The sequence below is a fragment of the Callithrix jacchus genome, chromosome 9 (assembly GCF_049354715.1).
Source record: "Callithrix jacchus isolate 240 chromosome 9, calJac240_pri, whole genome shotgun sequence".
Taxonomy (NCBI): Eukaryota; Metazoa; Chordata; class Mammalia; order Primates; family Cebidae; genus Callithrix; species Callithrix jacchus.
In genome coordinates this window covers 58,199,248-58,343,426 of record NC_133510.1, presented here as the reverse complement: position 1 = coordinate 58,343,426, position 144,179 = coordinate 58,199,248, and positions in this window count along the sequence as shown.

The following is a 144,179-nucleotide window of genomic DNA, read 5'->3' as shown; positions in this document are numbered from 1 at the left end:
ATATAATTTAAGTTTATTATCAATTTACTTCAGGTAAGGGAGACTAACATAAATACTATGGGGTGTGCTAGACTTAGGTAGAAGAATTTAAGAGCAGAATTGAACTTCCCTGAAGAGATCTCATCTGTGGATAACAGCTTTGGCTCATGCCTGGAGGTTTAGCTTACCCTTCAGGATAACTACTCTAAGGATTTAATACTGTTCTTGTCAGAATTCCTAATGGTGTAAGCCAATTCTTTGCAGTAGATCTATTATCAGTTTTTGTTTCCTGATTTGAACCCTGGTTAACACAAATTTGGTAATGATTACATGTCCTCAAGAAACGAAATCTTAAAGATTATTTTTCTGAATTGGTTCTGGGTCTTCTAGAGTTGGCTCTCTAGTAAGATTTTGATCTAAATGTATTAACGATTCTATTTCGGTGGCAACGAGGACATCGTAGTCCATGCCATAATGGGAAAATAGAAATAGGCAAACTATTGCCATTAAATACTCCAAACCAAATAGTTATAGGAAATAAGGTTTTGTGTATCATGTATGATACCTTACAACATTTTATTCAAAAGAAAAGAAAATAAGGTTTTGTGTATGATGTATTTGATATCTTACAACATTTTATTCAAGTTAAGAAATATAATGGATTCATGTTTTTCTATCATAATTGCACTGGTAAAAGTGAGGGGAAAAAGAAATAAGCTAGCATTTCAATGACATGAAAATTTCTGTGTCTGCCCGTATATAAAGATACCTTTATCTCTCCATAGTTAAACAACTGAGATTTCTGAAAATCAAACCCAGGTTCACATCCTGAAAATGGCTGATTTACAATGTAAATTGAATCCCCAACCATGCTGCAGAGTTTCTCTTGTAAAATGAGGACATCAATTGGGAAGTAATGGGTCCTGACAATGGCAGTGGGGCATTAGGGCATACCACAGTGAAGCTGAGGACATTAAATAATTAAATTCTGCCAACGTTTTATTGTCAGAATTTGCCCTTCTACACTAAATAAGTTGATTTGTCCTGCTTTGTCTAAAGAAACTGTAATGGTCTTCCTTGCAGTACTTTGCAAGGCTCTACCGATTCTCCTCAGGACTCGTATCTGCCACCTCTCTTGGCTTCTGACCTATAAGGAAAGTCAAGTTTTAGCAGCTCCCAAAGGTTGACGTAAGTGTGACCTTCATGGAGGCACATGCCAAAAGAACAGCATATTTTTCTATTTATATAAAAGTATAATAGGTGTAAGGATGGATATTAATGTGAAAAAGAAAGAAATTTGGGGACCCCCAAATTATTAAGCCAAAGAGAATAGTCAAGCTGGGAACTGCTTAAAGCAAACCTGCCTCTCATTCTCTTCCTGAATAGGGTAGCTAATAAGATAAAAAAACAAACAAACAAACTACATGTATTTCTTATAGGAATTTCCTCATGGACAAAGAACAGATAGAACACAAAGTCATCCCTCTCTTCACCAAGATTCATGCATATAAGACTGCCTCTGATGAATAGGCTAATCAGAAACTCATAAGAAAGAATGCAACTGTTTGTTCTTACATTCTTATGACCTGGAAGCCCCCTCCTGGCTTGAGTTGTTCTGTCTTTCCGAACAGAGCCAAGGTACATCTTACATATAATTATTAATATCTCATAGCTCTGTAAAACGTATAAAACCAAGCTGTGTCCTGACCACCTTGAGCACATGGCATCAAGACCTCCTGAAATTGTGTCATGGGTGTATGTCCTTAACTTTGGTAAAATAAACTTCCTAAATTGACTGAGACCTGTGTCAGATATTTGGGATTCACTTTAACATGGTAAAGAAACATAAATAAGTTGGATCAGGTTGAATTTACTGATAGGGGCCCACTAAGCAGAGAATAAATTTTATGTTTTAGCTTAAGAAGTTAGAAAGGGCTTAAATTGGTTGGTTGACTTAAAAATAGACCCAAAAGTGATCTAAAACAAAATGAAGTTAGGTGCTAGGGCCTGGTTGATATACTGTTGTCCTAAGGTGTCCTAAGGCTTAGAGAGACTGAAATGTTAGAGTGCATTTATCATGGAAGAACAACTTACCCACAACTGTGAGAAACAGTATTTTGAGGGAAATCCTTCAATATTTATTTATAGAGCTCTGTGGTCATTCTTTTTGTGAGTTGCTGAGATCTCTTACACTATTTTTTTTTATCATTTTGTGTGTTGATCTTCCTTCAAGTTACTGTCCTCTGGATGGAGTTTTTAAGTAGTCAGAAATTACATTGAAAACATCTACAATTGAACTATGATTCTTAAATGCAATGGCTTCCCATTCTGGATTCTGGAATAGCAGGGGCCAATTAGCACTTAATCATCAAAGGTAAGGAGTATGTGGTTACTCTAATGGAAAACCAGATCAAGCAATAATCAAATAGTCTGAGGGCTTCTAAGATGACTGACAGCAGCAGATGCAACAAGGAGCAACATCTGCCACAAGGGATTGGGACACTGGGAAGACTGGTGCACTTGAAGCAGATCTTCAGAGAAAAAGACATTGAGAGTGGATGGAGAGAGACATTGAGAGTGAATGGAAAGAGGTCAGAAATGTTGGACTCATGGGGGAAAATGCTAAAAACCATGTATCAGACTACGATATACTTGTTTCAGGACCCCAGTGACTCCCAGGAAGGGATATCAAAGCCAGCCAACTGAACCTGCCTTATCACACCATCGAACTTTCCAGGACATCAAAGAGAGTTTTTAAAAAGTCCTCTAGAATACAATAACTTCAAGGATCAATGAAACACTAACCCACACACTCACAAAAGCATCTCAAATTCTCTTATTTCTTATTAATGGGTATTTTATGGATATATTATGAACATGTGTTGAGTTTAGCAAATGCTTTTTCTGCATTTATTAAGATAATCATATGAATTGTTTCTTCTTTACTTTGGAAATGTAGTAAACACCGTTTTTAAAATGTTGCAACAATTTTTCATTTATGTTATAAATCCAACTGATATATCATTTTAGTGTTTTGTTGAATTCAATTAGGTAATATTTTGTTTAAGAATTTGTCTATGTTTAGGAGAGAGACTGGCCTATGCTTTTTTTGTGTGTGTAATGAACTTACCCTCTTTTGGTATTTAGTATATACTAGTGTTACAAAATTAGTTGGGTAGTGTTCCTTTTTGTTGTTCAATTCTCTGGAAGAATTTGGTTTTATTTCCTCCTTAAGCATTTGAAAGAGTTTATCATTGAAGCCATGTGAAACCAGAATTTCTTTTGTAGGAGAGTTCTAAATTATGGATACTAATAAACATAGATCTATACAGATTTTTTTTAAAGTTTTCTTAACTCTGTACCATTACTTCTGAAACTATTCCAAACAATACAAAAAGAGGGAATTATCCCTAGCTCATTTTATGAGACCAACATTATCCTGATACCAAAAACGTGTAGAAACACAGCTAAAAAAGAAAATTTTAGGGCAATATCCATAATGAACATTGATGAGAAAATCCTCAATATAATACTGAAAGACCAAATCCAACAGCACATCAAAAAGCTTATCCATCACAATCAGGTTGGCTTCATCCCTGTGATGCAAGGGTGGTTTGACATATGCAAATCAATAAACTTAACCCATCATATAAACAGAACCAAAGACAAAAACTTCATATATCTCAATAGATACAGAGAAGGCCTTCAACAAACTTCAACGGTGCTTTGTGTTAAACACTCTTAGTAAACTAGGTATGAATGGAATGTATCTCAAATTAGTAAGACCTATTTATAATAAACGCACAGCCAATATCATACTGAATGGTCAAAACTGAAAGCAAGAAAACAGGCATGAGACAAGGATGCCCTCTCTCACCACTCCCATTCAACAGATTGGAAGATCTGGACAGGGCAATTAGGCAAGAAAATAAAAGTATCCAGTTAGAAAAAGAGGAAGTAAAATTGTCTCTATTTGCAGATGACATAATTGTATATTTAGAAGACCCCATCATCTCAGCCCAAAATCTGCTTAAGCTGATAAACAACATTAGCAAAGTCTCAGGATACACAATCAATGTGCAAAAATCGCAAGCATTCCTATACATCAATAACAGAGAGTCAAATCATGACTGAAATCCCATGCAGAAGTGCTACAAAAAGATTTAAATACCTAGAAATACAACTAACAATGGAAGTGAAGGGCCTCTTCAAAAAGAACTACAAACCACTATTCAAGGAAATAAAAGAAATAACCAGATGGAAAAACATCCCATACTCATAGTTAAGAAGAATCAATGTCATAAACATGGCCATACTGCCCAAAGTAATTTATAGATTCAGTGCTATCCCCATCAAGCTATGATTGGCTTTCTTCACCTAATTGGAAAAAAACACCTTAAACTTAATATGGAACAAAAAAAATTCCACAGAGCCAAGACAATCCTAAGCAAAAAAAAAAAAAAAAGCTGGAGACATCACACTACCTGACTTCAAACTATACTACAAAACTACAATAATCAAAACAACATGGTACTAGTACCAAACAGATATATAGACCAATGGAACAGAACAGGGGCTTCAGAAATAAATGGTGTTGGGAAAACTAGCCAGATGCAGAAAGCTGAAACTCAATACCTTCCTTACACCTTATGCAAAAATTAACTTCAGATGAATTAAAGATTTAAACATAACGCCTAACACCATAAAAACACAAGAAGAAACCTAGGCAATATCATTCAGGATATAGGCATGGACAGGATATAGGCATGACTAAAACATCAATAGCAATGGCAACAAAAGCCAAAATAGGCAAATGGGATCTAATTAAACTTAAGAGCTTCTATACAGCAAAATGAAACTATCATTAGTGTGAACTGGCAACCAATAGAATGGGAAAAAATTTTTGCAGTCTATTCATCTGACAAAGACTAATATCTAAAAATCTACATAGAACTTAAACAAATTTACAAGAAAAAAAACCACACCATAAAAAAGTGAGCAAATGATAAGAACAGGTACTTCTCAAAAGAAGACATTTATGCAGCCAAAACACATGAAAAATAGCTCATCATCACTGGTCATTAGAGAAATGCAAATCAAAACCACATTGAGGTATCTCACACCAGTTAGAATGGCAATCATTAAAAAATCAGGAGACAACAGATGCTGGAGAGGATGTGGAGAAATAGGAACACTATTACACTGTTGGTGGGATTGTACATTAGTTCAACCATTGTGGAAGACAGTGTGGCAATTCCTCAAGGATCTAGAATTAGAAATACCATTTGACCCAGCAATCCCATTACTGGTTATATACCTAAAGAATTATAAATTGTTCTATTATAAAGACACATGTACATGTATGTTTATTGCAGCACTGTTCACAATAGCAAAGACTTGGATACAACCCAAATGCCCATCAAGGATAGACTGGATAAAGAAAATATGGCACATATACACCATGGCATACTATACAGCCATAAAAGCTATGAGTTCATGTCCTTTGCAAGGACATGGATGAAGCTGGAAACTGTCATTCTCAGCAAACTGACATAAGAACAGGAAACCAAACACGGCATGTTCTCACTTATAAGTGGATGTCGAGCAATGAGAACACATGGACACAGGAAGGGGAACATCACACACTGAGGCCTATCAGAGGCTGGGGAGCTAGGGGAGGGATAGCAGGGTATGGGGGCCTAGGGGAGGGATAGCATTAGGAGAAATACCTAATATAGATGACAGGGTGATGGATGCAGCAAACCACCATGGCACATGTATACCTATGTAACAAACCTGCACATTCTGCAGGTGTACCATATAACTTAGAGTATAATGAAACAATAACAGTTGTTTGGTTTCCAAAAAAAGTGGTAAATGCATATATTAGTTTTGGAAATTTAGTATGAGAATAAATCATTTTATGTATATAAATAGTATATAATAAAACAAGGCCAAAAAAAACATAGTTTTTTTCAGCTATGTTTTATCTTTAAAGTGTATCACACATTTCCAGAACTGCATTTTAGATGCAGTATTGACAACTAATTAGGTATCTTTCTCCATATGCATAATTAAGCCATTGCAACACTTGTACATATCTTGTTCTGAAGTACACACATGAAGGCCTAACCATAATAAAACACTTTGGATAAGTCGATTCTTTTATAATACTATTTGAGACTAGAGGTCTCAAATTACTATTACAATCTTTATTTTGTACTCATATTACAATTTTTTTATTATCTAAAGAAAAGTATTTGAAACGAACTCAAATTATTGAGTGAATTGATTTATCTTGAAAATAAGCACCATTTAAATATTTTTACTCTTACCTACTTTTGCAGATAAGATAAATCATGTACTCTTTCTGTTTATAACATATAAAACTATGATTTTTTTTTTTTGGCCAAGAACATTAAAGTTCTTCTAGCACTCCAGATCATCACAGGTAAGCAAAACCAAACCAGTCTTAAATGGCTGGTATGCTCTTTTGTATTTTAGATGCTTGACAAAGGTACCTTAGAAAATTCAAAAAAATTGAGCAAACAGTGAACTGCTAGATATGTATAGAAAACAAAATGACTGTTCATAGAACCAGATACAAGCTTTCCATTATGAACTATAAACATTAATGGTTTTCTATGCATCTATTTAAGTAAAACCCAAAGAAGAACAAGCAGCAAATAAATGAAAATTAAAAGCAAAAACAAACAGGAAGTCAACCCGCCATTTTTTTTACTCAATTTACCTTGGAGACTACAGTTTTGCCAAGAGCCTAAAACATACATAATGGCTATTTTTCTTCCTTGTATATAAATTAATGTCTTTAAGTCTACCAATACCACTATGCATTTTGTGAAATTAAGAGATTCACTCTATACACATGACCAGTAAATACTTTAGTGTTGGTACTATCTTTGCAGAATGGCAAATACAGTATGAAACAAAGCAATGCAAACATGTATATCAAATTTGGCTCCATGACAAATCTTTCATGCTTAAAGAATTGCCAAACTACTAATGTTTTTTATAATATTTTACATATTTAATTTATAAGTACTCTTTTATTTATAAGCCAATTTGGTAGACAACCTATAACATGATAAATGTACATACACATTAACACAACTTTGATCTGAAAGGTAATCCAATGAGGGCTATGAACCAAAATTTTACGTAAAGCAGCTTTCACGACTGTTTCACTTATAAAGGCCAAGCCTCCCCAGACTCCAAAGAACACTGGGCCAAACAGCACCACAGAAAAATATCACATAATAACAAGGCCTCATCTTGCATAGAACAGCAGCATACAAGCCTTGATACATGGCATTACCTCCTGATTTCTCATTCAACAGCAAATTGATACACATAGAGAGGCCAAACCTCCAGATTCCAGACATTTGAGGCCAAACAGTATTACAGAAGAATATCAGCTTATCAAATTCTGACTTCCCAGGACTATGTCAACACACATAAAGAAACAATCATCAAAACACAACCCAACTGCTGGAACAACCAACAAGCCCCAAGAATGTCTAGACTGAAACAGTTGGGATGCTCTCCTCTCTCAATAAGTTGGACTTGTTCAACATGCAAATGGAAATTCCTTCTGAATTTCCCAGATCAAGAGGAGCAGATCTCACTGTTTGGTGCCCACAAAAGACACTCACCTGTCTGGACACAGATGACAAATGTTAAAGGCTTCCTAGGTAATTGGGAACATGGATGGAATCTGAAAGAGCAGTGCCAGAGAGAGAGACCCAAATCCATTTCCAGGCAAAAAGGGTTAGGCAACTGCTTAGGAGGAAGCAGCAAAGGATAAAGCGATACTCTTCTGGCCCATTGCAGGTGAGGCAAGGAGCAAAATCTGTTGCCAAAATGCAGGAATTCTGTCTCAAGCCCATTGCTCACAGAACAGAGAGCCAATCACTGAGACAATGAGTATTGGCCGAAAAGAAAACTTTATTTAGGTGCTGCTGCTGAGGAAATGGGAGAGCAATCTCAAATCCCTCTCCTTGATCAACTAAAATTAGGGGTTTATATAGAAGGGAAAAAAACTATGTGTGGGAAAACAGAAATAGGGGAGAGGTAAGGAATAGGAATTGGTCAACAGAAAGCAGGTGGTCAGTTAGGCAATCATGATGGGTGAGGATTCTCATGTCTCATTGTCCAGATGTGGTCATCTGGTAAGTTTGAGTACTTTAATACTATCTGGGAGGGCTGATGGTTGATTTCATGAGAAAGACTTAGACAAGTTTTAAAACTTGAACATTTCTATGTTTATTTAAAAAATCATAAACATCAGTTTTATGGAACAATTGGGCTGATCTCATAACCATTACATTTAAACTGCTTGTACAAAGTCTACCTGTAAAAATCACAATGCCAGTGCAGCCATCAGTTGTAAGCCCTTATTTTATTTGAACTCTTGGCTCAAGTGAGCACGTCACCAGTTTATCCGTTGCTTCTTCTTAATCTCTTTTGATACTTCACCGTCTCTCTTTATCCTACTGTTTATCCTATCCTTTGGAGCATGTAGTATCCTGTTTCCTGTTTTATGTCATCTGTTTCTTATCTCATCTGGTCTCATGAATTTAACCACAGTGATAGATGGTATCATTGTTGATAATGTGAAAATAATGTTTACAGCTTAATCCTTGTCCCTAAATTTAAAACTTGCACATACAGTTGCCTACTGATGATCTCTCACTTAGACAGCTGATAAATACATCAAATATAAAATGTTCAGAACCCCTTTTGCCCCCATGCTTGCTGCATCACAGACTTCTAGCTGCCTTAGTTGATTACTGCTCTATACTTCTGCTTCCTCAGGCTTAATGTATGCAGTTATCTCTGCTTATCAGGAAATCTTGTCGTCTCTAAAACAGATCCAAAATCTGATGAATTTTTACCAATCTCAGTGTTGCAGTTCTGGCCCAAACCAACATCTTTTCTGTCTGTGATGGAGTTTTGCTCTTGTCACCCAGGCTGCAGTTCAATGTCATGATCTCGGCTTACTGTCAGCCCTGCCTCCCAGGTTCAAGCAATTCTCCTGCCTCAGCCTCCTGGTTAGGATTACTGCCATGCACCAGCTAATGTAGTATTTTTAGTAGAGATGGGGTTTCACCAGGTTGGCCAGGCTGTTCTGAAACCTTTGACCTCAGGTGATCTGCCCACCTTGGCCTTCCAAAGTGCTGGGATTCCAGATGTAAGCCTCCGCACCCTGCCCTTGAACCAGTATTCTAGCTTTTACCCTTGCTCCCTACAATCCCACCTCAATATTGCAGTAAGACACATCCTTTTAAAATAGAAATCAGATCACTTTTTCAACTGCTCAACTCTTTCACTGTTTCCCCCAAGTAACTCAGGGTAAAAGCTCAGTTCTTACAAAGTTCTACATAGTGTTACACGGTCTCCTGCAGACCCCAGGACCTCTTCTCATAATACTTTCCTCCTTGCTCATTTGGCTTCTTTTATGCTTACCTTTTGGATGATCCTTGAAGACATTTTTACATTGTTTCCTCTAACTGGAATACTTTTCCTCCAGATAGGCATATGGCTAATCTCAGAGCTTGAATTCCTTGGTTTCATGTCATCTTCTTAATAAGGCCTACCTTGACTGATTGATTAATTGATCGAGATGAAGTCTTATTCTATCACCAGGCTGGGATGCAGCAGCACAGTATCAGCGCACTGCAATATCCACCTCCTGGGTTCAAGCGATTCTCCTGCCTGAGCCTCCCAAGTAGCTAGGACTACAGGCATGCACACCCCCTGGCCCAGCTAATTTCTGTATTTTTTTAGTAGAGATGGGGTTTCACCATGTTGGCCAGGATTGTCTCTATTATTTTGACCCTGTGATCGGCCTGTCTCAATCTTCCAAAATGCTGGGCTTACAAGCTGAGCCACTGTGCCCAGCCACTTATTTAAATTTTTAAATCATTTCCCAATCAACTAGCATTTCAAATTCCTTATTTTCAAGCTTTAATCCTAGCTTATCACCCACCCATATATTCTATAATCTAATTATATATTATAATTACTATTTACTAGTTTCCTTCTGTAGAGTGTAAGCTGCAGAAGTGTAGAGATTTTGCTGTTTTACCTAATGATATGTTTTAAGAGTCTAGAACAGTGACTATTAATCACTCAAAAAATATTAGTAAGTGTTGAATGTATATATGAATGTTCTCAATAATGTCTTACCATAAGGCTTTTAAAGTTACCTTTTGTCTCTAGTACATACTTTCATATTTAGGTCTTTCTTTAATAAGAACTTAATAAATGTATGTTATAATTTCTTCTAGCATGATGTATTATGAAGCCAATAGCTTTAGATTTTTGACACTTCTAGAGCAAATGACAGACTATTCTGTATTTGTCTGCTGATATAGGGTTCTTCTTTTCCTTTACAAGAAGGCAGTTACTCCACCAGGGGTGCCTCCCATTACCACTTCACCGGAGAGTATATTAACCTGCACACTCTCTATTATCATCCCATGTGTTAAGTATTCCAAATAATCACAGCTGTCTTTTAAAAATCTAATGCAAATGGCTTTACAGGTATGTCAGAACCAAACAAATGTGTATTCAGGTAATTTTATCACTAATAATCCTAAAATCTATTAAGTATATATTTATGCACTCCTTTGTTTACATGCTAATGAATTTCAAGAAATGGCAAATAAGAGGATACAATTAGGTGGGCTTTCAAGCATTCTGAAATTTTGATGAATGCTGGTTAGACGATATCCATACCTGAGGAGATGTAGGTCGACTGTCTATGGGTGTAGTAGGAAAACATTAAGAGCCATTGTTACAGTCTAAACCTCAGTGCTTCCTTGTGATTTGGAAATGTTTCATGACTTGTTAAGCAGAGCACAGAACATTAAGAATACATTTCAAAATCACAAATCCCTGGTTGTTTGGGCTAATTCCTTCTAATTAAGATGCAGATGTCTCTGAGTATTATCCTTACCTTCTGTGATCAAGCCAGAAACTCCTAAGTTTATACTTAAATTTACATTTTGCAGTCACATGGAAAGTTTTGTTATCTGATCTTGTCACAAACGCATTTCTGAATTTCCATAGATTATTAATAATAGTACTGTTCTCATTCACTTGAGATACTATTAACTAATATTTTTGCATGTTTAAATTACTTCCATATTTTTGCTATTAAAATTATTCCTGCAAATATCTATATTATAGCTCTCATTTCCTGAATTCGCTTCTTGGTGTATTTTCCAAGAGTAAAATTGTCGGGTAAAATCAGATAGGTCTCTGCTTTATCTGTTTCTTATTCATTATTTCAATTTTTTGTTTTCAAAATTGTGTCATACTCCTTGAAAAATGTATATGTATTTTCCACTGCCTTAGCAATATATTTAAAAATATGAAATTATTAACTGTAGACTCAAAAACTGTGTAATCCTTTCATTCTTTCATTTATACTGCATGTTATCTCTGTTTTAGGTGTGTTATTCTTTAGAATGTCCACAAACATGTTCATGAAATACATCAATGTATCTATGTTGTCTCTAATATTTTAAGTTTCGTTAGTATAACTTCGTGTATATATGGGATAATAATTGAAATTAGTCAAATGAATAAAGGTTTATCGTACATGAGCTGTAAGTCCAAAACTATTCCAGCATAGCATACATTAAGCAGATAAAGAATATAACAACAAGTAGCAAAGGCTTAAGATTTCAAAATTTAGCATTTCCTTTCTGAATATTAATGGAAAATTAGATAAAAAGGTTTTCATTTTTTAAAATGATTTCAAGAATCAAAAAAAGTATAAACCTTGGAAAGATGATAAGCTCAAAATAAATCACAGGCATTATTTTTTCAGAAATTGACTTTTAATTTATAGCTTAAAATATATTATTAGGTGAAAATGACTTCTAATTTGGGAAATGTAAACTTTTGTTTTCCTACATTATAACATTGTGTTTAAATGTGTATAGGGAAACATACAAACTATATGTGTAGTCTTATACTTTGTGAAATCTTGTTAAGGCCTCAAGATACTTTATATAAATCAAAGTGGTTGATATATAAAGATTGGGGATTAGATGTCATTGATGCAACTATCCTGCATAGACCATCTCTAAAGCAGTCTGTCCAATAGAAACTTCAGTGAATATATACCCAGTAATGGGATTGCTGGGTCAAATGGAATTTCTATTTCTAAGGCCTTGAGGAAATCGTTCTACTATAAGGACACATGTACACGAATGTTCATTGCAGCACTGTTTACAATAGCAAAGACCTGGAATCAACCCAAATGCCCATTGATAATAGACTGGATTGCAAAAATGTGGCACATATACACCATGGAATATTATGCAGCAATCAGAAATGATGAGTTCGTGTCGTTTGTAGGGACATGGATGAATCTGGAAAACATCATCCTCAGCAAACTGACACAAGAACAGAAAATGAAACACCGCATATTCTCACTCATAGGTGGGTGATGAAAAATGAGAACACATAGACACAGAAAGGGGAGTACTAAACACCGGGGTCTATTGGGGGGAAAAGGGGAGGGCCAGTGGGAGGGGGAGGTGGGGAGGGATAGCCTGGGGAGAAATGCCAAATGTGGGTGAAGGGGAGAAGAAAAGCAAAGCACACTGCCATGTGTGTACCTACGCAACTGTCTTGCATGCTCTGCTCATGTACCCCAAAACCTATAATCCAATAAAAAATTAAAAAAAAAAAAAAAAAGAAACTTCAGTGAAAATGGAAACTGTCTGATACTATAGCTTCTAATCACATGTAGCTATTGGGTCCTTGAAATGTAGCTAGTGAGACTAAGGACTCATTTTAAATTTTATTTATTTTTCTTATTTGAATTGAATCCTAAACATCCACCTGTGGATTGTAGTTATTGATGTCCATACTGGATGGTGCCACTCTCTGTGAGGAACAAAATTGAAAGAATGTATAGTTGTGAGTACAGAAATGTTTCAAGGGTAATCTTTCATTGTGTATACTATATGGAATGATATCTAAACTGACTGAATCGTGTATACCACTTTTGAGCAGTGAATGGGACTTCTCGGCCACCATAATCATATGAGCTAATTCCTTCTAGTATATGCTGTTTTCAGAGCTGTATTTGAGTTAGTCAAGTAACCCTCCCATGCACACATACACACTGGCACACATCTTGCTTATTCACATAGTCAGTGATTTCAGCTATGAAGTAGAATTACTCACGGATTAAAAAAAATCTGTAAGTTAATTGAGTTGGGAATTACCGGGTCTCTAATTACTAGTAAACATATCTTTTTAATCATTGGTAAATTTGGTATGTTTCAAATCACATATACTTAAGAGCATTATTATATTCTTATAGCATTATTTTCTAAATAAAACTATCTGCTTAAAATAATTTTCATCTTGAGATATTACTCATACTTATAGTGGGTTTGCACTAATAATTTGTCTTTGCTCACTTCTGAAACCCTGTGTCGTATAATAATTGCATTAAAGAAAAATTATGTTGCTGGAGCCCCAAGTCTCTGAGTTACCTTTGGCATGAATTCTAAAATAAACTGACCCATTTTAGATATTCAGTTTGTGATGATGAATTAAAGTAGCTCCACCTAATCTGCTTAAGGGGTCAAATCTTTGCTTATAGATTTTTCAGTGTAATGTACTAACCAGTTGAGCCTACTGTTGTTGCTATAATATTGTGTGCCTAAGAGTAATAAATGTTCTCTGTATAAAAAGGTACAGAGAACCTTACATAAGCTGATGCAAAATTTAGCAATATTATCAAAATATAAAACTGGGCTACTGCGGACTTAAATCTGAAAAAAACACCATTATAAATTGTTCTCTTCTATAGGTTGTTTTATTTATTTGTGACATGTGGTAAGTTTGTTAGAGTGAGCTGGGTTGCAAGAAACGATTACTCTTTTCATTTCATCATGGGCATAAATGATGCTTAAGTTTATGTATCAACTTCATTGGGCCACTGGAAGTCTAGATAGCTGGTTAAATATTATTTCTAATTGTGCCTATAAAGCTGTTTTTAGAGGAGATTAACATATAATTGGTGGGCTAAGTAGATAGCCCTCCCTAATGTGGGTGGACTTCATCTAATCCCTGAGGGCCTGAATAAAACAAGCATGTAGAATAAGGTTGACTTTTATCCTATGTCTGACTGTTTGAGCTGGGATATTAACTTTCTTCTGATCAGGCAACCCTGGTTCTCAGGATGTCAGACTCACACTGGATAGAATCTACCATTGACTTTCCACTCGCAAGCCTTTGAATTACACCACAGACCTTGGTCCTTCAGCTTGCAGATGGCAGACTGTGGGACTTCTCAGCCTCCTTCATAATCATATGAGTCAGTATCTTAGAGTAAATCTTATTATACGTATCCTATTGGTTTGTTTTTTCTAAAAATAAAATGCTAACTAGTAAAGGAATTATTATTAGTTAGCATTTTATTTTTAGAAAAAACAAATGTTTGCACTGTGTATTTTACTTCTTGGTGTATTGTCGTGTAAATGATTCCCAAATAGATTTTGTGCATATTTACATTTCAATCAAAGTATAACTTCTAGAATGATAAAAACTGTATCTTAAATTTCTTAGGGGTTTCAATTATTCTTGGAATAGTAGTATTCAGATTTATGCATTCATGTAGATAAACATAATTTTATTAACATTTGTTGAGAAATTATTTGCTTCTGATAATTTTGAAAGAGAAGTTATAAATAAATATATGATGAATAAGGAACAAATGGTAAGCATTATTTAGGCACTGGGTACACAGGAGTGAACTACACAAGTGTAATCTCGATCTTTACTAAGTTATGATATAGTGGTATAGAATATAGCATTAAATAAATAATCACATAATAATTTTTATAAGAAATACTTTGTTCCTTTTCGTGTTGCTATAATGATACTCAAGGGTGCATAGTTTATAAAGAGGTTTATTTATTTAGGCTCATGGTTCTGTAAGTTGTACATGAAGCATGGTGCTGGCATCTGCTTCTGGTAAGAGCCTCTTGAAGTTTACAATCATGGCAGAAGGCAAAAGGGAATCCTGCTAGGAGGCAAGAGAGGAGGCAGGAAGTGCCAAAATATTTACAGATCTTGTGTGAACCAAGAGTGAGAACTCATCAGTGTTGTGAAGGCAGTACCAAGACATTTATAGTGTATTTGCCCCCATGACTCAGACACTTCAAACTAGGCCTACCTCCAACATTGGAGGGCATGTTTTTGGTAAGATTTGGAGGGGACAAAACATCCAAACAATATAAGCGCAAAATATAAAATGATCTACATTAAAACCCTTTGTTGGAATGCTTTACACTTTCCACAGAACAGAAACTAAAATAACCTGTTATACAACTACATATTCAGTCCTCAAGTGTTTTGCCCATACACTAGTATTTGGTTAAAACATGTCTTCTTTGTAGCAGCTAAGCTCTGCTACCGCAATGCTTGTCTGAATTCACAAATCTGTTGTAACCTGTAGCTTCCCTGTCACTTCTCTGGCTCTACTCTCCTGCTAAGCTTTGTTTCCTAATTAAGATTTTCTACCACTGTCATAGCTACTGATGCTACTGAAACAACTATAGCCACCTTGGTTTTGTGGTTTGGGAAAATACTGGCCTTGACCACCATACGGGCCAGAGCTTCTGCCTCCAAAGTTTCCTTCTTTCATGGATACAAAATTTTAATACTATTGTAATTGCTAAAATCATTGTAGCTTCCACCACCTCCAAAATTGCTTCTATTTTCCAAATCCATTAAAGCTATCCCCACTGCCACCATATCTACCACCACTAGAGCTGCCACGAAAGCCACCATAACCACCAAAGTTCCTCAATGAACAAAGTTGTTATTCCCACAGAGACCACCTGCATGACCACCGCCAAAGTTTCCAGAACCACCTGGACTTCTTTGACTGAATGAACCACTAGCAATCTTTAATGAATGGTGTTTTTCAACAAAAAGGAGAGAGAGATTTGACACAAAGGGACTTATGAAAGAAGGCTATGTGGAGACTAAGGCAAAGATTCAAGCTTCTATGAGTTATTGTTTCAGTGATAGTATATTATTTTTAACCACAAAATGCTGCTTGGAAAAGACATGTTGTCCTGAAAAACATTAGTGAAAAACATAGTAATATGAAAAAAATAGTAATATGCACTTATTGTTCCTAAGAGTATTACCCCCTAATTTTTATTAAATATTATTGTAAACAAGTTTTATAAACAATATTTATAGAAAAATATAGTAAGTGGCTATGAGGTGAAGAACATGAGAAAAAATTTTAAAACATTATACACATATACAACAAACAGCCCACACAATATGATCTGAGAAACAACATCAGTAGATGCCCCTATATCAACTAAAATAGATCAAAAGTTCAAAGAAACAAAAGGAACACTTTTACACTGTTGGTGGGAGTGTAAGTTAATTCAACCATTGTGGAACACAGTGAGGCAATTCCTCAAGGATCTGGAACTAGAAATGCCATTTGATCCAGCAATCCCATTACTGGGTATACACCCAAAGGATTATAAATTGTTCTGTTTTAAAGACACATGCACACATATGTTTATTGTGGCACTGTTCACAATAGCAGAGACTTGGAACCAACCCAAATGCCCATCAATGATAGACTGGATAAAGAAAATGTGGTACATATACACCATGGAATACTATGCAGCCATAAAAATGGATGAGTTCATGTCCTTTGCAGGGACTGAGAACACACGGACACAGGGAGGGGAATATCACACACCAGGGCCTGGGAGGTGGGGGACTAGGGGAGGAATAGCAGGGGGTGGGGAGATTGGGGAGGGATAGCATTAGGAGAAATACCTAATGGTCATGACGGGCAAGGGATGCAGCAAACCACCACCATGGCATTTGCATACCTATGTAACAAACCTGCACGATCTGCACATATACCCCAGAACATAAAGTATAATAATAAATAACATCAATTTAAAAAAAAACTTACTCATGGATGGAGGGTTCAGGGCCCTACTGGCATGACACACTTCTAAATTCCTACAGCTCCTATATATAAAAAAAGAAAAACAACATTTGCTAAACTCTAGCCAGAGAAGCTATTAAACACTTCCTAATCCTGATTTACAAGCCAGACCACTACAGCTCTGATTCGACAGATAACTGACCTTTCAAACATTCCTTTCTGACAAGTAACTGCAGAGCTTAAGCCAGTTTCACCCAGCTTATACAGGCTATACACAAAATGTCTTTGTGTTTTATAGTTCACCTTTTGAAGTAAGAGCCAAATTCCACCATGTTTTAATGGTAAAGCCCCACCCCAAAGTGAAAATGGGATGTACCTTACATATATGTTCATATATTGTACATTCTCTCAACTCCCCTCAAAAATATGTGTAACTTTTCTGCAGGCTGCTGAATATGTATGACTAGAGTGGGTAAATATAGACCTTCTAAGGCACAAAAACCAAACCTGCCCCTTCCCTTCTCAAAAACAGAGCATCATTGTCCCATTCCAAATACTTCTCTTTCTAGTTTGCAAACTGATATCACCAATAAAGTTCTCCTTTCTACTAATTAGCCATCCTGCTGTTCTTTTGGATGACAAGTATATAAAAGTACATAAACGGAATATCTATGCAGTTATTAGTCTCACAGATACTTTTATTAGAGAAGTTATTAAGAATTATTTTAGGCAGATAGAGAGGGTAAGGGGTCCTTAGTAACGTTTCTTTCTTTTACTAAAAGCAGCTCCAGAAGTATTTAATTATTAACAGAAAAGTGGCTTTAAACAGCAGGTTGACACTCACTGATATGCAAATGCTAGCACCTATTAACCCAGTTAATCCAGCGTAGTGGTTCCCACCCTCTTCTCCTTGTCACCATATGTGCCATGTGTCATAGCTTCCTCCAGATAACTGCATGTGTGCAGGACATCATGATGACCTGCATTTGCAAACTAAAAGGTTAGGATGGGAGGACCACATTTTTCATGGAGTACAAGAATGGCACACCTGGTCAAACCAGTTCCCTGGGCTCTATGCAAATCAGACGCTGCCTCCTCCAGTCTGCTAATACAACTGACCGCCTTGCACTGCACACAGGGTGTTTCTCTCTGCTCAGAGCACTCTCCCTCTGTTTTTGTAAGGCGAGTTTTTTTTTTTTCATCTTTATTGCTTATTGAACTCTCTGATCCTGAAAATCACTTTACGTATTCCTCGTCATTTATCTAATTACTGCAAGACAAGGGACCCTGGTGTTTCTCTAGTCATCAGAGCTGTATCATTTTTGGTGCATTGCCTGGGAATCCAAGGTGCAACATTTATTGGAGCAGTGAGTATAGGAGCATATTCTTTCACTTGTATTGCTGAGGCTTGTTTTTTTTAAAGACCCAGATATGAGGCTTGCTGTGGAGGACTTAGTCAATCCCTAAGTACTCACAGGGTGCTAGGAATGTTGACTCCATCCAAGCTAGTCTCCTTTCACAGGGAATCCTCAACATTTTGCAAGGATTAGAAAAGTTTTTAGGCAACTGAGAATTTCTGGCCAGGGCACACCCTGGTATCATTCAAAGGCTTCTGGGCTGGTCCCCACCCTCTGACAGCCTACTTTGGGTTTTGGCAGAGAATACCCGGCTATACTGTCAAAAAACTTTCCTTCTTTTTCTATCTGCATTCTCTCATTCGTGTGTGTGTGTGTGTGTGTGTGTGTGTGTGTGTGTGTGTGTTGAAGGTGCGGGGATTTAGTAATTGGGAGTATAGCTTATGAATTCCATTGTAATTTTCTAGAAGCAGCCTTCCCCCCAACACAGTGAGCATCTCTCCTCACCCCGCCGCCACCGTCTCTCTCTCCCTGCCCTAGGGCTAGAGAGCACATAGTATTTCTTAGCAAACAGAATTGCCTAGTGGAGATAGAAATCCTCTTTATGAGGCACTTTTTTTTTAATGACAACTCTGCAGTTTTCTTTTACATCACTAGCAATCAGGCCCTAAGCCCCTTCTGTGACTGGGAAAGTTTTGCTTTTGACAGTTAGGAGTTAAATGTCTGCCATAGCCAACTTTTAGTCTCAATACTGTCCCATCAGCAGGAAAATCACCACTAGGTCCCTGCATCCCTTTAATTAAGTACCTATTCTGTCTATGAAAACAGTACTTAATTAGTAATAGAAACAGGAGGCAATCTAGCGTATTCCCTCCATTAAAGACTTGCCTTTTATATAGTGTTTTCTAAATCCATTTTTTGCTGGGGGGGGTATACAGGTCATGCAAGTTTAGGAAGTCAAAGACAAACAGGCAGACGACTAGGGCCATTTGGGTAAGCATGACTAGGACCAGAAGTCTAGTTTTGCTGGTGCCATGTCTTAGAGAGTCATACCTGCAGCCATGGGTGGCACATTTAACAGGGTGCCAGGACTCAGGAACTAAGGAGAGAAAATGGTCAAGGGGACACCCCCACTGTTTTTTTTCTCCACCCTGGGTGTCACATACAGAAGAAAAGGAGACTAAAGAACTGCCTTCTCTCACTTCTCATTTTAGATGTGTAACAGACTGTCTTCAGCATGCACTCCTCTAGAGGGTATTTTAAAGCACTGGGACTCCTTCAACCATGAGACTTCAAAGAAAAAGTGTCTCATATTCGATTGCACAAGGGCATGGCCTTTCTACCATTTTCAGGACAGACAAACCTGGCCTGCTGGGGGAGCCCTGATTTTAATATTACCCAACAGTTAGATCTTTTATGCAGACAAAAAGGCAAATGGACTGAGGTCACCTATAGACAGACTTTCTTTGTCCTGTGAGACAATCCAGATCTTTACAAGTTCTGTAAAATAGACCCAGTTCTTTTAGCAGTTATGGCAGGTATGCCCACAGGGAATAGTTTCCCACAGCTAAAGCAGCTTCCAGAGGAACAATCTGAGAGAGCTACTGAATGTCCCAAACTTTTCAGTTTCCCTCCAATTGTAACATCAACTCCTCTACCTCAACTCTCTTCAGTAGTACCTACTCTCCCTGTTTCACTCTTATGTCTGCAAGGAATGCCAAATGGGAATACTGCCATGAAGGTTCAAATTCTCTTCTCATTACAGGACCTTAAGCAAATAAAGGCAGACTGAGGCCAATTTTCTAATGACCCCTATAAGAATATAGAAATTTCCCAAAATTTAAGTCAGGTGTTTGACCTCACATGGAAAAATGTTATGTTGCTCCTAAGTCAGTCCCTCACTCCAGCTGCAAAACAGGCAGTTCTCCAGGCAGCAAAAAAAATACAGAGATAAGCAACATGCCTCCTATAGCAGACCAAGGTGTAAAAAAAGGAAATAGGGAAGGTGAGGAGGAAGTTGAAACTCCATTCCCACTAGGAAAAGAAACAGTTCCAGGAGACAATCCTGATTGAAACCCGAATAACTCAGGAGATGAATAGAAAAGGAAGAACTTTTAAGTGCATATTAAAGAGCCTACAAATAAAACAGAGCCAAACCTCTTAATTACTCTAAACTTTCCACAATAGACCAAAACCAGATGAGAATCCCACAGCCTTTATGGAAAGCCTAAGAGGGGCACTAATAAAACACACCTCTTTATCCCCTGATTCAGTTGAGTGACAGCTTATTCTGAAGGACAAGTTTATCACACAGGCAGTATTCAACATCAGAAGACAACTACAGAAGCAAGCTATAGGACCAGATCGTACCCTAGAAAACCTCCTGAGAATAGCCACTTTTGTCTCTTACAATAAGGATCAGGAGGAGACCCAAGAAAAGGAGAGAAAATACGAGAGAAGAACAGAAGCTCTAGCAGCAGTGTTGTAAGCATGCAAAGTCCGGGATCCACGGGGTGCATCCACTAGTTGTTATCAATGTGGCATATCAGGTAATTTTAAGAAGGAATGCCCATGCAACAAGACAAAACCACCTTGACTCTGTTCAACATGTAGCAGAGATCACTGGAGATGGATGTGCCCCAGGAGGTGAAGGTCACTGGGTTCAGAACCAGTCTCATAGGTTGTCCAGCAGGACTGATGGTTCCTGGGGCTCAAACCCCCAGCTCCAATGACTCAGACTGCTATTACAGCACAGGATCCCTGGAGATTCTGGAAATTAAGAGAAGAAAGGTAGATCTCCTTCTGGATGGTGGAGCCAGTCTCTCTTTTCTCTCTAATCCAGGCCTCCCCTCTTCCCACAGCATGACCTTATAAGGTGTCTCAGAAAAAGAAACTCTAACCTGATATTTTTCTCAACCCCTTAGCTGGAAATGGTGGGGACTTTCTATTTACACCTGCCTTTCTAATTATGCCTGAAAGTCCCACTCCTTTATTAGAGATATTCTAGTTTACATGGGGGCCAGCATCCATGTAGCCCCATAACAAACTCTTTGCTTCCCCCTGATGGAAATTAACATTAATTCAGAAGTGTTGGCAACTGAAAGAAGAATAAACTATAACCACGAGGCCAGTTCAGATGTGTCTTAAATATTTCACTTCTTTTCTTAAGCAGAGACAATAGTCCCTAAGGCCAAAGGCTAGGAAAAGGCTAGAAGCCATTACTAATAACCTAAAGGTGCAGAACTTCCTTAAACCCTGTAATAGCCCCTGCAACACCCCACAATTAGGACTGCAAAAGCCCAGTAACGATGGAGGCTAGTTCAGAATCTTCACCTCATTATGGAACATTATGGATAGTTCCAATCCATCCAGTGGTACCTAATCCCCATACCCTGATAACTCCAATACCTGAGGCAACTAATGCCTTTTTCTGCATACCATTAAATCCTGACTTTGAATACCTGTTTGCCTTCAAAGATTCCTTTGGCCAAACTCCCCAGTTAACATAAATGGTGCTGCCTCAGGGATTTCAAGATAGTCCTCATCCATATGGACAGGCAGTGTCAACAGATCTCTCTGAATTCTCCCATCTTCAAATTAGGATGCTATACATTGATGACATTCTGCTACCTGTACAAACTGAGAAAGCTTCGCAGGAAGGCACTGAAGCTCTTCTTAACTTGTTATCTAGCAGAGAATATAAGGTTTCAAAACCCAAGGCCCAGCTTTGCAAAACCTCAGGGAAGTACCTAGGTTTAGTGCTGTCTGAGGAGACCAGAGCATTAGAATAAAGGATTAAGCTCATTTCCTCCTTCTCCCTCCCCAAAATCCTCAATCAACTAAGAGAATTTGTGGGGCATTAAAGAATTTTGTAGACAATGGAAACCTGGGTATGGTGAAATAGCCCATCTGTTACATAACATCATAAAAGAAACTCAGAGAACTAAAACGCATCTTTTAACCTAAGAACCTTAAGCCCAAAAGGCCTTTTCCCAGCTAAGACAAATAGCTCTCAGTCTTCCTGTAGAGATGGCCGTCCAGTTGTATGTATCAGAAAGGAAGAAAATGGCCCTGGAATTTTAACACAGGCATAAGGACCAGCTCAACAGCCAGTGGGTTACCTAAGTAAAGAATTTGATTTGGTGGCTAAAGGATTACCAGCATGCCACCAAGATATTGCCTCCATGGCTTTACTATTCCCAGAAGTCTCCAAGTTAACCCTAGGAAATAATTGAACTGTTTACACCCAACATAATATGACAGAACTACTGTACTCTAGGGGGAGAGTTTGGCTAACAGATTGCCAACTCCTTAAATTTCATTCCCTGCTGAGTTAGAGGATATCAACATCCAATTTAAGACTTTTTTCTTGCCTAAATCAAGCCACCTTCCCTCCCAAGGAAACTGGAGAACCTAAGAATGACTGTGAACAAGTCATAATATAGACCTATGTAGCCAGGGAAGATCTCAGGGAAACTCCCCTAGAGAACCCAGAATGGATCCTCTTCACAGATGGAAACTCTTTTGTAAAATAAGGAATCCATAAGACAGAATATGCAGTAGTCACTCTAAATGACGTCAATGAAAGTGAGTCTCTCATTCCAGGCACAAGTGCTCAATGAGCTGAGCTAATAGCTCTAACAAGATTAACTGAATTAAGCAAAGGAAAGGTAGCTAATATTTACACAGATTCCAAGTATGCTTTCCTGGGTCTCTATGCTCATGCTGCCATTTGAAAGGACAAGCATTTTTTTTAATGGATTCCTAGAAAATATCACTGGGAGATTTAGAGGTTAATTCAGTTTTCCTTCCACAAGAAATAGTAGTGATGCATTATAAGGAACATCAAAAGGGAACCAAGATGAGGTAGCCAAAGGAAATAGATTAGCTTATCAGGCAGCTAAGTCAGTGGAAAGGAAGTGTCAAGACATCAACATACTTCAAATCCCTCTAATCTGGGAAGGCTCCATAAGAGAAATAAAACCTCAGCACTCCCCTACAGAAATAGAATGGGCTACCTCTCAAGGGTATACATTTCAGCACTCAGGTTGGGTACAGTTAGAGGATGGCAAACTCCACTTGCTAGCATCTAGCCAGTGGAAAGTCCTTAAAATCCTTCATCAGGCTTTTCACTTAGGAAAGGATAAAACTGATCAATGTGCCCAGAGATTGTTTGCAAGACAGAACTGACTAAAAACAGTCAAGCAAGTTGTTAATGCTTGTGAAGTATATCTTTAAAACAATCTCCTGAACAGGCAACTCCTTCTTTTCCAAACCCAAGGAATAGGAAGTTATCCAGGGGAAGACTGGCGGCTGGACTTCACACACATGCCAAAGGCAAAGGGCATTCAAAACCTGCTGGTATGAGTAGATACTTTCACTAACTAAGTAGAGGCATTTCTATGCCATACAGGAAAAGTATCTGAGATAATAAAAGTGTTAGTTAATGAAATAATTCCCCACTTTGGTCTACCTAAGTACCTTCAAAGTGATAATGGACCCTCATTTAAGGCACCTGTCACACAAGGGGTCTCAAAATCACTAGCCATAAAATATCATCTCCATTGTGCTTGAAGACCCCTATCATCAGGAAAGGTAGAGAAAATTAATAGTATTATCAAGAGACACCTCAGAAAATTATTCCAAGAAAGTCACCTTCCTTGGGTCACTATTCTTCCTATGGCCTTACTACAAATAAAAAATACTCCTTTCAAAATTAGGTCTTAGTCCTTTGAGATGCTATACCAACAACCTTTTCTTACCAATGATCTTCTATTAGATCAGGAAACATCTGTGCTAGTTAAGCATATTATCTCTCTGGCCCAACCTCAGCAAATGGGACCACCTCTATGTAACCCAGGAGATTTAGTACTGGTAAAGGTTGTCTTTTCTCTCTCACTTCCTACGCCCAAGCTGAGAAGGGCCTTACACTATTCTTTTTTCAAGCCCCTCATCAATAAAAGTTATAGGAACTGACTCCTGGATACATCACACTTAAGTCAAAGCCTGGAGAGCTGAAGGAGCAATCCCTGCCATCCCAGAAGGATATCCTGAATATCAATGTGAAGAAATAGGAGATTTAAAGCTGAAAATCGCAAAAGATAAGTAACTGAGAACTCCTCATCTTACTCAGTCTCATCCCTACACACAAAAATGCTTTTTGTAGGAATGACAGAAAGTATTTGGTCATTCTCTTTTTGAGATTCATTGCCAAATAGAACTTCTTTTTTGTGGAAATTATTTACTACATCACCCTTGTGTGAATTGTTATACTTACTCTATTATTTCCAGTAGGACTATAGACAGTAGCATCTCAGGGTGGAATATCAGACAAAGAATCTCAATTACTGTAGCAATTTTCTTAATTATGCTTCTAGCAGGAATAACAGTTACTAACAGAAAGTAAACATAAGTGTTTTACTATCACTAAATCTGTTAGGACTTTTTTTATCAGACTTAGCAATACATCACACCCTACAGCTCCTACAATAACAGCCATGGCCCATTTGTACAACAAGAGTAATTGTTGGGTCTGTCCTAAGCTGTTTGCTCAGTTCAATGACACTAAGGAAACTTTCAATGACCCAGAACTCACCATCTTAGGATTCCCTTTGTTAGATTTACCTTTAACCCTTAAAGACTTATAAGGCATTAATGGGACATAGTATGGGAGCATTTTTTACTGGGCAACTAAGTCCTCTCAGGAGAACACTCTGCTCCTACTGCCAAAGAACACTCTCCCCAAAGATAAGCCTCACACCCGTAGGCTGGGAAAAGTTGACCAAGTAATAACAAGTGTCTCCCTCTGCTTTAAAAGCAGTGAGCAAGGACCAGCCTTGGGATACTGTAAAATCACACTTGTAACTGCTGATAGTTCAAAGATTAGGGGAGGAAAGCACTACTGGGGAGATCTAAAAACATCAAAAACCCTAACGGGGGGCTTTCAGAATCTAGCCTCTCCTTCTGGTTGAAAGTCCCAATGGGAGTGGCATGCTCCAAGTAACCATCTTAACTACAATGTAAAGAATAATACGTGGGCCTTTCCAAACATACCTCTTCATGGAATTCCAGATCCTTGTATGATGTTTGCTAACAGTAATGGCCTACAAATCTGTGGGATAACCAGAGACATCTGAATACCCCTTGCCACAAGGATCCTCTGAGATATTGTTCGAGGTATATATGTCTCTAATTTTTTGAAACTCCATTTGTCAGGTGGACCCTTCTCACTTGGCATGTCAAATCCAAATGGCATCATAAATGACTCTCCTAAATATGGATATCCTTATCCCAAGGATGCCCCTATTATATGTAAAGTGGGGAAACTTCTAAGATAGGACAAAATTCTGCCAGTGTGTCACAAGCCACCACTTATAACCATTCCTTCAAGAAACAGGGCTATATTTTCTTTGGGGCACCTGGATACATTGAATCCTTTCAAGGCATTGGAAGGGAATTTGTACTATACTAATTCAGCTACTATACTAGTAGTTCCTGATTTATTATTTTTAAATTCCTCCAAGATGGCAGCATCATCTAGGGACATTCCTAACTTAGCCTCTTTTCTAAAAACTGCACTATATCAAATACACTGGACAAAGAGATATATCATTTCTAATGCCCTCATATGGTGGTTTAACTGCAAGGGCAGACTGGGGAGGGCATGATAATCACATCTTAGAAAAAACATGAATGGAAAATTCTATAACCAGAGTTGTATTCTGTTTTTAGGGTATCCCTCTCCTTGAAAGATCAGTACATAATATTTCTATTATGATGCAATGAGGAAGGAAGGTACCTTAGAGTAGGTACCTTACAGGCACAGCAGCAATCTATAGACTCTAGTCTCAGTAGCAGCACAAAATAGATAGGGCTTAGATGTCCTTACAGCTGAATTAGGAGTTACCCGTTCACTTGTAAATGAAACATGTTGCTTCTGGATTAACACCACTAGTTAGGTAGAGGAAAACCTACAGTTACTTAAAGATCAAATCAAACTCATTGACAGGCTAAGAGAAAATGTGGGCTTCAGATTTGAGTGACTATAATCCCTCTGTAATGAATTCTAGTCTTTTTTATAAAATTGATTAATTCCTTTATTAAGCCCATTCTTTCTTATATGTCTTGTATTAATATTTGGACTATATATAACTCAGAACTAAAACTAGAATTGCTTCCTTTCACCTAGAAGCAATCAAACTAAAATTGGTAATGCAAATGAACCATGCATAGACATGCTGTTCTTCTGAGGATACTTAGATCAACCCCATGAGGAACGCTGACTGCTTTTCCTCACCCAATGTCCCTTTTTAGCAGGAAGTGGCCAGAAAGAGCCAAGACCCAAAAAGTCCTTAACAGCAGTTAGGGTGACATTTCCTAAGTGGGAATATTACAGAAGTTCTTAAGAAATTATTGGAGAGAGATCCAAGATGGCCGATCACTAGCAGCTCAGGCTTGTAGCTCCCAGTGAAAGCGCAGAGAACGAGAGGACGCCACACTTTCAGATGAATTTTTGTTGCTCAAGGACCAGGAGATTCCCAGCGGAGGAGCTCCACTGGTCTCCCGCAAGACTCTAGCAGCCAGCGTGGCAGTTTTGCCAGTGCCCTGGCATCGTGGTTGTTGGTGCAGAGTAAACGGGACTGGTTCCCCTTTTGGCTGGCGTTTGGAGTTGATTGAAGAAGGGATTCAGGAGGGAAGCCAGACCGGAGACTCCCAGACAGAAAAGGACCAAGAATCTTGACACTGCTGTTTTAGCTGGTGCGGTGGGTTGCTCAGATTTTGGTGCTGGGAATTAACAAGTTGGACGTTCACTCTGAGACCTAATTTGAAAGTTGGTAATTACAAAGACAACAGGTGGATAAATTTACAATGATGGGAAGAAACCAGCATAAAAAGGCTGAGAATACCCAAAATCAGAATGCCTCTCCCTCTACAGAGGATCACAGTTCCTCATCAACAAGGGAACAAGGCCTGATGGAGAACGAGTGCATTCCATTAACAGAATGGAATTCAGAAGGTAAATAATAAGAAATGTCTGTAAGTTAAAAAAACATGTTCTAGCCCAATGTAAAGAAACTAAGAACTTTGAAAAAAGGTTTGATGAAATCCTAATGAGAATAGACAATTTAGAGAGGAATATAAGTGAATTAATGGAACTGAAGAATACAATACAAGAACTCTGCGAAGTATGCACAGGTTTTAACAGTCGAATTGATCAAGCAGAAGAAAGGATATCAGAGGTCGAAGACCAACTTAATGAAATGAAACAAGAAGACAAGATTAGAGAAGAAAAAGTAAAAAGGAACAAACAAAGTCTCCAAGAAATATGGGACTATGTGAAAAGACCTAATTTACATTTGATAGGTGTACCTGAATGTCATGAAGAGAATGAATCCAAGCTGGAAAATATTCTTCAGGATATTATTCAGGAAAACTTTCCTAACCTAGTAAGGTGGGACAATACTCAACTCCAGGTAATACAGAGAACACCACAAAGATATTTCTCAAGTAGAGCAACCCCAAGACACATAATTGTTAGATTCACCAGGGTTGAAATAAAGGAAAAAATTCTAAGGGCAGCTAGAGAGAAAGGTCAGGTTACCCATAAAGGGAAGCCTATCAGACTTACAGCAGATCTCTCAGCAGAAACCCTTCAAATTAGAAGAGAGTGGGGGTCAATATTCAATATCCTCAAAGAAAAGAATTTTCAACCCAGAATCTCATATCCATCCAAACTAAGCTTCATCAATGAAGGAAAAATAATTTTTTTCAGGAACAAGCAAGAACTCAGAGATTTCATTACCACCAGGCCTGCTTTACAAGAGCTTCTGAAAGAAGCACTACACACAGAAAGGAACAACCAGTATCAGTCATCCCAAAAACTTACCAAAAGGTAAAGAGTATCTCCATAATGAAGAATCTATATCAACTAATGGGCAAAATAGCCAGCCAACATTAAATGACAATATTAAACTCACAAATATCAATATTAATCCTGAATTTAAATGGATTAAACTCCCCAATCAAAGACACAGACACGCAAACTGAATAAAAAGTCAAAACACATTGGCACTCTGTATCCAGATCCATCTCATAAGCAAGGACACACAAAGACTCAAAACAAGAGGTTGGAGGAAGACTCACTAATCAAATGGAGAGAAAAACAAAACAAAACAAACAAACAAACAAAACCAGAAGTTGTAACTTTCATCTCTGACAAAATAGACTACAATAGAAACAAAGACTAAAAGAAACAAAGAAGGACATTACATAATGATAAAAGGATCAATGCAGCAATAGGAGTCAATGATCATAAATATATATGCACCCAATATAGAGGCACCCAGATAGATACATAAGACAAGTTTTCAATGAGTTATAAAGAGACATGGACTCCCGCACAATAATAGCAGGAGACTTTGAAACCACATTGTTAATATTCGATGGATCAATGAGATAGAAAATTAACAGGGACATTTATGATTTGAACTCAGACCTGGAACAAGTAAACTCAGTGAATATTTATAGAATTCTTCACCTTAGGTCCACAGAACATACATTTTCTCAGTATCACATTACACCCATTTTGAAAGTAACCACATAAATGGAAGCAAATCACTCTTCAGCACTTGCACAGCATTTCACAGACTTAAATGAAATACTGGTTGGCTGTTTGTTTGTTATTTTCTTTCCTTATTCCTTCGTGTCTCCTCTGTTAAGCACAATTATCAGCATAAAAGAGGTTTTTAATACCTATTTTAGATTGCGTGTCAGCCCGGGCAATAGAGCAAGACTCCTGTTCTCTCTCCCCCGTTTTTCTTTCTCTTTCTTTCTAAAAAAAAAGAAAGAAAGAAATTATTGTTGGCACATAGGGTAAGGAGTGCCTGATAAGGCTTTTCTTTCTTTTGGTAAAAGCAGCTGCTAAAACATTTATTTTCTAACCGAAAAGTGGCTTGAAAAGTCAGAAGGGAAAGCATTGATATGTAAATGTAAGTGATTGTAGGAGATCAGTCAGGGTGATGGGAAAAATTATGGGAAAGATGCAAATCTTCTCGGAAGGATGAGAGTCTTTTCAAAACTTGGGGGAAGAATGAGCTGAAGGCAGCCATTCTGAGGCCTAGGGTGAGGAGTAGGTACAAGGGAATGTAGGGGAGTTTATCTAAATAGCTTGTTTACTTATGTTGTCCTAAAACTGAAACTTTGCTCATCTGTGCTCATGACTGCTCCATGAAAGGGGGACAACATTGTCAATTACCCACAGATTGTGTTGGCTCCAGGCTTTTGGGATTGTCTATACAAAGTACTGAATAAAAGTAAGCAGTTCCAGATTATCGAGACTGCTCCCTCTCCAGGCAGTCCCCTAGCGCTCTTTCACTTCATACCTGTGTCTAAATACTTCTCTCATCCATTGTTAGCCAGAGTTTGCAGAACAGACTCAGCAGCTGGGCCCCCACATGAGGAACACTGCAACAGATTGAGACAGGGCCCTTGAAACCCGAAGATTAAGAGACTGTGTAATCAGTAAGTCAGTAAGTCATAGGTGCCTGCTCAGGATTTCCAAGTTCAAGGGAATTTTTCAGGCTAGGGTTTCATCATGGGACAACATCAGCACAACAGAAATAGTACATAAAAGTATTGAAACAGTTGCTTAAAGCTAGCAGAGCCTCAGTTTTGCAGGCTCAATTAAGGAATAAAAGTACCTACAACTTTGACTTAAATTTTTGAGAGATGTTAATAACAAAGTTTTCATCGATCAGTTAAATATATTATATAATAAGTAAACTACTAAATATATAAACATTCCAGATGCCAATAAATCCTGCATGTATTATTATCCTATAACTCCTTGTTCCTTTTTTTTTTACCTTGAATTTGTGTTGTCAGATTTTTCTATTAGATCTACCGATTTTTTCCCTAAGGGCCCCATCTCATTGTTTGTTTGACCCAATCCAGTTTGAAACATAATATGTTTATTTTATTCGATTTGCTTTTGCTTCTCCACCTTTCAGTCTTACTACAATCTGCTAATCAGTACAGGTGATGCTGTAATTTGTCCTAATACTTCCAAGTATTATTCTCTGAGTTGCTTGCTGCTTACATTCAAAACCTCAGGGTGCTTACTCATCCTTGCCATCATTAGTCTTACCTTGTTGTTTCTGCATCCACACTGCTGAAGATCATCTTTCCCATTCACCTCCCATTTCATATCACACTGTCCATTCCCTGACTTGCTAGGCTTGAATCTCTGTCTCTAATTTTTACTCTATCAACAGAAGAAAGCAAAAACAGTTTTCTGTAATTTCAGAAATAAGATTGGGCTGCTACTCATGTGGTCTCGGATGCTTCTGGGTTGTTGATGCAAGCTGAAGCAGAATTTTTAAATTTAATTTTTTCCATTACAGTTGAGATCAGAATTTTTCCCCCACAATCTATATATTACTTGTACTGGAGGTAAATGTTCTACACTTTACTGCAGATTCAATGTCTTTATCCTCTGCTACTCTCTAAAAATTGCTCATTTTTTAAAAAAAACCATAACATATTTCTCCTATTCTTTAGATTATAAACAGTAACATATTTCTCTCTTCAACATAATTCTTAAAATTTTAATAGACACATTAAATATTTGTCCACTATTCTGACCTCTTAATTTATAAACTGTTCTCAAAACAGCTTTTTTTTCCTGCCAATGTCATGGACAAGAAAAATCTTTCCTTTTCTCTTCTCCAGGTTTACCAAAATTTACTAATATGAAGTAGATTAATACGTGAAAAGGCACAGAGATATATTTTATCATAGTTCTATGAGGCCAGATAGCCTTCAAAATGAAGACCCAAAGATACAGGAAAAACTGCCCATTTTTATGCTTAGGGTCAACAAAGAATAAATAGCTATGTAGGAATATGATTGGACAAAAAGTATATAATCTAATGCTAATAGATTGAGTGAGAAAACCCAGAAAGCCCTGTCTGCCTAGATTTTTCTTGGCCCGCACTGTGCATGCATTTTTTCTTTCTGAGTAAGGGGCAGAACCCTACCTTATGACCCACAGTCAAGCAAGGTAGGCCAGATAATTTATTTATAGCCCATTTTAGCAAAGAAAGTTATGGGAAAGTTAGAGTAATACTTTTTGGTTTTGTGACTGGTTTTAGGAAAAATGGGTTACAGTTTCTGTGACCTGCCTTGGAAGGAGGGATTCTAGTTTCCATGATTCTCTGTGGGAGAACGGGACTGAGAGAAAGGAGGGCAGGTAAAGGTCAGAGAAAAACATTGGCTTTTGAAGCTACTTCTGAGGCTTTGATTTTTGGATCTTGTTTTCTAAGTCCCAACTTTCCCCAGTCTGAAACTTTTCCAAGAAATTTTATAATCCAGAAATTGGATCAGTGGGTTTTCTTATAAGTCACTGAAACAGTGTATCAATCCCAAGTATAGGCCAGACCAGGTCAACAGTTATATATTAAGTTGCCATGATAATTTTTTTCCTAAGATTATACCAACTTATCAAGCTTTAACTTGTAGGAATACTGAAGAAAGCAGTTTTAATTTCAGTTATTCTAAGAAAGATTTTTTTTTAAAGGAAAGCATCAGTTTACAGACTTGTAGACAGGAAATGATTAAGAATTCCATCTAAATTGTAGTAAAGTAATAAAAAATCAAAAATAATGAACAAGGTGACATCTAATAACTGGTATACTATAGTTTTATTTTGAAACATATTTTTCCTCAATATCACATTTCCATCAAAAGCAAAGCACAGCTGAACACATTTATATATATAAAAGTTCTAGTTTCATTATACTTGGTCTGATTATTTGCATAAAGTACAAGACTAGTAACTTGCTATATAAGCTCTTTTTGTTTGCTTTTTAAGAATTTCTTTATAAGAAATCTCATATTAGACTTTTAAAAGCCTCAAGACTAGGAAGCCAAGCCAAGGATTTTAAATTAAACTATGCTTATAATAAGAATGGGATAAATTCCTCTCTTCTCAAGGTTGGAAATATGTTGAGGTTCCTATGTATGTCAGACAGTGACATTCTTCACTTTTATCAGGTCAAGAATCTTGTAGAGAAACCGTCAAAGGAAGGTATAAGGACAGTCTTTCTCAGGGGCTTTTTATTTGCTTTATAAAATTAACTTTAATTTTTCAAGGCAATCTGGTCATATCTGAAAATATCACCATTCCAGTCAAAGCCTTGGCAAAATAACCAGTATCTCCAATTTTATCCTGTTACAAATAAAAGCAGATACCAACTGAATTTATGCAAATAACAATATTGTCATAAATTAAGATGTATCTTGAATAGTTTCCAAATTATGGAGAAATCAGGTAGAGAAGAATATAAATGTTTCAATTTTACTCACAAAAGTATATTTTACCCCATTTTTGTAAGCTACAAATAGTCTAAAGGAAAAAATTTTTTTGACTCTGGAAAACAGGACATAAAAATAATCATCAATTTTTTAAACAAAAAGGTCATGATAAAAATCATTTTAATCTTATGGTAGTTCAGTCTTATATCATTAACTCCTGTTCTGTGTGATCTTGGATTGGCAATCTTCATGAACACATTCACTTTTTAATTAGAATACTTGAAGTTTCTAACCTATTCTAATCATACAATCTTCAAAGTTATCATTAACCTGTATTTCAAAGTATTTGTCAGAGTTCTTTTTACAAATTTCCTTATAGGAGCAAATTTGGACCATACCTCATTATAAACTATTTTGTGAGAAGTATCAACATAAAGCAATAATTGTCTGTGTAAGGTACATAGACCAATGGAACAGAATAGAGAGCCCAGAAATAAGGCTGCACATCTATGACCATCTGTTCATCAACAAAACTGACAAAAACAAGCAATGGGGAAAAGACTCCCTATTAATAAATGATGCTGGGATAACCAGCTAGCTATGCAAAAGATTGAAGCTGAGCCCCTTTTTTACACCATACACAAAAATCAACTAAAGACAAATTAATGACTTAGATGTAAAACTTAATACTAAAAAGATCCTGGAAGACAATGTAGGCAATACCATCCTAGACATATGCATGGCAAACATCTCATGACAAAGACATCAAAAGCAGTCACAACAAAAGCGAAAATTGACAAGTGGAATCTAATTAAACTTAAGAGCTTCTGCACAACAAAAGAAACTGTCAACAGTATAAACAGACAACCTACAGAATGGGAGAAAATATTTGCAAACTATGCATCTGAAAAAGGTCTAATATCCAGAACTTATAAGGAACTTAAACAAATTGACAAGAGAAAAACAATCTATTAAAAAGTGTGCAAAGTGCATGAACATACACTTCTCAAAAGAAGACATACATAAGGCTGAGACATATATTTTTAAAGCTCAATATCACCAATCATTAGAGAAATGCAAACCAAAACCACAGTGAGATACCATTTCATACAAGTCCAAATGAGTACAATGGAATAGTCAAAAAATTATAGATGCTGTCAAGGTTACGGAGAAAAGCAAACACTTATACACTGTTGAGGGGAGTGTATATTATTTCTACAATTGTTGGAAGCAGTATGGTGCTTCCTCAGAGAGCTGAAAGTAGAACTATCCTTCAACCCAACAATCCCATTACTGGGTATACACCCAGAAGAATATAAATTATTCTACCATAAAGATACACACACGGGAATGTTCATTGCAGCACTCTTTGCAACAGCAAAGATAGGGAATCAAGCTAAATTCCTATCAATGACAAACTGGATAAATAAAATATGATACATATACACCATGGAATACTATTCAGCCATAAAAAGAATGAGAGTATGTCTTTTGCAAGAACATAGATGGAGCTAGAGGCTATTATCCTTAGCAAACTAATGAAGGGACAGAAAACCAAAAACTGTATGTTCTCACTTATAAGTGAGATTTAGATGACAGGAACATATAAACACAAAGAAAGAAACAATAGACCCTAGGGTTTACTTGATAAGGGAGGGTGGGAGAAGGAAGAGGAGCAGAAAAGGTAACTAATGGGTACTCTGCTTAATACCTGTGTGATGAAATAATACGTACAAGGAACCCTCATTACACATGTTTATCTATGAAACTTTCACATGTACCTTAACACCTAAAAGTTAAAAAAAGAGCAATAAATTAGTACAAAAAGGAAACTAAAAAACCTTAAAAAAATTGTGTGTGTATAACAAAAGCTTTAGAAATGGTTAAAGGAAAAATTTGCAAGAAAATGTGATTATTTCTGTAGCACACAATTTAATATAATAATTATTACTGATAACGTACAAAGATAGAATTTTCAGACTCACATACAATTTTGAAACAAATATATGTTTGTTTCAAGTATATTTAGGAAGAAAAATGCAGTTGTGTTACATAAATATATTGCCTAGTGGTAAAGCCTGGCCTTTTAGAGTACCCATCACCCAAATAATATACATTATACCCTATAGGTAGTAATTCATCCTGGAACATATATTAATAAAACACTTTTATAAATATAATGCAAAAATATTAATCATCATTTATTATTTGACAATGCTTCTCATATTACTTGAACATATCAAGTGAGTTTAGTGTATCTTTCTTAGACTTCCAGGGGCTTTAATATCAAAAAGTTAGTTTGTGGTCAAATAGGCTGAATTTATAATTTCAAATTTTAATTTTGGAAAGTTCATCAAATATCAAAAGTTTAAAATACTTGCTCAAAATAGGAACACCAATCACTAAAATAATAGTCATTCATTGTCCAAAGTGATCTTACATATAATATCATTACATATAATAATTTACATCTTTCATGAAGCAAACCTTTTGTGCTTTGATAGAGAGGGGATTCAGTTTCCCAACCATAAGACCTAATAAAGACACCATAAGGCAAAATGAGTATGTCTCTCACTGACTCCCCTCTTTTTTTTTTTTTTTTGCCATTTCCTCAAAAGGTAAACAAAAATCTTTTGCTATCAGTTATTAGTTCTATATGAAAATTTTGTACAAAAGAAAAAACTAACTTTTACCTTGGTATCAGTGTATTATTTATATTAAGGCTAATTTTAATAAAAATTTATAAACAGGTCCATCCAATCTTCATCAGTTTTTACTACAAGATGAGATTTTCATATATCTTTTACAAACTCATACAATTTTTAAAAACTGTTTTTGACTTTTTACATCTAATTTTATCTATTTTTCATTGAATTTAAAACAACTTGTGTAAATATCTAAACTAGGCAAAATTACTTTCCTTCTAATAAAAACCATATTTTTGTGTTTTTCTAAGCTTTTTTAACAACAGCATATTTTAATTTTTTTATATACATTTTCAATATAGAATTGTTTGTACATATCTAGCAATTTTAATTAAACATAATATTTATAATCTTAACTCTTTGTAACATTTATTTTCAGTGAGAAACCTAGTGAGTGATCAATTTTAATTATGTACCAGATGCAGATGCCAGTACAAAGGACAATGTCTGCAGAAACTAATCCCTTCCAGCATGGCCAAAGGGCGCAGCTGGATGAGGGAAGATGGAGCCCAGCTGTTGTTCCCAAGCCTTACTATGACTGCTTGTCTGTATCTCAGAATGCAAAGGCTCAAATCCCAAAACATAAGTTCATAGACATATTAAGTATTACAAATATCACAGAATGTACAGTTCTATGGCCTTAAACATAGCTGTGACAGTATAAACCTATCTAACCAGTAGACACAGGCACATATTTCTAAACTTCTGAAGACATTTCTGTTTTATGTTTCCACCAAATTACAAACTCTCTAATTTACCAAAGATTACTACATGAACTTGCAAAGCATTTGGGCTTATTTACTTAATATATGAGTACTCATTTATTTTGAAGTCAAATTGATGTTATATAGACAATATATAAACATAGAAATGTACATCCAATACAGATAAACATAAAGAATTTATAGATTTGATTTTAAAATTTCAACCATGAGACCAACAAAACTTACTAATTAACAGAACAGCTAGATTTAAGCTGTGCCTTTGTAAATGGAAAAGATTAAAGTTTATCTGTCCCACACAGCCAAAGCCCTTACTGAGTTTTGGAGAAAATAAAGTAGCAAATTTACATCTTAAAGCACACATAGTAAATGTAAGCTTTTTTTAAAAGGGGTTTCTGCCACACATTGGCTTACACCTGCAATCCTGTACCTTTGGGAGGCCAAGGCAGGTAGAATGCTTGAGCTCAGGAGTTTGAGACCTGCCTGAACAACATGGTGAGATGCTGTCCCTACAAAAAAGTACAAAAATTAGCCAGGCATGGCAGCTGGTACCTGTAGTCCCAGTTTCTTGGGAGGCTGAGGTGGGAGGATCACTTGAGCCCAGGAAGCAGAAGTTGCAGTGAGCCAAATCACAACTACTTTACACCAGCCTGGGTGACAGAGGGAAACCATTTCTCAGGGGAAAAAAAAGAGTTTATGTGTGTTAGAGGAAGATTAACAATGGATTTGCAGGTAACAAAATCACAGAAAGTTACCAGAGGATTTTATAAGGAGAAAAATCTTATTTAGAAGGTAACTTTTAATATAGTCTTTTTTCAACTAAACCACCGAGCTCAGGTTGGAGCCCATAAGTGAACAAAGCTGAAAAAAACATTTGTAGATTTTAGAGATTAATAATATACACATGTGAATTGTAGGCACAGCTGGAAGGCAGAGTGGTTAGAGCTTGAAAAATCAAGGATTCCTCTTTTACGCTGAATCCCAGATCCTCAAAAAGAGAGAAACACCACGGGACAAGGCTGTTCAATGCTTTTACAGTGCACTTTGCTACAAAGGTATTTTTTTGAATGTTTAAACTGTGCCTTTCTTATGTTAATGTACAAAAAATGAGTAGCCCCTTATAGTAATAACTATTTATTACAGCTACTGTTAGCCACTTCCAAAAGCGTAGTCTTTGTCGGTGACTAGCAAGCCATTATACATGCAAACGGGGAGTTTTCTCTCACAGTAAAAGTAATTTGGGGCACCCCTAGAAGCCAAGGAAATCAGGGCATGCAAGAGAGCAGAATTTTAGATCTCAGAGGAACCTGCTCATGACTCTTGAAATTCCACAAGAACAAAAAGAGGACTCCGCAAAGGAGTTAAATGGTAAAAGTTCCTGAAAGGGTCTGAGTCTAGGAGACCTCTAGGTCCTTTCTTGTAGTAGTGAAGATGGAAAAGAGATGAAAATGTAGAGAGAAGTAAAAGTGAATGGGAGAACACTTTTTTTTTTTAAAGAAAGGAAGTGAAAACAGAACATAATTTAAAAAAATAAACACAAAGCAATTCAGCTGGGTGCAGTGGCTCACTCACACCTGTGATCTCACCACTTTGGGAGGCTGAGGAGTGTGGATCACCTGAGGTCAGGAGTTCGAGAGCAGCCTGACCAATATGGCGAAACCCTGTCTCTAATAAAAATAAAAAGTTACAGAAGGCTGAGGCAGGAGAATTGCCTGAACCCAGGAGGCGGAGGTTGCGGTGAGCCGAGATCGCACCATTGCACTCCAGCCTGGGTAACAAGAGTGAAACTCCGCCTCAAAAAAAAAAAAAAAATTAGCAGGGCATGGTGGTACAAGCCTGTAATCCTGGCTACTCAGGAGGCTGAGGCAGGAGACTCACTTGAATCTGGGAGGCAGAGTTTGCAGTGAGTGTAGATTGTACCACTGTCCTCCACCCTGAGCAACAGAGTGAGACTCTGTCTCAAAAGAGAATAAAAAGTGGTTCAGTTTACTGAAAAAAGCTTCCCAGAATAAGATCTAAAAAGAAAAAGACTTTAAATACAGACACACACACATAAACACACACACACAAACATATGCACATACATAGAGTATTTTTAATTGCACTGACTTTTAACCATGAAGCTGTTTTTAAGAAAATCCTTTAAAATCTCTTTTTATTAGATGTTAGGTAAGACAAGTAACTAATATTTCTGGCTTTTGAAGATTCATTGTGACTAAAGGTATCCTCCAAATTGAATAGGTAGCCTCAAAAGTCAAAAGTGACACAAATATCAAACCAAAAGGGAAAATATTTCTTGATAAGAAATCAAACCCAGAGTTATGGAGGTAAAATCATTTAATTTCAATTATATAATTACAACATGGAGCAGTCTTAGAATTTTTAGATCTAGCTATGACACTATTACGTGTGTTTTTCTAAAAGGCAATATTCCAATCAAATGTTTAGAATAAGAGCTCTCCAAAATAGATACATTTTTAAATGTAGAAGTCTTGGAATTTAAAGAATTCACCTTTTAGCCACTAATTAATTTCCAGTTGTGTACTTATTCCAATAGTGACTGAAGTCTATCTCCTCTTCATGAAAGAGGCAATCCCACAAAGATTACCCTCCTAAGGAATTTATTTCCAAGAATAGGCTAACACAGTAAAAGACTTGCCATTGCAGATGATCACCAATCAGTAAACAAGGGCTCAGACAACAAAAGTCCCATATGGATAGGACTTTTATTAAGACCAACTCTCCTAGAGCTTGACATATTAAGAACAAAAGTCTTGGGTTCCTGGACATTTTCAAACAAGCCCCAAAATCACACTCCCAGATGATGGAGACCACAAGAATGCTCCCACTTGATCACGAATCAAGCTCTCCAAGACATAAAATAAGATGAGAAGGAACTTTATCTGGTTTCTCTCTTTATGAGCAACACAGAAAGGCAACGACAAAAGAAAATAGCATTTTTGAGAGGAAAGGGATCAAACAATATGAATGTTTATACAACAAAGAACCTAAAAGTACAGCAGAGTTGCTACACCCAAGGCTAGTCACACGAATTCTTTTCTCCCATTAATCAAGATTTTGGAGAGCAAAACAATCTAATTTTATCATCCCAATGAGTTTCCACAGAGAGAAAGAGAGAACGAATCTAGGGCCTGGTTGGTAAAAAATTCTTGTCCTTGTGATGGTTGGTTGGGTCCCAGATTCTCTCCACTGCAGCTGTCAAGAGAACAGAGTAGATTTGGTGATATGACTCACAGTGACAAAACTGTCAGGGCCAAGGGAAAACTTCCCTTTCATTCTCTGAAAATTCCCTGAAAATCATGGACGAGAGTAGATTTATAGAAGGAAGACAAACAAATTTATTTGATCACAGTTTTACATGACATGAGAGTTTTGAGAATGAAGACCCAAAGATATAGAAAACATTGTCCATTTTTATGCTTAGGTTCAGCATTGTATAAGCAGCCATGAAGAAATATAATTTAAGAAAAAGGGTATAATCTCATGCTAATAGACTGGGTGGGGAAAGCCGGCAAGCCTGTTCTGCTTAGATTCTTCTTGGCCTCTCTGAGCATGCATTCCTTCCTTCTGGGTGGCGGGCAGGACCCTCTCTGGAACGGGGGTCTTGTGACCTAAGTCAAAGTAGGTCAGGTAATTTCTTTATGCCCAATTTTCACAAAGAAAGGTGGCAGAAAGTTATAGTCATGATTCTATGTTCTAAGGATGGCTTTGAGAAAAATGGTTTCTGGTTTCTATGACCTGCCTTGAGAAAGAGGGATTCTAGTTTCTCTAATTAACACTGGGGGAGAATAGCCTTGAAAGATGGGAGGGCAAAGATCAGAGAAAAGCTTTTGCTTCTGACACTATTTCTGAGGCCTTGATGTGGGGGTACTGTTTCTGAGTGCCAACACCATCCTACTTCTTCCATTCATCCAGTGAGCATGGCTAGACCATGTAATGACAAAATACACACACACACACACACACACACACACACACTCACCACACACACACAGAGTAAATAAAACCTCAAATTTAAATCCTTTCATACTCTCCTTTTGATTCAAATTCACTAATAATTTATTTCATAGCTTACTTCATAAGGTACCCTCTTTCCTATTCTTTCTTCAACCAAACTAACCATGTTAGGATATCTATAAACCTTACTAACTTTCAATGTTATGTCATCCTCTTGATATCCTTTCTTTTTACTCATCTTGAATTTCAAATCAATTATTGTTATTACTTTCTTGACTCTTTCATCTAAATTGCTTGTAAAATTCGGTAACCCAGTAAATCCAACTTTGCTTCTTCCATTTCTGAACCTGTGCAGCTAAAAGTAGCTGGAAAACATAACAATTACACTCACTTTAAATTTATGACAAATAATGCTTCCAGCAAGTGTATTTTATACCCCAAACCAGGGAGCCATGCTCTTTTTGAAAGCAAATCTTTTCACTTGTGCACTAAATCCATCTTCTTTTTTTAAGGCTTTGCTCCAGCAGTTCTCCCCTATCACTCATAAAGCATGACATTTTCATTCTCTGTATTTCCCATTAACTTCAATTATCATGTTATCATTACCATATTTTTAAAATTACCTATTGATTATTCTGTTTCTTTCCTTCCCTTTGCAACAAAATGTATTGAGAAAGTAATTTGTGTTTTCTGTTTCCTGCCAACCTATCCTCTCTATAAAACCCATTTCAGATATGCTTGCCCCCTCAACTGCAATGTGCAAGATATGTTTGTCTTTAGAGTTTTCCTAAAGTTGTGACATCTAATATGTTCTTCCATCTTTCTTACCTGTAGATATCTGCTCAATATGATTCTCATTTTCTTTTAGTTTGGACCAAATTTTGTTTTCTCAATGAGGTTTACTGTGACTCATTCCATTAAATATTGGCACTTCCTGTTCCCACCCATGCCTGCCTTGATTAACTTCACTTTTAGTATCACCATAGCACTTACTTTGCATTACAGAATGCTAAATTATTTTTCCTATGGTAATTGTTAATTTTCTGTATCTCCTGATAGAAAGCGCAATAGTATCAAGAGTCTTTGCCTGTTTTATTTAGTGTCTAATGGACTTAGAAGAGCCTGAGGCATGTAATTGGCACTCAGTAAATGTATGATGACCGAGTAAACCATTCTATCTTGCAGGTATGCATAGCAAAATAATACATCAATTAAAGCAAAAAGGCAAACAAAAAAATATTTGTTTTTCAAATAAAATATTGTTTTCTAGTCTAAACAGCTGGCATCAATAAGACAAATATGGTTACAAATATCTCTTGCCATAAACAAGAAGAAAATCAGTAAAATATAAGAATATATAAAAAGAAGACCAGGCCCTTTGGCTCATGCTTATAATATCAGCAATTTGGGAGGCCAAGGAAGGCAGATCACTTGAGCCCAGGAGTTTAAGCTCAGTTTGAGCAACATGGTGATACACTGTCTTTACCGATAATATAAAAAATTAGCTTGGCATGGTAACATATGCCAGAAGTTACTTGTGAGTCTGAAGTGGGAGGATCACCTGAGCCTGGGAGGTGAAGGACACTGCACTTCAGTGTAGGTGACAGAGTGAGACCCTTGTCTCAAAACAAAGCAAAACAAAACAAAAGTACACAAAAACAAGAATATACAAATAAAACTCAGTTAAGACACTGGATAAACAGGAGGTCAGGATTGTGGTTACTGAAAGAAGGGAAACAAACAAGGTGAACTCATGATTGGTCCCGCTCTTCTGTCTGAATGCAATTTATGAAATGTGGTGAGAGAGATGAAACCCACATAAATAACATGCTGAGTAGAAGAGATAAGGATCAAAGTTGAAAGGTGACATAGCTGTAATTTAAGAAGTAAAGAACCAGAGTCATGTAAGCTATGAAAAGAAAACATTTAGAAAAACTTCAGAGGAATTCTCTTGAGTTTTTTGCTAACTACTAAGTTTTGTGTACATAGGATAAATTTCAATAAAGCCACAAAATGTAAATATTAAAAATCCCAGAATCATTACAGATGTGAGAGATATTTATGTTCTGAGAAGCCAACAGGGATTGACGTATTTGAACACCTGTGAAATTTAGTAGAAACCCTAGAACCACCTCATTTTTTTTTAGAACTACCTCTTAATAGAAGAATTAAATTAACCCTAAAGAATAAAACTTTTAAAAACAGGTCTTAAAAAGAGCAGATGAATATATAGTTAATTAAGCTACATATTAAAGTCCAATATTCTAATATAAATACGAAGAAAATTAATATATGATTGTCACAATGCCTATCATTGAACAAAAGAACTAGATATGTGAATAAGAAAAAAAAGTCACAATTAATCAAAAAAATCAAAATTCAAAATAATTTAAACATATGTCAAACTAAAAAATAGAATGGCATTTATATAATTAATACAGTGTAAACTATTTGGGTGATGGTTACACAAGAAGCCTAGACTTTACCAGTATGCAGTATATCTATGCAACAAAATTGCCCTTATACCTCTTAAACTTATGAAATGATGGAATTCACAGATAAAATCTAAAAAGATATAAAATTGGTAAAAATTAAAGAACATATAACAATAGTGAAGAGAAATGGAAGATATAAAAAGGAATAAAATAGAGCTTGTACAAATAAATTATCTAAAACTTAAAAATAAATTACTGAATGGCCTTAACAACAGATTAGACCTTTCAAAAGACATATTAGGGAATTTAGAGATACAGCAATAGAAAATTTGAAAAACACAGCATGGAAAGAAGAAAGACTGAAACAATTAACAGAGTTTTGGTGTTGTATCCAATTGTATCCAATTTTTTTCCAAATGTCAAAATTTAATTAAATATAAATTTATGTATACAAAATGCTCAATATATGGCAAACAGGATACCTACAAAGAAACATGACAGTCAAATTACTGAAAAACAGTAATAAAGAAAAAAATGCTAAAAGCAGCAAAACATTTTAAAAGACTCCTGCAGGGGAGCAAGTGTAAGAATAACAGCTGACATTTTGTCATAAACAATGTAAGTAGGAAAACAATGGGAAAATATCATCAAAGTGCTTATAGAAAGTAATGTTAACTTGGATCTAGATCCTTCACGCCTCCCCACAAAAAAAATCAACACCGTGGGCCACAGAAAGAAATGCTTAGGAAACAAAAACACAGAATTTATAAACATATGTACTGCATTACCATAAATATTAAAATAAAATTATGACGTATGGAGGGTAATAATACCAGATGGAAACTCAGAATAAAGAACACTAAAATAATATATAATTGAGAAATAAAAACTTTTATACTCTTATTTAGAAATTGTTATTATAAATTAATGAAGTGTTCAGTCAATAATAACATGGGGTTATAAAATGTAAAATATATGATAACAATTGCACAGAAAACTCAAGGAGAAAATGAAGAATCCGGAATTTCATAAAGTGATACATTACTATTTGGAGACTGTGATAAAAGTACATATAATATACTAAGATTTAAACATTGGGAAAAAATGTACAGCTAACATAAAAGAAATAATAAAATGACTAAATTCATTCAGAAGAAGAGAGAAAAAAAGAAGCAGATGGGACACAGAGAAAGCACATATAAGATGGTAGGCCCAAATGAAATTTTGTTACATTTAGAAATAATATTAAATGTTAGCATATTTAGTGTTAAATTTAAATGTTCTAAACATTATCATTTAAAGAATATTCAAAATTAGATTTAAAAAGTAAAATTCAATTATATGCTGTGTAAAAATATGAAATGTGAAGGCACAGATTATCTTAAGGTTAAAAAAATATAGAATAATCTATAACATAAAAAGTCAACCCTAAAAGTGCCAGAGTGGCCACATCAATGTTACTCCAGGAGTACTTCAATGCCAAGGATAATGATGGTCATTACAAATAATAAACCTATCAACTCATTAAAAAAGCCTAATATTCATAAGAATACCCTTAAGTTTTCAAAATATGTAAAGTTTTACAATGCTATAAGAAATAACTTAAAATGTAATTTTAAAAAATGTCAGAGGCACATAAAAATAAAATACTTTAAAATAAACAAAATATGTATAAAACTTTAAACTAAATAATAAATCAATATTGGAATAAATTTTTAAAATTCTAACTACATAAAGACATATATCATGTGGATGCATTGGAAGACTTAATATTGTTAAGATGTCAATTATCCATAATTTATATAAATTCAATGAAATTCAAAATCAGTATCTAAGCAAGTAATATTTTTATGAAAATTGATAAAATTGTAAAATACATATGGAAATTTAAAGAACCAGAAATTGCTGAAACAATTTTTAAAATGGAATGCAAAGTTAGAGAAGTCAAGCTAATTTTAAGACAACATAAAGCTATGATAGTGAAAATAATGTGATGCTGTGTAAGGTTAATCCTATCAATAGAAAAATATTCCAGGATAGAGAATAGAGTCCCAAAATAGACCCATTGGTCAACTGAATTTTAACAAAGGTTCCAGGTCAATTGAATGCAAAGGAGACAGTCATTTCAATAAACAATACTAAGTGATAGCCTGATCATTTGGAAATACTATGTTCCACCTTAATATTATACCATGCACAGAAATTAACTCAAAATTTATTGCAGACATAAATTAAGGGCTTAAACCAAACTTATCTAAGAAAATACAAAGGTTTTCTTTCTTTTTCAACTTGAAATCTGCAAAGATATATTGTCATAAAAAACCAAGATACTTCAAAGATCAAATGCTATTAAATTGCAGTTCATCAAATTAAATAAAAATAAAATTATACTCTTCAGAAGTCACATATAAAAAATAAAAATGCAAGCCACAGACCAACAGAAAGTAAATACAACACATATATCTTATGTATCAGTCTGTTCTCACACTGCTGTAAGAACAAACTAAGGCTTAATAATTTATAAAGAAAAGAGGTTTAATTAACTCATACTGCAGCATGCCTGGGGAGGCCTCAGGAAATTTTCAATCATGGCAGAAGGAGAAACTAGCACCTTTTTTTACATGGAAGCAGGGAGAAGAAGAATGAGTGCCCAGCAAAGGGCGAAGACCCTTATAAACCATCAGATATTTTAGGAAATTATTCAATATCATGAAAATAGCATGGGAAAAGCTGCCTGCATGATTCGATTACCTCCCACTGGCTCCCTTCCATGACATGTGGTGATTACAGCAACTACAATTCAAGATGAGATTTGGGTGGGGACACAGATCCAAACCATATCATTCCACCCTTGGCCCCTCCCAATTCTCATGTCTTCACAATAAAAAACACAATCATGCCCTTCCAACAGTCCCCTAAAATCTATTATTCCAGCAAAAACTCAATATCCAGTTCCAAAATCTCATCTGAGACAGGGCAAATCCCTTCCACTATGAGCCTGTCAAATCAAAAGCAAGTTAGTTACTTCCTCAACAAAATGGGTGTACAGACATCAAGTCAATGCACTCATTCCAAATGAGAGAAATTGGCCAAAAAAAAAAAAAAAAAAAAGGGCTACAGGCCCCATACAAGTCTGAAATCCAATAGGACAGTCATTAAACCTTAAAGTTCCAAATTGCTCTCCTTTGATTCCATGTCTCACATCCAGGTCATGTTGATGCAGGAGGTAGGCTCCAACCATCTTGGGAAGCTCCACCTCGGTGTCTTTGCAGGGTAAAGTCTCCCTTCCAGCTGCTTTTATGAGTTGGTATTGAGTGTCTGTGGCTTTTCCAGGTGTACAGTGCAATCTGTCAGTGTAGCTAGCTATCATTCTGGGGTCTGGAGGAAAGTGACCCTTTTTTCACATCTCCATCAGGCCATGCCCCAGTGGGTACTCTGTGTGGGGACTCTGTCCCCACATTTCCCTCTGTACTGCCCTAGCAGAGGTTCTTTATGTGGGTTCTGCCCTTCCAGCAAACTTCTGGATATCCAAGCATTTCCGTACAGCCTCTGAAATCTACGCTGAGGTTCCCAAACCTCATATCTTGACTTCTGTGTACCCACAAAGGCCCAACATCACTAGGAAGTTGTCAAGGCTTGGGGCTTTCACCTCTGAAGCAATGGCCTCAGGGGTATGTTGGCCCCTTTTAGCCATGGCTGGAGCTGAAGCAGCAGGAATGTACCATGTCCTGAGGCTACATATAGCAGAGGGGCCTGGGCCTGACCCAAAAAACCATTTTCTCTGGTAGTCCTCAGGGCCTGTGATAAGAAGTTCTCCCAGGAAAGTCTCTGACGTGCCCTGGATACATTTTTCCATTGTCTTGGTGACTAACATTCAGTTCCTTGTTACTTATGCAAATTACTGCAGAAGGCTTGAACTTTTCCCCAACTCATTTTATTTTCTTATCTTATTGTCAGATGGCAAATTTTTCACACTTTTATATTCTGCTTCCTATTGAACACTTTGTCACTTAGAAATTTATTTCACCAGATACCCTACATCATCTCTCTCATGTTCAAAGTTCCACAGATCTCCATGGCAGGAGCACAATGCCACCAGTCTCTTTGTATAGCAACAGTGACCTTTACTGCAGTTTTTAACCAGTTCTTCATCTCCATCTGAGACCACCTCAGTCTGGACTTCATTGTCTACATACTATCAGCATTTTGGTCAAATTCATTCAACAAGTCTCTAGGAAGTTCCAAATATTCTCATATTTTCCTGTCTTCTTCTAAGTCCTCTGAACTGTTACACCCTCTGTGTGTTACCCAGTTCCAAAGTAGCTTTCACTTTTTGGGGTATCCTTATAGCAGCACACCACTTTTACCAATTTATTGTATTAGTCTGTTCTCACACTGGAGAACACACCAGAGGCTGGGTAATTTATAAAGAAAAGAGGTTTAATTGCTTCACAGGGCAGCATGGCTAGGGAGGCCTCAGGAAACTTACAATCATGATGGAGGGGAAGTCAACATACCCTTCTTCATATGGTGGTAGAGAGAAGAATGAGGACCCAGCAAAGAGGGAAGACCCTTATAAAACCTCAGATCTCTTGAGAACTTACTCATTATCACAAGAATAGCATGAAGGAAAATGCCCCTATGATTCAACTACCTCCCACTGGGTCCCTCCCATGACATACAGTTCAAGATGAGAATTTGGGTGGGGGGGACACAGCCAAATCATATAATCTGACAAGAGACTAGAATAAAATCTATACAAAAACCTTTACGAGATGAGAGTAAAACAATCCAGTAAAAAATGGGCAAAATATCTGAACAAAGAAATTTTCTTAATTATCCAATGAGGGATATAAAACATGAAAATATGATAAGCATCATTAGATATCAGGTAGATAAAAATTTGAATCCTCAGAATCCTCTATATGCCTATTAGAATAAAAAGACATAATACAAATATTGAAAATAATGTTCAACAACTGAGAAACACATCCATTGGTGGTAGAAATGTGAAATGATTTGGAAAGCAGGTTGGTTAAAACTGCATTTATCTACAATCCACCAATTCCATCCTCAAATATTTACTCAAGACAAATCAGGGCAAGGACATGTAAATTACTGTACATAGCAACTTTATTCATTAGTGTCCCAAAGTGAAAACAAAATGAGTCTATTAGCCAATGGCCATGTCTTTTAAATTATGTGAGACTTCATTTTCTCACACTTAAAAATATGTTATTGTACTACTCTAAAATCCGTTGTAGAGTTAAAGTGGGTTTAGGAACATCTGTATCACCAGATTGGACTTATATATTTGCCCCTTCACCTAATTTTAGGCTACTTAGTCTTTCTTTGCTTCAGTTTCCCACCTGTAAAATGAGTATCAAAATACATGTATTATGTCATAAGTTCTTGTAAGGACTGAATTACTATGTAAATAACAGAATGATACCTGACACAAAATATAAATAAATGAAAAATATAATTTACTTAATAAATTCAATTGTAGTCTTATAATTTAATTTGAATGATTAGAAAATGCTGATGTTTCTAAAAAACTAAAATTTTTAAGAGCTTCTTCATTATTTAATACACAGACCTAGAAAGAAATGCGGTGAAGCTAGATTTTACTGCCTTTCAAGAGGTGACTGGGCGCATCACTGTCCAATTCTGAATTCAGTGTTGTAACATTAGTAGCTTACAACTGTCTATCATGAGTATGTATAACGTGACAATTAGTAAATGTGACAAATAAGAATTGATATTAGTTTGTTTACTATCAGGAAATAGAGATTTATGAAACAGATTAATGTGAAAGCAAATGAGAGCTAGATCAGAGGCAACTAAAAAGTGTTAATAGATCAGTCTGCTCAAAAGAAAAACGATACTATTTAAGAAGCATAAGAATTTACCTAAAAACCCTTCACCGCTATTTTTAGTTACATGTATCATAAGGAAATAATTCTCTTTTTAAATAGAGATAGATTACTGAAGTGAATTCATGCCTATGTAAGGTTTCTTGTCTTTTACTTATTTATTCCAAGCACTTAAAAATACACAACCTTTCCAGAAAATAGAAAATTCATTTTATTTTAAATGTGTGTTCCTGTAGTATTTGTCCACTCTTCAGCAAATCACATTAGTCTGGGTTTCTAAGTGCCCAGAGAATGAGAAAATTGAATTCAAATCAAGGGTATTAAGGACAAGACACTAGTTAAATAGAATTTTTCTTAATGATTATCAACATTAAAAGTATCATCAGAAAATTTCCCACATGCTTTTTAAATAACATTCTAAAAAATTATTAATTACTCAAGATAAAATAATATATTCATGATTATTTGGATGGCTATCATTCAAATATTAGCATTGTTTTTCTAATTTTAATTAAATACTATGCCAATAAGAGTGTTATTATATTTGTCATCAAATGAGTGATATAATGCTTTTAAATAACAAAATATTAGCTACAATAAACAAATCCAGGCTGATCTCAAACCCCTGAACTCTAGTGATTTGCCTGCCTCAGCCTCTCAAAATGCTGGGATTACAGGAGTGAGCCACTGTGCCAGGCCAAAACTATACAATTTCTAAAAAATACATGTGAGTGGGCTGGGCGCGGTAGCTCATGCCTGTAATCCCAGCACTTTGGGAGGCCAAAGTGGATGAATCTCGAGGTCAGCAGCTTGAGACCATCCTGGCCAATGTGGTGTAACCCCATCTCTACAAAAATACAAAATAAATTAGCCAGGCATGGTGGTATGTGCCTGTAGTCCCAGCTACTCAGGAGGGTAAGGCAGGGGAATCGCCTTGTCTCCAGTCTGGAGTGCAGTGGTGTGAACTCGGCTCATTTCAACCTCTGTCTCTCAGGTTCAAGTGATTCTCCCACCTCAGCCTCCCCAGTAGCTGGGAATACAGGCATCCACCACTATGTGCAGCTAATTTTTGTATTTTTAGTAGAGACAGGGTTTCACCATATTGGTCAGGCTGGCCTGAAACTCCTGACCTTAAGCAATCCACATGCCTCTGCTTCCCAAAGTGAAGTAAGCATTACATTTCAATGAACTCAGGGTGCATGTTTATTGCCTATTATATCCTCATTTAACCACTATAGAATTCAAAGTAGAACAGGGAACGTTAAAGTATTCATTGAATTATAATCGTTATGGAAATTTAGAAATTTGAGAGGTTTGACATCGCAGATAGTAAAAACTGACTAAAACTCTAAAGTTGAGGTAATTTTAATGGTCTCTCATCCAAAACGAAGAGTTTATATTGCTATGTTCTGTCATATTACAAAATTGTATTTCTAGGCCAATAAAATGGTTTATAAAACATGATTTGAAATATATTAGCAGTAGTATATTAATATTAGAAAGACGCAATACATAAAACATAGCTGTAACAAATTTCTTTACAGAAAATTTAGCAGTTCTGATAGAAAACAGATTATTTAGTAAATTTCAGAAAGCACAAACTCTCACAGGGAGGAAAGTAAGATGAAATTGGAGAGTAGAGTTTTCTCTTCCATTACAATCTCATTTAGAGTGTTCTCAACTTGATTTGAAATACCAGAGTGGTCTTAAGAAATGTTCTGAAAACATGACAATGTGATACTTTCTTTTTATGTGGTGTTCCACGTAACTGTTTTTCAAATGGATTCTGAAAATCTTTTACCAGATTAACTAATTCAGGACAACGTGGCACTGTATAGTACTTAAAAAAATCACAGGCATGATCCCGGAACAACAGGTCTTATTAAATCTGGGTAGATTCATAGCCAAAACAAAGTCAGTAATGTAAAGAAAACTGTGGTAATGATCAGCTGGGAGGTCTTTGAGGAACTTAAGTGGTGACCTGGCAGCTAGCTTTTATCAGAGTGAAAAGCTAATTCCCTAGGGTTGAATAAGAGCTACTGGAAAGATCTGGAGCTACTTCAAAGTATTGTTCTATTTATAAGGCAATGATAAGGAGAGATGAAAATGGGCACATAAAGGTGATGCAGTTGCTAGGTAGACAGGCATAATGGCGACTTCCTTTATTCATGTTCCACCAGGCTGATTCTCAAAAGGGAATTGCTGACTTGCTGGCTGACTGCCAAATTTATTGGTCTTACTGCCAGATGTGTTTTGGCTCACAGTGAGGTAGAAAGCTTAAAATGCCTTACAAGTGCTGTGTGACACTTAGAAAAGGCAGGCAGTCATAAAGTGTCAGAAGCACAGGGCTGCACTCAGACTTCTAAAAGCCACCCAAACTTTAGTCATTTAACTGAGGGAAATAAGTCAGAAAACGCGTAAGAGCTCTTACTGCCGTGCTATCCAAGGATCTCTAGATTTTCCATTGCTCAAAGCAAAGCTAATTCAGTAACTTCAGCATTCCCATTTTCAATCTAAATGGCAAAAGTATAGTTTGAGTGGAGAAGAAAATGATGTTTTAAAAAAGAAGGTCTGTGTAAAATTGGTGCTGTGGCAAGACCACACACTTGGGAGTTTGTAAGCTATACTGACAGTAACAGGGGGTCACAATAGCAGGCAATCTAAATTTAAACATTTGCTCTTCTAGGTTCTGTATGACCTTGGGCAAATTAATTTCTCTGCTCTGAACCTTGACTTCCATATTCAACAATAATAATAGCCTGGCAATATCATTACATATTATAAAACAAAGAATATCCTTTACATTCCTGCTAAAATTATAAACCACCCAATGCTCAATATCACTCTTATTCATATTTGCTTTTCTCTATAGCTCTTATCATAATAACATACAATGGTTTGCATATGTATTTTGTTTATTTTTGGTTTTCTATCTCCAAAAATATGTAAACTCCATGTGGAAAGGTATTTTGGCTTGTTTTACTAACAACTTTTTCTCCAGGGCCTAAAATATTACTAAACATACATATTTATGTTTGTTAAACAAATAAGTTCCTCTTTCAAAGGTTATTGGAGGAATAAAATGAGTTATGTGTAGAATCGAGTCAATAGCACAATATTAATATTAGTCCCCTTTTTCATAGTATTAATAGGTCTTGTCTTTTTAAGATATATATGCAACTACCTTCTCGTCAGATTGTGAGTTCTGAGAATGTAGGTACTTACTTTATCTCTACATCCTCTTCACCTACTGACTTGTCACAGTAGTAATCAATATCTGAAATAGTTTCAATAGGAATGGTACCAGCTCTTCTTTGTACATCTGGTAGAATTTGGCTATGAATCCAATGGGTCCTGCACTTTTTCTGGTTGGTAGGCTTTTTATTTCTGATTCCATTTTGAAACTTATTTTTGGGTCTGTTTAGGGATTCAGTTTCTTCCTGGTTCAGTCTTGGGAGGTTGTATCTTTCTGGGAACTTTTTCATTTCTTTTAGATTTTCTAGCTTCTGTGCATAGATGTGTCTGTTGCAGTCTCTGAGGATTTTTTTGTTTTTGTATTTCTGTGGGGTCAGTGGTAATGTCCCTTTTGTCATTTCTAATTGTGTTAATTTGGATCTTCTCTCTTTTTTCTTTATTAGCCTAGCTGGTCACCTGTCTCTATATATTTGTTATTTCCAAGAACCAATTTCTGGATTTGTTGATCTTCTGTATGATTTTTCACATGCCAATTTACTTCAGTTAAGCCCTGATTTTGGTTATTTCTCGTCTTCTTCTAGCTTTGGAGTTGATTTTCTATGTTTTTCTTGTTCCTCTAGTTGTAATGTTAGGTTGTTAATTTGATATGGGCATAGTGCTGTAAATTACCCTCATAACACTGCTTTAGTTGTGTCCCAGAGATTCTGGTAATGTAGCTTTGTTTTCATTAGTTTCAAACAATTTTTTGATTTCTGCCTTAATTTGACTGTTTACTCAAAGATTACTTAGGAACACATTGTTTAATTTCCATGTAATTGTGTAGTTTTGAGCAATTTTATCAGTATTGAGTTCTACTTTTATTGTGCTGTGGTCCAAGAGTGTGGTGGCATTATTTCAGTCTATTTGAATTTGCTGAAGATTGTTTTATGTCCAATTGTGTGGTCAATTTTAGAGTATGTGTCATGTGCAGATGAGAAGAATGTATATTCCATTGTTTTTGAATGGAGAGTTCTGTAGTTGTCTGTTAAGTCAAATGTTGAGTTTAGATTCTAAATATGTTAGCTTCTGCCTTGAGGACTTGCCTAATACTGTGTAGAATACTGTTAAAGTCTCACCCTATTATCGTGTGGAAATCTAAGAAAAACCTAAAATCTAAAAATAAATAAGGAAAATCCATAGTGTTCAGTTTTTAGTCCAGGGCCAGGAAATTTAAAAATATTAATAAAATGGGACCAAAACTGATTAGTGCATCATATTCCATAAACTCATGATACTGTCTAGAGTTACTTTCATTTCAGAAGTAGTAAATCATCAAAAGATGCAGGGAATGAATGCTTACAAACTTTGAGATTTAATGCATACTCTTATTGGAACAAAATTTAGCATGATTGGAGAAAAATTCTGCTCTTCAATAACCATAGAGCCTAGAAAATAGATATAGAAAGCCAAGCAGGTCAAAAATGTCCATGGTATGGCATGCAAGGGTATAATAAAAACTTGAACAATGGAAAAGACAATCAGAAATCTAAAAAAAAAAAAAAAACTATAGGGACTTGGTTTAAGCTAGATTTATCTCTTTGTTTAAAATACACACTAGAGGACTTTCACATTATCAGCTATAGTTGCTGAAATTCAAAACAGAAAAAATTATGGACTCTGAGGACTATGGCAACATAGTTGGTATTCCAGATTGCCTTGCATATGGAAAATAGATACATTAATATAATGAGTCAAGCATTAAAATAAGTCAAGGCTAGTGTCTCTGAAAGTTTTTATGCTGTGGACAATTGGCATCAGTACAATCTAACAAGATCTGGAGAACTGGTTAACAGTGAAGTTTAATATCCATTAATTAGAGTGTCATCTGAGTGTAGAAATCTATTTTGGATGGAATATGGGGTTTAGAGGTTGTAGTATATTAGAGAAGTAAATTAGAAAGGTAATATTATCTCAATTGTAGAAGTACTGGAATTCTAGACAGTTCTCTAGAGAGGAAATGAGTATAAAAAACAAAGTAAAATTCAGTTGTATGGATAGAAATTTCAACTCAACAGGGGTGACTATACTGATTCCAAAGTGTTCTTCAGGTTTATGAATATTTCATACTGAATTTAGTACCAGGAAGAACTTGAAATGGGAATAAAATGGTCACAGCTTTAGAACAGACTTAATGTTAATCAAGACCCTGAAAACGTGAGGTCCAACAAATTTAAGAGCTATGTCTAGTCTTACATATATAATTAGTGATAAACAGAACTGGACCTGAATTCTCAATGAATCACTTCAAGAAAAAGTTTAATGCTATTAATTTAAATTAATGAGAACACAAAAATAAGAATTATATCCTTTTAATTCAAAAGATGATTTTACTTTGAAACAAAAATTATTTTACAAACTACAAACAAGTTGCAAAATTAATACCAGTATCTTTTTTCTTCTTGAGACATTTATAAGTAAGCTACTAACCCAATGTCCTACCATCACCTAATCTGTTAATGTGTAAATTCTACAAACAAGATTATTTTATGTGTACACAATAAACCATTGAAATCAGAAAATTACCTTTGACAAATTGTTACCATTTAATCCATAGACCTTTTTCAAATGTTGACAATAATTTCAGTAAGAATGTTTAAATAAAAGTAAGTTTATCTCAGATCATGTGTTGCTTTTGTCATGTCTAGAACATAATTTTGCTATCTTAATCTTGTTTACTCTAAACTAATTTTTAAACAATAAGAATTGAAATATATAGGTATAGCTTTTTTTTTTAAAACCAACAACTGTTCTTTACTTAGCCAAAATGTAGATTCTGAGAAACCTTAGCTGATCTTGTAAGAATTTCATTTTTTGACCTTACTTTCTTAAATGAGAAGAAATTGATTTTCCTCATAATCAATATGGAATCATTATTCTATATTAATTAAAATATTATATTTCCCTTGTACTACTACACGTGAAAACTCACAAGTCATGTCACACAAGATTCTAGTACTGGTCACATTTTCTGAAGACTGCTATTCCATCTGTATAAAAAAAATTCACTGTTCTGTACTACCTCTCTCCAATGTGTGATAGCTTTACTAGGTTGAACATCTTGGTTTTGCTCCTTTTCTCTTAGGATTTCTGATTAAGACCATGTTAAAAACTAGGATTGTCATTTTTCAATTGTCATGATGAATTTTCTCCAAAGAGGAGGTGACCACAAATTCTAGCTAATGCAACCATAGCAAACTCTTCCCTAAACCCTGAGGAAAAGTCCTATCTATCACACCAAAGAGTTTCTCTAAGAACCATTAAAGCTCTATACACAGAAATACATCCATAGGCACACATCCTTACATTCAAACACCTATATGACTACAGAGTGGCTCTTACTACTTTCTGTATTACTAATACACGAAGTCCTTACCTTATCCACTACAGTACAATTCTGTCAGTTACCTTCTATAACTTGCATTACATAAAAGTTTCAAATTAAATATGATGGTTTCGTCATTCTCAGGTTACTTGAAGTATTTTGACACTGCTAAAAGTGTCAAATATTGACTTATGCCATCCATCCTCAAGTAGGATAGCATTGCTCTAAAGAGGAAAAGAACGGCTCTTACAACGTAAATGAGTATATATACAGTGTATCTATTGTATTAGTTTCATGAGGAAAAGGTGATTAGAAAGAATGTATAATTACTTTTTAGAAGGACAATAATAAAACAAGTTTTGAGACACACTGCTAGACACCTATCATGTTGAGGAAAAGTCTGATATCATCAGTGAAATATCATACCATCTTGGTTGGAATTCACTGATGCTCTGTAGCCTCTTGGCTCTTCTCTCACATCACAGGTAATTCTTTGAAGTGTGTCTAAGGGTTACAGGTCATTTGATTATTTCATAGGTATAGGATTAAACTTTAGATATTTTAGCTATCAAAGTCATACTTAATCTGGGTAATCTGATAGCATTGTAACACTTCAAGAGGGGGTTCTGTGTTAAAAGCTTATGATACACTAAATAGGGAGATGAAAAGTTATCTTCTAGCTAATTATTTATCATTTAGTTTGTTTATTCATGAATTTATGTTTTTAATTGATAATGGCTTGATGGGAGAGCATGGCTAAAGATTATGTTCAAACTTGAAATCTCAAATTCTCCTAAAATCTATCTATGGTTTAATTAGTAAAAGTTAGTAGCATATCAGGTGATAATCTTACCAACATTCTAATAGTTTTTCCTTTATTATAGAAATTCTGCCAGGCACTAAGCCAGGCTATGTGATTACAGCTTTAAATAACACACACTTCCTGCTCTCAGGTCTCTACCATATAACAATAGGTACTACACAAAGGAAACAATTACTCATTACCTACATGAGCTGACCAATATATTCCTGCATGATATATAGAATAATAAAATGTAATTTCATTACTATCTGTCCGTATTGTAATTAGTTTACATTGTATTTTCCTCCAGCATTATATTTACTGTCTTTTAGGAAATGGAATGGAATTTATATTTTAATAATGTGGAATGGAAGAGTATACTATATTTTTGTTTACAAAAATCTGTGCTATAATACCTCTGGTCAGAGTATCATCAAATTTTGTAACTAAAAAGGACACTGCTTAGTCTTTTCACATTGTGAAATATTTTGTCTTTAAAAATGTTTCCTTATAACACTATAAGGAACATTTGCTTAAAAATCCATGAAACCAGTATCTGCACTATGGCAGAAATAAAAGAAAGGTTGGCAGGGACAGTTTTCTGGGCAAATTTTGGGAAAAAAATATAAAATTTTATACTGCACTAAAATTAAAGTAATATACAACAATATACAACAGTCGAATAATCTCTGGACCTAAAACAATGCTGGGCTAAGTAATATACATATTGTTGTCATTTTTCAGAATTTAAGAGATTATGATAAACATAGGACTCACAGATCAAAAACACATTGGTTGAACTTTTGGTGGCCGAAAGGCATTTCTCAAAACAGTGTGGAACTATGTGAGTCAAGAAAGGCTTGAGGCATATAGTTCCTCAAGACAATATGATTTATAAAATTGTTTCATTTCTGAACTTACTGTTTCAGGACACAATAGGAAAAAATGGAATATGAAGTATTCACAAAAATTATTTTCCCTCTATATTGTTTCCTTAGATCTGTGGCTATTAAAAATATGTATTTTCATTGATAATTGAAAATTGTATAGTATTATGCAGAAGAAAGAATGTTGATGTGTAAATCTACTAAATGGAGAATGGAGTGAAGTGGATGAGTGAACACTCTGACAATGCAAGGTGAATGGCATCTAAGAAAGCATCATTTTAAGCACTTTAAGAATATGTGATTGGAATCTGATTGTATCAAGGCTTTTCAGTCCCATGAAATTTCACTATGTTTTAGGTAAATAAATGGTGCTGTAGATATCAATAAATTTACATAAAGGCTTTTAATACTGCATAAAGTAATAGCATTGCAACTGCTCAGGAAGTGAGTCTGTGTTAAAAGCTTATGATTCAAAACATAGGGAGATCAAAAGTTAACTATTTAGCTAATTATTTCAGCATGTAGTTTGTTTATTCACATATTTATGTCTTTAATGGATAATGGCTTGATGGGAGAGCAGGGCTACTACTTTAAAACTTTTATTAAACAAGGTAGAACATAAATAAATGCATTATCAAAATAATTAGGTAATTAATTCACAAAAAGACAAGAGAGTTATAATCACTGTAAATTGGGGAATTCCTATATTATACATATATGTGTGTCTGTATATATGTATGTGTGTGTTTGTATCTCTCCCTATATATATAAAGAGATAAAGGAAAAAAAAAGAAAAGACCATTCTAATATTTATAGGAAAGGTACTGACACCTGAAATTGGTGATTACCAAAAGGATGAGATTCTGCAAACTTCCAAGGAGAAAGGGCATCCCTTTTCAAAAAGCTCTCCAATTGATATCAGCTTCATTTTTCTAAGTTCAAGGTCTTCTTGAACACTTAACATGTTAACTGAGTACTTAAATTATTACTATGAGTTTAATTCTGAAACTCTTAAATAAATTTAGCCTTATTATAAGTAATTTTGAAAACTGTTTCTATAGCTCCAGTCAATATGGTGAACTGAGCTAATGGAAATTAAGCTACCCACATGCTTTAAACACATAGAAATATTGTGTAAATAATATATTTTTTAAGTTGTAAATACATGACTGAGTTTGATACCAAATAGCCAAATATCTCTGCATTAGTAATGAAGAGGAAATTAACGATCAGTCCTTAATTATTTTTGACAAAACTTCAATAGAGAGAGCAAAATCGGGATGTTAAGTTAGATGTACCAAGGGAACCTAGAGGTTAACTATCTGCATAAAGACAAAAGTGAAAAATGAGGCCAAAACAATAACAAAAAAGGTCTTCCATCCACCACTGGAGAAGCAGAAATGTTTGCCATCTTTTATGACACAAGGTGAAAATCATTATCGTTGAAAAATTGGGACCTCCTGCTAGCTACCTCCTGTAGGGTCTAAATTCACACACTAAATTCACGCTACTGAAGCAGTGAGAGGACACCAGCTGAGAAGCAGTAGAAACACTCATATAGACCCATAGGGCTCTGGCAACAACAGTGAATGCTAAACTATCTTCTGGAGTTCAGCCCACATACCAGAACCCAGAGGGATTCCATGGAAGCAATGCTTTTTGAGGCTGCACTCAGACTCAAGACTTAAAAATATGACAGAGAAACTATCACAGAGAATGAAGGATGAAAGCAAATGGGTAACTTGAAGCTTAAACGCTAGACATTAGAAAACAATCTGAAAGGAACTTTAAAATAAGGTAGGCTATTATGTTTAAAGGAAGAAAAATGCAGGCAGCTGTGGTAACAGAACTAAATAGAAATTTTAGAAATTGTCAATATACAGTTTGAATTGTTGACTAGCCATATTTGTATGAATAATTAATGAAGTATAAACAATTTGAGCTCACATGGAAGAGGTAACTAACAATATAAAAAACTTAGACAAGAAAAAAAGGAAGAGAAAGTGCTAATAGACGAAGACAATAAAAAGATGGAGCAAAAACATATTCCCAGTGATCAGGGACCTCAATCTCAGGTATTCCTCTAAGATGACAGTAATGATTCATTGGGAAAAATAGATCAAAGTATTATTTTAAGATAATTCAAACTGAATTTGAGGCAAAGCAAAATGCCTTCCACATGCTCCTAATATTTTTAATTGACTTTGTCTTTCTATGTTATTAAAACAATCATATCTATCATCTCTAAAGCTTTTACCATATTTCAGGCACTTAACCAACAATTTCACTCTTTTATTTCCTCCAATCCTGGTAATACCCATGTGTGAGGTCCCATTTGTCCTCCTTTACTGTTATAGAAGCTACAGTTTAGAAGGGTTAAGCAAGTTACAAAAACTTAGATGATTTATGAGTGGAGTCTGGCCTGATCCCAGTCTCTGAACAATTATCCTATACCACACATTAAAAAAAATACACTGAAGATTTATATAGTCACAAGATATTTTGAAGTAAATAAAAATGAAACAAAATATCCTAGTCATATTTTATTTCTGACAAAATATTTTAAACCAATTCTCTTTAGAATACAGATATCCTCTTCAAAGCATTGTAGTTTTAATGTGTGTTTTTTACCAGACATCTGAACCACTTTGTGAAGCTCTCAATATGTAATCCTAAGTCACCACTTTAAAACTATCTGATAATCTTGCTAATTGGAAGAGACTAATGTTTTTATTGTAACATATCTAAAATCTTCCTATATTCTGTACTTGTTATCTCTTTTCTAAAACTGTTTTCCAACTGCTCTCAGCACCCAAAATGTATTTCAATTGAATACATAATTTAGAGTAACTTGAATTATTTCAGTTTCCAAGATTTATATTATCAATTTACTCTCAGGACAAAATAAATAATGAGAATAATGAATTTTAAACCATACAATAAAATAACTATGTGTCTAAACAATATAAAAATCATTGAATAAATGAACAAATTTGGGAGAAGGGATAGTTCTTCCTTGTAGTAGAATTCCTGAATGACCATTAGGCAGACAGCAAAGTACTAATTGTCACAGGCAAAAATCATCAATGGGTGCTAAATTAGTGGGTTGAAGAATATCCAACGGAATGTTTGCACAGTCTGAAAGTGTTTTATTACAGATATTTATATAAGAGGAAAATAGTAACTTTACAGTGGAAGATGCAAAAAAAAAAAAAAAAAATGACCTTAGCCATGTCATGATGTTAACATCACAAGTATTAAGACTGATGGACATTGTGTCCTTCCTGGTATAAAGCACTGAGAAGAGCATTAATCCCTTCTAGGGAATTCTTGCCTCCACAAAAATACTGAACTTTAATCTCATCATGAAACAGACAAAACTGACAGATATTTTACAAAATAATTGGCCAATACTCTCCAACAGTGTCAAGGCCATGAAAAACAAAGGCTGAGGAACCATAGGAAATTGAATAATAAGAAAAAATGCTAATCAAATAGTCTGGGACCTGGAATTAAATTCTGGGACCAAGAAAAGAGCATTAGTGAGTAACTCTGATACTGTCTGCAGATTAAAGTATTTAATTAATGTTAATTTTCTTATTTCAGTAGTTATACTATGGCCATACAATATATTTGCTGTAAATCTAAAATTATTTCATTATGAAATGTTAGTAAAGGATAATAATGTATGTCTTGGTTCATGTTTAGTTGGATAATATTTGATAGATGCTAGATAATTCTTTCTCCTACAAACTTGTAAACTTTCAATTCTTCACTAACTTTCTTTGTCATGAAACACACACACAAGTGCCTACATATAATTACAGTTACCCTGATCCTGACATATCTTTTCTAAAAGAAATTTCATTAAATAATGACCTATTCACGTTAAATTATGACTATATATGAGGATGCTTACATGAGAAGCTGATTGATTCAAATCTGTGTTTATAGATGCTCTGGCACAGTGGTTTTTCAACTGGGGTAAATTTTGTCTACAGAGGACATGTAGCAGGTTCTGGAGACATTTTATTACAACGAGGGAAAAGCATTACTGGTACCTAGCAATGCTGTTACAAACTTTACAGTTCTCATGGCAGTCTTTACAACAAAGATTTATCCAATCCAAAATGTCAAGAATTGACCATGGCCCAGAAATTCTGCCCTAGCCAGCAATTGCTTACCTCTTTGAGGTGTCCCATGGGGCTCCAAAATTGAATATAGCATAATAGGCATTCACTATTTTATGTCATGCTGGAACAGGAGGGAAGACACTGGGTCCCACCAGACAAGAGACATGGTAACCAAGATCCCAATGGGTTTCCCTTCCGTACAGTCTTGCCTCCCTTAACCAGCTGATGCAAGTCTGTAAGAGAAAGCTATTTCCTCCAAACTTGGCCTGCCAAATTCCTAACCATAAAAGAAGAACATAACTGTTTATCTAATTAAGTGATGTCTTCTATGGTTGCTAAAGAGGTCTCGGCCATTCCTGATAATGAACCCTCATGAGCCTAGGTGGCCGCAGCAAGATGGTCTCCAGCGTTGACTGGCTTTCACCCCAAGGTGCAGTTCATTCACTATTTTCTGCCTGTGGGACGCCTGCTAGGGCCTGAAGCCTTACTGTAAAGGCGCAGGAAAAGCCCCACCTAATCATTCATGCACCCCATTCCTTTTGCCATCCTAGCTTTCTTAACATGACAAGATCAGAGCTGTTTGGGGAACTAGTACCAGAGTCCCTCTCCTGTTCGCTGCTCCCTTGTGCTGCTAATTTCTACATCTGCAAGAGCCAAAGAATCCAGGTCCAGCGTACGGTGACAATGCCATCTCAAATATGTTTGGCAAACTTGATGAAAAACAATACAGCTCTTTTGTGTGGTTTGGAAACAGAAAACATGAATAAATTTATGTTAAAAAATGACAGTGTGTAACTTAGCAGGTAGAGATATTTCATTTTTATCTTTGTTCATTTCCTTTTCCTTTTTTTTTTATATACAATGTTATAAAACAACAGGATGAATGCTGCATTTAGCTAAGAGGACAAAACACTAGTCCCAACTTCTCTGTCTCCACGTCGGTAAGTATTGCAATTTTGCTCAGTAGCAACATTCCATCTCTTTTAGAGGTTTTTGATTCCTCTGTTTTTTGATAAACTCAGATGCCTGCTTTTCCAATACAAACCCAAGTCGTTCTTTAAAACTGGTCCTTTCAGAAGGCTGCAAAACATAGTCATTGTAATCATAGTTTGAGGAGTAAGAATTCCTGGGTTCATGTTCTGACTTTACTGTGCATCAGCTGTTTGCCTGTGGGAAAATAAGCTTTTGTGCTGTATTTTCCTCATATGCACTATTAAAAGTAAGCCTTCTCACCTCCTAAAGTTGTGCAGATTAGCTACAGAATGGTTAGAATACTGTCTGGCACATTAAAAATTCTGTCTAGGTTACTGCTGCTCTATCGTATTACTATTATTTAAAAGGAGGCTAATCCTTGCAGATTAGCCAGGATTGGACTCAATGCAAAAAGACAATTTTTTTTTTGAACTTGAGCAATGCAACATTTATTTATTTATTTATTTATTTATTTTTATTGCATTTTAGATTTTGGGGTACATGTGCAGAACATGCAAGACAGTTGCATAGGTACACACATGGCAGTGTGTTTTGCTTCCTTTCTCCCCTTCACCCACATTTGGCATTTCCCCCCAGGCTATCCCTCCCCAACTCCCCCCCCGGCTGGCCCTCCCCTTTTCCCCCCAATAGACCCCAGTGTTTAGTACTCCCCTCCCTGTGTCCATGTGTTCTCATTTTTCATCACCCACCTATGACTGAGAATATGCGGTATTTCATTTTCTGTTCTTGTGTCAGTTTGCTGAGAATGATGTTCTCCAGATTCATCCATGTCCCTAAAAATGACACGAACTCATCATTTCTGATTGCTGCATAATATTCCATGGTGTATACTTGCCACATTTTCCCAATCCAGTCTATCATCAATGGGCATTTGGGTTGATTCCAGGTCTTTGCTATTGTAAACAGTGCTGCAATGAACATTCGTGTGCATGTGTCCTTATAGTAGAACGATTTATAGTCCTTTGGATATATACCCAGTAATGGGATTGCTGGGTCAAATGGAATTTCTATTTCTAAGGCCTTGAGGAATCGCCACACTGTCTTCCACAATGGTTGAACTAATTTACACTCCCACCAACAGTGTAAAAGTGTCCCTTTTTCTCCACATCCTCTCCAGCATCTGTTGTCTCCAGATTTTTTAATGATCACCATTCTAACTGGCGTGAGACGGTATCTCAATGTGGTTTTGATTTGCATCTCTCTGATGACCAGTGACGATGAGCATTTTTTCATATGATCGTTGGCCTCATATATGTCTTCTTTTGTAAAGTGTCTGTTCATATCCTTTGCCCAATTTTGAATGGGCTTATTTGTTTTTTTCCTGTAAATCTGTTTGAGTTCTTTGTAATTTCTGGATATCAGCCCTTTGTCAGATGGGTAAACTGCAAAAATGTTTTCCCATTCCATTGGTTGCTGATTCACTCTAGTGACTGTTTCTTTTGCCGTGCAGTAGCTGTGGAGTTTTATTAGGTCCCATTTGTCTATTTTGGCTTTTGTTGCCAATGCTTTTGGTGTTTTGTTCATGAAGTCCTTGCCTACTCCTATGTCCTGGATAGTTTTGCCTAGATTTTCTTCTAGGGTTTTTATGGTGCCAGGTCTTATGTTTAAGTCTTTAATCCATCTGGAGTTAATTTTAGTGTAAGGTGTCAGGAAGGGGTCCAGTTTCTGCTTTCTGCACATGGCTAGACAGTTTTCCCAACACCATTTGTTAAACAGGGATTCCTTTCCCCATTGCTTATTTTTGTCAGGTTTATCAAAGATTGTATGGTTGTATATATGTTGTGTTGCCTTCGATTCCTCTGTTTTGTTGCATTGGTCTATATCTCTGTTTTGGTACCAGTACCATGCTGTTTTGATTACTATAGCCTTGTAGTATAGTTTGAAATCCGGTAGTGTGATGCCTCCTGCTGTGTTCTTTTTGCTTAGAATTGACTTGGCTATGTGGGCTCTTTTTTGGTTCCATATGAAGTTCATGGTGGTTTTTTCCAGTTCTGTGAAGAAAGTCAATGGTAGCTTGATGGGGATAGTGTTGATTCTGTAAATTACTTTGGGCAGTATAGCCATTTTCATGATATTAATTCTTCTTAACCATGAACATGGAATGTTTCTCCGTCTGTTTGTTTCCTCTCTTATTCCGTTGAGCAGTGGTTTGTAGTTTTCCTTGAAGAGGTCCCTTACGTTCCTTGTAAGTTGTATTCCTAGGTATTTTATTCTTTTTGTAGCAATTGTGAATGGAAGTTCGTTCTTGATTTGGCTCTCTTTCAGTCTGTTATTGGTGTATAGGAATGCTTGTGAGTTTTGCACATTGATTTTATATCCTGAGACTTTGCTGAAGTTGCTTATCAGTTTCAGGAGTTTTTGGGCTGAGGCAATGGGATCTTCTAGGTATACTATCATGTCGTCTGCAAATAGAGACAATTTGGCTTCCACCTTTCCTATTTGAATACCCTTTATTTCTTTTTCTTGCCTGATTGCTCTGGCTAGAACTTCCAGTACTATATTGAATAGGAGTGGTGAAAGAGAGCATCCTTGTCTAGTGCCGGATTTCAAAGGGAATGCTTCCAGTTTTTGCCCATTCAGTATGATATTGGCTGTTGGTTTGTCATAAATAGCTTTTATTACTTTGAGATACCTTCCATCGATACCTAGTTTATTGAGGGTTTTTAGCATAAAAGGCTGTCAGAATCTTCCTTTGCTGCCAGGCTGGAGTGCAATGGCTCAATCTTGGCTCACGGTGACCTCCGTCTCCAGGGTTCAAGTGATTCTCCTGCCTCATTTTCCCAAGTAGCTGGGACTACATGTGTGCACCACCATGCTCAGTTAATTTTTGCATTTATAGTAGAGACAGGGTTTCACCATGTTGGCCAAGATGCTCTCCATCTCCTGACCTCGTGATCTGCCCACCTTGGCCTCCCAAAACGCTGGGATTACAGGCATGAGTTGCCACGCCCAGCCAAATATTCTCTTGAGAGTCTTTTTCAACAATAATGTCCTTCTGTATGTAGGACATACCCAGCAAATATGTAAAGCTGGTATGTCTTTTATCAGGTTATTAGGGTCCATCCTTATCTTATCTTTGTTCCCATGAGAATTTTTAATCAGCTTTTCTTAGTCTCCACAGGCTCCTAAGGTTCCAATTCCCTAGAGACCTAGTCATGGACTTCCCTGGGCCTTTCCTACAGGTAGATTTCAAACACATAGTCACCAATGTTAGATAATACCATTATAATGGTTACAGCTAAAAAGCACCCTGACCATAAAGACAACTTTGGGTTGCATGCATAATTTCATGAATTTTTAAGTCTTGTTCTAAAATTTATAGCTGCATAAAATTTGAACCACAAATGATATTTAAAGTTTTATTCCCATATTATTGTATTTGTTTCAAAGCTGACCATCTGGGATTCTGCTCCTGCCTAGAAATAACCTCCATTTACCAAATGCCAAGATGAGACATTTGTTAAAACCTTTGCTTGCGCAACCTGGGTCTCAAAAATGTGATCTTGCTTTATATGCTATAATTAAAATGCAATTATTCTGTCTGAAATAGGATATATTAACTAAATGCATGCATTTTTGTTCTATACACTACATCCAGGATGAAATCAAAACCCACTATTTAAAGCCAAGCACCTTTTTATGTTTATAACTTAAAAAGCATTATTTTCTTTACATTTTGACTTGCTTATGATATATAAATTGATAGGCTGTAATGACTATCATTTTTGTTAGTAATTTGGCAAATTATGTAACTTAAAATATTTTGTTAAGTTAGACACAGGTTTTTAAAGTTTATTCCACGGAATTTTTTAAAATTTTCTTTCAGTTCATTCTTTGGTCTTGTGTACAAGGATTAAAGCAGAAGGAGAGTGTAGTAGACATGAAACAAATACCACATTATTACCTTTATAGGACACAAGTTAAGGGGATACTCTTCAGTGTGGGCTACCAAAAAAAGCCTTAAATATGCTACCTAAGATACATGTTATGCGAAAGAGTCTGATGAGACACAGTTTTCTTTGCTACAAACTTAAATAGTGGAGCTAGAAAAAGTCTAACTAGTTTTAATAAGCAAAAGCAGATTGGCATTTGGTAATTTTCTTATGTGCGCAGGTCAGGAACAAATGGGTCATGAATAAAAGTACAATTTTCTTGTAACAGATATAAGGTTTTTCAATATTTCATATTTGTTTTGAACCTCCTAGTTGGGCAGTTTGTGTACTGTATAGACTCCCTGAAACTATTTCTAAAAGTTATAAGTAACAAAGAAATAAAATGAAGCCAAGTGTCCATCTTTCTATTTAATTTGTCTGATTTAATTTTATAGAGGACTATTTGGAATATCTGTGTAGACACATGCTTTTTCTCTATGGATAACCTTCTTTCTGACAGTAGTAAGGAGCTTGTGCCACATGGGTAACATACATAATTGGCTTACTCATGTTATTTATTGGTGTAGGTGTATGTTCTAATTTGATGTGTTCAAATACAATGATTAAGTCACACACGTAAACATCAAGGTAAACTTTTTAAATAATCATAACATTTGTTTTTGAATGACTACTAAATGATGATAGATAGGTATTCCTTTCATTCTGGTTCATCACAAAGAGGCTAAGTCAGTTGCCAATAGCTAGAAACTGGCAGAACAAAGTACTAAACCCAGGAATACAGCCCCAGAATCTCTGCTTTTAACCACCACAAAATAGGTTTCTTCTCAGGAATTTGATAGTGCCGATATAAATAGTGCTTTTCTCCTCCTATGACTTGAAGTAAAAGCTACTTTGAGCTATTGGGATAGAGAAGACCCCAGCATTATTTTTCAACGCACTTTCCCTGATTAGTATGACAGAAAAAGGGAATTCATAGAAAAATCCTAATTATGCAACAATGCTGCCATATTTTATACAAAGCAGAGCCTTCTATTCATTTTACCATCTATTGAAATAAAATTGCAACTGAAGAGCTCAAACTCAGATTAGCTAATAAATAAATAAATCCATCGAAATTTTCCAGCTTGAATAAAGCCATCAATCTTTGAATGTAAGGATAAAATAATGGAGTCTTGTCCAACAACCCATTCTAAAGTGAAGGTCAGATAATAGATACTGACAATGCTCCCATGGGACAGGAGTTCGTACACTCACTGCTGCTGATAGAGGAAATTATTCCCATTGCAAGAAAGTCAATCAACTAAATATCAGTGAGATTTGTTGTTTTTTGTGTGCATAACATAGAGCCTGTGGACTGTTTTTCATTTTGACTAAAGTGTTATTGCTATGTAAAATAGTATTTGTAAAAAATTAAACCCTTAGAATTTTTTACTTGCACGTTTTTTTAATGGTCATGGATAGTTTAATACATAAAAATGATGTGACATGCTAAAATTTAAAGTTGGTTTTTGAGATGTAAAAGACTACTCCCATATCAATTGCATCAATTTTGACATTTAAAATAAAAACTATTAAGTAATGCAATCGACTATTCCTTTATTTAAAGGATATTTTTTTGCAGTCATCATTTAAAATATTTATTTATTTATTTATTTTGACATTTTTCTTTTTATTATTATTGTAATTCTACTTTAAGTTCTGGGGTACATGTGCAGAGTGTGCAGGTTTGTTACATAGGTATACATATGCTATGGTGGTTTGCTGTATCCATCACCTTGTCATCTATGTTAGGTATTTCTCCTAATGCTATTCCTCTTCTAGCCCTCCAATCTCTGCTATCTCTCCCTTGCACCCCACCCCCCAACAGGTCCCAGTATGTGATGTTACCCTCCCTGTGTCCATGTGTTTTCATTGCTCAACACCCACTAATGAGTGAGAACATGTGGTGCTTGGTTTTCTGTTCTTGTATCAGTTTGCTGAGAATGACAGTTTCCAGCTTCACCCATGTCCCTGCCAAGGACATGAACTCATTCTTTTTTATGGATTCATAGTATTCCATGGTGTTTACATGCCATATAATTTTCATCCAGTCTATCATTGAAGGGCATTTGGATTGCTTCCAAGTCTTTGCTATCAAAAAAGAGCCCATATGGCCAAGACAATACTAAGCAAAAACAAATAAATAAATAAATAAATAAATAAAGCTGGAGGCATCATGCTACCTGACTTCAAACTATACTACAAGGCTACAGTAATCACAACAGCATGGTACTGGTACCAAAACAGAGATACAGACCAATGAAACAACACAGTCTTCAAAAATAATGCCACACATCTACAACCATCTGATCTTTGACAAACCTGACAAAAACAAGCAGTGGGGAAAGGATTCCCTATTTAATAAATGGTGTTTGGAAAACTGGCTAGCCATATGCAGAAAGCTGAAACTGGACCCCTTCCTGACACCATATACAAAAATTAACTCCAGATGGATTAAAGATTTAAATATAAGACATAATACCATTAAAACCCTAGGAAAAATACTAGGCAATACCATTCAGGACATAGGCATGGGCAAAGACTTCATGACTAAAACACCAAAAGCAAGGGCAACAAAAACCAAAATAGACAAATGGGATCTAATTATCCTAAAGAGCTTCTGTAGAGCAAAAGAAATTATCATCATTAGAGTGAACTGGCAACCCACAGAAGGAAAAAAATATTGCAATCCACCCATCTGACAAAGGGCTAATATCCAGAATCTACAAATAACTTAAACAAATTTACAAGAGTAAAACTACTCCATCAAAAAGTGGGTGAAGGATATGAACAGACAGGTTTCAAAAGAAGACATTTATACAGCCAACAAACATATTAGAAAAAAGCTCATCATCACTGGCCATTAAAGAAATGCAAATCAAAACCACACTGAGATACCATCTCATGCCAGTTAGAATGGTGATCATTAAAAAATCAGGAGACAACAGATGCTGGAGAGAATGTGGAGAAACAGGAACACTTTTACACTGTTGGTAGAAGTGTAAATTAGTTCAACCATTGTGGAATTCAATGTGGTGATTCCTCAAGAATCTAGAACTTTATATACCACATGATTTAGTAATCCATTATTGAGTGTATACCCAAAGGATTATAAATTATTGTATTATAAAGGGACATGCACACATATGTTTACTTAGGCATTGTACATGCACTTTAATATTAACCTTTAATTAAAGCTTGTGTTCTGTATCATCCTATTCTCTATCAAGGCCAAATTATAAAAGAATAGAAGGCATTTAAAAATAATTTACATAATCTTCAAATTGAAAATATAGTATTTGAAATCTCCATAGAAATATTTTCAGAATTTTCAGCAATTTTATTATTCAATAATTAATATATCTAATTCAATTTTATAGAGCACTCTTTAGAATCTCTGTGCAACCATATGGTTTTTCTCTATAACTAATCCTCTCTCTGATAGTAGGAGCTTGTGTCACATTTATAGAGTACATAGCTACCCTATTCATGTCATTTATTGGACTAGGTTTTGTGGGAAAGACAGAGTTTACAGGAAGGACATGGTTCTATTATTAAGGCAAGCTCCATTAATTTTCAAATAACAGAAAAATTTTGTTGAAATATAAAATATATTCACATATATTTGATAACAGATTAAATAATTTTTAGTAAAAACAAAAAGATTTAAAAGAATAAATTGTACAGAAACAAGTCTATAAAATCAATAAAAACACATATCAGTAACACTTATGCAAGTTGTATGTATAGTCTGTCAAAAACGTTTCTCAGACAATAAGTATAAAACAATAGAAAATATTGTACTAATAGGAAAAATGTAGTCAAGTGTGAAATAAGAAATAGCATTCCCCATAAACACTTAAGGATAAACCGAAAATCTACAGGAACATTTTATGAATTAGAAATTATAAATCTACAGCAAAAAACTGCACTATGGGTGAAAATATTGTGCTACTTGGTTGAAATGACTAGTGGTCAATTTAACAAGAGTATGTTTGGGAGAAAGTTAATTTGAGCTCTCTGGGAAGTACATTATTCATTATTAATGAACATGCTTGATACAGAATCAAGGCATTATTGATATCTCAACAAGGAGGCAAATCAAAAGATACAAATTCAAAAGGTTTCTTTTCAAAGAGAAGGGAATAACAAATGAGTAAAATAATTAAAACATAACCAAAATATTAAATGAAGACATCCTTCATAAATGAACTCTAAAGAGCATATTCTTTGAAAGCATTTTATTTTTAAAAGTCAATGTTCAGCAATACAGGACATACACACACACAGAGTAATTGCTGCCCTTTGTTAGTTTACAATCAATTTCTATAATAATTCAGAACAATTTTACATTTAGAAAATAATTCACTTTTAAGTGACTATGAAAAACTGCCATATTCAAGTTTAGAGTTATTGTTGGTTTGAAGTGAAGAACTTGTCAAAGTAAAAAATTATATACACACATATGTATATACATATTATATGTATTATATGTAACACATATAATACATATATAATATGCATATTATGGATATGTAATGTATATGTATCATATATGTTTATATAATTGTATGTATGTATTATATTTATATACACACATAGATATTCACACATTCAAACACAAAATAATATATCTCCTATCTTTAAATTCATATCAGTATTCAAATGTTAATTTTTAAGGTAGTCTCATCAAGGTAAACAAAACAGTAGTAATTTCATTATTTTTATCCCACAAAAGTTCACACTTAGAAAATCCAGTTTGTACTCTTCTGTTTATTCTTTGACCTTAACAACCTTTGGTAACTTGATGATTTCGACCCACAAAGGCATATTCTTTCTGTCTAAAACTCAATCAACACTCATGCCTCAATATCAAATGTTCTCAAAATCAACACATCTAAAACTTATCTCATCCTTATCTCTATCTTTTTGGTTACTTTTCTAATTATCCTGTATCTGATAGCCCTCAAAACCAGAATTCTAATAAGCTTGCCTGAACCAAAATATGTGCCCTTTCTATTACAATATAAGACAAAGAGGTCCCTCTACCATTTCTGTTACTTGGAAAATATTCATTTTTGTTAATTTGCCAGCAGATGCCAGAGAATGAATGAATGTGTGTGTGTGTGTGTGTGTGTGTGTGTGTGTGTGTCTTGACAATGTCTAGAAAATATTTCACTATACTTTGGAAACAATGTAGAGAGTTAAGAGGAATTGTAACATCAATTGCTATGGTTTATGTGTGTATGAGTGTGTGAGAGAGTTAACCTTGACAAATATTACAACCACCTTATATTTTAACTTTCCAAGTTATGTCATGAAAAGGATAAATATAAGAATACTTAACGGTCCCTTAATCCAAATTAGAAGTTATAGCTGAAATATACTGTACAGCATTACTGGTATACAACTTTCAAAATTCAATTTTAAACATCCATTTTCTTCATTAAGTTATTCATCCTCTTGTCACATATTCTTCATTTTAAGAAAGTTATATCCTCCGTTGAAGTAAAATAAGGTTATTTTCATATACAAATGCTGCTTCCTTTTTGTAAACATTAAAATCAACACACTGAACAATTTCAATAGCTCTTTCCCATGACAGCTTTTCAAATACTTGAGATACCTGTCAAGTAATTGCTTAGTCATTCCTTTGTCAAACAATTTCCTCATGTTCAAACATTTCTTATATAACACAATTTTCAGACATATAAGACAGGAAAAATGTTATTATTAGCAAAACTGATGTTTAACTGTAACTTCAATAGAAATTTGTTTAAAGATGACCTTATATCAGACACACAATAAAATGATTATATTTAAAAGTTAGACATGTTTAACTATGCAATTCAATAAATATTGACTTCTGAAAAATACCAGGGAAGAGAAAATTGCTTAGGATAAAAAAATACACAGGTCTTACCACATAAATTCTTCTAATCTAATGCAGAAAGCAGTCTATAATGAATGCTAAAGACTATGATGAAGATAGGCGTTGCATGATTTAGAGACAAAATAAAAAACACCAATGAGTCTAGGGAGAATAATGGAAAGGGATATATCAACAGATGCTTGACTCATTAATACAGGCTTTCTAGGTTAGTAAAGAAGAAATGGGAATTAAGGGTTGCTTAAGGAAACATAATGCCACATTTAAAGATAAGGAAATAAATATGATAGAAAAATATGTTGCAAGAAACTACAAGTACTTTGTGTTGTAAAAGTAAGTAGTGTTTTTTTTTTATAAACAGTGAGAAGTGATGCCTAAACAGAAGTCAAATAATGAAATACAGGTGTGACAGAATAGAAATCATAGTAAACTCTGAATGGTTATAAAAAGGTGTATAACTGAAAAGAGAAACTGTCATATTTGTGTTTTCTAAAATTTACTCTGAGAATATCTCACAGGATAGGCAGATTAATTAGAAGAAACCCACCAGGAGTCATAGAACAAAAATCAAAGGCCTCTTGAGATAATTCAGGATAATAAGAATCATAACCAGGATAGAAGTAATGAAAATAGAGAGGAATAAATCTTCTCAAGAGATATCTATAAGTAAAATTGAAAAAATTTGATGAACAATTAGACTGGAAATGTGATGCAGAGGATAATTTCATATTTTCTCATTTGGATGGTTGCACTTTTCCTTGAAATGGGGTATATTATAGGATGACCAAGTTTACAGGAAAAATGATGAATTTCAGTTTAGGTATTTTCTTTATACTAAAAATAAAACCAAGTGTAATTAAAGTCTGGGTATGTGGAGCTGGATATTCAGAGACAGGTCTGGACTAAAAACAAATTTTCTGAATCAGTGCGCAGGCAGGACTTGAAGCCATGAGCGAGCATAAGCTTTTTTCCACCAATAGCTGATGGATGAAGAGAAGCTGAGACGGAAAACACTAGAAAACAGACATTTTAAAATCATCAGAGTAAAAAAACGTTCAGTGAAGTATCAGAGAGACAGAGAAACCAGAAAATAGTAGGTATCCTACAATTCAAAGGAGAAGTATGTTTCAAAAGAAGGATAGACACAGTAAATATTGAATCATCTGTACTGACTAGCATAAATATTGAAAGACTGGTAATGGTTGTAACAAAAAGAATTTCCATGAAAAAATATATATGATATTAAAAATTAAAGTAGTAAAATAAGTATATAATTTTCTTTCAATAAATGTTTTTAAAATTTAAAAAACACAAGTTGTAGGTTAGAGGTACCACCAGAAAAGGGTTCATTTTCTCCAAGGCTCCACAGGGTTGTATCCACTGGGTAAATCTGTCATGGTCAATGTGTTCGTTATCAGTCTCTTTTCCAATTAGAAAATAGATTTTTAGCTTTAGTAAGGCTAAATTATTCAACCTCCTAACAGGTTAGCATGTATATGAACACAGTGTATATATACACATACATACATACACATATATATAAAATATATTGGGGTTCTCTAGGGGAATAGAATTAATGGGATAAATTTATATAATAAATGAGTTTATTAACCATCATATACACATATCAACTAATAGATTAACAATTAACAGTGTCACAAATATGTCATATTTTTCCTGATTCTTCCCCAATTCTAATTTAAGTACCTTCTTCTTGCCCTATTTGTTCCCCCACAAAACCCTATGCTCTTATCATGTATATGCACTTAGCACAGCTATCATATTTTTTACATTTTTATTTCATTACAGAATAAATAGGCAAATAAAAGAATACAAAAAGTAATATAGCACACACTTAGTGTGTCACATAGTCACAAGGTCCCATAATAGGGTGTCTGCAAGCTGAGGAGTAAGGCAAGCCAGTTTGAGTACCAAAACTGAGGAACTTGTAGTCTGATGTTTTTTTGGTTTTTTTTTTTTTGAGACAGAGTTTCACTCTTGTTACCCAGGCTGGAGTGCAATGGCGCGATCTCGGCTCACTGCAACCTCCGCCTCCTGGATTCAGGCAATTCTCCTGCCTCAGCCTCCTAAGGAGCTAGGATTACAGGCATGCGCCATCATGCCCAGCTAATTTTTGTATTTTTAATAGAGACGGGGTTTCACCTTGTTGACCACGGTGGTCTCAATCTCCGTGTTAGATGAGGGAAAGCATCTAACACAGGAGAAAGATGTAGACTGGGAGCTAGGCCAGTCTCGTCTTTTCAGATTTTTCTGCCTACTTTTTATCTTCTGGCCACACAGGAAGCTAGATTACATTGTGTCCACCCAGATCAAAGATGGGTCTGCCTTTCCCAGCCCACTGGCTCAAAAGTTAATCTCCTTTGGCAACACTCTCACAGACACACCCAGGATCAACACGTGGTATTCTTCAGTCCAATCAAGTTGACACTCAGTATTAACCATCATACACATATCAACTAATAGATTAACAATTAACAGTGTCACAAATATGTCATATTTTTCCTGATTCTTCCCCAATTCAAGTACCTTCTTCTTGCCCTATTTGTTCCCCCATGAAACCCTATGCTCTTATCATGTATATGTACTAGCACAGCTATCATATTTTTTACATTTTTATTTCATTACAGAATAAATAGGCAAATAAAAGAATACAAAAAGTAATATAGCACACACTTGAGTACATGGCACTCAGGTTTATCAATTCTAATTTTTAAGCAATTTTGCCTAAGGAAATGAAACATCCATGACATTTGGACAGAATTTTCTAGTTTTAATGGAGAAATTTACATGGGGAAAATCATGCCTCTCTTACTTCTTTCTGTTTTCTACTTTTTATTGCTATCCAGCCCTCCTGTTTGATAAATCCACTCCAAAGATAGATGATAGGTAAGTATTACTTGGCTTTAAGAAACAATTATCAGTACAAGATGTCTTTGCATGTTTCTGCTATTACCCAGTGTTATTGGTTACATTGTTTCCCCTGCAAAAATATGTTGAAGTCCTAACCCCCAGTATGTAAGAATATAATTTTACTTGAAAGAGAATCATAGTTGATATAGTTAGTTGATTTAAAATGAGCTCATACTGGAATAAGGTGGTCTCTTAATCCCATATGACCACTACGCCAGCAAGAAATGATGCGAAGACACTGGGAAAGCAGCCATGTGAAAGAGAGGCAGAGACTGGAGTGATGCATCTATAAACCAAGAAATGCAAGGATTGCTCACGCACTAGAAGCCATTACGAGGCAAAGAAACACCATCTAATTTTGGTGCCTTTATTATGGCAGCCCTAAGAAAGGAATATATTCATTTATTAAAAATATTTGCTTAGTTCTATTTGATTTCCAGACATAAAGCTAAGAGCTAGAAATAGGAAAACTAGACATAATTTATATTATTCTGAGGCTTATAATAAGTAAGATGCAAATACCTGCTATTACAAATTTTGGTAAGTACTTTGAAGTGAAAACTCAGGTATAATAATAACAATGGGGGACCTTATTAAGATTGTGTGATCAAAAAACATCTTTGTCAAAAAATACAGTAAAGGTTGAGAATGATACCACCTTGAAAAGTGTGAGGTAGTTAATTTCTGGCTGAAGAATTAGCAATAGTCAGTTGAGCCAGCTGTAGCATACTAAGTAAATATTCGCTGTGATGGGATCATGGCTTTATGAAGCCTCTATTGGTCCCTGTATTAGTTTCTCATTTCTACTTAACAACTTATTGTAAGTTTAATAGCTTAAAAGAGCACAAAATTTATCACCTTACAGTTACAGAGGTCTTGAATTCTAAATTTAAGGTATCAGTGAAGACTGTGTTTCTTCTGGAAACTTGAGGGCAGAATCTATTTACTTGGCTTTTCCAGATTCTAGAAGTCATATGCATTCAGCCCATAAGCCTTTCCTCTATCTTCAAAGCTACCAACATAGTATCTCAAATCAATTTTTTCTTTCTCCTAATTCCCGCTCCCCCTTTTGTGTGTGTGTCTCTCTCTCATTCTTTCTCTTTCTTCCTTCTCCCTCTATCATTCTCACCTATGCTTCTCACCACATCTCCTTTTCTGACTTTGATACTCTGGCTTCCCTCTTGAAAGAACTCTTCTTACAGTGGGCCCATCCAGATAGTCTAGGATAATCTCCTCATTTCAAGACCCTTAACTAATCATACCTGCCACGTCTGTTTTGCCATTTAAAGTTACATATTCACAGATTCTTGGGATTATGTTGAGGTCGAAGCTGGGGTGGGAGGGTGAGAGAGAGCTCTAGTATGTCTACCACAGTATCTGACTGATTTTCAAATCTGCAGGATCGTGAAGATCTTCCTCCCAAAACCTTCCCTCCCATTTTCTAATACTTATATTGAGCATTGCATATTTCTCTTGTTTGAAACAAAGAACCTTGAATAGCAGAGAGTGGAAGCCAAGGAAAAGTTGAGTAATCAATACAGAAAGTAAAAGAACAAGCTTAATAAATAAATTGTAAAAGATTATCAGCTAATGTGCAGCACTTCATTGAAGATTTGAAGTTGAAGACACTGATTGTAGAGTGACACCAAACTGACTGGGTGGTTTCATTTTCTTGGAAATATTTTAATGCATTGGTATAGATGTGAAATAAGTGATAGCTATGCTTATTCGGGTTACAATTCTGATATCCCAGTGAATTGAATAGTTGAACTCTCAGAGGAAAACTGTTTCCAAATGTAACAGGTTGTCAAGTGCAATTTTTATGGATATTCCAGAATTTTCAACTAGTGTCCATAGCTAGGAACCAGGAGGTTCTTATTAACCCAGAGTTAAAAGAAAGTTACAGATAATGCACTTTCATTGGTTTGATAAAGTAGGTATTCTTAGGTGATCTGACCACCTCAAATGAATGGATACTGAATTGAACAATTATTTCAGTGCATAAATGGATATCTACTAATAATTATATATATAAATATGTGGAATAGTAGAAATCATTGGGATTTTCAAAACTAGAAAATTAAATTGAAAGATGTCATTGACCATACCATAAAAATAGGAGATATCTATCACAGGAAAGAAGAAAGGGAGTAAAAATGACATAAATTTATTTGGGTCTGACTGTAATTCTCATATTGCTTTCTGCCACTCTGGACTAGTGGGCTGTGCCCTTGAGTACATATTGGAAAGACGATCTACTTTATTCATGGAAAATTCAGGCTCTCTGGCTACACCAATTACTGTTTTGTGGCCCCTCATTCTTGTTGGTCTGCCATATATCTTGCAGTCTCATCTATAATTAGGTATTTAGCTAGATGATTGTAAAAAAACCCTCAAACACTGACCCTCTCCACAGGACATTAAAACTCATTTTTCTCACTCTCTCCAAAGGTTGATAATGTTTAGTGTGAAAGAAAAAATTGCAAATGTTGTGACAGCTATGTTTTTCTTATTTTAACATAATATTTGATAATATAAAAATATTTGGAATTCTTCTTCTTGGAATAATTCAGTAGTACATGGTAAATTAATTCCTTCACTGCATCAGCTAGAAAATAAATGAATAAATAGTAAATATCATATTTTGAAATCATATTAGTAACCTGTGGAATTAAAGTACTAAAGCAACTAAAAATCCAGAAATGTTAAAGCTTTTATTTTTCAGATATGAGTAGACAAATACAGAAGTATCTATTAAAAACCAGGCAAGGTCATACTTGAGTCCTGGGTCATATGTTTACAGTTTAGTTTACAGTTGAGAAACTAGGTATAACTTGGTGGGTAAAACATCGGGGAAATAGGATATTGGGATTAACAATAGGCAAGAGTTAGAGATGGTTCCTCAAGAGAATAAAGCCAGGTAAATATTATCTATCCAATTGAAATGGATGAAGAATTATAATAATAAACTGAAAATTAAGTCACGTTTAAAAATCAAATTCAAGTTAGACACAATCGTAAGACGTAGTCAGTGTGCATTTACAAAACAAAAATTTGTGTATCTCTTATTTGCTTTTTTATAAGAACTTGAGAAAGTCACTTAATTTTTACATGTTTCTTAACTCTAAACATAACTCTAATTCTGATTTGTTGGGATTATATTTTATTTATGAAAGAGATCTAACAATATCTGTCCTATGTTTTACAAGTGTTTCTGTAGACTAAAATAAGATTTTATTTGTAAAAGTGTTTGGTTGCTTATCTTGAAAAGCATAATTCATATGTATGACATGTATTCATATATGAGAAAAAATTATATAAAAGTATATGTAAAATATTAAAGAAAAATTTAACATTTGTAATTTTTACTTTTAGTAATAAATAATAAAACATCATTATGTATCCCTTATTAATGGCATTATTCTAAGTACTTTACATGCTTTATCTCACTTTATGCAGCAAATTCATGAGATATTTTTATTATAATTTTCATATTACATATAAGGTTTAAAGAGTAGCACAGGCTGGGCGCAGTGGCTCACGCCTGTAATCTCAGCACTTTGGGAGGCCAAGGCAGGCAGATCACAAGGTCAAGAGATTGAGACCATCCCGGCCAAAATAGTGAAACCCCGTCTCTACTAAAAGTACAAAAAAAGTAGCTGGGCATGGTGGTGTATTCCTGTAGTCCCAGCTACTCAGGAGGCTGAGGCAGAAGAATTACTTGAAACTGGAAAATGGAGTTGCAGTGAGCCGGGATCGTGCCACTGCACTCCAGCCTGTCTATAGAGGGAGACTCTGTCTTAAAAAAAAAAAAAAAAAAAAAAAAAAAAAGAGCAGTACAGAGAACTTAGTAAGATTAAATAATAAAACGTGACAGAGCTGAAATTGGAACTCAGGTATTCTAAAATCAGAACTCCACTGTTTCAGCTATAAAAATAGATATCAAATAGCTACAAATTTAGGAGGCATTTTTAAATTATATAAATATACTAGGTTTTATTCCAAAAAGGAAATAAACCTGTAACATATGTCTTAACATAGAATAAATTGTGTTTATGAAACAGCATATAAGTACTTTCAGATGAAACCATTATGCATAAAACTGATTCGTGAGAAAAATCAGATTAACATTTTATGAAGATTTGCTAATGTTTAATAAAGGCATGATGCATCTAACATATTAAAAGTACACAATAATACACTGAAAAATTTTCTGGATAACTCTGACAAAAAGTAAATAAATAAAATATTCCCACCATATGTTTCTGCTTTTGCTTCAGTGCTCTAGATAATTAACAAGACACATTTATATAACTTTGAAATTATTAATTTTTTGCAAATTTGCATGTATTTTAAATAGGCACGCAAATTTCTCATCAAAATTCTCTTAGACACACTATATATCAACATAAACGTCATAAGTGAACTATTCAAGGCAGTCGTTAGATGTTTTCTCTATGATGTGCCTAATAAATTAATGCTGCACTTTTCCAAGCATATAGCCATGACTTGTTATTCTATAAATGATCCAGTCTTGGGAGAATTTTCCTGTTTGCTATGTTGGAATTAGCTGAGGCTTAGCCTTCATGAAGCTGTATCTTGGCACTTAACTGACTGCATGCTTTTCCAGGTTGAGGGGTGACTGATCAGAATAGTAAATGTCTTTTCTGGGCAGATTTCCTAGGAGAACCAAAGCAATCATCTGGTCAGCAGCCAACTTAGCTAGATCAGAATGGCCACTCAGCAATTTGATCCATGGTTGTTTTGCAAACTTTTCAACTATGTTATAAAACTAAATTGCCTTTCATTGAGGTTGATTTGGTGCACATAATTTTTACAGCCAAGGTGAAATTTTTAAAAACAAAAATCAAATTAAGTGTAAAAAATAGCATTAAAAAAAAAACAGGTAATTGATTTTAAAGTGTTTTCCTGGGGGCTTGAATTATAATGAAATTATCTCTATCCCTTTGTAGAAAGAAACGTAAATTATATCATTAAGATATCAGAGGAATGGAAGCTGGAATATCCACAACAAAAGTCTTTTGTAACTGCTCTCATAGCAAATTTTTTTTCTCTCTGGATATAACTGCCAGTATGGTAATCACTCAGAAATCTGTGTTAGTAATTAGAACGGGTTACAGAGGCAGAGAACACTTTTCTATGCAGGAAGATGAGCCACAAGCTTTCTAAAATGGTTGTGCTGTTAAAAGAAGTTTATCAAATAAGTTTATTGTCAAATGTCATTCTTTTTATTTTCATGCAGTCACTGGCCCACTTACAATTTGCATTCATTATTCAAAGGCTAAATTGTGAAATATTACAAAAAATAAGTTACCAAGAAATCTATGTATTCTTATTTTTTATATACTCATAATCAAATTCAATAACATGGGGATGTATAACCTAATTAAATTTGACAGTACATACTAAAATTAATGTACCACTTTACTGGCTCTGAAATGTGTCAACCTTATGCACTGATGTTTGTTTTTAAATTTTCACTACAGAATCATAACAATATATTTTTAATCATAAAGTACTATTTGTCAAAATACTGTAATTTGAAAGCTGAACTAATGTATGTAAAGTCAAAGGGCAAGTCACATTTTTAGTTAGATATCACAAATAGTTAGTGTAACAGAAATGCACCCATCTTTGATTTTCTGCTTATTCTCAATAACTTGTGGAAATATTAAGCAGTACTGATTTGTAAGCAGAGAATGTAAGGAGATTGATTTTAGATTGGTTGATGTTTATAAGTAAGAAGTAAGAGGTTTAGATTTAAAGTTAATTTTAAAAGTAACTATTAAAATTATATATGCAGCCAAAATTTAACCCAAACTCAAAATCAGTTTTCGATCTTTGAATTTACTGTTAAATTTTATTCACGAATAGGCAAATGCAAATAACTGGATTTGAACTATACAAAAATTATATTACCAAATATAAAATTTATTTACATATGAAACTTTAAAAGTTAATGTATTTTTATAGATTAGGAGTAACAAAGCTTTGCACAATGGGTAAGTTATAGAGTTAAAGGCCCAACTGCCTTGTTTTGTTGTTTCAAGTAACGTAATATCCCGAACACCTGTATTACAGTAACTATATTGTCTTGTAAATGGAAAACATTTTCAGGGTAGGATCTGTATCAATTATTAAGCTATTGTCTGTCAACTTCAGATCTTGTTTTCCATGCCTTAGTGATGCTATGGCTGGTACCCTGCAAATTACACTTCTCCGGTCTCAGCAACCTTCTAGATAGATTCTGCCAGCAAGTAACACTACAGGAAAGTAGATGAAGGGAGAAGGAAATAGTTACCTCACGTTTTAGTGGCTAGCTGTCCTAGGAATGGCCCTTCACTCTTGGTCTACCCCCCAGCTTATTTTGGCACTATCAGAGCTAGCTTCATAGCACTTCGCAGAAATGTCAGCAGCTGCCAAGCAGCCTCCTCTTCTCAGAAGTGTGAGCTCTAGTTCTTTGGGGTCACTCCTTCATGGTACCAGCAGAAACTGGACTACATGCCCTCCTTAAAAGCCTGAGGTCCAGCTCCACAGAAGCATCATCTCCAAAGGGCCCATCTTTTCCTTCTGATTCTTCAGCTCTAGAATTTGTAGTTACTTCTCATGGTTATAATTTCTTTATTACTTCAGATTTCCATTTTGCCTTCTCAGTCTCCCAACGCCAATGCCCCAACTGCCTAAAGTAAATTCTCTCCATTGAAAAACATCATGGAGTTTCTATTTTGCTACTAGACTGATTGATACACAGCACATATTTATTCTTATTTATATTGCTTAGGCATCCTTTCTATCCACCTCAGAGATTGAGATAAGGCTTTATATAAAAACCTTTAGGTAGCTAGAAATGGTACCTAAGCAAAACTGAATTCTCATCAGGTTTGGTTTTTTTAAACAATTAAATGTCCAAAGAATCAGAACCTATTACTGAGAAGAAAATACCAAAGATTTTTTTTTACCCCCTCAATATAAAGTAGACTTCATTTAAGCAAGTATTCTTACAATAAGCTCTCTAGGATGCTGAAACTTCTCTGTCTAAATCTGCCTCTAACGCAACATATGAGTCCCAGAGTCCTGTTTCTTCCCCTTCTAACTGTGAATTCAACTAAAATGAACTTTCTGACATGATCTGTTTCTGGTTCTAACTACCATGCCACTTCACAAGCTGTCCAGTCTAAGTGAAAAAAACACTTCCACTATTCAGACTTGCCCATTAAAGCCCAGTGCCACAATTCCCAAAAGACAAGAGAAATATAACACAAAAATTAGAAGAGAATCGGAATGATTCCTGGAATGTATATCTTTAAACTGTAGCAGGATCTATTTCCAGTGTCTTTCATTTGTAGGGAAAATTTTTTATCTGTTTAACATGGTTTTAATTCAAAATTTATTTTTAGCCTAAGATTTCAAGTAGACTTTTCTTGAAGAACATTTTGAGTACTATATAGTCTGCATCAAGTATACCATTTTGTCACCTTCACATACAAATGACAAGTAGTATGAATATAGAATTCTATGTCAAAATTCTTTCCTTTGTTGCTCTACAAGCATAATTTAATTATATAATTCAGGAATATATGGGAGAAGTTGAAAAGTGATCTTTTCTTTTTTTGTATAACATCACTTTTATTTCCTTGAATTACTGTGGATTTCCTTTCTCTATATATGCAGAATTTGAAAACCTTGTTAAAATATTTATTGTACTATGGATTTCTTTAGTATAGGTTTTCAGAAACATGATTCAGGTTCTACATTTTCATATGGTTTTGTTTTTGTTGTTGTTGCTGTTTTATATCAGTAATGGTTTCTATTGTTATTTCTTAATTATCATTTCTTCTTCATTTATTCCTAATCTGTTATTTATGTCAGTCATCTTTTCTTCCACTATAAACATTACTTTATTCTTTTATTTAAATTCTTATACTATTTTTCCATATATCTCTTACTACTGCAAAATGATTTTCTATTCCATTTAAACTTCTACCTTATGCTAACATTATGGTTTTAATTCATACATTATTATTCTCTTTACGTGAAATTTTTTTCTGATTTCAAAATATTTTATATTTGGTAAAGCACATCCTTAGTTTTGTTCAGAACACAAATCACAAATCTAACACATTCTGGTTTTTCTTTTTTTTTTTTTTTTTGAAGGGGAAATGCCTTCTATTGAAACATGGGCAAAATGACCACTTCCATCAATGAGTACATACAAATAAAGAATCAAATATATAAAAATATGTATATTTAATAAATTAATAAAAACCCTAATACAGATTAATGCTGTTTGGGATAAAAAATATTAAGGCACAATTTTTGTTGTTATTTGGGGGAAATTTATTTATTTGTTTTATTTTTATTGCATTTTGGGCTCTGGGGTACATGTGCACATCCTGCATCCTGCAGGATTGTTGCATAGGTAATAAAGAGCATTCAATCCAGAAAAGAAGAAGTCAAATTGTTCCTATTTGCAGATGACATGATCATATATTTAGAAGACCCCATGGTCTCAGCCTAAAACCTCCTTAAGCTGATAAACAACTTCAGCAAAATCTCATAATACTTGTGATTTTCAGCAATATCACAAGCATTCTTATACACCAACAACAGACAAAGAGAGAGCCAAATCATGAGTGAATCCCATTTACAATTTCTACAAAGACAATAAAATACCTAGGAATACAACTAACAAAGGATGTAAAAGATCTCTTCAAGAAGAACTACAAACCACTGACCAAGGAAATAAGAGAGGATACAAACAGATGCAAAAACATTACATGCTCATGGTTAGGAAGAATCAATATTGTGAAAAGGGCCATACAGCCCAAAGTAATTTATAGATTCAGTGCTATCCCCATCAAGTTACCAATGACCTTCTTCACAGAACTGGAAAAAAAAACACTTTAAATTCCATATAGAACCAAAAGGGAGCCCACATAGCCAAGACAGTCCTAAGCAAAAAAAAAAAAAAAAAAAAATACAGAGCTATAGGCATCATGCTAGACCTGACTTCAAACTATATTACAAGTTTACAGTAATCAAAAGAGCATGGTCCTGGTACAAAAATAGAGATACAGACCAATGGAACAGCACAGAGTCCTTGGAAGCAACACCACACATCTACAACTATGTGATCTTTGACAAACCTGACAAAAACAAGCAATTGTGAAAGGATTCCCTGTTTAATAAACGGTGTTTGAAAAACTGGCTAGCCATATGCAGGAAGCTGAAACTGGACCCCTTCCTGAAACCTTACACTAAAATTAACCCCAGATGGATTACAGTTTTAAACATAAGAACTAACACCATAAAAACCCTAGAAGAAAACCTAGGCAACACCATTCAGGACATAAACACAGGCAAAGACTTCATGACTAAAACACAAAAAAACAATGGCAATAAAATTCAAAATAGACAAATGATATATAATTAAACTTAAGAGCTTCTGCACAGCAAAACTGACAATCATTAGAGTGAACTGGCAACCAACAGAATGGGAAGAAAATTTTTGTAATCTACCCATCTGACAAAGGGCTAATCTCCAGAATCTACAAAAAGCTAAAGCAGATTTACAAGGAAAAAATAAATGCATTCAAAAGTGAGTGAAGGATATAAACAGACATTTTTCAAAAGGAAACATTTATGCAGCCAACAAGCATATGAAAAAATGCTCATCATCACTCATCATTAGAGAAATGCAAATCAAAACCACATTGAGATACCCTCTCATACCAGTTAGAATGGCGATCATTAAAAAATCTAGGGACAACAGATGCTGAAGAGGATGTGGAGAAATAGGAATACTTTTACACTATTGGTGGGAGTGTAAATTAATTCAACATTTATGAAAGACTGTGTGGTGATTTCTCAAGGATCTAGAAACAGAAATTCCATTTGACCCAGCCATCCCATTACTGGTTATATACCCAAAGAATTATGAATGGTTCTATTATAAAGATATAGGCACATGTATGTTTTTTGTGGCACTGTTTATGATAGCAAACACTTGGAACCAACCCAAATGCCCATCAATGACATACTGGACAAAGAAAATGTCACACATTTACACCATGGAATACTATACAGCCATAAAAAATGACGAGTTCCTGTCCTTTGTAGAGACATGGATGAATCTAAAAACCATCATTCTCAGCAAACTGACACAAGAACAGAAAACTAAACACCGCATGTTTTCACTCATAGGCAAGTGTTGAACAATGAGAACACTTGGGCACAGGGAAGGGAATAACACTCACTGGGCTAGGTGGGGGCAGGGAGTGGAGGGCACAGGAGGGGCCTCCTCCCAAGCCTAAACCAGGAAGAAATCAAAACCCTGAACAAACCAATAACAAGATCTGAAGTTGAGGCAGCAATTAAGAGCCTACCACACAAAAAAAGCCCAGGTCCAGATGAGTTTACAGCCAAATTCCACCAGACACACAAAGAGGAGCTGATACCATTCCTTCTGAAACTATCCCAAATAATCCAAAAAGAGGGAATTCTTCCCAAATCATTATATGAGACCAACATCATCCTGATACCAAAACCCGGCAGAGACTCAACAAGAAAAGAAAACTTCAGTCCAATATCCATGATGAACATAGATGTAAAAATCTTCAATAAAATACTCGCAAGCCAATTGCAACAGCACATCAAAAAGCTTATCCACCATGATCAAGTAGGCTTCATCCTGGGGAAGCAAGACTGGTTCAACATACGCAAGTCTATAAACATAATTCACCACATAAATAGAACCAAAGACAAAAACCACATGATTATCTCAATTGATGCAGAGAAGGCCTTTGACAAAATTTAACAGCCCTTTATGCTAGAAGCCCTCAATAAACTCGGTGTTGATGGAACGTATCTCAAAATAATAAAAGCTATTTATGACAAACCAACAGCCAATATCATACTGAATGGGCAAAACCTGGAAGCATTCCCTTTGAAATCTGGCACTAGACAAGGATGCCCTCTCTCACCACTCCTATTCAATATAGTACTGGAAGTTCTAGCCAGAGAAATCAGGCAAGAAAAAGAAACAAAGGTATTCAAGCAGGAAAGGAGGAAGCCAAATTGTCTCTATTTTCAGATGGCATGATAGTATATCTAGAAGATCCCATTGTCTCAGCCCAAAATCTCCTGAAACTGATAAGCAATTTCAGCAAAGTCTCAGGATACAAAATCAATGTGCAAAAATCACAAGCATTCCTATACACCAATAACAGACTGAAAGAGAGCCAAATCAAGAACTAACTGCCATTCATAATTGCTACAAAGAAAATAAAATACCTAGGAAAGGTATTTTAACAAGGAACATAAAGGACCTCTTCAAGGAGAACTACAAACCACTGCTCAAAGAAATAAGAGAGGACACAAACAGATGGAAAAACACTTCATGTTCATGGTTAGGAAGAATCAATATCGTGAAAATGGCCATACTGCCCAAAGTAATTTACAGACTCAATGCTATCCCCATCAAGCTACCAATGACCTTCTTCACAGAACTGGAAAAAAAACACCTTAAACTTTATATGGAACCAAAAGAGAGCCCACATAGCCAAGTCAATTCTAAGCAAAAAGAATACAGCAGGAGGCATCACACTACCAGACTTCACACTATACTACAAGGCTACAGTAATCACAACAGCATGGTACTGGTACCAAACAGAGATATAGACCAATGGAACAGTACAGAGGCTTCAGAGGCAACACAGCATATCTACAACCATCTGATCTTTGACAAACTTGACAAAAACAGGCAATGGGGAAAGGACTTTCTGTTTAATAAATGGTGTTGGGAAAACTGGCTAGCTATGTGCAGAAAACAGAAACTGGACCCCTTCTGACACCTTACACTAAAATTAACTCCAGATGGATTAAAGACTTAAACATAAAACCTAACACCATAAAAACCCTAGAAGAAAATCTAGGCAAAACCATTCAGGACATAGGAGTAGGCAAGGACTTCATGACCAAAACACCAAAAGCATTGACCACAAAAGCCAAAATAGACAAATGGGACCTAATCAAACTCCACAGCTTCTGCACAGCAAAAGAAACAGTCATTAGAGTGAATCGGCAACCAACAGAATGGGAAAAATTTTTGCAGTTTACCCATCTGACAAAGGGCTGATATCCAGAATTTACAAAGAACTCAAACAGATGTACAGGAAAAAAACAAGCCCATTCAAAAGTGGGCAAAGGATATGAACAGACACTTTACAAAAGAAGACATACATGAGGCCAACAAACTTATGAAAAAATGCTCATTATCACTGGTCATCAGAGAAATGCAAATCAAAACTACATTTAGATACCACCTCACTCCAGTTAGAATGGCGATCATTAAAAAATCTGGAGACGACAGATGCTAGAGAGGATGTGGAGAAATAGCAACAATTTTACACTGTTGGTGGGGGTGCAAATTAGTTCAACCATTGTGGAAGACAGTGTGGCGATTCCTCAAGGCTTTAGATATAGAAATTCCATTTGACCCAGCAATCCCATTACTGAGTATATATCCAAAGGACTATAAATCGTTCTACTATAAGGACACATGCACACGAATGTTCATTGCAGCACTGTTTACAATAGCAAAGACCTGGAACCAACCCAAATGCCCACCGATGATAGACTAGACTGGGAAAATGTGGCACATATACACCATGGAATATTATGCAGCCATCGAAAACGATGAGTTTGTGTCCTTTGTAGGGACATGAACAAACCTGGAGACCATCATTCTCAGCAAACTGACACAAGAACAGAAAATGAAATACCACATGTTCTCACTCATAGGCAGGTGTTGAACAATGAGAACACATGGACACAGGGAGGGGAGCACTACACACTGGGGTCTGTTGGGGGGAATAGGGAAGGGACAGCGGGGGTGGGGAGATGGGGAGGGATAGCATGGGGAGAAATGCCAGATATAGGTGAAGGGGAGGAAGGCAGCAAATCACACTGCCACGTGTGTACCTATGCAACTATCTTGCATGTTCTTCACATGTAACCCAAAACCTAAAATGCAATAAAATATATATATAATGTCATACATATACACCATGGAATACTATACAGCCATAAAAATGATGAGTTCCTGTCCTTTGTAGAAACATGGATGAATCTAAAAACCATCATTCTCAGCAAACTGACACAAGAACAGAAAACTAAACACCACATGTTTTCACTCATAGGCAGGTGATGAACAATGAGAACACTTGGGCACAGGGAAGGGAACAACACTCACTGGGCTAGGTGGGGGCAGGGAGTGGAGCGCACAGGAGGGGAGTGACAGCAGGCGGCAGGGAGGATGGGGAGGGATAACACTGGGAGAAATGCCTGATGTAGGTGACGGAGTGGGGAGGGTAGGGAGATGGAGACAGCAAACATTCTGATTTTCTAAATAAAATTTAGTTCAAATGAATACTTTTTTCAATTCCCTAATGTTGTTCTCATGTTATGGATATTATGATCTTTTCTAAGACATTATCATTTTTCCCTCTCTTTGTACTTTTCTGAATGGAAATGTATTGACTCAACTAATATATCCTATATGTCTTTGATCTAAGTTGTTCTGTAACTGCATTCTGTAAGAGGTTTTTGTAGGTTCCTTCCCAATTTTTTGAAAGTAGTATCTTTGAGTTTTAATACCCAATAAGTAATAAGAATGCTTTACTTATTAATAGAGTTGTATTTATATATTTTAATGGAATAGTCTGGTAGGACAGGGATTGGAGATTAAGAAAGAAAGATGGGCCGGGCGCAGTGGCTCACACCTATATTCCCAGCACTTTGGGAGGCTGAGAGAGGTGGATCACAAGGTTAAGAGATCGAGACCATCCTGGTCAACATGGAGAAAGCCTGTCTCTAGTAAAAACACAAAAATTAGCCGGGCATGGTGGTGCACACCTGTAGTCCCAGCTACTCGGGAGGCTGAGGCAGGAGAATTGCTTGAACCCAGGAGGCGGAGGTTGCGGTGAGCCGAGTTTGCACCATTGCACTCCAGTCTGGGTAACAAGAGTGAAACTCCATCAAAAAAAAAGAAGGAAGGAAGGAAGGAAGGAAGGAAGGAAGGAAGGAAGGAAGGAAGGAAGGAAGGAAGGAAGGAAGGAAGGACAAATATTTTTTCAAGGTTAGAGATTTTTTCTTTGTGACATAAACATGGAACAAGCATCAGTGGGAAAATATCCACTTTCCATTCCTAGATTACAGCATTGGGGCATATCTGGCAGCTGGAAGAAATGGTACATTATTGGAAAATATTATTCCTCCTGAGTGATGACCTTATTGGATTATATATGACACTGCAAAAATAGGTTTTAGTTTGTGTACTTTTGCTTCAGACTTCAACCTGAAAGTGATGTTTTGCCAACAAGTACATCCTCCTCTCTCCATTGCTTTGTGGATGGGGTAGGGAGGAGGGAGCTAATGTCAGAAACAGAAAGTAGGAATGAGTATGACCAAAAATGAACTTGTAGGGAACCAAATTAAATGAATGATTGACACTTAAAACCAAAATAAGTAGCAAAGTCAAATTCATTTTAAGGCTGCCAATAACTACAAAATTAGGAGGTTGCCTGCAATAAAAGTGGTAAAAGTTTGAGAACAAGCAAGGAAGAAGTAGGTTTCTGAGACTATGTGTGGGGAAGCTGAATACAATTTGTCAAAAAAGGATGACAAAGACTGCAGTTACTTCAGAAAGGGTATTTCTTTGTTCCTTTATATAAACCAGACAGAAGGGGAGTCAGAGAAAGTTGGCCTGATTTCAACGGCAAGGAGAAGAATGGAGTAACAAACATGATACACCAGCATTTTAGCAGTTAGTTCTCCTTAAAAACACTCAATATTAGCACATCTACAGCATGAATCAGCTGGTGTCACAGTTTAAGTTCAAGTTTACAGATGGAGGCAAACGTTTACTTACACATTAGGTAAAGAATGGCTAGGTGACTTGACTCTTCAATAATAAAATACTATTAATAAAAATATTAATTAACTTTGCTATAAGTTAATGTTTCTCATTAGTTTTTATTATTTCCCTGATAAATCCAGTGTTAATTGTGATTACAGAGACCTATTTCTCACACAGAAAACCAAAATTTAAATTAATATTTATTTTTCCCTATCATGCTTATGTCTCTTTTCCTGAACAATAGGCTGAGCTTTTATAACACATGATAAAATTTTCTAAATAAAATATGTTTTTTCCAGAACTTAAGAAATCAGAAAGGCAAAATATAAATTTAGTTAAGTGTGGTATTATTACTATTTCCCCATTTGAGATGAAGTTCATTAATAATCCCCATCATTATTATTCACAGGACTTTATTCCAATTGAAGCCTCACTGTAAATTCCTATGGTAAGTAGATTAAAAGCACAGAATTAGTTCACTAAAGATCATTCTAAAGAGTTTACTTTTGCAACTACAGAGAGCAGAAATTAATGCTAGGGACAAAATTTCAGAAGACATTGGCCCAGAAGGAAGAAAACATTTAAAAACAGGAACACAGACAGTTGTTTGTTTAAGCAACAGGGTAACCCTCAAATGGTCAAGATTACTTTAGTCTACCAATACAATCTATCCATTTTGGAAAAATGGAGTGAAGCAAAGGTCAAATCTGTAAAAGGTGGGCTGAAGGGAGAGGAGTGATGAAGCTATAATAATCCTATTATCCTCCCTCAACTTTAATTTTATTTTATTGAGCTTAACAGTGTGAGGGTGAAAGGGTAACTGCATTCTTTTTGCAACACCCATGTAGCTGCAGTCCCCAGAGTATGGCTTTACATTTAAGAACTACAGTAATTGCATTAGTAAAGAAAGTGTATTGTCCAAGCTATCATTACCTTCTCATATATATTGCGGACATCAGCTAAAAATGTTAGGAACTACTCCTTTAACTCTTCCTGATTTTTATGTTAATTTTTTTTACCTATACCTTTGTACTTAACTACATATTTTATTTCTTTTTTATATGCTATTTACTTTGATCATTTCAGGCCGCTATAACAAAATAACACAGCCCAGGCAGCTTTAAACAATAGAAATTTATGTCTCACAGTTCTGGAGACTGAGAAGTCCAAGATCACAGTACCTGCTGATTCAGTGTCTGATAAAGTCCCAATTCCTGGATCCTAGCTAGGTGTCTCCTCTCTGAATTTTTACATGGCAGAAACAAGAAAAGGATTTCTCTGAAATAAAAAATATATATATATATGCAAATTATATATATGCAAATTATATATATAAGCAAATATATATATATTATATTAGCTTATACCAGGTGCAGTGTCTCAAGCCTATAATTTCAGCTGTTCAGCTGCTAGGGAGGCTGAGGCAGGATAATCACATGAGACCAGCCTGGGCAATGTACAAAGATACTCTCTCTTAATTTCTTTTTTTAATCATCAGTGTGGTTTTGCCTGCCTGTAATCCCAGTTACTTGGGAGGCTGAGACAGGAGGATGCTTGAACCCAGGTGTTCAAAGTTGAAGTGAGCTATGATTGAGCCACGGCACTCTTGCCCGGTCAACAGAGAACTCATCTCTTTAAAAAATAAAAGATTGCATTTTTATATAGACCCATTTTATATTTAGTAACCACAGGCAAACCCTCTATATTTGAACCAGCTTATTTGTCCTTTAAATGTCTACATTTTTTTAAAGCAAGTAGTTGAAAGGATAAACATCTCTTAATAAAGCACATTAATGCTAGAAAAAAATACTATCAGCAGATAAGAATGATTGTGCTGATAATAAAAATGATAGCACTGTGAGTGTCTTGTCAATCACCATAATAAAGAAATCATTAATTCATTCTACCTATGCCAAATGACCTATATTATGCTATTTACATATGTACTTCTGTTTAGAAAGTAAAAGTACTTAGTCCTTTTTAAAATAATGAGTCTCAATTAGTAATTAGCACAAAAAAGAAGAGACAAAATTATACATTACAGGCATTAGATACAGCACTAATAGACAAAATAAATCACTTCCTAGAAAATCTTGATTGCATTGTTTGTTTATAGAAAATGCTCAAGGCAGGGCACAGCAGCACAGGCCTCTAATCCCAGCACTTTGGGATGCTGAGGCTGGCAGATCACTTGATCTCAGGAGCTACAGATTAGCCTGTACAACAAAGTGAAACCCTGTCTCTACTGAAAATGCAAAAATTAGCCGGGCATTGTGCCTCACTCCTGTAATCCCAGCTATTCAGGAGGCTGAGGCAGGAGAATTGCTTGAAACTGGGAGAAAGGCTACAGTGAGCCAGTATGGCACCACTGCACTCTAACCCTGGAGACAGAGTAAGACTCCATCTCAAAAAAAAAAAAAAAAAGAAGAAGAAGAAAGAATCTTAAATGTATTTCTGATGTGTATTTCAGTATGTGATGCAAGAATACTTGAATTTATAATACTTAAATTGTGACCATACTTCTTAAGTGAGAATAAAATTAATATGTCACCTCTATAATTTGATTAGAGGGACTTAAAGAAGGTCCCAACTTTACATCCTTTCTCAGTTTGATCAAAATATCTGAATCTCAATCATAATTGATAGATTATTCTTTATGATGTTTGTCATCTAGAACCTATATTGAAAGACACATATATATGTATAAATGCAATGTTCTACTGAAGTGAAAATACCTTCCCTCTCCATTTGCTAAGTCAATTTTACTTTTATCCCTAACACATTTTACTACTTCACATTCAATTATGTGAATTTTTACAACTGCTAAACAAAGGAAAGTGTAGAGATTTACTGTGTCTTTTATGGTACTGTAGCCCTGGAACTGAAAACAGTTTCTGACACATAGTATGTGCCAAATATATGTTTGTTATTGAAAAAATGGTTATTACAGATAAATATACTTTAAGGCATAGTTTTAAGTAACCTTTAAAGTATAAGATTATCAAAACTCTAAGCTTTTCCCCTGACTCTTGGTTCTAACATGTTTCAATAAACCTGTTTGTAGCATAGAAGATAAAAACATATATGTCACTTCTGCTTCAACCAAATAACTGATTAATGCTGACTTATAAGTCAACAGTGGCTGATATCAGAGAAGAGTTGGGGAGTTGAGGGTGGTACAGGGAAAAGGGAGGCGTTAGTCAAAGGGTACAAAGTTTTAGATAGAGCAAGAGTTTTAGTGATGTATTGGACAGCATGGTGAATTTAGTTAATAATGATGTATTACATACTTCAAAATTGCTAAAAGAGTAGATTTTAAATGTTCTGACCACAAAGAAAAAGCAAATATGTAAGATGATAGATATGTAAATTAGCCTGATCTCATTATTCCATAATGTATACATGTCATAGTATCACATTGTACTCTTAAATATATTCAACTATTTGTAAATTAAAAATGAATAAAATAACACATGAATGATCATCTACTTTTCAAATTCAACCTTTCTAAAACTAATTTAAATATTTGCAAACATCTGCTTCTCCTCTGTCAAATTTACATCTATTTTTCCACTCTCCATATCAAAATCTTAGAGTAATACGGAAAAGTCTTTCCACCTCCCAGAGTGAATATAAGTCCTCAATTCCTGTCAACTAGGTCTCCATCATATTTCCTTTTTCTGTGCTGATTTCTGGCCACCGTCCTAAATCAGGAGCCTTTTTTTCTCAAATTTTCCATAGTTAGCCAACTAGCATCCCTCCCAACTATCACTACCTTTGAAATTAAAAGATCAATATCACTTTAATACATCATAATCATTCACACAAAATTTCTTCCTCGGCCTGGCAGTGAAGTCTCAAAATCTGCCCCAATCAGTCTTTTCCAGTTTTACATTCCATTACTCCCACATCGTTCAGAAAGTGTTTCAACAATTCCTCAAACATGCCATTTTTTCCTCCTGTTAATCTTTATTCATAAAGATTTATTTTTCGTCCTTGCATACCTGCAGACATCCTACCCATTCCCTGTGAGCCACTCAAAGGTCACTTTTTCATTGATGCCCTGTATGATTTTCTTCAGCACCTTCAAGCAATTTTATTACAGCACATTTCACACATGCCTTTGATTTGTTGTTACTTATGCCATCTTGCCTCTCCTACTGAACTGTAAGTATCTATGGACGAATATAGTGCAGTATCAGCAATAGTTGCCCCCAAAATTCATTGTACTTCACAGGATGTCGACATAAGTTTGTCAAATAAATGAATGATTGCTATACAATTTACTTACTGAGTTTTTTACTTTTAAAATTACTTATTGAGTTTTACAATTTACCTTTTTTTTTTTTTTTTTTGAGACGGAGTTTTGCTCTTGTTACCCAGGCTGGAGTGCAATGGCACAATCTCGGCTCACCGCAACCTCCGCCTCCTGGGTTCAGGCAATTCTCTTGCCTCAGCCTCCCGAGTAGCTTGGATTACAGGCACGCACCACCATGCCCAGCTAATTTTTTTTTGTGTGTGTATTTTTTTTAGTAGAGACCAGGATGGTCTCGATCTCTTGACCTCATGATCCACCCGCCTCGGCCTCCCAAAGTGCTGGGATTATAGGCGTGAGCCACCGCACCCGGCCTACAATTTGCTTATGATCTATCAAAAGATAGACCATAACAGAAAACTAAAGAATCAAATAGGTCCATGAAGACAAAAAGAGAAAGAGGAGGAAAAAGACAGACACTGGAGATTATATGAAAGTGAGTAAGTTGCTTACCCTTTCTGAATGCAGATTATTTTTATGTAAAGAAAAAAGTTGGCCTAGATGATTGCTAAGGTACTCTTAGTGCTAACATTCTATAATTTCATGATTCACTGGAGACTATCACAACTCAATGCAAACAGTAACACATGCCTCTGGCTCCTGGCTGCACTGTCCACTTTTTTCAGTCCTCTCCAGCTATGATCCTATGACAGAAAGTCAAAGTGATGAAGTGGTTTAATTCACCATGCAAATTAGTACAGCTCCGAGCCTGAAAGAAATCATGCTGTGGGTAGGTAAAGAAAATTGAAAAGATGATCCACAACTCCACGATGTGTTGGCTTAGAGTAAATACTTTTCTTCTATATTAGATTCACAACCGTTAGTATCTCAAGTAAAAAACAGTAGACAGGTTAAGAAATTATTTTAATATGTATGCATATATTACATAAATACATTCATATTCCCTTATGTTTTTTATTTATTATTGCTTAATATATACCTTTAAAACAACATGTAATAGTTTCATTCCCAGTTTTCACATACACATTTAAAAGTAATTGGCCTGTGTCATTTTATATGAAAACATAACTTCATTATATTCAGGGGAATCACCAAGTTGGTGGGGTGGTGCATTGTTACTCTATTTCAATCAGACTCCGATTAGTCATCATTCAAAGCATAACAGAATTCCTTAGTAAATAGGCTCGAATAAATCCCCAAACTGCCTTGAGTTTCTTGTGAAAACATTTTAAAACATTTAATGCTGGATATATCAAAACATAAAACAAAGCCCAATGGGCTTAACCATTTTATCTCAGGAGCTCTAACCTTCATTTTTCTACATTTCCTTGTAGACACACACATTTGGAATATATTTTTCTACTTCTATGTTTTTTTCATATCAGAAAAGATTATCTTTTATCATTCACTCAGCTGTGTACACCAGGTATCTAGATTTATTCTTGGCTCCTCCTTCTTTCTTAATCCATACTTATAAGAAATTGATACATCTCACCAATTGTACTTTGTAAACATTTCACGTTCATCTTTTTAACTCTTTCTTCTGCTTTTGTTCTAATCAGGTTGATATCACCTCTTGCCTAGAACAGTGTACACCAAGCTCTTATTGATCCTGCAGCTATATTGAGAAATACTCAGCAACAACTTCCAAAATGTGTACATTTATTTGTTTCTGAATTATGCAAGAAACTTTGTGCAAACATATGCTTGACAGTTAGAAAACAGTACAACCAAAAGTAAAAAACAGGAAGTTACAAATGAATGGACAGTTCACATACTCTTTCTACACAGGTGCTATTGGTCCTGTTTATCCCTAGGGGGCATATGCTTTACTTGGAGAACCTCTATCCCAGGTTCCATTAACAGTTCCTTGCTTGGTTAAAAGCTTTGAGTCTTAACCTCCACAACACAACATTTCTAAAATGTAAGTGTTTTTACATCCTTCTGCCATTAAAGCACTTCTATGTCTTCCTTTTTTTCTAAGAATGAGAGATAACCTCTTTAAGAAGCTTCACAAAGCCCCTTTATGATCTATTTCCTTATTATCCAGTTTCATTTCTTGTTATTCCTGTCTCACTCTGCTCTTGCTTCTCACAAATATTCACCTTGTCCAGTATTTTTGGAATCAAATGCAGGTGGCCATGCTTTATTTCCTCACTAAGACTTTGTCTATCCATTTAATTCTGCTTAGAACATTTCTTCTTTCTCCTACCCATTGCATCTGATTAAGTCCTACTCATCCTTGATATGTCATTTAAGATTTTACCTGGAGAATGCGTCTTCTATAAGCTACCATGGTGCATAGAATTCATCTTTATCTTATTCCTTGCCAGCAAATTTTAATTGTCAGTTTGCCTTTTACACTGGCTTAGTGATTATTACACACTGGGGTAATCTAAATCACTTAGCAGCCTTCTTTAAGCCCATTTTTTTCAACCTCATCCAAAGATACTTTGATTCCACCTGTCTAGGATACAGCTCAGGAATGCACATTTTTAAAGGACCAGGGTAATTCTCATACACATGTTAGCGCTAGAATGGATGCTTATTTATTGCTATATCTTCAGCATTTTGGGGAGTCTTGGTATATAATAGGTGCTTAATACATATTTTTGAATAAATAAATGAGAGGGATATGATTGATTGAAAAGATAACTGATTTTTTTAGGCAGAGGCAACAGTAAAAGCAAGAAAATGAATGCATAAAATCTCAAAATTTGCTGGGAAAGCTTTACATATAATTTTTGTCTTTCCCTCTTTTCAAAATTCAAGTCTTGAGTGACAGAGAGGTAGCATGCTTATAATGAATGGGCCAGCTTGATGTTATCCTCCTATCTGTGCAGTAACTAGTAGAGAACCTTCTGATAGAAAAAATTGTCGTTCATATGGGCTTTGGTAAATGACAATGGAATTGGTTGGGTTAGAGATTGTGGCTGGATAGCAGAGAGGAAGACAAACAGCTGAAGCCAAAGTATACAGGTTTATAGATTGTATTAAAGGGTTTGGACTTTGTTATAAAGATGCCATTCTGGTCCCTAAGGAATACTGACAACTCAGAACACTAGACCAAAACATGGAGTATTAACACATACCAAACTTTCAAAAGTTGATGATCCCTTTCTGCTACCTGACTCTACCATGCGCTTGATGATCTGTTGCTCCTCCATGCCCACTCTCACTTAGGGTTTACAAAGGCTCTGTTCACTTGCAAATGTTACCACCACTGGAGACCAAAAGCAAAGAAAAACCTGATTAAATGTGACCACCGCTGCAGACCAAAAGCAAAGAAAAACCTGATTCCTCCCTCAGCTAAGTTGCTGCCTAAATCTTCCAAATCTCCACTGAATTCTGTTAGGTCCACGTGGACACTATCTTCTAGGATTTCACACTGATGATTCTCTTGGTGGCATTTCCTGAATCCCAACTCACTTCTCTCATCCTTCCTGAGGTGGGTATTGGTTGGTTGGTTTGGCTACTCTTTTGTTTTAGTTTTAGTTTTTCATTAGCTTTTTGTTCTTGGAATTTGAGAATACAAATAATACTCTCCTCATCCCCAAATTTGTTAAAAAAGAAAAGACAAACATATGAATCCCAATATTAGGTTTAAAGAGCAAGTTTTGAGAATATGGGCCTTAGCTGGAAGTCTCAGTATTAGTTTGTAAGAGCAAGTTTGGACAATATGGAACTTAGATATTCAAGCAAGAAAGCTTGATTACATTTCACCCCAGAATTAACCTTACACCATCTAGTCACACATTCAGCTGGACAACTGCATGTTTCTGCCAAGGACCTGTTCCCTGAAACTTACTATACAGAGGAACAAAGAAGACCCTGACACATCCGCTGTGCATGGAGGAAGATCCCTCAAACAGAGATCTGGAGGGCCTGCCTGAGCCACACATGTGCAGCTCATTTCCAACCTCAGCACTCAGTGAAGTCAGTCCCCTACCTAGGAAGGAGTAAATGAGATGGGTAGAGAGACCAGAATTGTGGTTTTGAAAAACGTCCCTCTCTATGGCAACATGAGTCAGGAATAAATCATCTGCTCACAGACCATAACCATTTCAGTAAGCTTTACTTCACCTCTTCACTTTTAGTGTAAACTCTCTTACCAATTGCTTTCTCAAGTATAATGTACTTACTTTCTCAGACACATCTACAGATAAATCATGAGCATGGAATCCATGCCCTCAGTCAACATCCCTAATTCTTATACTCCCTCACCTTCTGGTGGAAATCTCTACCTTTCAGAGGCTTTTATCACTTGTGTCTATTACCACCATCTAACTAGTACTTCTCATGGTTATCTCTTTCATTAAGCCAAGTATTTGTGTTTGGCTCTCAGAGTGTTCTCCCCACTTACTCCCAATGAAGTGTTAGGAACTGAGTAATTCATTGAATATTTTCTGCACTACATTTACACCCTTAGGCACATTACACATACACATACAGTTTCAGCTCTAAAATCGCAAATTGAGGTGTGCCACTCTGCAAATACTTCCCTATACATATACCGACATTGCTTATCCTCACTGGATCTTCCCCCACATTTATCACCTCTAAATTTTAAAATCCATGAGGCCCTCCAGCCTTAAATCCCTCTCCATTTCAGTTTAGAGGTAACGTTACATTATTTCAAACAGTACCATAAAGATATTTTTAACTTTCTTTACCTGCTATCCTCAGAACTTATCCACTAAAAGTTATCACTTTTAGTGATAACTAAAAGTGATAACACAATTGTGAAGAGAGTTTACACTAATATGGAATTCCTTAATGAAAATTCCAAACCCTCGATAAGCTCTTCTCGTCCTTCTCCTATGCCTGTGTTCATACTGATGACACAGTTAAGCACATCACACAATTGTAGAAAAGTTCTATAATAAATCCTGATAATGATTTTTTTTTTCCTGGCCCACAACACTGGCTGGCAATTAATAGGACTAGGCTTTTAAGTTAATTTACTTCTGAATTAATGATTATTAATAATTATTCAAATTATTCAAAGTTGAATAATTTCTCACCAAGTCAGGCCTCTAAAAATTAACTTCTCTTTCTGGGTGTGTGTGTACTCATGCATGTAATAGAAAAACAGGAATAATTATTTATACTTTATTTTTTATTCACAAAATTAGTCATCAAAAGGTGGCATATTTCAGTTGCAAGCAAATCATCATTTGAGACAGACTCCGTGTTTCTCAGACAGATACTGCCAGCTAGCATTTCTGCACTTACCATGGGCTCCGAGTAATACATATGTGAACTATTGAAGTTGTGTTTACAAATAACTAGCAACAGGCCTTCTTTCTAAAGTCTATACATCAATTAAAATGAAGAAAAAGGTTTAAAGGCCTAAGCATGATAATAGTATAACCTATTTCATTATTGGTATTTTCCTTACTTCTTAAAAAATAATTTATTCCACTCAGATATATTTGCTTACCTAGTTTGTAGTTTAAGGATGCAATTAGATAATTTATCCATCTTGTAAACTCTAGGTGATATTCTTCTAGATGAGTCTTCTAGATGATATTCTGACACTACGCCCTGGCCAAGTCATTTAAAGTTATAAAATAGTAATTGTATTATATGACAGCCAAAAACATTCTCCTATTTTTTGAACAGAAGAAATCAGAGGTTGGACATAATTTCTAAAATGAGATATAAAGTAAATGACAGACTTGTAGCCAACAAACTTTAATCAATTATATAATCATTAAAAAGAAGATTCAATAATTAGCCATATTAATTACCTGCACCATTATTGTAAAGAAGTCACTTCAACTCTGATCCTCAGTCATTTATATTAAAATGGTAATATTGATACCACTTTATAAAATTATAAGAAATGAATTAACATGTTATGAATGCATCCTCTTTGTAAACTCTAAAGCTCTACAGAAAACTGAGTTTTATTATTGCCATATAAAAACAGTATACATAAAATAAATATTTCCTGTATGTAAAAATATATAAAGGTATGCGTATATAACTTGTTGATTCATAACAGAAAAATCAATGGTGTTAGTATGATTCTGGGAATTATATTCTTTTAGACTATAAATACTAAATTTTCTCATAAAACCAAGGTGACAGAAGAAAATATATGTCAAAGATTGCTATAATTTATTACATGTAAAAAGTTGACGAATACACCACAGCCAGGAGACATGATTATCCATAAGATAAACCCAAAACAGGCCAGAATGAAAGGTATCAAAAGCTTCTATTTGGGGGGCTAACCTAAAATATTTGGTTCTTTGGAACCAAAACAATTATGGGTATATATCAATTTGGAGAATTAGAAAAAGAAATAATACCAGAAAAGTTAATCCCCAGGTTATATCTAGCTATTTCTAAATAATATAATTGAAAGTAACATTTCCTGTTATCTTTGATATTGGGGTGGAAGTGAGTTAGGAACGACAACTTATGCTTTCATCAGAATCCGTTAAAAGGAATCAATTTCTTTGAACAGGCTTTAATGGTCTACTCAACTGGAAAAATATGAATAAAATATGATTTACATTATTATGTTTGCTGGCAATAAAAAAGAGCTAATACATTTCTACTTATCTCATTTTTATATAGATAATATTAGATAGTATGTGTGAAAACCTATGAAAACTACAGAACAATTATTAAAAGCCAAAATAAATAGAAAGTTACATGAAAATAAGAAAGCACATAGAAAATAAAACAATATATCAAGATAAAGTAAGGATTACAAAACTTCAGAGGACATTATAATTGCCTTTAAACAATTATTTTGCTTTACTCAAAGAGACGATGATTCAACAGATCAAAGGTATGGTGCAGGTTTGCTAAGGTGTATTTCTTTCTCTAGCACCTCAAATGATTCCAGTAAAGTTGGTTCCTGGATAATGTTTACAAATAACACTCTGGACCACAGACTTGTTAAAAGGGTCATAACATAACATAACTCTTAAAGGAGTCATAACTAACTCTTCCTTATCTCTCTGGTATGTGAAAACAATCACACACACATACATATGTATATGATGTAGATATATATTTCCTTCAATTTTGTATGTACATCTTTTCTCTATGTATCAAGTAATGGTATAGAATAAAACAACTAAATGACACATAGCACAAAGCGTTATGCAAGTAAGATTTTTATTTTTTCCTATTTTATTACATCAATAATTGTTAAATATATAGCTTTGATTACACGTAATGCAATATAACCAAGATTGTAAATAACTTCATTAGAAAATTACAACATATGATAAGGTTGTATTTTAATATGATATTTTTTACAGTAAAATAATCTATATATTATACTATCAATATAGTCAACATTTTAACTTGTAAAAATATTTATTTTAATTGTACTTGTTGCAAACATATTTATGGATATAATTACATATATTTATAAATTATTATAATATTATTATTAACTGATTATAAATAAATATATCAGTTAAATATAAACTGTATATCTTCATCATTTGTTAAGCACCTGCAATGTAATTAGTACTTACAAGAAACAACTACTACTACTAATTTTTATATTTTCATCACCTACTATGTATGAACCAGAACTTATAGTTTCTTTTATTTCTTTTTAATCATCATTTTTGAGGCATAATTTACATGTATTTAAATTTGTCGACTTTAAGGAAACAATTCTATGTGTTTTGACAAAAGTATATTATAATGTAATCATTATCACAATCAAGATATAGAACATTTCTATCAGACTTAAAAATATTTACCATGCCTCTTGTAACCATTATTTTCCCCTAATCTGGTTTATCAACTGCTGATCTAAACTATTTGGTACTAGGCTTAGTATCTCAGTGATGAAATAATCTGTACAACAAAGCCCCATGACACAAGCTTACCTGTATAATAAACCTGCACATGTATCCCAAACTAAAAGTTAAAATAAAATAAAATAAAAATTAAAAAAAAGCTTAGAGAAAGACAAGAAAAGGATTCCATATAAATAGAATCATAAAGTCCATAGATGATTGTGCCCGGCTTTGTGCACTTACACTGCTTCTGAGATTCATCTACGTTGCATCAGTAGTTTGTTCCTGTTATTCCTTTGTATGGGAATACCTATATTTCTTTATAAACTAACAAGTCAATTGACATTCACTTACTCATTGGCATTATCCATTCACTTGTTTATTAGTTGTCAGTTTTAATTTGTTATATGTATAGCTGCTATAATCATTGATGTACAGTTCTTTGTAAGTATATTTCTTTTTTTTCTTTATGTAAGTACTTAGATAATTAATAGTCCTGGCAGGGATATGTGTATAACAATTCTGTTCAGCTGAACCCTCAGCTGCAGCTCACCCAAAAGTGGCTGCAGTGGAGTTCCCCCAAGGGACTACACCAAAGTACCCACAGATGGAGCCAGTTAGGATTCCAAAGAATGAAGCACTAAATAACAAATTCAAAGCTTTTATTAGGGAAACTTACATGCGGAGGGGCTACAGCAAACTTGCAACACACCGTATGTAAGGTGTTCTACCCAGATATGTCCATGTGGATTGTGTGATAAAGTTTATATGAGGGTTTAAATTATTTGGCTCATGGCTGGGGCTACTTTTTACATGCAAAACCTAACAATTATCAGTGCCTGAGAATGTTCAGGAACTTCAGCTTGTGTTCAAGCCTGCAAGAAATAAACATTTTAAAACTGCCTGAAGTCCAAATTGTCAGTTTTTCTCTTAATCGCTAATGCTTGTTGTATTGTACATAAGAAATTATTACCTAGCTCAATATTTTTTGATATTGTGTTCTATTTTGATTTATTTGTGTAAACATCAAGGTGAATAATTTGCTTATTCAAATGTTTCATCACAAATTGTGGAAAAATTATATATTTTTCTTGTACGTAATTCTTGGTTGACTTCTAAGAAATTAATCTGTTATTACTTTAAATATATATTGTCATAGAAAATGTAAAATGAATATGCTTAAAACTATAATGATGTTGAGGTTTGAGCATTCTTGAAAAAATTAGAAGTATGAGAAGAAAACCACAGAAAACTAGAGGGTAGCCAAAATATAAGCTATCAAAAACAAAGAGTTACATAACATTTAGCAGAAACGCAATTTCTTGTACATTTTACATCAAAGATTCATGATATCAGGAGGAAAGTCAAGCCCCTGTGAGAACAGTGAGAGGTGAGTTCCTTGAACATTTTCAACTTGCTTTGAAAGAGACACACCACTTTTCAGTTTACTCCACAGATTCAAAACTCGTGAGTAAAATAAAAGACAAATGATCATGCCCATTGCAGGATACACTTTTACACCTTTCAAAGGCTGAAACAAAATACTAGCAATCACTCTGCAGGGAGCAGCTACTGAATTTCATAATTCTCTGATGGCATCTTCATCAAATAATGTACAATTAACCAGGAAGTTCCACGTTAACCAGTTACTTTCAAACCATTAATCTAAGTAAAATTTAATTTTACATAAATGTCTCTTTCAAGAGCGTATAATGAAATGAACATTAGTTGCTAAAATAACACAAAGCTATCTCCCAAGCATATATTATTTCAAACCCGTTATTCAAGTTATCCTCATCCTCATTAATAAACACTAACTCACAATTTTATGTAGCATCCATAATACAAATTTTTAAAAAATAAACCAACACCAGTGTCTGTTTAATGTTATTTGCATATTATGAATTTGAAGTTTCTTACTGAGGCTGTCTTCCAAGCAAGATGACATTGTACATACAGGGCTTTAATGATGTCCCTTTCAATTTTTAATTAAAATATTCAATCAAATGGAAAAATTGTGTATTTTTTCTAAATATATGTAATTGAAGCTCACAAGAGGTTGAGCAGGAAAAACAGAGTCTACAGTCATTAGCATATTAATAGAACTGAGAGCAAGGAAGTGGATAAATGAAGAGATATGAATTGGTTCAGAGACGTCAAGTAAGATAAGTGTCTACTGGATTTTGCAACAGTAATATTAGAGGTGACATTGCAAAAACAATTTAGTAAAAGGGTAAGTGCAAAATAAATGAAGGAGTATTAGAGTGGAGTAGAATGGCTGTAAAGGAGAAGTGAGCTTATAAAGTAGTAGAAATAAGTAGAGGGATTAGTGAAATAAATTTTTTTTTAACTTGTTTATTTTTGAGGACAAGGAAATCTTGAACATGTTTGAATGCTGAAGTGTGGAGAGAAAGTTGAAGCAAAACAAAAACAGAGGCATTTTTGATGGAAATTCCCAAATAAACATAAAGAGGAGATAAAAATTTGGGTTAAGAATATAGAAATCACCAATTGATAAGAAGGTCAAAATAGTATGACTACTTTTGGGCTACAGAATATAACCTCAAAATATTTATTATGCAAATATTTGGAAGTATCAGGAAAATTAGTGGAAATCTTACAGTAGAATATTGTAAAATATTTCTATCATCCTGAAGCAATCAAATAGATTAAATAATTTAAATACCAAGCAAATCTGAAAACAGAATAAATAAACGTTATTTAAGGAAAAATGACTGAATTCTCTCCTTCAAGTCTTCTGTTCACAGCATCATGCAGTAGTAGAATATTAGTGTTTTGTTAAACTGAAGATCTCTGAATGCTCTGTTTTCCAACAGCAGAAAAGGATAACAAACTCTCTTGATTTAGCCTCTCACTGTATGGTCTCATTTATTCTATATGACTATAGTCTGACAATTTTAAAAGTAGTCTCCTACTTGCAAGGTACTTCCTGATTTCAGGGAGAAATCATCAATAGGAAGAAGAGTGTTCTTTTCTCATTGTCCTTCAAATACTTTCTATATGACTACAGTCTGACAATTTTGTGTTCAACTCCAGAAATCTGGAAGACATCATTTGCCAATTCTCCCATTCCTTCCATGTTTTTCCTATCACTAAATCTTCATAATTCTACTTTAAATATAAAGTTGACCCTTGAACAACATGGGTTTGAACTGCACAGGTCCACTTACATGTAGATTTTTTTCAACAATTATCTTAATAATGCCTTGGGATATTTGCAACAGTATAAAAAACTCACAGATGAACCATGTAGCTTATGAATATGGAAAAAATATTAAAAAGTTAGGTATTTCATTAATGCATAAAATATAGATACTATATCATTTACTACCATAAATATATAAAACTCTATTATAAAATTAAAATTTATCAAAACTTATTCACACAAACACAGATACTACATGAAACATTTATAGTCCAGAGAAATGTAAACAATTATAAAGATGCAGTAGTAAATCATAGTATATAGAATTAATTGTAGTATAACCTTTACTACTATAATAATTGTATAGCCTCCTGTTGTTATTACAGTGAGCTGGTGTGTTCTTTGTTCTTAAAATGTGTTGTGATACTAATCATCTCCTCATGAGCACTTTGTCCAGTAAACTGTGTTTCAAAGTAAAAAGGAGTATCCTGTGGTTCTTGAGTATTTTTCATTATGTTTAATGCAAAACTGCTGGAAGTGCTCATAAGAAGTGAAGAAAGTCATAATGCTGTATTTTTTTCCATTGAATTGCTTGATATGACTGTTGATTGGGGTGCTCTGCAGCAATTGTCCACCATTTTAAGCAAAATGAATAAATGCATTCATTCAGTTTATCTGCAATTTACTCAGTGTAAGGACTATTATAAGAAAAGAAAAAGAAATGAAGCTTTTACAGCAATGCCAGCAGTCACAAAATCCTTATGCTTACTGCCAAATAAATTTTTATCTCATGTTGAAAATATAGCTTTTATGTGCATGCAGGAATTCCATAAAGACATACCTAGAGCCTCTAATGAGATTCAAGAAAAAAAGTGAAGTCATTACATGAGAACTTTAAGGAAAAGAAAGGTGAAGGATCTAAAGCTGGAGAATTTAATGCCAGCAAGGGATGGCTTGATAATTTTAAGAAGAGGTTTGACTTTAAAAAATGCCAAGATAATTAGAGAAATAGCTTCTGCTAATCAAAAGGATACAGACCACTTCCCAGATACCATTCAGAAAATTATCGAGGAGAAAGGATGTCTCCCTAAATAGATTTTTTTCCCTTAGGTTTTTGTTTTTCTGTAATGAAGAGAAAACCACCCTTTTCTGAGGGGAAAAAATTGCAATAAATGACATGTATTAGTAAGGAGGATAAATGAGCACCATGATTAAAGGCAGGAAGGGATAGGCTAGCCCTACTGTTTTGTGAAGATGCAATTGTGTTTACAATCAGGACTGTCCTTATCAGTAAAGCTGCTAACCTCTAGACCTTGAAAAAAAAAAGATAACTATCAGCTACCAGTTTTTTTGTTTATACAACAAGAAGTCCTGGACAATGAGAAAAGAACACTCTTCTTTGATCAGTCCTATTGATGATTTCTCCCTGAACTCAGGAAGTACCTTGCAAGTAGGAGACTACTTTTAAAAGTTCTTTCCATTTTTGGACAATGCCTCTGGCCAACCACAACCCCTTGAGTTCAACAGCATCAGAATATTCTACTTGTCCCCAAGCACAATGTCTGCAATTCAGCCTCCAGAAGAGGATGGTCATAGAATTTTTAAGGCTTATTAAACACATGGTATTCTAAGAAAAGAATTGGCAATGTAATGTAAGAGGACCCCAGTAGAGGGAACATCAGGAAAATCTGGAAGGATTACACCATGAAAGATTTCATCATTGTTATAGAAATATCCATCAAAACCATTCAGCTTGAAACAGTAAATTTCTGCTGGAGAAAACCATCCAAATGTGCTTTACTTCATAGAATTTACAACATTAATCAAGGAAAGAGATTGTGGATATGGAAAAAAAAAAACAGCAGCAAGAAGTGGTAGGGGTGGGTGAAGGGCAAGATGTGAATACTGGAGTAATTCAAGAGCTCTTAAACACCACACCAGGGGGATCAACAAAAGGCAATTTGATAATGAGTTCTTCTGAACCAGTGCCAGACGAAGAGGAAATAGTTGAGTGACTGCAGTTCCCACTGTTAGATCTGACATAAAAAGAAGAGCAATTACAGGGCTCTTAAAAGATGCAAGTGCTGCCTTTACAAATCTGTTTTGCAAGGCATTTGTCAGAGGTACATCTTCTGGACCCTCTCAGGTGTTATGGGTAAGTCTAAACTGACTAATCCACTCCACCATCCCAGTCTCCCTAAGCCTTTGGACTCCTTTCTCTACATTAAACCAAGGGAGATCAGGCATTTCCAGCTCAATCACAATGGGCCATCTTTTAATTCCTATTTCATCTAACCAAATAAATAAACAATTAGAAGCTTTTTGAACTCTCTGAGCTGCAACATTAAAGGCAGAGTCCCTACTTAATGGGCCCAAATTGATAGATTCAGCTTGATCCAACTCTATGCTCCTTCCATCATTATTCCATGCCCTTAATATCCATTCCCATACCTGTTCTCAGGATTTCTGTTTATATAAATTAGAAAACTCAAAGCAGTTTTTTTCAAGTATAGGTTACCTCCTCATGGGACCCACAATCTCTAGGGGAACACTGGGACTTATAGGTCTGTAAGCAAACAGGAATGTTGGGGGTAACTCCTGAGGATAATCAACATTATATTGCCTGGCAACTTCCTCAGGGAAGCCCATCACTGTTGCCTCAGGAAGCCCAGGGTTTATCTCCTCTGACAAAAATAGAAAGGCTGATGACAGCATGGTTGGGGTAGAGAATGTTGCCACTACTGGGTATGGGGAAGCTGTTTCTTCTGGCAAAACAATTTTATTAGAGTTTATAAACTCCATGTCTCCAGCTTCATCATTGTCCTCACACATGTCCCCATTACAAGTTACAGGGTCCAATTTTTTCCAGGCAATGTCCTCACTTTAACAGTAGACACATGGCAAAGCTGTTCATGCACCTTTCCTTGCAGGTCAGTCACTTGCATGATAAGGCCTTGTGTCTGTTTTTCCACAATTGCAGCTCTTTTTCTACAGAATATAAGACTCTCACTCAGGGCAATCTTAGCAGATTGCAGGCTCAGTATCCACTTCTGAAGCTGGAGGTTAGAATCGCTGAGTTCATCATTTTCTTTCATCACTTTGTCCACTGAACTTAGGAGCAACCAACCAGCTTCATTATGTTCCTTGGTTCTCCACATATGGTCAAAGACATTATGTATAGAGTCCCTAAATTCTTTACCTCTCATGAGCTGTGAATCAGGAGTGTCAAATGCATTTATTTCACATAACTCTCTAAACAGTTCACAGCAAGGACCATCAGTGTTCTCCACACTATTAGACGTAGAGTCCTTAGCATTTCTGAATATAATCGTATTAAGCAGCCAACTCCAAAAACCCCGAAACCAATAAAAGAACTCCATCCTTAATATTCGATTCCTCTAGAACCACTCCCGGTACCAAAATCTCTATTAGTCAGGGTTCTTTAGAGGGACAGAACTAGTAGGAGATTATATATATGCTTGCGCGCGCGCACACACACACACACACACACACACACATACACATAAGTATATTTATATATACCCTTATATGTATATTATACATAAAATACTACCTAATAAACTTACATACACACACACACACACATCCATTATCTATGTATGGGAGTTTATTTATATAATATATATGCATATATTTATTTCTAATATATATGTATATTATATATATTTATTTATAATGTATATTTATATTTATATATATAAAGGAGAGTTTGTTAAGTAGTATTAACAAACTCAGCACAGGATCACAAGGTTTCACAACAGGCCATCTGCAAGCTGAGGAGCAAGAAAAGCCAGTATGAGTCCCAAAACCAAAGAACTTGGAGTCAACGTTTGAGGACAGAAAACGTCAGGCACAGGAGAAAGATGTAGGCTGAGAGGCTAGGCCAGTCTCTCTTTTCACTTTTTTTTTTGCCTGCTTATATTCTGGCCACACTGGCAGCTGATTAGAGTGTATCCACCCAGATTAAGGGTAGGTCTGCCTTCCCCAGCCCACTGACTCAAATGTTAATCTCCTTTGGCAACACCCTCACAGACACACCCAGCATCAATACTTTGCATCCTTCAATCCAATAAAATTGACACTCAGGATTAACCATCACATGATCGGAGCTCAATGTTTCTAATTACCTGCATATGAGGTAGGGTTTGGAAAGAGCAGAGGGAATGGTAACAGGGAAATCTGATACTATTTGCAGCCTTGTTTGTTTTTAAGTACTAAGCTAGAGCTTATACAATTCTTAAAAATGTCCACCAGACAGCTTCACTCACTGGGTTTCTACACTGGGTTCAGAAAATAAAAAATTTTTAGATGACCTGAATAGCTACAGCACAGACAAACTACTTAGAGGAGTTTTCATGGAAGCAGTCCACCTTAGTGCAAAAGTTCTTAAATGCGGCTCAGATGTACATATTCTTGATCCTTCTACTTCAGGCTCTGGTCCTATTTACTGTTTTTCTTTCTTTCATTATAACATTTAATTTTTTGTTCTCTTTCTTATTTTCCAACACCGGAACAAGTTATTGCCCTTTTTTATTCTTTATTGATTTCAATGATAACTTGGGGTGAAGGGCAATTAAATGAGTTAGCCTAAATGGCAGTCTTGACCCAGACACATCCAGAACCTATTTTAAAGAAGTTTTATGAACATTATATTTTGTGCATTTACCACTTTATTACATTACCATTTTATTCCTCAAGAAATGATTTTTAATGCCTTTATAATATTACAAAATTGGAAAATATGATTTATTTAACAATCTCCCTGTTGTTTTTCAAATTCCCATTTTGTACTATTATAAATAATTCAGCTGTGGATATAATTATATGTAAGTATTTGTCTGTTTCCTTAGGATCTATTTCTAAAATTAGAATTATGATATCAATGGCACTTAATACATATTACCAAATGGCTTTTCAGATAATTGGCATTCATTTAAAACTTAACTTCTAGTGTGTGCCAGGATTAGTACAATTCACACAATCATTTACAGTACCATGAATTTTTATATTATTAATAACTTATCTTTACACTTTCAAGGATTATTTGGTTATGCCTTTAAGCCTTCTTCTCTATTAACTTGAAGCAGTACTTAATATGTTAAATATAGTAATCATTTTTTGTCTTGTTTTTTCTATCTTATTATATTTATGGTGTTTATAATGATTACTTATAAAGAAAATGTTTATATTTTAAAATTTAGTGTTAATCTTTTTATGTGAGATTTCTTCTATTAAAACTACTTTGAGACATTTTGTATATTAATGAGCACATTTTTATTTTTTTGAAATTTTAGATTTTCTTTTGGCTCATTCGTAACACCAGTATGGTATTAGGGTCCTCCACAGACATGGTACCAACAGGATGTGTATATAAACATGCAGATGCAAAGAAAGAGAGAGAGCATGACGACATGCGTGAGACAAAGAGAGTAGCTATATAAGGATCTGGCTCATGTAATTGTGGAGTGTGGCAATTCTGAAATTTAAAAAGCTGGCTGGCAGGCTAGAAATTCAGGTAAGTGTTAATATAATATTGAGTCAGAAAACTGTCTGTAAGGTCAACCAGCAAGCTGGAAACTCAAGCAAAGAGTCTCTGTTTCTGTCTTGAGGCAACACTACTTCTTTGAGAAATCTGGGCACACTTAACATTATAGGGAGTAATCTGTTTTATCTATTTTACCAAAAGTGAAAGATCGCAAGTGTGAACCACATCTACGCGTGCATTCACAGCAACACTCAGACTAGTGTTTGACCAAACAACTGGGCACCAAGGTCTAGTCAAGTTGATGCATAAAGTTAAGAATTATAAGAAATTTGTGTTATAAACTTGTATAATAACTCATCTTAACCTACTCTCATATTATAATGTTTTTAGGTCACCTATTAAGTTTCTACATACTCTAGTGTTTAACTTTTTTTGGTCCTATTTTTCAAAATACGGTGGTATTTTGTAAATGGGCACAGTTGTTACGAATTGAATCTTTGTAACACGTTTGGATATCTGATTAATCAAGATCCTGTAATGAATCACTCTTTCATTCAAAAGTTCCCTCACCTTCCTGCTATGACTTCCCATTTTACTTGGAGTAAAATCCAAAGTCCTTGCTTTGAACCATAGTGCCTTATAAGATAGTGGCCTTAAACTGTCTTTCTGACCTCAATATCTCATTCACTGTGGTTTACCCACAAGATCCTCTATTCCTGCACATTTCCTCTTCTTTCTTTATTTATTTATTCATTTAATATTGCATTTTAGGTTTTGGGGTACAAGTGAAGAACATGCAAGATTGTTGCATAGCTACACACGTGGTAGCGTGATTTGCTGCCTTCCTCCCCTCCGCCTATATCTGGCATTTCTCTCCATGTTATCTCTCCCCAATTCCTGACCCCCCACTGACCCTCCCCTATTTCTCCCCAACAGACCCAGTGTGTGATGCTCCCCTCCCTGTGTCCATGTGTTCTCATTGTTCAACACCCACCTATGAGTGAGAACATGTGGTGTTTGATTTTCTGTTATTGCATCAGTTTGCTGAGAATGATGGTTTCCAGGTTCATCCATGTCCCTACAAAGGACACAAACTCATCATTTTTATGGCTGCATAATATTCCATGGTGTGTATGTGCCACATTTTCCCTGTCCAGTCTATCGTCAATGGGCATTTGAGTTTGTTCCAGGTCTTTGCTATTGTAAACTGTGCTGTAATGAACATTCGTGTGCATGCGTCCTTATAGTAGAAAGATTTATAATCCTTTGGATATATACCCAGTAATGGGATTGCTGGGTCAAATGGAATTTCTAAAAAGCCAAAATAGACAAATGGGACCTAATCAAACTCCATAGATTCTGCACAGCAAAAGAAACAGTCATTAGGGTGAATCGGCAACCAACAGAATGGGAAAAAATTTTTGCAGTTTACCCATCTGACAAAGGGCTGGTATCCAGAATTTACAAAGAACTAAAGCAAATTTACAAGAAGAAAACAAACAAGCCCATTCAAAAGTGGGCAAAGAATATGAACAGACACTTTAGAAAAGAAGATATACATGAGGCTAACAAACATGAAAAAATGCTCATCATCACTGGTCATTAGAGAAATGCATATCAAAATTACATTGAGATGCCATCTCATGCCAGTTAGAATGGCGATCATTAAAATAGCTGGAGACAGATGCTCGAGAGGATGTGGAGAAATAGGAACACTTTTATACTGTTGGTGGGTGTGTAAATTAGTTCAACCATTGTGGAAGACAGTGTGGTGATTCCTCAAGGACCTAGAAATAGAAATTCCATTTTATCCTCTTTATACTCTTTCACTCCATGTCTTTCCCAATGATCCACATGACTATGGCCCTAATTTCATTCAGCTCTCTACCAAATGTCACTTCATCACAGATGCTTTTCCTGGTTACTGAATCTATAAAAACACTATTGCCCTGTTATTGGAGTTATCAGTTAGTGCTGAGCCCCACTTTCACTATTACTTATTTTCCTCTAAATCACTACAGCTGGCTCTCTCCAACCTACATTTCTTAGTCTCTCTTCCCAGCTAGGTTTCAGGTTGTTTTTTTCCACAGGGAGAAACAACTGGTTTCTTCTAACCAATGTTCCATTAGAAGGTGGGATGAAGGTTGAAACCATTCTGCTTCTGATGGCACCTTTGGTGGCAGCAGTAGGCACAACAAAATCAGCAGGCACTGCTCATTAGCTGTTGACAGAGTCTAACAGTATGCAGCTCTGTGATTTCAGCAGTGTTGGTAACACAAGCTTCAGCGCATTAGCAGCAGTGGCTGGCAGATTCAGCAACTGTAGCAGTGATGAACTGGTGATCCTATCCAGCATTTTCTCTAATGAATGTGGCTCACTCTCTCCAGCCCAAGGATAACAGCAGTTGTCTTTTCTAAGGATAACATTCTCTATTTAATTTGCATCTCCATCCCACCACAACAGTAACTATTTAATTTATGTTAAATATATATTTCTTCTTTTGTAATCCTGCCCAGGATTGGTAGGATCTTCCTAATTATTCCAAGAAATCTTTCTAATTTTTTTTCTCTTTGGTTTCTGCAGATTTTCCAAAGGTTTTGTATTTCCTGAATTAATTCATCCTCTATTTAAAATATTAGAGTGACGTATATTTTTCTGATTAGCTATTTACCTGATATAATCCCCTATCCTTCTTTGCTCAGAGCAAGATGGCTAACTGCCTTTCATATGCACCATTAGTAATACAAATGCTTAAATTCTGGCTGGGCATATAATCGCCTGAGTAGAAAATATATTTCATAGACTATCTTGCAACTAGTTATGCTCATGTGACTCTATTCAGGGCAAATGGTATATAACTGAAAGTGATGTGTATAACTTGCATCATTTCACTAAAAAGTCATTTCACTATTTTCCTTGCTTTCCAGTGGCTGGAAAATGAAGAAGAATGGAATGACCTTGGAGGTGATAGAATTTCCTCACCACCCTCAGATCTCCCAACTCTAGAGTATTTTGTATGAGAATAACAAGCCTTTACCTTACATAAACCACTATGTTTTGGAGGTCTTAAAATTAATAACATAGAAAATAATACCAGTAAGACTATTTTGAAAAAAAAAAAAAACACCTTATATTAAATAGTATTGTGCTACAGTTATTTATTTATTTTTTTTAATTTTTATTGGATTTTAGGTTTTGGGGTACATGAGCAGAGCATGCAAGACAGTTGCATAAGTACACACATGGCAGTGTGCTTTGCTTTTCTTCTCCCCTTCACCCACATTTGGCATTTCTCCCCAGGCTATCCCTCCCCACCTCCCCCTCCCTCTGGCCCTCCCCTTTTCCCCCCAATAGACCCCAGTGTTTAGTACTCCCCTTTCTGTGTCCATGTGTTCTCATTTTTCATCACCCACCTATGAGTGAGAATATGCGGTGTTTCATTTTCTGTTCTTGTGTCAGTTTGCTGAGGATGATGTTCTCCAGATTCATCCATGTCCCTACAAACGACACAAACTCATCATTTCTGATTGCTGCATAATATTCCATGGTGTATATGTGCCACATTTTTCCAATCCAGTCAAATTATCAATGGGCATTTGGGTTGATTCCAGGTCTTTGCTATTGTAAACAGTGCTGCAATGAACATTCGTGTGCATGCGTCCTTATAGTAGAACGATTTATAGTCTTTTGGATATATACCCAGTAATGGGATTGCTGGGTCAAATGGAATTTCTATTTCTAAGGCCTTGAGGAATCGCCACACTGTCTTCCACAATGGTTGAACTAATTTACACTCCCACCAACAGTGTAGAAGTGTTCCTTTTTCTCCACATCCTCTCCAGCATCTGTTGTCTCCAGATTTTTTAATGATCGCCATTCTAACTGGCGTGAGATGGTATCTCAATGTGGTTTTGATTTGCATCTCTCTGATGACCAGTTACGATGAGCATTTTTTCATATGATTGTTGGCCTCATATATGTCTTCTTTCGTAAAGTGTCTGTTCATATCCTTTGCCCACTTTTGAATGGGCTTGTTTGTTTTTTTCCTGTAAATCTGTTTGAGTTCTTTGTAAATTCTGGATATCAGCCCTTTGTCAGATGGGTAGACTGCGAAAATTTTTTCCCATTCTGTTGGTTGCCAATCCACTCTAGTGACTGTTTCTTTTGCCGTGCAGAAGCTATGGAGTTTGATTAGGTCCCATTTGTCTATTTTGGCTTTTGTTGCCAATGCTTTTGGTGTTTTGTTCATGAAGTCCTTGCCTACTCCTATGTCCTGGATAGTTTTGCCTAGATTTCCTTCTAGGGTTTTTATCGTGCCAGGTCTTATGTTTAAGTCTTTAGTCCATCTGGAGTTAATTTTAGTGTAAGGTGTCAGGAAGGGGTCCAGTTTCTGCTTTCTGCACATGGCTAGCCAGTTTTCCCAACACAATTTGTTAAACAGGGAATCCTTTCCCCATTGCTTGTTTTTGTCAGGTTTATCAAAGATTGTATAGTTGTATGTATGTTGTGTTGCCTCCGGTGCCTCTGTTTTGTTCCATTGGTCTATATCTCTGTTTTGGTACCAGTACCATGCTGTTTTGATTACTGTAGCCTTGTAGTATAGTTTGAAATCCGGTAGTGTGATGCCCCCCGCTGTGTTCTTTTTGCTTAGAATTGACTTGGCTATGCGGGCTCTCTTTTGGTTCCATATGAAGTTCATGGTGGTTTTTTCCAGTTCTGTGAAGAAAGTCGATGGTAGCTTGATGGGGATAGCGTTGATTCTGTAAATTACTTTGGGCAGTATAGTCATTTTCACGATATTAATTCTTCCTAACCATGAACATGGAATGTTTCTCCATCTGTTTGTGTCCTCTCTGATTTCGTTGAGCAGTGGTTTGTAGTTCTCCTTGAAGAGGTCTCTTACGTTCCTTGTGAGTTGTATTCCAAGGTATTTTATTCTTTTTGTAGCAATTGCGAATGGCAGTTCATTCTTGATTTGGCTTTCTTTAACTCTGTTATTGGTGTAGACGAATGCTTGTGATTTTTGCACATTGATTTTATATCCTGAGATTTTGCTGAAGTTGCTTATCAGTTTCAGGAGTTTTTGGGCTGAGGCAATGGGATCTTCTAGGTATACTATCATGTCGTCTGCAAATAGAGACAATTTGGCTTCCACCTTTCCTATTTGAATACCCTTTATTTCTTTTTCTTGCCTGATTGCTCTGGCTAGAACTTCCAGTACTATATTGAATAGGAGTGGTGAGAAGGGCATCCTTGTCTAGTGCCAGATTTCAAAGGGAATGCTTCCAGTTTTTGCCCATTCAGTATGATATTGGCTGTTGGTTTGTCGTAAATGGCTTTTATTACTGTGAGATACATTCCATCGATACCGAGTTTATTGAGGGTTTTTAGCATAAAGGGCTGTTGAATTTTGTCAAATGCCTTCTCTGCGTCAATTGAGATAATCATGTGGTTTTTGTTTTTGGTTCTGTTTATGTGGTGAATTACGTTGATATACTTGCGTATGTTGAACCAGCCTTGCATCCCCGGGATGAATCCTACTTGATCATGATGAATAAGTTTTTTGATTTGCTGTTGCAATTGGCTTGCCAATATTTTATTGAAGATTTTTGCATCTATGTTCATCATGCATATTGGCCTGAAGTTTTCTTTTCTCATTGGGTCTCTGCCAGGTTTTGGTATCAGGATGATGTTGGTCTCATAAAATGATTTGGGAAAGATTCCCTCTTTTTGGATTGTTTGAAATAGTTTTAGAAGGAATGGTACCAGCTCCTCTTTGTGTGTCTGGTAGAATTCGGCTGTGAACCCGTCTGGACCTGGGCTTTTTTTGTGTGGTAGGCTCTGAATTGCTGCCTCAACTTCAGACCTTGTTATTGGTCTATTCATAGTTTCAGCTTCCTCCTGGTTTAGGCTTGGGAGGACACAGGAGTCCAGGAATTTATCCATTTCTTCCAGGTTTACTAGTTTATGTGCATAGAGTTGTTTGTAATATTCTCTGATGATGGTTTGAATTTCTGTGGAATCTGTGGTGATTTCCCCTTTATCATTTTTTATTGCATCTATTTGGTTGTTCTCTCCTTTATTTTTAATCAATCTGGCTAGTGGTCTGTCTATTTTGTTGATCTTTTCAAAAAACCAGCTCTTGAATTTATTGATTTTTTGAAGGGTTTTTCGTGTCTCAATCTCCTTCAGCTCAGCTCTGATCTTAGTTATTTCTTGTCTTCGGCTGGGTTTTGAGTTTTTTTGATCTTGCTCCTCTAGCTCTTTCAATTTTGACTATAGGGTGTCAATTTTGGATCTCTCCATTCTCCTCATATGGGCACTTATTGCTATATACTTTCCTCTAGAGACTGCTTTAAATGTGTCCCAGAGGTTCTGGCATGTTGTGTCTTCGTTCTCATTGGTTTCGAAGAACTTCTTTATTTCTGCCTTCATTTCGTTGTTTACCCAGTCAACATTCAAGAGCCCGTTGTTCAGTTTCCATGAAGCTGTGCGGTTCTGGGTGGGTTTCTGAATTCTGAGTTCTAACTTGATTGCACTATGGTCTGAGAGGCTGTTTGTTATGATTTCAGTTGTTTTGCATTTGTTGAGCAGTGCTTTACTTCCAATTATGTGGTCAATTTTAGAGTAGGTGTGATGTGGTGCTGAGAGAATGTGTATTCTGTGGATTTGTGGTGGAGAGTTCTGTAAATGTCTATCAGGTTTGCTTGCTCCAGGTCTGAGTTCAAGCCCTGGATATCCTTGTTGATTTTCTGTCTGGTTGATCTGTCTAGTATTGACAGTGGAGTGTTAAAGTCTCCCATTATTATTGTGTGGGAGTTTAAGTCCTTTTGTAAGTCATTAAGAACTTGCCTTATGTATCTGGGTGCTCCTGCGTTGGGTCCATATATGTTTAGGATCGTTAGCTCTTCTTGTTGTATCGATCCTTTTACCATTATGTAATGGCCTTCTTTGTCTCTTTTGATCTTTGTTGCTTTAAAGTCTATTTTATCAGAGATGAGAATTGCAACTCCTGCTTTTTTTTTGTTTTCCATTAGCTTGGTAAATCTTCCTCCATCCCTTTATTTTGAGCCTTTGTGTATCCTTGCATGTGAGATGGGTTTCCTGGATACAGTACACTGATGGGTTTTGGATTTTTATCCAATTTGCCAGTCTGTGTCTTTTGATTGGTGCATTTAGTCCATTTACATTTAGGGTTAATATTGTTATGTGTGAATTTGATACTGCCATTTTGATGCTAAGTGGCTGTTTTGCCTGTTAGTTGTTGTAGATTCTTCATTATGTTGATGCTCTTTAGCATTCAGTGTGATTTTTGAATGGCTGGTACTGGTTGATCCTTTCTATGTGTAGTGCCTCTTTTAGGAGCTCTTGTAAAGCAGGCCTGGTGGTGACAAAATCTCTGAGTACTTGCTTGTTCGCAAAGGATTTTATTTTTCCTTCACTTCTGAAGCTCAGTTTGGCTGGATATGAAATTCTGGGTTGAAAGTTCTTTTCTTTAAGAATGTTGAATATTGGCCCCCACTCTCTTCTGGCTTGTAGTGTTTCTGCCGAGAGATCTGCTGTGAGTCTGATGGGCTTCCCTTTGTGGGTGACCCGACCTTTCTCTCTGGCTGCCCTTAGTATTCTCTCCTTTATTTCAACCCTATTGAATCTGACGATTATGTGCCTTGGGGTTGCTCTTCTTGTGGAATATCTTTGTGGTGTTCTCTGAATTTCCTGCAATTGAGTGTTGGCCTGTCTTGCTAGGTGGGGGAAATTTTCCTGGATGATGTCCTGAAGAGTATTTTCCAGCTTGGATTCATTCTCTTCGTCCCCTTCTGGTACACCTATCAAACGTAGGTTAGGTCTTTTCACATAGTCCCACATTTCTTGGAGACTTTGTTCATTCCTTTTTGCGGTTTTTTCTCTAATCTTGGTTTCTCATTTTATTTCATTGAGTTGGTCTTCAACTTCAGATATTCTTTCTTCTGCTTGGTCAATTCGGCTATTGAAACTTGTGCATGCTTCGCGAAGTTCTCGTATTGTGTTTCTCAGCTCCTTTAATTCATTCATATTCCTCTCTAAGTTATCCATTCTTGTTATCATTTCCTCAAATCTTTTTTCAAATCTTTTCTCAAGGTTCTTAGTTTCTTTGCATTGATTTAATACATGATCTTTTAGCTCACCGAAGTTTCTCATTATCCATCTTCTGAAGTCTAATTCCGTCATTTCGTCGCAGTCATTCTCCGTCCAGCTTTGTTCCCTTGCTGGTGAGGAGTTTTGGTCCTTTCTAGGAGGCAAGGTGTTCTGGTTTCGGGTGTTTTCCTCCTTTTTGCGCTGGTTTCTTCCCATCTTTGTGGATTTGTCCGCTGATCGTCTGCGTAGTTGCTGACTTTTCGATTGGGTCTCTGAGTGGACACCCTGAATGTTGATGATGAAGTATTTCTGTTGCTTGGTTTTCCTTCTGCCAGTCTAGCCCCTTTGCTGTATGACTGCTGAGGTCCGCTCCAGACCCTGCTTGTCTGGGGTGCACCTCTAGCAGCTGTGGCACAGCGAGGGATGCTACCAGTTTCTTTTTCTGCTATCTTTGTCCCAGGATGATGCCTGCCTAATGTCAGTCTTTTGGATATAGAGGGATCAGGGAGCTGCTTGAGGAGACAGTTTGTACTTTATAGGGGCTTAATTGCTGAGCTGTGAGCTCTGTTGTTCATTCAGGGCTGTTAGGCTGCTATGTTTGATTCTGCAGCAACAGAGCTCATTAAAAAACCCTTTTTTTTTCTCAAATGCTCTGTGTTGAGGGGTTTGGGCTTTATTTTTGGATGTCCGTTGAGGTCCTGCCCAACTAGGACGCAGACTAGCCACTGTTTGGCTGCCGAGGCTCCGCCCTGCTGTTGTGTGATTCACCCTGTTCCTGCAGGCTCTGCTGTGGTCTCTGCCACGCCCTGCGGCAGAGTCTCTCTGTTGTAGCGGGTTGCCTCGGCAACGGCAGGCTGCGTCAGCAGTGGGCGTGTATCTCAGTAGGGACGGGTTGCCTCGGCAACGGCTGGCTGCATCAGCAATGGGCGTGTATCTCAGTTGGGGCGGGTTGCCTCGGTAATGGTGGATGCCCCTCCCCCTCAGAGCGTCTCGGGCCGTCTGCCCGGGGCTTGTTTGAAATCGCGGTTTTGTTCGTCCCACTGGGCCAACCCTAACGCTCTGTCCCTGCGATCCCCTGGCTGGCCCACTGTCCAAGTCTAGCTCAGTCTCAAGTCCAGCCCTCTCACATCTCCGGTTGCTGGTTAAACGGGGCACCCAGACAAGCGCACCCTGTGGGGAGCGCTGGGTAGGGCCGGCCAGCCACCGCCACCCCGGCTGCCAGCTTCGCTAGGCGGACGTTCTGCCTGGCGTCCCGCGTCTCCTCTTCACTTGGGAATTTCCCCGTTCCGTGGGCAACAAAGATCAGTCTGGAAATGCAGCTCAGACTCACCTTTCCGCGGACACAACGAGATCTCCAATCCTGGGTTGTTCTCACAGCGCCATCTTCGCTACAGTTATTTTGTGGTTAGATATTACAGTTTGTAAAGTTGGAGATTCTTGTTGTGGCATGACAAAATATTTGGTAAAGAGGGCGCTGCAATTACCTATTACAAAGGCCAAATACCTAAGACTGTTGGATCTTTAATGAAAGCTCTTAGGGGGATACAATAGGGGGACTGAGAGGATACTGCTGTTCAATTTAAAAAAAAAAATTTACACTGTCCAGGGCTTGTATTGACAGAGAAACCAGAAGCCTCATCTATAGAACATGTAATTTTTTGTTTGTTTTTGACTATGTTTTAAGGCAAATTTTAGGTGCTCAAGTCTGCCACAGAAGGAAGTGGCTTATAAGGAGTGTATTATCCCCAACATGGAAACATTTAAAACATCCATTCATATATGGTCATGAAACATAATGACCAAAAAGTGACAGCCAGAAACAAAAGTAAGTGTGACTAGATGGACTAATTCAGCAAACTGCTATGCTCTCAGAAAAGGGATTCTTCAAAATTTCCATCCATCAGAATGCCATTCTATTATGGACGCTTGGCAGCTGTGTGTTTTTAATTATTTCCTTTTCAGAAAGGACTGTCTTTTAAAGTTATTGTTTTTATTAAATCATTATATTAGATAAGTACCGTGTGTGTGTGTGTGTGTGTGTGTGTGTGTGTGTGTGTGAAGGTTCTTAGCAGAAAAAGAATCAGCAGGAGATATATGTGTGTGTGTGTGTGTGTGTATGTATGTATATATAAGTAGGTTATATATATACATATATGATATGTATACATATATATAAAGACATTTACTTTAAAGTATTAATTAATTCAATTAATGGAGATTGATAAATCCCACAATCTACCATCTCAACAGGAGACACAAGAAAGCCAGTAGTATAGTTCAAAAGTCTGAGCACAGCAAAACCAATGTTATATGTTTCAAATCAGGTCTGAAAGCCTGAGAACCAGCAGCCCTAATGGCAGAAGAAGATGTCTCCATTGTGGTAGTCACACAGAGTTAATCCAATCTTCTGTCTTTTTGTTTTAGGCAACCCCTCAAAGTATTGGATGATTCCCACCTACAGTGGGGAAAACCATTGCTTTATCTAATCCACCAATTCAAATGCTAACCTCTTCTATTATAGAAACACAGTCTCAGACATACCCAGAAGTAATGATTAATGATATCTGGGCATCCCATGGTCCAATCAACTTGACAAAAAAAAATTAACATCAGTGTGTGTGTGTGCGTAAGTGTATGTCTACACACAAGTTCTGAGGAAAGCAAATAACATTTTAATCTATGGGACATGAGAACATGGTTAGCAAAGCAAAACTTGTTATAATTGAGAGAACTGTGTTTCACCTGAAGATCATAGACTTTGAGCTGGATTGAGTAAGTAGTAGGGACTTTGCCCTGTCTCACTTGGAGATATGTTAAATCTGTGTTTTATTATTTTTTAATTATTAAAATATTAATATGTTTATGTATAAAATATTTTTAAAACATAATCAATTGATTATACATTATTAGGTTGCAAAGTTATAAAATTAAGAAAATGATTACCATAAAATTTAGGGAAGAATAAGATTGAAGATGGCCACACAAGGGGCTTTTATTGTACCAACATTTTTGTACTTCTTACTAGGACATTGAATAGATTCTTGTATATATGACACACTTTCATTAAAATATATGGAAAAGTAAAGTGATTGATGGGGCTTTCCTCAGTTATAGAGATTTGGAAAGACTCAACAATAAGACAGATTTCTCTTTCCTAACAGGTAAAATTTCGGGAAAAATGAAGTTTTTAATGGCATGTATAGTGCTTCAAAAATATAGTCAGGCTTTTTTTAACCAAAAAAATAAATAATATACATTAGTCTGTCTGTCTTACACTTTTATACATATTTGCTAAGGTCAAGGCTTTAAATAGCACATTAAGAAGTATTGAGACAAAGTTAAAATATGAAACTGGAGATTGTTATGAGAATAAAAGGCATTTAGAAACTCAGTGGAGGTTTACGTAAAGAATATGGAACACACAGATATTAAACCAATATTTTGGATTAATCTAGGTGCCACATGAAACTAACATCTAGAGGGACAGTTACAGATGTTCTCTTGATCTAGCAATGCTTCAGCAATCTTTAATCCAGGCTGAGAATGATTAATCTTTACATCTTATTTTCAAAAAAAATGTGTGTTTCTTCTATCTCCATCTACACCAGATATTCCTCCTGAGCATTCTAATTTGAGCATTCTAGGGAGTTCAGAGCAGCCAGATTATAAGGGAAGTCTGTTTTTGTTATGTTTGTTTGTTTTTAATGTGAGATGGAAGAGGAAAGAAAGAGAGATTGTTCTCAGAAATAGAGGAGCCACCCTCATCACCATTTGACTCTTTAGAGCAATCACTAGAAGGAAAGGAGCTTCTTTACTTCCACTTGCATTTTCATCCATTTGTTACAATGAAAGCCTCATTCACTAGCACCTCTGTGGTACACTACAAAGGCTTCCTTAGCCTATAAAAACATGATGGGAAAGAGCCAACATGGTCAACTAGACACAGCCAGGAAGATTATTTCTCACTGAGAGATCAGTGCATCAAAAAGACTGTCACATTGCAAGCAGATATTCAGAAGGAAGACATTGAGAGTATATGGACCAATGAGACACACCTTGGGCTGAATGCAGAGGAAGCTGGAAATGCCACATATGGCACTCATTCCTGATGCCAGCATCTCCTGGGGAAGTGGTGAGTTAAATAGGTGAGAAGTGGCCGAATCTCACCATGAACCATCAGAATCCTAGTTGTAAATGACCCCTTGACCCTCATGGATATTTGAGCTGACAGGGAGAATTGCTTGGAGAGGTAGCAGGTATAGGACTCCAGCCTGTTGAGACCCTGGAGTGTTTGGCACCTGAATTTCTGTTGAGCATGGCCAGGGATGTCCATCCCAAGGCTGGCCATCCTCCTCTAGGTGGCTTTGACCTTTGTTGACTGTCAACAGGGACTTATTTTTTTCTTGCCTGAAGGACAGGACCAGTCTGATCTTAATGCTCCCCTGTCTTCCAGCCATTCCTTGGGACCCTGCCTGGCCATGCTGTTTGAAGCACAACCTTGAATGCCCAACTGAGGTACTTTCTAGGGCACTATCATACCTCTTTCACTGGCAGACCACACTTGTCAGAGAGCTTCAGGAGATGAGCTCCCACAGAAGCAAACCCAACCACGATCTCTTTTGTTGCTTTGCTAGAATGCACTTGTCTACAGCCTACTCTCACTGCTTTACTGGTATGCAAGCAGACTCCACTACCCTGCTGCCACCAGTGTACCTGCATGTGAACCTCACTGCTGCTGCCCCACTTACACTGGCACATGCATGCACACACCCTGTCACCCTGCTGCTGCCAGTGCAAGCACACATGCAGGCTCCATTGTACCACCAGGGCTACTGCCAGTACATACATACCCATGGACTCCACTGCACTCACTGCCACTGACACAGTGGACATGTGCAGACACTGACATCCTGCCTCCACCAGTGTGTGTAAACTCTGCTGCCCTGTTGACATCACAAGCATAACAGTGTATGTGCACAGACCATGCAGTTCCACTGGTATGAACTCACATGTGTGGACTCCACAACTGGCACATGTATGAACACAAACCTTGGAACATTGCTACCACCGATGAGACTGCTGTCACTCTGCTGATGCTGACATGTGTGTGGGTGCAGACTCCACTGCTACCACCCTAACAAAACACTTTTGATGGCACCCTCCATTGGAATGTTGTTGCCAGTAGACCAAGACACCTTGGTTCCTCCAGCACAGCAGGTGTTTAGTCTTGAGAGGCCAGAGAAGAAACCTGTAGACCTGGAATTAGTCCATTAGGACATGCATCCCAGGAGTGCTGATCTGAGCCTTAACTCCCTGAAATCATCCAGAACCAAAACAAGTCAACTAAACACAACTGATACCACAGTCAAACCCTCAAGAGAATAGAAGAATATAAGAGCAAAAAGCTCCATTCAAAGGACAGCAACTTCAATGACTAAAGGGAAATCAAACCACACAAATGAGAAAGAACCAGCATAAGAACTCTGGCAATTAAAAAAGCCAGTCTTTTTATATCCAAACAACTGCATTAGTTTCATAGCAATGGTTCTTAACTAGGCTGAAATGGCTGAAATGACAGAGAATTTGGAATCTGAATAGCAGCAAAGATAACTGATGTATTAGTCCAGTCTCACACTGCTATAAATAAATACCTAAAACAGAATAATTTATAAAGGAAAGGGTTTTAAACAGCTCATGGTTCTACAGGCTGTACAGAAAGCATAGCAACTTCTGCTTCTGGGAAGACCTCAGGAAACTTACAATCATAGTGGAAGACATGAAGGGAAAGCAGACTCATCCTATGTGGCTTAAGCAGCAGCAAAAGAGAGAATAGGGGAGGTATGACATATTTTTAAATAAGTAATCTTATGAGAATTCTATCACAAGAATAGCACCAAAGTGATTGTGCTGGAACACTTAGGAAGGGTCCACCCCCATGATCAAATCATCTCCCACCAGGCTTCACTTCAACATTGGGGATTAGGATTTGATATGAGATTTTTGTGAGGACATGGATACAAATAATATCATTCTTCCCCTTGACTTTACCAAGTCTCATACCATTTTTACATTGCAAAATTTAACCATGCCTTCACCAACAGTCCCTAAAAGTCTTAGCTCATTCCAACAGTGACTCAGAAATCCAAAGACTAGTCTCACCTGAGACAAGGCAAGTCTCTCCTACCTATGAGTCTGCAAAATCAAAAACAAGTCCATTACTTACAAGACACAGTGAGAATACAGTCACTGGGTAAATAATTCCATTGAGAAAGGAAGAAATCAGCCAAAGGAAAGGGACTACAGACCCTGTGCATGTCCAAAATCAAGAAGGGCAATGATTAAATCTTAAAACTCCAAAATAATCCTCTTTGACTACATGTCCCACATCAAGGGAAGACTGGATGGCCTCCAAAAGCCTTGAACAACTCTGTCCTATGGCTTTGCAGGGTTCAGCCCCAATGCTACTCTCAAGGGCTGGCATTGAGTACTTGTGGCTTTTCCAGGTACATAGTGCAAACTGTCAGTGCCTACCATTCTGCAGTCTGGAGGATGGTGGCCCTCTTCTCACAGCTCCACTAAGCAGTGACCTAGTGAGGACTCCAACTCCATATTTCCCCTCTGCAATGTCCTAGTAGAGCTTCTCTGTGAGGGCCCCACCACTGCAGCAGGCTTCTGCCTTGACATCCAGACTTTTCCATACATCCTCTGAAATCTACATAGAGGCTCCCAAGCCTCAACTCTTGCACTCTGCACCCTGGCAAGCTTAACACCATGTGGAAGTTGCCAAGGCTTATGTCTCACAGCCATAATGCAAGGCCTTGAGCTTTCCCCAACAAGTCATTCTTTCTCCTAGGCCTCCAGGCTTGTGATGGGAGAGGCTGTCACAAAACTGCCTTTGAAGCCTTTTTCCCATTGTCTTGGATATCAGCACTTGTCTTCCTTTTACTTAAGCACAATTTCTGCATAAAATTGTTCCCCTCAAAATGGACTTTTCTTTTCTACCACATAGCCCAGCTACAGATTTTTTAAACTTTCATGCTCTGCTTCTCTTTTATATAGAATTTCCCATTTTCAGGTCATTTCTCTACTCACACATATGATCATAGGTTACCAGAAGCATCCAGGCTACTTCTTGACTGCTTTACTATTTAGATATTTTCTCTACCAGACACCCTAAATTATCTCTCAAGTTCAAAATTCCACAGATCCCTAGGTCAGGGACACAGTTCAACAAAGTTTATTGCTAAGGCATAACAAAAGTGACCTTTGCTCTAATTCTCAATAAATTACTTATTTCTATCTGAAATCTCCTTAGCCTAGACTTCATTATCCATATCACTACCAACATTTTGGTCATAATCATTAAATCAGTCTCTGGGAAGTTACAGACATTTCCTCATCTTCCTGTCTTCTTCTGAGCCCTCCACACTTACCTAATCTCTGCCCATTACCCAGTTTCAAAGTTGCTTCCATATTATCAGGTATGCCTCAGTATCAGTTTTCTGTATTATTTCTTTTTGTGCTGCTATAAAAAATTACCTGAGACTAAGTAATTTATAAAGAAAAGAGATTTAGTTGGATCACAGTTCTGAAGCTGTATAGGAAGCATAAAAGTTTCTACTTCTGGGGAAGCTAAGGGAAATGTGTGATCATGGTGGAAGGTGTGAAGTGGAAGCAGGCATGACGTACATGACTGGAGCAGAAGCAACGAGTTGGGGAGGTGCCAAACTTTTTAATAACCAGATCTTGTGAGAACTCTATCACAAGAATGGCACCAAGGTGATGGTGCTAAACCATTCATGAAGGATCCACCTCTCATGATACAATCATCCCGACCAGGCCCTTTCTCCAACACTGGGGATTATAATTTGACATGAAATTTGTGTGTGGACACAGATACAAACCATATAAATTGAGGTTTAAGATAAAGTTGAAGCACAATCACAAGAATCTAGTAAATCCAATAAATGAATACAAGAGCTGAAAGATGAAACAGCCATTGAAAGAAATAACCGGATTTACCAGACAGAGCTAGATAGTGCATTATAAGAATTTCATATTACAATCAGAAATATTAACAGCAGTAATAGGCCAAAGTTGATAAAAGGATCTCAGAACTCAAAGACCAGTTCCTCAACTCAGTCAGAAAAAAAAATATTTCTTAAAAAAAAGAAAAGAAATATAAAAGAACAAACAAAATCTCTGTGAAATATGGGATTATGTAAAAAGACCAAACCCATCACTCATTAGAACCCCTGAGAGATAGAGAGAGAGAGCAAGCAGTTTGGAAAATATATTTGAAAATACTGTCCATGAAAATTTCCCCAACCTTGCTAGAGAGGTCAACATTCAAAGTAAGGAAAGTAAGAGAATTCCTATGAGATATCCCACAAAATGACAATTCCCAAGACACATATTCATAAGCTCCTCCAAAGTCAATGTGAAAAAAAAATAATATTAATTGCAGCAGAGAAAAGAGCATGCCACATACAGAGGGAATCCCATCAGGGTAACAGTGGACTTGGCATGAGAAGCCCTACAGGCCAGAAAAGATTGGGGGCCTATGATTAGCAATTCTTGAAGAAAATAAATTTCAACCAAGAATTGATTATCCAGCCAAAGTGAGTTTCAAAAGTGAAAGAGAAATAAAATCATTTTTAGGCAAGAAAATGCTAAGAAAATTTGGTGCCAAAAGACCTATCTTACAAAATGTCCTTAAGAAGATGTTGAATATATAAATAAAAGACCATTACTGGCCACTACAAAAACACACTTAAATATGTAGACCATTGACACTATACAGCCACTACACAATTAAATGTGCTTAGAAACCAGCTAGAAATATAACAGGATCAAATTCACATATATCAATATTAACCTGGAATGTAAATTAGCAAAATACCCACTTTTAAAAGGCACAAAGGAAAAAGTTGGATGAAGAAACAAGACCCAACTTTATGCTGTCTTCAGGAGACCCACTTCATACACATTGACATGCACAGGCTCAAAGTAAAGTAATGGAGAAAAATCTAACCAGTAAATGGAAAAAAAGAAGAGGGTTTGCTATTTTAATTTCAGACAAAACAGACTTTAAACTAACAACCCTCGTCAAAAAAGACAAGGGCGGGCTTTATATTATTATAAATGGTTCACTTCAGCAAAAGGACTCATGTATACACAACACTGGAGCGTGATGATTCATAAAAAAAGTTATTAGAGACCTGTAAAAAGACTCAGATAACCACACAATAATAGTGGATGACTTTCCACTTAGAGTATTAGACAGATTGTCAAGACAAAAACTAACAAAGCTATTCAGGACCTAATTTTGACACTGAACCAAATGGGCCTAACAGACATTTACAGAACTCTCCACCCAACAATCATAAAATATACTTTTTTCTCATCTTCACATGACACGTCCTCTAAAATACACCACATGCCTGACCATTAAGCAATTCTCAGCAAATTCAGACAAAAACTACAACTGTACCTACCACATTTTCAGACCACTGTGTAACAAAAACAAAAGTCAAAATGAAGACCTCTTAAAACTGTACAATTACATGGAAATTTAACAAGCTGCTTCTAAAAGACTTTGGTGCAAATAACAAAATTAAGACAGAAATCAAGAAATTCTTCAAAATCAATGAAAACAAAGATATCACATACCAAAGTATCTGGGACACAGCTAAAGCAGGGTTAAGAAGAAAGTTAATAGCACTAAATGTCAACATCAAAATGTCAGAAAAATCTGAAATTAACAAACTAATATAATAGCTAAATGAATTAGAAAAAGAAGAACAAATCAACCTCAAATCTAGCAAAAGATAAGAACCAAGAGCTGAACTGAAGAAAATGGAAACACAAGTCTATAGTAACCAAAACAGCATTGTACTGGTACACAAACAGATACAATGAAACCGGTTATAGAACCCAGCAATAAAGCTGTACATCTACAGTCATTTGATCTTTGACAGAGTCAACAAAAATAAGCAAGCAGGAGAGGACTTCTTATGTAATTAATGATGCTGAAATAACTGGTTAGCAGAAGACTGAAACTGGACCCTTTGATTATATACAAAAATCAACTCAACCTGGATTAAAGACTGAAATGTGCAACCCAAAACTATAAAATACTTAGAAGAAAACCTAGAAAATTATATTCTGGACATAGGCCATGGGGAAGAAGACTTTATGATGCAGATGACAAAAACAATTGCAACAAAAACAAAAACTGACAAATTGGAACTAATTAAATAGCTTCTTCTCTGCAACAGAAACAATCAAGAGAGTAAATAGACATGCTACTAATAGGAGAAAATACTTGCAAACCATGCATCCAACAAAAGTCTACAGAGAACTTAAATTTACAAACAAGAAACAGCCCAATAAAAAGTGGACAAATAATGAACAGACATTTTTCAAAAGAAGACATTACATGTAGACAACAATCATATGAAAAAAGTGCTCAACATTACTAATCATTAGAGAAATGCAAATCAAAACCACAATGAGATGCCATCTCACACCACTCTGAATGGCCATTCCTAAGAAGTCAATAAATACAGATGCTATCAAGGTGGCAGAGAAAAGGGAACATTAATACACTGCTTGTGGAAATTTAAATGAGTACAGTCACTGTGGAGAGCAGTTTGGAAATTTATTGAAGAACTCAATACAGAACTGCTATTTAAACCAGAAATCTCATTACTGGGTATATATCCAAAGTAATATAAATTGTTCTACCACAAATTCTCATGTAGTCATATGTTTGCTGTGGCACTATTCACAGTAGCAAAGACATGGCATTAATATAGATGCCCATCAATGATGGAGTGAATAAAGAAAATGTGGTACATACACCATGGAATACTATGTAGCCACAAAAAATAATGAAATCATGTTCTTTGCAGCAACACGGATGCAGTTAGAGGCCATTATGTTAAGTGAATTAATGCAGGAACAGAAAACAAAGTACCACATATTCTCACTTATAAATGAGAGCTAAACACTGAGTATACAAAGACACAAAGAAGGAAACAATAGGCATTTAGTACTACCTGAGGTTGAAGTATGGGGGGAGGGTGAAGATTGCAAAACCACCCAACAGGTAATATGTTTATTACATGGGTGACAAAATAATCTAGACACCAAACCTCTGCAACACACAATTTACCCAAGGAACGAACCTGCACCTGTATACCCTGAATTCAAAATAAAAGTTGGAAAGAAAAAAACATGATTTATTCCATAATGAATACATTAAATTTGAGGTAATCATTGAATTTATAATGGATGGATAGAGTGGAGGGAGCTTGTGTGGAGCTGTTAGAGAAACACATAGGCACAGTTTTTAAAACCAGGAGAATTAGCAACATTGCCCAGGGAGAATATATAATGAAAAAACCAGTAGCATAAGAATCAAGTCTTGTGAAATACTAATACTTAAAGAAAGATCAGAAAACAAAGTAGACAATTGTGGGAAAAGAAAATGCTCTAAGCACAAGAAAAACTAGAAAGATTCCTTAGCAAGAAACATAGATACATTTTAAGAAGCAAGAGAATGGGCAGTTGCTCACACCTGTAATCCCAACACTTTGGGAGGCTGAGGCAGGTGGATTATTTGGGATCAGGAGTTTGAAACCAGCCTGATCAACATGGTGAAACCCTGTCTTTACGAAAAATATAAAAATTAGCCGGGTGTGATGGTGCATGCCTGTAGTCCCAGATAGTTGGAAAAGTGAGGTGGAAGAAACCCGTGAAGCCAGGAGGTGGAGGTGGCAGTGAGCTGAGATTGCACCGCAGCACTCCACCTGGTGTGACAGAGTGAGACTCCATCCCATCTCAAAAACAAAAACAAAAACAAAAAACAAAAAACAGTGGGAGTCACTTAGACCATAAATGTTTACATTAGAGTGAAAACGTTTACTTGAGTTTAGCAACTAAATGCTTGTTGGCATGCCTAGCAAAAGTAACTACAATAATCTAAGAAAACTAGATGTTCAAATTTGGGGGAAACTTCAATTAATTTACATATAAAAATGTATGTAACAGCTACACCAATTACTTAAAAGTATTTCAAAGTTGTAGAATTATTTAGAAAAACGACAGTTACCAGGAAAGTACTACATATTTTAGAATAAATGTACTGTGTCTCTTAATTAAGCTGGGAATATACTTATAAATGAAAACATATTTTGAACCAAGCTAACATAAACCTGTCATTTGCTGTCATTTTTAGAGGCAGAACAATAATGTAAAAAACATAAAATCACAAATATGTGCTCTATCTAGACATTTACCAGGTTGCCGGAGTAGGGGGTGGGGTGGGGACTGGTTATTTTTTGTTTTGTTTGTAGCCATAGAAGGAAGACTAATCTAAATATCAAAGAATTTTTAAGATAAAGGTAGCATACTAGTTATACTAAATTTCATCTCCATGTAGACCTATACTGAAGCAAAGCTGCCATACTTTACTTTTTATTTGAATAATTATCTGATGTTTTAATATCACCTCTTCTCTGACCATCCATATTAGTGCTAGTCTCATTTAGATGGGTGTTAGAATTTTATTGTGCACAAATTTTACACAAATACTGTTCAGAAATTATGTTCTGAGAATTTATTGACTGAGAATAATTACTCCAGCAGAGTCCCAGTTATTCCAAGCCTGGAATTAAGCATGTTAACTCTCATGTTCACAGAATCATTTTCATTAAAAAATTTTTTTTGGAAAATTAATTGTAGTCACTTCAGCATTAAAGAAAAAGGTATTTTCTAGATAGACTATACTTACCCAAATTTTTAACTCGAAAAATTCTGTAAAATATTATCTTCTAATATATTTTCTACTACCCTTGTTATTGTTGATACTTTTTGTTTATGTTTCTATTACAGTTTTAAGATTGCAATGGGAAAAACTATTATTCATCTTTCTTGTTACCTGTTGGGTTCGTACTTGGAGGACACATCTGGTTTCAAGTGGTCCCTGTACAAGCTCTGCATAGACAAAAACTTGATTTTTATTTGTTTTCTTAAAAAGCGCTCATATTTGAGGAGAATCATAAGGGATAAATATGTGACCCAGAAACCTTCACAGTTGATTCGTTACTGTGAATAGGATCCAGATTTGGTTCTCCTGACTCACAGATGAGATTTATTTTTTTCTTTTATTTGTATTTCTAACTACACTTTATTTTTATAATTTCTAACCATACTAGAATACCTGGACTTAAATCCTGAGGTAAGAGTATTATCTTGCAATGTCTAAATATCTCTGCAAGATACTGTGGCCTCCAAGAGACTGCTGAAATTATAATCTGGGGTAAAAATGTGAACTACTGGAATATATTTAAGTATACACAACTTTATTTCAAAATTATTTCTAAATTATTTGTAGAGATGTTTATTATATTTGTGAATTTATAGTGCATGTGATTGTGTCTAATATTTTTGTCTGTATATGATATGTCTAGCTGTGTATTTGTAAGGACATGTGTGCATGTGTTCCTGTGACTGTATCCATATCTGTATGTGTATTTTAAGTGTTTGTTTAATGTACATGCACATGTGTATTTACCTGAGTTTGCATATGTGCATGTCTCTGTGAGTGTTTATGTTATATATGTATGTTCATTTCCATTTGTGGGCAAGGGTATGGTTTTAACTTGTATGTTGTATGTTTCACATGTACCTTAGGATAAATGTTAAAAAATGGCATTTCCACCTAACTTGCACGTGAGATCCTCAATGCTAACTTATATTGATTTCTTTTATGGTTTCACAACATATTTAAATTGATTACCCCCTAAGGACCCAAACCAGAGTGGTACAAAATAAGTAAGGCTGTTGAGTAGAATCTGAAAGTTCAATGGAAGCTGTATTTGCTAAAATTAAAACATCAGAAACATAAGAGAGATCAAGTCAGTACTAAATTTTTCAATCACTAAACTTAATTTAAGAATGCTATCAATTGCCTTACCAGTTTATGAGGTTTAAATGCGAGACACATAGGACTGTTATCACAGAACCTATGATACAGTGACATTCAAAATCATCATCATCATCTTCATCCTCTAATCTATCAATTTAGTGTGTATGAAAATTTTAAGCAAGAAAAGTATATTGAGTATTTCTATTGTGGCAAGAGGAGAACTGTATTTTGTGGAGAAATTCAGCAGTTCACTTTCTTTCAAGAGACACTGCAGAATGCCCTAATTACCTTCATTCATTTATCTTAATTCAGTATCTACCATACAGCTCTATGCGAGCAGAACCCTAATTTGATAACTATAATGAATATGTTTTTGTGTCCCAGAGGCATGCCCACATTATTCACAATTGTACCTGTGATGCTAAAACCTGAATATGAACTATAACTGTACAACACAAATTGAATTAACATGTGTTCTGAAGTATCTGCATAAAAGAGAAGACTTCTCACACCTAGTAGATAGACATACAGGGGCTCTAAACCGTACATGAGGATCTAGCCTTTTAGTGAGTAGGTAAACAAAAGTAGATCTTTTTTTTTTCTGTCACCCAGGCTCCTAAGTTTAAGCAATCCTCCTGCCTCAGCCTCTTGAGTAGCTTGGATTATAGGCGCATGCCAGCAGGCATGGCTAATTTTTGTATTTTTTATAGAGATGGCATTTCACCATGTTGGATAGGCTGGTTTCAAACTTCTAACCTCAAGTGATTTGCCCACTTCAGCCTTCCAAAGTGCTGAAATTGTAGGCATGAGACACTACACCCAGCCTAATGTAATTGAGAAAAATATCTAAAAGTAATTAGTCTGAAAAAGAAAACACCACCTATCTCACAATAAATAAGTTTTTATAAATGTGATAAAAACAATGAAAACTGGTGACACAAACTTTATTCATTGTCCATATCAAACACCACAAATAATATTGTCAATGTGCATGGGGTCCATTTGTTAATTATCCTCAAGAGTTGTGATTTAGAATTTCTATTTTCCAATGGTCTTTTTTTGGTATACACATTCTTTTTTTTTTTTTTTTAATTTTATTTTACTTTAGGTTCTGGAGTACATGTGCAGATCATGCAGGGTTGTTGCATAGGTGCATACTATATCCAACATTTCTCCCCATGTTATCCCTCCCCACCCTTCCCACCCCCCGTCCCTCCCTTAGTCTCTCTAACTGTCCCCAGTGTGTGATGCTCCTCTCCCTGAGTCCACATGTTCTCATTGTTCAACAACTGCCTATGAGTGAGAACATGTGGTGTTTGGTTTTCTGTTCCTGTGTCAGTTTACTGAGAATGATGGCTTCCAGGTTCATCCAAGTCTCTACAACGGACACAAACTCATCATTTTTTTACGGCTGCATAGTATTCCATGGTGTATATGTGCCAAATTTTCTCTGTCCAGTCTATGACTGATGGGAATTTGGGTTGGTTCCAGGTCTTTGCTATTATAAACAGGGCTGCAATGAATATATGTGTGCATGTGTCCTTATAGTAGAATGATTTATAGTTCTTTGGATATATACCCAGTAATGGGATTGCTGGGTCAAATGGAATATTTACTTCTAGATCCTTGAAAAATCGCCCCACTCTCTTCCACAATGGTTGAATTAATTTACATTCCCACCAACTGTGTGTGTTCCTATTTCTCCACATGCTCTCCAGCATCTATTATCTCCATATTTTTTAATGATCACCATTCTAACTGGCGTAAGATGGTATCTCAATATGGTTTTTATTTGCATTTCCCTAACGACCAGTGATGATGAGCATTTTTTCATATGTTTGTTTCCCTCATATATGTCTTCTTTTAAAAAGTTTCTGTTCATTTCCTTCACCCACTTTTGAATGGCTATGCAGGCTCTCTTGTGATTCCATATGAGGTTTAAAGTTTTTTTTTCAGTTCTGTGAAGAAGGTCATGGGTAGCTTGATGGGGATAGCATTGAATCTATAAATTACTTTGAGCAGTATGGCCATTTTCATGATACTGATTCTTCCTAACCATCAGCATGGAATGTTTTGCCATCTGTTTGTGTCCTCTCTTACTTCCTTGAGCAGTGGTTTGTAGTTCTCCTTGAAGACATCCTTTACATCCTTTGTTAGTTGTATTCCTAGGTATTTTATTATTTTTGTAGCAATTGTGAATGGGAGTTCCCTCATGATTTGGCTCTCTGTTAGTCTGTTATTGGTGTATAGAAATGCTTGTGATTTCTGCACATTGATTTTGTATCCAGACACTTTGCTGAAGTTGTTTATCAGTTTAAGGAGAAATTGGGCTGAGACAATGGGGTCTTCTAAATATACAGTCACGTTATCTGCAAATAGAGACAGTTTGACTTCCTACTTTCCTAATTGAATATCCTTTCTTTCTTTTTCTTGCCTGATTGCTCTGGCTAGAACTTCCAATGCTATATTGAATAGGAGTGGTGAGAGAGGGCACCCTTGTCTAGTGCCTGATATCAAAGGGAATTCTTCCAGCTTTTGCCTGTTCAGTAAGATATTGGCTATAGGTTTGTCATATACAGCTTTTATCATTTTATGATACATTTCACTGATACCTAGTTTATTGAGAGTTTTTAGCATGAAGTACTGTTGAATTTTGTCAAAGGCCTTCTCTGCTTCTACTGAGATAATCATGTGGTTTTTGTCTTTGGTTCTGTTTATGTGGTGGACTACATTTATGGGCTTGCATATGTTGAACCAGTCTTGCATCCCTGGGATGAAGCTTACTTGATCATAATGAATAAGCTTTTTGATGTGCTGTTGCATTTGGTTTGCCAGTATTTTATTGAAGATTTTTGCATCAATGTTCATCATAGATACTGACCTGAAGTTTTCTTTTTTAGTTTTTTACTTGAGTCTCTGCCTGGTTTTGGTATCAGGATGATGTTGGTCTCATAAAATGAGTTAGGGAGGATTCCCTCTTTTTTATTGTTTAATATAGTTTCAGAAGGAATGGAACCAGCTTCTTTTGTATGTCTGGTAGAATTCAGCTATGAACCCATGTAGACCTGGACTCTTTTGGTTGGTAGGCTATTGATTACTACCTCAACTTCAGCCCTTGTTATTGATCTATTCAGGGTTTCAGCTTCCTCCTGGTTTAGTCTTGGTAGAGCACAAGTGTCCAGGAATTTATCCATTTCTTCCTAGTTTACTGGTTTATATGCATAGAGCTGTCTGTAGTATTCTCTGATGACAGTTTGTATTTCTGCAGGATCAGTAGTGATATCCCCTTTATCTTTTTTATTGCATCTATTTGATTCTTCTCTCTTTTCTTTTTTGTTAGTTTGGCTAGCTGTCTATTTTGTTGATATTTTCAAAAAACCAGCTCATGAATTTATTGATTTTTAAAGGTTTTTTGTGTCTTTATCTCCTTCAGTTTGGTTCTGATCTTAGTTATTTCTTGTCTTCTGCTAGCTTTTGAGTTTTTTTTATCTTCCTCCTCTAGCTCTTTCAGTCTTGATGTTAGAGTGTCAATTTTAGATCTTTCCTTCTTTCTCATGAGGGCATTTATTGCTATAAATTTCCCTCTCGACACTGCTTTAAAGGTGTCCCAGAGATTCTGGTAGGTTGAGTCTTCATTCTGATTGGTTTCAAAAACATGTTTATTTCTGCCTTCATTTCATTGTTTATCCAGTCAACACTCAGAAGCAAGTTGCTCAGTATCCAAGCGGTTGTGCAGATTTGAGTGTTTCTTAATCCTGAGTTCTAATCTGATTGTGCTGTGGTCTGATAGACTGTTTGTTATGATTTTCATTCTTTTACATTTGCTGAGAAGTGATACTATACACATTCTTACTAAAATGTTAATCAATTTAGACATACTAAAAAGCTAGTTTTTTGTTTGGATATGTATATTTTATTCAAGATATCTTTACACATCTCAGTCCATTTGCAGTATATGTTCATTGCTTTCAGTTTAACTCACGGAGGGAAATTATAATTCTCTTCTTTTGCAATGTCACCCTTAGCTGCAGGTATGTCATATTTGACTCTGGGCTTTATGGAAGCCTTGGTATGCATCTATCCTATTTCAACCATAGGAGTATTGAAATGGGTAATAGCATTTGGGTAGTATGCATAAATGTCTGCTCTGACATGATTCTAAACACTGAGGGATAGCAAGTAATAATAATCTGATTCAGTTTCGAATCCCCATCATCAACGACCCACTTACCACATTCTGGGCTGTAAATAGTGTGCATTGTCTTTAACTGAATGCCAGTGAAGAAAGAGTGAACATTCATTGCTGAAGTGAGCAAAGTGTATATTTGGGTTTCACTTGAAACAAAGGAGGACTTTCAGAACAGCTGGGTAAAGAAATTGGCATATTATTTATAAGGCAAAACAACAACTTAAGGAATTAAAATTATAACAAAAACAATAACTAAATTTCTAGAAATTGTCCTATGAAGAAATAACAAATAGAAAAACATGTACCAAAAAAAAATCCTCAATCTTAGTAGGAAACAGAAGAATCTGTGGTATTTCAGCCCACAACCCACTCACTTCTCACAGCAACATAGCTCTGTCTTATTGCAATTACTCAAGGCATTCTATTCCTGGCAGGTAGAGAACATATAGTTTACTTCTCCCCTAAGCTGCAAGCCTAAAGCCAAGCTTTTACTCTGGAAAAAGAAGGTCACCAGTGTTTTTTCTCTCTCCATTCCTGTTCCTATAAGTTTTGTTTCACAAAGATACCACTAGGAAGGTGACATCTTCATATGTTAAGATATATGAAAGGCTGAGAATAAAAACCTCAAGCCCTTTCTCCAGCTTGCTTACAGAGTGAAGACACAAGCCCAGAAGACCAGGAACTGTCACTCCCTCCCAAGAGAGCTAATAGAATGAGGATGCCACATCAAAAGAAATGAGTCTAAACCCCCAGTTCAGGTTTAGGAATGCAAGGATTCTGTCCATATAAAAGGTGAGATACTTAAATAAAGAGCTGCACAGCTCTGCTAGAAGGGACTGACTTTATTTGAAACAAAGTGGAAAACACCTTGCCTAAGGGTGTTATTTAAAGCAAGGAAAGTAAGAATACAAGATGAAACTAAATAACAAATCAGCTACTAGTTTAATAGAACTAGGGAAACAAATAGCCAAGAAAAGTCTTCCTGAGATTATCATCAACTCTCCCGGTTGAGAAGGCTCTGTATATATGCTAGGCTGCAATCACTCAGGAACAATTAAAGCAGAATGTGGGCACACTTGCAAGCATTCTCCAAGCTGTACACAAACAGTCAACAAAAAATGGTAGCCTCACTGGCAAAAGTAAACAAAACACTTGCTGAACAATAAGCTACACTGAAATGGGGACTCCTGAGAATTTGGGTTTAAACTTAAAGTCACACTCATCTCTGAGAGTCAGAAAGACTGATTGGATACCTAAGCAGTCATCATAGAGGGAACTTCCAAGCTATTAATCCTTGGCTGAATGTACAAAAAAAATAAGCACACTTCCTAAATTGCGATGGTGGTCTTTAATCTAGACTCATATACAACAGTAAGGGATAAGAATTTAACTGATTAAAGACTTTAAACCTAGCTTTTGAACAATAAGTGGCTCATGTTATAAAAAAAAATTTTTTCTGACATAAAAACATTCCTAGATAATAGCAAGAATGAAAGATAAAATTTTAAATGAGCAGAAACATCAGATGCTGCATAATGGAGAGGCAAATGGATTTCACATTAGTTTATTCAAGGTTCTATACAAATAAATAAATGGCTAAGCAAAGTGCAATATTTGGGAGACAGTATTTATATTCAGAGTTGCTCCTAATCACAAGGGAGCAAAACTGTACTGTAATAGATAAGTCAGGGATAATAACTCAAATCCATAGAAAGAAATGAAGGAAAGGGTTAATAAAAAGGTTAACATAATCAACACTATATATATACATATATATACATACACATACACATACATACACACACACTCAAACATATATTGACACACATACACACATATATACATGTTGTACATATATGTGCTCTCTTTTATTCTCTCAATTTCTGTAAGAGACAAAAGATTATATAAAATAATAATTATAACAGTTTTGAGGAAGTTTAACCTATATAGATACTATCTACCTCAGTAATAACTTGTAGCTCAACAGGAGGGAGAAAGAATAGCAGTACATAAAAGTAAAATTTGTATACTTTAATGGAGCTATGTATTGCTCTAAAAGAAAATTTGATAATTTGTGTTATATTGTAAGTTTCAGAGCAACTACAAAGAAATGATTTCAACATATAGTGAAAAAAGCACTAAAATAATTAAAATGTAACACTAGTGAATAATATAAAAAAGATGATAAATGGGAAATACAGAGAAAAATATGCAACTTATTGGAAATGAAATGGCAAATGTATATCTAATAATAATAAATATAAATGGCTTAAACAAACTCTTCAGAAGATAGGGATTATCAGATTGTGTTAAATAAGAATATGATGCAATGAAAGTATATATGTATATATATGTGTGTGTGTGTGTTATAAAATTGCAAATAGTTTAGAAACAAAAGTATAAAAAAAGATATACTATACGAGAGCTATAGTGTCCACATTATCAGAAAAAAACAGATCTTCAAATTTTTTAAATGTTACTACAGATAAAGACATTTCATAATAAAATAATCCATTGGGAAGATTTAACAATTTATAAAAATGCATGCCTCTTATAATGGAGAAAAAACTCCATATACTAAATTTAGAAAACTAAAAGGAAAACAACCATTTAAAAAATAATAGTTAAAAATCTTTAATGTTCCATTTTCAATAAAGGATAAAACAACTAGAAAAAAGATCAACAAGCAAAAAGAAGTCTTGAACAAACTCTAAACAAGCTAACTTAGCAGGTATCTGTAGAGCATTTTACACAAATCAGTAGAATATATGTTTGTTCAAACACACATTGGACATTCTCCAGAACAGACCATATGCTAAACCTTAATACAAGCCTTCATATATTTAAAAGGAAATTAATAACACAAATAATGTTTCTGGGTCAGAAAAGAATTAAATTAGACAACAATAACAAATGAAAATTTTGGTGTTTATCATATGTGAAAAATTAAACAGTATGCCATAACTAACCAATGAGAGAAAGGAGATATCTCAAGCAAAATGAGTAAATATTATGATATGCGTGAAAACCACAACATACCAAAACTTATAGAAGAAAGTAAAATAACTATTCAGAGGGAAATTTATAGCTGTAAATACCTAAATTTTTAAAGACAAAAGTCTCAACTAAATAACCAGAAATTCCACCTAAAGAAACTAGAAAAAATAAGAGCATGCTAAACCCAAAGTAAGCAAGACAAGTAGAAGAAAGATATAACAAAGACTAGAATGTCATTACATAAAATAAAGAATAGAAATATGGGGATATTCAAAAAGTTTACAAAAAGTATGTAATATAAAAATTATGTTTATTTTCAAAACTTATTCACATCAAAAAATATACTAATTTATTTTAACATTTCTGGAAAGGATCTAGTTTAAGAGGTTTAAGAGACAAAGAAGAATAAGATTTCAGTTTCAAAAGAACGCTTATCAGAGAAACATAAATTCTGCTAAAACTGAAGAACAAACTTCAGATTTGTGGTTCAGTGTATGTGGAAGAGTGCTGAAATCATTGATGCTTTTATATGAAGGTTATGAGGACAATGCCCAAAATAAATCAGGAGTTTACAAAGAATTAATTTATTTTAAAAAGAGATGAGACAATGTTTAAAATGAAGCTCACAGCAGCTCACCCACATCAGTTTTTGAAGAAAAAAAAATTATCTTGTTAGTGCCCTAATTCAAGAGGACTGATGATTCACAGCAGGAACAAGAGCCAACACTATAGACATTTCAATTTATACAGCCAACATAATTCTGACTGAAAAATCAAACCTGAGCACACTTCTCACTTGATGGGCACTAAAACTATTGCACCTAAATAAATAGCAGACAAGAACAAAGCTTTCCATATAAATTTTAAACAAGTGAGATCAAGATCCTGAAGTATTTCTTTGAAGAATTGTGAAAAGAGATAAAACATGGTTTTATTGGTACGATGCTGAATACAAAGCACAATCAAAACGATGGCTACCAACAGATGAAAGTGATCCAGTCAGAGCAAAAGAAGGCTGGTCAGAAGCAAAGGGCATGGCAAAGAAATTTTTGAAATGTCTGAAACATTTTGCTTGTAGACTATCTGGTGGACCAAAGAATAATCAAACACGCATATTATAAAAGGGCCTTGAGAAAGATAGCCAAAACACACCTGGGAAAGCTTCACCAGAGTTCTCCACTGCAATTGATTCTGCCCATATTGCTAATCAAACAAGGGCAATTTTGTAGGAGTTTTGATGGGAAATCATTACACATCCAATGTATATTCCTGATTTTTGGCTCCAACTTCTTTCTCTTTTCTAATTAAAAATAATCTTTAAAAGGCACTCTTTTTCTTTTAGTTAATAATTTTAAAAATATTGCAATGACATGGCTAAATTCCCAGAACCCATAGTTCTTTAGAAATGAACTAAATGGCTGCCATTATTGCTTACAAAAGTATCTGAACTTGATGAATCTTATGTTGAGAAATACAGTTTATATTTTTATTTTATCTCATAGAAAAAAACAACAAAAGCACAAGTTGGTTATTTGCAAAGACCAGAAAATTGTATAAGTCTTCAGCTAGTTTAAAATTTAAAAAGGAAAGTATTTGACTTACTAAAATAAATAATGAAATAGGGGACATCAAATCAGCTTAATGAAATAGGGGACATCAAATGAGCTTACAGACATCAAATGAGCTTACATTATGAGAGAATACTATGAACAACTGTATGCAGGGTAAATAGATCACTAAGATGAAGTGAACAAATTCCCAGAAAGACACAAATTATTAAAATGTATAAAAGATAAAATTGAAAATCTGAACAGACTTATAGCAAATATAAAGATTGAATTAGTAATATAAGAACTACACCAAAACAAATGTTCAGGACCACATGGCTTCAGTGGTAAATTCTACCAAAAACTTAAAGAGAAATAGTTGTCAATCCATTATAAACTCCTTCAAGAAATAGGAAGAAATTCTTGTCAGCTTGTTCTATGAGACTAGCATTTCCCTGATGCCAAAACTAATCAAATTTTCACAAGAATACATGGCTACAGGCTAATATATCTTATAAATATAGATCAAAAAATGCCCCCAAATACTAGCAAACTCAATTTAGTGACATATAAAAAGATTATATGTCATAACCAAATAAGCTTTCTTCTAGGTATACACCTAAGGTTACTTTTAATGTGAAAATCCCTCATAAGGCTAAATCCCTCATGAAGGAGTGGGTTTCCTAACAAAAGGCTGAGATTCCCTCTTGCCCCCAACCCTTTGTCCTCTTTTTGCTCTTCTACCATGGGGTGATGAAGCAAGAAGGCCCTTACCAGGTAACAGTTTCTCAGTGTTAGTCTTTACAGCCTCAAAAGCCATGAGCTGACACATTTCTGTTCACTATAAGTTATGTCATCAATGATATTATTTTATAGCAGCATGAAACAGATTAAGACAGAAAATAAAATTGATACCAGAGAAACAGGATGATGCTATAACAAATACCTAAAGATGTGGAAGTAGCTATGGAACTGGGTAATGGGCAGAAGGTAAGAGAGCAGGATAAGCCTAGATTGCCATAAATAGAGTATTTAGGGTGATTTTGGTGAGGATACACACACACACACACACACACACACACACACATATACATATATATACGTATTTGTGGTTTTAGGCATCCATCTGAGGGTCTCTGAACATATTCCCCATGGGTAAAGGGATACTATTATATGCAGCTACACTAGTCATGATTGTGCATTATTCTTATATGGTTATACACATAGATTAATGGAATAGAACTGACATTTCAAACATTTACCCTTACATTTAAGTTATTTTTAAAAATGGTCCCAAAACAATTCAATAGTGAAAGAACAGTCACTTCAACAAAGGGTCCTGGAACAACTAGACATTTTTATGTTGTAGAATAAAGTTAGGCTGGGTATGGTGACTCATGCCTATAATCCCAGCACTTTAGGAAGCCAAGTGGGGGGCAGATCACCTGAAGTGAGGAGTTCAAGACCAGCCTGACAACATGGTGAAACCCCATCTCCACTAAAAATACAAAAATTAGCCAAGTATGGTGGCATGTGCCTGTAGTTCCAGCTACCAAGGAGGCTAAGGTGGGAGGATGGCTTGAACCTGGGAGACAGAGGTTGCAGGGAGCCGAGATCATGCCACTGTACTCCAGCCTGGGTGACAGAGTGATACTGTCTTAGAAAAATTAAAAAAAATAAAAAAAGAATCTGGACTTCGAGTTAACAACAGTTACATAAATTAGTGTAAAAATAAATTGAAGGTATAAATTTAAGAAATGGAAATATAAAACTTTTGGAAAAGCCATAGGAGCAATTCTTCATGACCTTGAGGTAGTTCCTTAGCTATGACATCAAAAGTACAAGACACACAAAAAAAATTATAGATAAATTAAATAACATCAAAATGTAAAACTTTGTACTGCAAATAGTGCCATTACAAAAGTGAAAAGACAAAACCCAAATGGGATAAAATATTTGCATAATGTATATCTGATAAAAGACTTGCATCCGGAATACACAAAGAATTCTGATGATTATAAAATAAGATGAAAAACAACACATTTTTCAATGGTAAAACATTTGAATGGATTTTTCCTAAGAAGGTATACAAATGGCCAATAAGCATATGAAAAGATGTTCAGTATCATATGTCATAGGAAAAGGCACTCAAAGCCACAACAAGATACCATATATAACCATTAACAAGGTTATAATCCAATAGCAAGATAAGAAAAGTTTTGGTAAGGAAGTAGAGGAATTGGAACTCTCATATATTGCTGATGGGAAGATAAAATAGTGAATCCATCTTAGAAAATGAATTGGCAAGTCCTTGAAATGTTAAATACAGAATTACCAGGCAACCAATCAATTCCAAACGTAGGTATACACCCAAGAGGAATGAAAACATACACACAAAACTTGCACACAAATATTTACAGCAGCATTATTTATAGTATCTTAAAAGTGGAAACAACCAAATGTCCATCAAATGATAAATGGATAAACAAAAGGTTGGGTATACATACAGTTAAATATAATTTTGCAATAAAAAGAAATGGAATTCCAAAACATGCTACAACATGGGTTAAACTTGAAAACATTATACTAAGTGAACGAAACCAATCACACACAAATATTTATATTTTTTATGATTCTATTTGTATAACACGTTCAAAATAAGCACATCTACAGAGATGGAATGAGATGAGTGGTGGCTTGTTGGGTGGATATCAGAGGGACATAAGGAGTAATCACTAATGGATACAAGGTTTCCTTAGGGAGATGGAAATGTTGTAAATTACATTATGGTGATACTTGTGCAATCCTCTGAATGTGCAAAAAAAAATTTTATACTTTCAATAGGCGATTTTTATAATATGTAAATTATATCTCAATATAATTGTTAAAGAAGAAATTATTGAGAAGAGTTATAGGGAGATGTCCAGATAAGATCCAGCAAGGGTTGTGGATTTGAATCCTGAAGCACATTTTCTATATAAAGTTATAGACTAAACATATGTATATCATTTGGGTAAAATATATCTATGCATCCCAGATATTTCTTTACCAAGCATAGTTGTAGTGCCGAGTTGTGCAAAAGGACTTAATGACATATATAGTCACAAATGATACATGTATTATTTATATATCTAGTTATCTTCCCTCCACCATATTTGTCTTTTGACTTTGTTTTGTGTGTAATAATCAAACTGAATCTATTTATCCTAAGAAAAATTATCATCAATATACACCTAAATATAACCAACTTT